Source organism: Carassius auratus, chromosome 21 (genome assembly GCF_003368295.1).
Source record: "Carassius auratus strain Wakin chromosome 21, ASM336829v1, whole genome shotgun sequence".
Classification (NCBI taxonomy): Eukaryota; Metazoa; Chordata; class Actinopteri; order Cypriniformes; family Cyprinidae; genus Carassius; species Carassius auratus.
The window spans coordinates 19238861-19382531 of NC_039263.1; the positions used below are offsets into that span (position 1 = coordinate 19238861).

At 36.7% G+C, this 143671-nt stretch overlaps 10 protein-coding genes and 1 long non-coding RNA gene across 40 annotated transcripts in view; 8 read left to right on the forward strand and 3 right to left on the reverse strand.

Annotated features, from left to right (window-relative positions):
• The first annotated feature begins 1252 nt into the window (after positions 1-1252).
• Positions 1253-25766, forward strand: LOC113038828 (glutamate receptor ionotropic, NMDA 1-like). 11 transcript variants are annotated; one of them, XM_026196520.1, is made up of 23 exons: positions 1253-1917; positions 4474-4608; positions 5623-5799; positions 8923-8985; positions 9743-9840; positions 10413-10534; positions 11588-11762; positions 11991-12135; positions 12386-12472; positions 12595-12742; positions 13446-13573; positions 13656-13820; positions 14018-14136; positions 14561-14673; positions 14773-14921; positions 14999-15156; positions 15594-15755; positions 16019-16128; positions 16459-16604; positions 16885-16941; positions 18995-19021; positions 19468-19578; positions 23834-25766. In XM_026196520.1, exons 1-23 carry the CDS (start codon positions 1669-1671, stop codon positions 23900-23902), a joined length of 2913 nt encoding a protein of 970 aa, XP_026052305.1. In that variant the 5' UTR covers positions 1253-1668; the 3' UTR covers positions 23903-25766. The 11 variants fall into 11 exon arrangements, with proteins under 11 accessions (XP_026052305.1, XP_026052306.1, XP_026052311.1 ...); XM_026196521.1 differs by having other exon boundaries at positions 12595-12730; XM_026196526.1 differs by lacking the exon at positions 19468-19578.
• Positions 9831-10483, reverse strand: LOC113038831 (uncharacterized). Its single transcript, XR_003274818.1, has 3 exons — positions 10395-10483; positions 10225-10300; positions 9831-9916 (listed from the first exon to the last, which is right to left on the reverse strand). It is a non-coding gene; the product is annotated as an uncharacterized LOC113038831 (long non-coding RNA).
• A 101-nt stretch (positions 25767-25867) lies between the features above and the next one.
• On the forward strand, positions 25868-33392 carry entpd2b (ectonucleoside triphosphate diphosphohydrolase 2b). Of its 3 annotated transcripts, none has more exons than XM_026196531.1 (10): positions 25868-26390; positions 27322-29049; positions 29625-29742; positions 29932-30082; positions 30734-30893; positions 31108-31335; positions 31455-31724; positions 31803-31922; positions 32616-32750; positions 32918-33392. In XM_026196531.1, exons 2-10 carry the CDS (start codon positions 28933-28935, stop codon positions 33122-33124), a joined length of 1506 nt encoding a protein of 501 aa, XP_026052316.1. In that variant the 5' UTR covers positions 25868-26390; positions 27322-28932; the 3' UTR covers positions 33125-33392. The 3 variants fall into 3 exon arrangements, with proteins under 3 accessions (XP_026052316.1, XP_026052319.1, XP_026052318.1); XM_026196534.1 differs by having other exon boundaries at positions 32971-33392; XM_026196533.1 differs by lacking the exon at positions 25868-26390 and adding an exon at positions 26407-26598.
• Positions 33393-34019: 627 nt separating this feature from the next.
• On the forward strand, positions 34020-40064 carry zmat1 (zinc finger matrin-type 1). The gene is made up of 7 exons (XM_026196535.1): positions 34020-34264; positions 35680-35786; positions 35887-35976; positions 36075-36207; positions 36308-36568; positions 36868-36958; positions 37535-40064. Exons 1-7 carry the CDS (start codon positions 34135-34137, stop codon positions 38472-38474), a joined length of 1752 nt encoding a protein of 583 aa, XP_026052320.1. The 5' UTR covers positions 34020-34134; the 3' UTR covers positions 38475-40064.
• Positions 39584-46217, forward strand: cd8b (cd8 beta). The gene is made up of 8 exons (XM_026196536.1): positions 39584-39708; positions 42270-42435; positions 43658-44008; positions 44504-44590; positions 44683-44769; positions 45245-45278; positions 45633-45685; positions 45773-46217. The coding sequence occupies exons 2-7, from the start codon at positions 42390-42392 to the stop codon at positions 45649-45651; spliced, it is 624 nt and encodes a 207-aa protein (XP_026052321.1). The 5' UTR covers positions 39584-39708; positions 42270-42389; the 3' UTR covers positions 45652-45685; positions 45773-46217.
• A 5858-nt stretch (positions 46218-52075) lies between these two features.
• On the forward strand, positions 52076-55682 carry LOC113038836 (uncharacterized). 2 transcript variants are annotated; one of them, XM_026196555.1, is made up of 7 exons: positions 52076-52194; positions 52741-53049; positions 53635-53730; positions 53892-53996; positions 54741-54780; positions 54885-54976; positions 55319-55682. In XM_026196555.1, the coding sequence occupies exons 1-6, from the start codon at positions 52146-52148 to the stop codon at positions 54928-54930; spliced, it is 645 nt and encodes a 214-aa protein (XP_026052340.1). In that variant the 5' UTR covers positions 52076-52145; the 3' UTR covers positions 54931-54976; positions 55319-55682. The 2 variants fall into 2 exon arrangements, with proteins under 2 accessions (XP_026052340.1, XP_026052339.1); XM_026196554.1 differs by having other exon boundaries at positions 54885-55682.
• A 1938-nt stretch (positions 55683-57620) lies between these two features.
• Positions 57621-88348, reverse strand: cast (calpastatin). 16 transcript variants are annotated; one of them, XM_026196543.1, is made up of 31 exons: positions 88210-88348; positions 85799-85852; positions 71650-71712; positions 70392-70538; positions 69794-69913; positions 69316-69420; positions 68133-68177; positions 67918-68013; positions 67704-67784; positions 67157-67207; positions 65923-66006; positions 65511-65585; positions 65321-65434; positions 65089-65190; positions 64838-64954; positions 64559-64657; positions 64391-64441; positions 64087-64161; positions 63919-63981; positions 63662-63748; positions 63424-63540; positions 63189-63302; positions 62488-62604; positions 62306-62410; positions 61832-61924; positions 61702-61743; positions 61478-61603; positions 61310-61393; positions 61095-61127; positions 58998-59103; positions 57621-58781 (listed from the first exon to the last, which is right to left on the reverse strand). In XM_026196543.1, the coding sequence occupies exons 1-30, from the start codon at positions 88210-88212 to the stop codon at positions 59005-59007; spliced, it is 2562 nt and encodes an 853-aa protein (XP_026052328.1). In that variant the 5' UTR covers positions 88213-88348; the 3' UTR covers positions 57621-58781; positions 58998-59004. The 16 variants fall into 16 exon arrangements, with proteins under 16 accessions (XP_026052328.1, XP_026052325.1, XP_026052322.1 ...); XM_026196540.1 differs by having other exon boundaries at positions 88190-88305; XM_026196537.1 differs by lacking the exon at positions 88210-88348 and adding an exon at positions 86430-86644.
• An 11354-nt stretch (positions 88349-99702) lies between these two features.
• Positions 99703-115710, forward strand: pcsk1 (proprotein convertase subtilisin/kexin type 1). 2 transcript variants are annotated; one of them, XM_026196556.1, is made up of 14 exons: positions 99703-100106; positions 100719-100823; positions 100955-101080; positions 105523-105669; positions 107239-107315; positions 108602-108690; positions 108967-109139; positions 109973-110185; positions 110409-110509; positions 110642-110875; positions 112102-112259; positions 112342-112475; positions 112565-112726; positions 113822-115710. In XM_026196556.1, exons 1-14 carry the CDS (start codon positions 99933-99935, stop codon positions 114233-114235), a joined length of 2307 nt encoding a protein of 768 aa, XP_026052341.1. In that variant the 5' UTR covers positions 99703-99932; the 3' UTR covers positions 114236-115710. The 2 variants fall into 2 exon arrangements, with proteins under 2 accessions (XP_026052341.1, XP_026052342.1); XM_026196557.1 differs by having other exon boundaries at positions 113825-115710.
• Positions 115711-123280: 7570 nt separating this feature from the next.
• On the forward strand, positions 123281-135730 carry ell2 (elongation factor for RNA polymerase II 2). The gene is made up of 12 exons (XM_026196559.1): positions 123281-123473; positions 126462-126509; positions 127446-127567; positions 127664-127827; positions 129594-129853; positions 131085-131209; positions 131358-131424; positions 131688-132327; positions 132590-132653; positions 132995-133166; positions 133274-133318; positions 133422-135730. Exons 1-12 carry the CDS (start codon positions 123342-123344, stop codon positions 133536-133538), a joined length of 1956 nt encoding a protein of 651 aa, XP_026052344.1. The 5' UTR covers positions 123281-123341; the 3' UTR covers positions 133539-135730.
• Positions 135731-136343: 613 nt separating this feature from the next.
• On the forward strand, positions 136344-138894 carry glrx (glutaredoxin (thioltransferase)). The gene is made up of 3 exons (XM_026196561.1): positions 136344-136709; positions 137046-137161; positions 138544-138894. The coding sequence occupies exons 1-2, from the start codon at positions 136506-136508 to the stop codon at positions 137157-137159; spliced, it is 318 nt and encodes a 105-aa protein (XP_026052346.1). The 5' UTR covers positions 136344-136505; the 3' UTR covers positions 137160-137161; positions 138544-138894.
• rhobtb3 (Rho related BTB domain containing 3) overlaps positions 137908-143671 on the reverse strand; it is a 15160-nt gene continuing 9396 nt past the window's right edge. Inside the window, exons 7-12 of the mRNA XM_026196558.1 lie at positions 141418-141527; positions 141136-141238; positions 140785-140958; positions 139401-139567; positions 139236-139332; positions 137908-138677 (exon numbers count right to left, since the gene is read on the reverse strand). Of these exons, the coding sequence (XP_026052343.1) occupies positions 138559-138677; positions 139236-139332; positions 139401-139567; positions 140785-140958; positions 141136-141238; positions 141418-141527 (770 nt within the window). The 3' untranslated portion in view covers positions 137908-138558. The remainder of the gene's footprint in view (positions 138678-139235; positions 139333-139400; positions 139568-140784; positions 140959-141135; positions 141239-141417; positions 141528-143671) is intronic.

Consider the following 143671-nt stretch of genomic DNA (forward strand, 5'->3'; position numbering starts at 1 on the left):
AGTTTTTTGCATTATTTAAGTATCACGTGTGTTACCATGATGGTGTTTTGTGTTTCCATAAATGTGCACCTTCTATATGTTAATATATACTTCTGCTTGTGGTGAAGCTACTTGTGATGAGCTTTGATACTTCATGTGGCTTTCTCTTATACAGTACCATCTTTATTATTATGGTGGTTGTCAGTATTTTCAAGGTACAAAACAGATTTAATTTTGTGTGTTGTTGAATTTACTGGTTTATATTCACATTTTCTTGTTTGTAAATTACAGCTTTATATTGTAAAATTAACAGTTTTTGACGTAAATGTGTTTACAGTTTTCTGTATTTTTACAAAATTATTCTGGCAACCACAGCTGCCAAAAAGTTTTTGTAAAAACAACAAGAAATTTTTTACAGTGTAGAGCCAAAAAGGTTTTTAGAGTCAAGGAAAACATCTATGCATTGGTGCTTTAAAGAAACCAATACAGTGATCTAAATACAATTAACAACTGTTCTTTGCAAGAGGTTTCTTTGCTGAAACCTTGAGGAACCTTTTATTTTTTTAAAATACGTCAGAGCCTGTCTTCTGGCAGTACACTCAATCTATATGTTATTTGGCTTTATTTTTGTCTTGTGCATGGTATTAGAGCATATCTTGATCCTTTATACATGTTTTGTAACCATTTAATCCCACAGTTTTTGAATATGCACATTAGCATAATATAGCATTATAGAGTAGCATAATATAAACCAATTTGACTCATTTAATGTAACACTTTGAGACCTAGCTTTATAATGTAAATAAATCAATTAGTCAACATGGGCCTTCCACAAATTTAGTGAACAGCATGTTTAGCTACATTGTCATCTGTGTAGCTACATAATTCTACCAGTTTTGTTTATGTAATTTTACTAGATTAATAACAGAACCTTTAAATATTATTAAATATGATCGCCATATTTGTATATTTCACCTTCATTTTATCTTTCAGAAAGGAAAGGAAAGCCGTTCACATGGAATTATTTCAATTACAATGAAAATGTGGTGGGAACAGGAGAGATGAATTGCGTTAGAAACATTGGAATGTGTCTATAAATGGTCGACCTTTCTAAACCATATGTTTCATTCTACCCGTTAATAAAAAAAATAAATAAAAAAATCGCTCCAAATGGAAAAACAATTGTAGCTCTTTTTTAATTTCACGCTTGGATTGTTTGTGACATCTGAGCGTTTTAATTCTAGCGGAACGCCAACGCGAAAAACTGGAGGAGGTGCGGGGGCGCGCGTAAAAGAGCGCGCACAACTGTCAGCACCAAGGACAGCGCTCCGCCGCAGAACAACAGCCGACGCGCAGAGACGCATCACTGATTTTCTGCTGCCAGCTTTCATGTAATATGCGACTTCCTTGCTCAGCCTGTCTTCAGCCTGACTTAACAGTGGGAATTAAGAGAAAGGCTGCAGTGAATGCCGCTACTCTCAAATGCCATCGCTTAATTGAACCGGGCACCATGAACAGATCGCCGCAGTGTGTGTGAATTTCGTGCCTGGGATTTTTTTAAAGTCTAAAACTGCCACACTGGACATTGCTTTCATTCTTAACAAGCGAATAGCTCAAACAAGAGCCTCCGGCAGCACTAAGAAGGGAGGTCACTGGCACTCTCCGTGTGCTCTCCTGGCCCTCCACACGATGCGTCTGCTTCTGCTGGCCGCGTTGTTCTCCTGCTCCTGCGTGCGGGGCGGCTGCGAGCCCAAGATTGTGAACATCGGGGCCGTCCTGAGCCAGAAGAGATACGAGCAGGTGTTCAAGGATGCGGTCGCTCAGGCGAACCTAGTGTACGGAAGGGATAAATTCAAGTTGACCGCCATCTCTGTCACTCACAAAGCTAATGCGATTCAGATGGCGCTGTCTGTGTGTGAGGATCTCATTTCCAGTCAGGTGGGATTTTTAGTATCAGCGTTGCACTGTGGTATTTTCATGCGGCGAGATTCAGTATTAAATGAAATGATTTAAAAGTTGCTTGAGGGGTAAACATGTTAATGCAATATGCACCACTCAGATTTTATTATTTTGTTTGGCTTTCATAAGGCAGTGTTTTTTGATGCATGATATTATCCATTGCAAGTACCATTATTTAGGTTATTGAAAAGAGTTCGATTAAATATGCAGCTATATTAATTAGAAAGATTTAGAAAGTTAGAAAGATTTACAGATATACTGATGCCAACTAATAATTTCCAAACATTTATAAATACCCTATTTATCCTTTCAAATTTTGTTTAGATACTTTATGTATTCAGTTGATTAAGTTATAAAAAATCATATTTCTGACTTGAGTACAATTATGAAATGCATATTATAGGTTAGACCATTTTTAAATATGATATGTATAGAGAGAGAGAGAGAGAGAGAGAAAGGTCAGAAGCAAAATTATTGTTGTAAAAGTTTCTTCAAAAATTAGCATTTTTTCTCAGGCTCATACCTTAATATTCAGTTATTTCACTTTAATAGCAATGAAAACAACTTATTTATTGCTGTTAAAATGAAATTACTGAACCTACACATAGGATAAAGAAGAAAAAAATTTGAAGAAAATTTCAAATGCTACTTAGAGGCTTTTGCATCTGAATTTTCCATCTCTCTCTCTCTCATATATATATATATATATATATATATATATATATATATATATATATATATATATATATATATATATATATATATATATATAGACACACACACACACACACATATTCTTAATATAAGTATAAATATTAAATAAATAATGAGGGTGTATCTCATTTTAAAAAAATGCTCAAAATAAAAGAAAGCATTTTTACATATTCTGGCCTTAAAATGTAACCTGATGTAGTACTTTTGATACACTCACATTCAGTGTAGATTTTGACTTGAATAAAAACCATTAAAGTGGATGTTACCACATAAAGCACATTTTTTAGGCAGGCCAACAAAAACAGGCACTGACCTGTGGTGACTAACTTGGAAAGTTAAACTTGGTTTGGATTGTGGCTGCCTAATTTGTTTAGATGTCTAAACAGAACAGCCTGTCAGATGACGATCCAAGCAGGCTGATGGACTCAGGGTGGGAGGAAAGGTTAATGTACTGTAGCTGACCCCACAGAGCTTTGATGTCAGGAATGAGTGAGATGACGATACTGGCTGAGGGCAGCAGCTGCAAAACAAACTAGGTGACGCATGAAAAATCAATGATTTTCAATGCAAGCCATTGCTATTTTCACAGAGTATTGTGCTTGATAAAAATAAAGATGGGGGTGGAAGGGTCAGCATGGCATCTGTATCTGCAAACCGCAAAATATCTTTGGGAGAAAAATACTGCAAAATGTTAGAGACATACAGCTAATGTTCATTATAAATACACCATATGAATACTAATATTTACTATAAATACAGCATAAAGAGTGGAAATGCACAACCACATTTTCATTTTCTACCCATAAAAATTACATTTGTTGGTATAAAATATTTAGAGATAAATAGATAGATAGACAGATAGGTAGATAGATAGATAGATAGATAGATAGATAGATAGATAGATAGATAGATAGATAGATAGATAGATAGATAGATAGATAGATCTGCTCTGTTTTATGCCATGTTATCCTGAGAAGTGTAAGGAGGATAAACCATGATGTATTGCAGTAGCAATGCCCTACATGAAGTGTAAATGAGAGACATTTTCACTACTGAATAACTGTCACACCCGTGGGAGTAATTCTGCCTGATGCTTTGTTTCATTAAAAGCCTGCTTTAAGTGCTCTCTGGGCCGGTGATGTCATTACAAAAGTGCTGAGATAGGAGTCAATCTCAGGCCTGGATATTGCACTGAACAAAAACTGGGTTGAACATGAATTTCTCTCTCTGCCGCCCTGTTCATAGTGCTCCTTTGTTCGTTCTCTCACTAATATTCACACCAACCTCCCTGGTTGACCCAGTGGGTGTCTAGAGCTTAATTATGTACATACCTTCAACAAATTTGGGCCGTAAGGTTGTGTAGCTAGTTAGGCAGGATGTCAGGATAATTGCTGAATTAATTTCTTGGTTGTGTGTGAGATCCTTTTAATGTGAAACTGCTGTATCTCTCAGTCTTAGCGCCTTTGGCACAGTGATGTCTCTGCCCACTCTGAAGACATTCTGTGACAGATGGAGCCGATGCCGGAGGGTCTCTCTGGAAACACATAAAGTTTTCTCCATTGTTGTTTATCCTTCCTAATACAGCATATTTTTTGAAAAACAAAAACATGTTTATATATGCCAGATTCCTCTTTGTCTCTTATGCTCCCTTAAATCCAACCAAACATCCTTCATCGTCAATCAATCAAATTGTCAATCTGTCTGACTGGTAGATTTATTCACACAACGAGGCCAGATCCATGAGTCATAGCGATCACCCCGCTGTGATCCAGTCTTGACTGCTAGTTTGTATTTATACCAGTTTTGTGAACATATTTGCAGGTGTATGCCATCCTGGTGAGCCATCCACCACAGTCCAATGACCATCTGACGCCCACTCCGGTCTCCTACACCGCAGGGTTTTACCGAATACCTGTAGTAGGGCTTACCACCAGGATGTCCATTTACTCAGACAAGGTGGGCTGCAATGAGAGAAATTTAATTATTCAGTTTTAGTATGAAACATTTTGGGAATTGATTGTATTAATGGTATTGAGTGTTTATTCAACTATGGGGTCTAAATCAATTCCCATACTATGACTAGTTTGTCTGTTAACATAAAAATGACAAAAGTGCAGCTTGATTGGAAAAGAAAAAAATATTCTGCAGACAAGTGATCATTTTTCTGCTGAAAGATCAATAATTGGAATATTTTGTTACTCTATCTGCAGTTTCAGTTGTTATGTAATGAATCTTTAAATGACTGATTCAGTGAACAACCGATTCAACAAACCAACTGATTTGTTTAAAACATTGATTAATTCAAGAACAAAATAAGTGGCTGTCTTTATGATTATGTCACTGAATCATTTATTCAAATGATTCATTCAAATATTTGATTCATTCAGGAACAAAATGAGTGTCTTCATGCTACCAATTTGTTCAGAAGTGCTGATTCATTTAGTAATGAAACAATTGACTTGTTTGTGAAATACCTACATTTAATTTTTTATTCATATTCACACAGTAATTATTGAAATGGAGTCTCTTCATTTTTAAAATGTTATATTTTTATGATATGATTTTATAAATACGAAACAATGAACGCTATAAAACAGAACTGAACAGTCTTTTTAAATAAATAATTGCAAAAAATGAAAGAAGACAGTTCTTTTTATTTCACAGTTTGGAGTTTTTTTCTTTTCAGAATTGCGTTAAACTTGTAATTCTGTACGGGTTTATTGCAAGACTCGCAATTAGATGAAAAAATTCTGAATTGTGAGATAAAGTGATGCAATAAAAAAAATTTAATTATGTGTCCCAACTTTATTCTTTTTCTTTCTACCTTTCTACCAGTTGCAAAAAGAAAAAAGAATGTCAATAAAAAAAATTGGGGAAAAAAAGCCTTTTCACTCAAATAATAATTATAATAATAAAACTGCAATTTTAAACTTTGTCTCCTACCTTCTTTTCTCTGTACCCTTCTTCCAGAGCATCCATCTCTCATTCCTCCGCACAGTACCACCCTATTCCCACCAGGCACATGTGTGGTTTGACATGATGCGGGAGTTCCGCTGGAATCACATCATCCTAATCGTCAGTGATGACCATGAAGGCAGAGCGGCACAGAAAAGACTAGAAACCCTTCTGGAGGAGAGAGAGACCAAGGTAAGCAATTCCCAGTTACAGGATTCCCAGTGCGTGCTTGTATGCCAGCGTGTGTGTATCAATCGCAAAAGTCTTCAATGTACGTAACTGTTTTACTTTTTTGTCATGTGATCACATCTCTCATGCCATGTTGTAAATGTTGGCTAACATTCTAAAACCAAAGGCATCAGCCATGTCTAATGTGGTCTGATTTGACTTAACGTGCGTTATTTGCTCATTTCATGTTGCTTTCTACCATAGTCAAAAACTCCTGTCTATCCACAACAGGAGCAAAATGAAAACCTTAACCTGGGGCGTTGCAAAGCATCAGTGACTTTTTGAACATATTTATGTTATGTTTATACTGGTAGTTTTTGTAGCCTTGAGAGATATAATCCTTGCAATTGCCGAGTCTATCGTCATTGTCTCTTGAGGTCCTTTAGAGCTGTGATTGCTTCATAAATACAGTGGTGGATTGTGGGAATTTTGCTCTTGCAGAGGTTCTGCTCAGTTTCCTTGGGGATGAAAGCTAAATCACCAGCCCACATCCCCCCTGCTCAGCACTGAGGTAATTATTGTTGCCCTCATTGCTGCGAGAGATTATTAACAGTGAAACTATTTAGGTATGGTGAGAATTGAGCTACATACCCACAGAGACGCTTTCAGTGCTGGAAGACTATTGAAATCCCAAATAGCTGCTTTATTTTCATTTTTCTTCTTCTTCTCAGTATATATTTTTCGAGGGAACACCAGTGGGTATCATTGCTTACTCTAGTCCTTTGAAAATAAGACATGGCCAAATTAAAAAATACATGTAGAAAAGGTGCACATATGTAAGAAACATATATGCATTATTTATCTAATATTTATGCATGTTGTGTATATGTAAAAAAAAAAAAATATCTGTGGAATGTGTGACGAACCATGTGAATAGGTGTTTTCTGCCACAGAATATTTTCAAATCCCTTATGAGCATTGTACTTTTTATTAAATAATTATATACATACGCACACACACACACACACACACACACACACACACACACACACACACACACACACACACATATATATATATATATATAATATACTTTCAAAACTAGTTTGAATGGGAATTTATTCTTTTTAAATGTCTTTTTTGTGTTCTTTAATGACCTTTAACTTTATTTACATTCATCTCTACCTCTCTAGTTCTTTATTAAGCCCATGTAAAGCACAGATGTGCTAAATTAATGAAAAATTTTCTTGTCTTCCCTAGATTTTTCTCACGTTTTATAGCTGAGTCATTGATAGAAATGAGGTCATCACTATTTATCATGCATGAAACACCTCTGCTTTCTGATTTATTGCAATGTGAAATTAATTTTTTTTTTTTTTTTTTATAAAATCACATTTGTGATTTGTACATTTTGTACATCATACTGACAAGCTTTAGTTAGTGACCACAAAAGGGGTCATACACACTGGAGTCCATTTATTTTCCTACTCTAGACTTTTTAAACCTTGCAAACATTTGAACAAAACTCTTTATTTACTTTTAAGCTTCTGAAAGTAAAGAAGGCTTTATTTGTCATTTTGTGCACTACTATTGAAGTTTTAAATTGCCTCCTGTATCATAGACTTGGCTGCCATTTTGTTGTGCTTGTGTAATATGCATTTCTATCAGGCTTTCTTTTTTGTTATTTGAAGTGCAACTTTGTTTTAGAATTCACAACATCAGGCTCTCTACACTTTCAGAACAAAAAAGACCAAAAATTGCGGTACAGCACTTAGGACCGTATCCTAAAAGAAACATCTTAATACCTGATACCTTTTAGGGGGAAAGGCATAAAGGTGCATCTTTGATCCCAGAAACAGACTAAAGGTAATTTTTCTTTTTTTTCAGATAGTGTACTTTTATCTTATGTCTGTCTATTTCTAATTTATGTTTGAAATTGGCAGCTCCTGCTTTCAGGGGTATTTTTAGGCAATTTTGTTCCCATTAGTTCTCTATTAAAAAAGCATCTCTTCTTATCTTTATTGAAAATGGTATAACTTGTTCTGAAATGACTGCTATTATGCTTTTGTCATTTACACAGCATGAGTTATTAGATAATGCTAATCAAATCATTTTAGCAACACCAGTTCACACTGACTGAGAAAATATATATTAATATTTAATAGCTACAGAGTAATGAAAGCAAGACCAACATGATGTATAAATAATTCATATTTCTAAATGTTTATAAATAAGACAAGAAAGATCATTGACTGCTGCATCTTAATAGATGTGCCAAAATTTCACATTATTTTATATTCGAATGCAGAATGAACTGAGTCTATTTTTATGCACTATGCACCAAGGATCCTTTTCATATTCCTTCTACTATCAGTTTACAAGAGTGTCAGATATAATGAGCTATTTCCAGCGAATGCGCAGCAGGGGTTCATGGCAGCTGCATGAGTTCGGTTTAAGAGGTGCTCAGGAAAGGCCAGTGTGTATTCACCTTTTTAATTTCCTTTGAGGTGTCATAATGTGCAAATGTCATATAGGTCACGCATAATTTCAGCAGCCTGATTCGAGAATCGCTTTGAGAGCGCGCGTCCAGTCTATCGCAGTTTTAGGGCAGTGTTGTGTGTCTATGCAGTGGAAGGTTTATTTATATCACTGCGAAATGGCACCGTTTGAGCCAGGGTTTCCCCTGAGGCCGCTGCCCTCAAAAATACAGCAGAACTCAAGATGGTGAAGGAGAAAAGGTATTCTAAGTGTGTTTCAGCACTCAACAATATCTGGATTATTATTGAGCATTTTGTTAACTTGGCAGCCCATCACAGTAGTCTGTCATCTTGATTGGATTTGAAGTAACGTTACATCAATCATTCAGAAAGCGTTCATGCGCTGCTGCAGATAGCCGATCTGGATTGATGGAAAAGCACCACTTGGTTCCCGAAGTTTGTAATGTTTTGTCATGCTTTGCTAGCTTTGTTTAAGGTCTGCAATTTTATGCCAGATGGTCTATGATGTTTTTTGCAAGTCCCAGTGTTAGGGCTTCAGATTTGGAGCAGAAAAGTAAAAATTTATTGGTTGCTTTACTGCCCGCCATTTTCAACTGTTTATAATATTCTTCTGTGTCTGCATATTTTCTCTGTGCACATTACTCATCAGAATAAAAAAAGGAACTATGAAAACCAAGACCAACTGTCCTTTGACAACAAGAGAGGACCTAAGGTATATTTGCATGGTCAGTGCACGCCGCCCTCCAAAATCTCTAAACGTAGCTACTAGAACCAGCCCAACCAATCACCGGCCAACCCAGAAATGCCCTTCTCTTGGTAGCACGTGTTTCTTGTTACGTTGAGACGTTACTTTTCCCTTTTTTTATGATTTAAATGAAGAATGGATTTCTTTTGAACGATTATAATTTCCGTTTCAGAAAAAAAAAAAAAAACGCTCCGCTTCTTTCATTACCATTTTTTTCCTTTTTAATAAAGGATGATGCATGATTCAGAATTTTAAAAAAGCAAGCCCATTCTTTGTGGAGATCCGAAAGTTTGGGACACAACACTCCGATTTTACTTCCTATCGCAGCATCCCCTCGTTGCTCTTTTTTTCTCGACTCTTTTTCTTTGGGGAAATGACGTCCTCTCACCTGTCACTCCCCTTTCCACCTGGTTTTAGTTTTCGGTTGCATCGGTCTCGCTCCCCGAAACCTCTAACATGCACGTCCTTCTCTGAAGCCTTGATAACCCTCAGTTTGCATGCAACAATGCCGAAGTTTTTTGTTTTTCAAGCTTTTTTATTCTTTTATTTTTCATTTTGAAGCAGTTTTCCTGGAACTCTATAATTTCCCCCCTTTTCAGCCCTAGATAATAAAATAAATACAAATACAGTAACAACCAAACCAACCAAAAGTGCTGAATGAGGCAGCATGGTTCAGTTACAGAAGTAAATAGCCTCTTTGACTGATTGTGTACCCCAATCTCAGGCCGAGAAAGTGCTTCAATTCAGCCAAGAGACTAACTTAACTGCCCTGCTTCTGGAGGCCAAAGAGCTGGAGGCCCGAGTGATCATTCTCTCTGCCAGGTAAGAGGTTTACTGCATGATGTTATCTTAGCAGTCCACCAAAATCTCTGCACTTCACTCTTCACTGTATTATAACCTGCAAAAGTAAAATTAATCAGAATGAGTTATCCAGAGTTATCTGAACAGATCACCATATGTTGTGTTTTGGTTACTTGTTTTTCTTAAAGGAATATTCTAGGTTCAATATAAGATTAAGGTTAAATCAACAGCATTTGTGGCTTAATGCTGATTACCACAAAAATAAGTTTCACTTATTCTTCCTTTTCTTAAAATAAAATAAAAAGCTCGACATGTCACAAATGCGTTTGATTGAGCTTAACTTGTTCTAAAACCTAGAAAATAATTAGCTTAACTTGCAAGACTTAGCAACAACCTTTGCAGTACCTGCTGCTTTGCTGGTCGACCAGCACAAGACTAGCACTAACCAGTTGGTCTTTTCAGCAGGACAGGCCTTAGAACACTTTGAAATAAATAACATTGAAAAGTCAAAGCAATGGGTTTACAAAACAATTTCATACTTCAGTAAGCTTGTATTTTTGTCAGCGGTTGTAAACCTGTCTGTCTGCCTTTAGTGAGGAAGATGCAGCCGCCGTGTACAAAACAGCACGCTTCCTCAACATGACAGGCTCAGGCTATGTATGGCTGGTCGGGGAGCGTGAGATGTCCGGTAAAGCTTTGAGCGAGGCTCCTGATGGTACGTAAACCCACCTTAGTACAACTGAGACAGACAGATGAAAAGAAGCCATTTGTCTCAGTTTCTCTGTTAAACTAGACAGATTTTATTGATGAAGCAAGTAGTGGATGTTGGTGTGTGTGTATAAATGAACCGTTTAAACATTTAAGCACTTTATGTGTTTAAAGGTTTTAAATGAGTCACTTTAGATTACACAATAATGGTTGAGTTCTCTGGTTCACTGGCCAGATTAATTACAGTACTGAACTTAACATTGACCTCTAGAGGTTTCATTAAGAACTTACCATAAAAATGTCATTGTCATGAAGTAGTTTATCTTTAAAAATGTGTGTTAACTTATAAAGTGTGGTTTTATCATGTTATTATATTAATAGTCTGGCTTCTGTGAATTTAAAAAGGGTGTTTTTTCAACCCTCCCTTTGACGTGTTTCTGGTATTGGTAAGCTATAAATGGCCTTTTTTTGTCCCAGGCACTTCACAAGACACAAGTTTTGTCATTGTCGCTCCCAATACACTTGCTCACCTTTTACCCTGCCAGTGTTTTTTCTTGTCTTTGTCCTAATTTATAACACTTGTGGAGTCTTCACAGTAATCTTTTGGAGATCCCTTGCAGAACTGGATCTTTCAAACCCTGCTCCAATAACAACAAAAACTCAGCTGAAGTTGGATTTATATATGAAGTATACCTTAAATCTGATATATTTCATCATTCACTGTTTGTTAGTGTCTTCACAACTGGACAGGACTTTCCGCAGTTTGGGCAGAGGTGGCGCTAGTCGGCTCAGTTCAGTAAATCCAACCTCAAGGGTCAACCCTCGCATTTTGGGCAAAATGCCTCAAGTAGCATGCCCGTGAAGAACAAAACATTCATTTTACATTCCAATTAACTACTACCAGTGAAAAAATCTGACAAAACATTACTTGACATCTGATTTGAGAGTCATTTACCTATGTTGGCTCAAAGATTGACCCTATGGGTTTTTTGGTGTTGGAAAGGGCTCCTAAATGTCAAAGTCAAACAGCTCACTGCTTGTTTTTATCATCAACACATAGGGCTGATTGGCCTCCAGCTCATCAATGGCAAGAATGAATCGGCGCACATCAGTGATGCCGTTGCTGTCGTAGCCCAGTCCATTCAAGAGCTCTTTGAGAAAGAGAACATCACAGAACCTCCAAGGGGCTGCGTGGGCAATACCAACATCTGGAAGACCGGGCCACTTTTTAAAAGGTCAGTACCACTAAAGATCATGCGTGCAGCTTACCCGTTTAATTTATTATTTTCCATGACATCTTGCTTGAGGGTGCGTCCGTGTCATTCTTTGATGGATTTTGACAACCACAGACTGTGATCTAACGCACTGTCACAACACTTGATATTTCATCTTTGCATATTTTTCATGCATCACATTCACATACAGAAAGTTACTCACAGGTCAGTACTGGCTGTGCTCCACAGGGTACTGATGTCTTCCAAGTACCCAGAGGGCCTAACAGGACGCGTTGAGTTCAATGATGACGGTGACAGAAAATATGCTCATTACAGCATTCTCAACTACCAGAAGAGCAGACTGCTTCAAGTCGGCATTTACAATGGAACACAAGTACTAGTCTTTTCTTTCACAGTATTTAATTTACAATTTCATTACATGGGTCCTGAATCTTGCATTAGCAAAAATACAGAGTTTTAAAGCCAACACGAAGTCATAGAATTCCCATAATTGTATTCAAATCCAACCCAGAGATGGCACTTTTGGAATCTATGCAAATTATTTTAGATTAGAAGACTGAGCAAAGATTATGATTATGGCTATACGCCTTTTAATTATCTGCTATAATTATCTGCTTCATCAGGTGGTGATGAATAAACAGAAGAAGATTATTTGGCCTGGAGGTGAAACAGAAAGACCGAGAGGATTCCAGATGTCTACTCGATTAAAGGTACAGGGTTCAATACATCAATCCAAAACTTGCTAATAATTTAGGGTCATGAATCAGAAATTACCTGAAAGTGTTTGATGCCACATAGAAAAGCTGAACAAAATCCAATCCATCTATTGCAGATAGTGACCATTCATCAGGAACCCTTTGTGTATGTGAAGCCAACTATGCTGGACGGGACCTGCAAGGAAGAGTACACACCTAATGGAGTCTTAATTAAAAAGGTGATCTGCACTGGACCAAATGAGACCATCCCAGGTAACACATCAGGGACGTTTATGTCATTGTGCTTTTCTACATCCTCCATCTGGAGATACATACATACATACATATATATGCAGCAGGTATTTATATATGTATGAATGTAGCAAGTCTGTCCATGATATGTGTGTTTTATGTTGTGTGTGACAATTTTTTGTGTGTGTGTCGCTTGGGCTTCCGTCGTGCCATTCTGCTATGCATATACAGTAGTTACAGCTGACAGCTGTATATGTGCCTTGTGTCCAGCCTATATAATCTAACAGGTAAAGTGTGAAAGTCAATATGACAGGATTGTACTCCTTTTAAATGCTGATGCTCCCATCTGGCTGTTGCATCTGTCTGAGATCAAAATGGATGGAAGATACATCCATTCCAACCACAGAAGTTGTGGCTACTTCAATTCAGCCACTACCATAGATGAATTGAATATTAATTCAAATAGCTTGTTAATATTTTATTCCATTATCATCTGCAAGAAAATCTATGACTGGCTGAGTTGCAGAGTGGATGCTGAATTTATAGAAAAATAATTGATCAGACATCAATGCTGTCTAGCAGTTGAGAGCATACACCATCTAAAAGAAAACACATTCTTTAAATAAGTGAGTGATTTTAGTATTGGAGTGAGTGAACTACTAAATGGTGGGCTTTCTAAATGTCATTTTAATGTGATCAGATTTAATGAAATTCCACTTTTCTGATTTGGTTACAGGACGCCCAACTGTTCCCCAATGTTGCTATGGATTTTGCGTTGACCTTCTGATCAAACTGGCAATGACCATGAACTTCACCTATGAAGTACACCTGGTGGCAGATGGGAAATTCGGAACACAAGAAAGGGTAAGCACAATTTCACGTTATGCCAAGTACAGGCAAGATGATTGTCATAAGACTGCTTTAAACTTATCTTTTGGTGATATAGGTAAATAACAGTAACAAGAAGGAATGGAATGGTATGATGGGGGAGCTCCTGGGTGGCCTTGCTGATATGATCGTTGCACCCTTGACGATCAACAATGAACGAGCCCAGTACATAGAATTCTCCAAGCCTTTCAAATACCAGGGACTGACTATCCTTGTTAAAAAGGTACAATTACACTTCTTAAACTAGCCCATTCCATTTGTACTTTAGCTACAGAGTAGTATAGCTACATAAGTATAGACTTCTGAAAAAAAATGTCACCACTTGCTACTGTAGCCACATGACAGCATCGCTAGTACCTACCAAAGCTGGTGCTGAAATGTGCTAAATTCGTGTTACTGACCATACAATGTGTTTCTCAGGAAATTCCTCGCAGTACACTGGACTCATTCATGCAGCCATTCCAGAGCACACTGTGGCTACTGGTGGGTCTATCGGTGCATGTGGTGGCGGTGATGCTTTACCTACTAGACCGGTTCAGGTACAACAAGACGTTGGTTTGAGAGTGTGGCTACACGTTCTATGTATGTCCATGGGGTGGTTGTATGCACATGTTGTTTGTTCTTTTAGGTAGTTTGTTTCACTCATTAGGATCATGTAGCACCTTTGTTTCAGGATGTCTCGACAGAACATGAGAGGGCTGAAACATTTTATTGTCATTGTCACCATGGAGGTGGGGGAGGTTGGGTGGCTGTACTCTGTGAGCCTGTTCTTTTTTCCCTCTCTACCTGTCTTTTCCTGTCTGCCCTCCATCTCCTTGCTTCACATATGTTATGGTCTCTGTAATATAGCCAATGCTAAGTAACGTGGGATACTGGAGCAATTATTTATTTGAAGACCACTTATATGGGTTCTTGGCCTGTTCTCTTTCTGAACATTTACACTGTTTGACCTGGTTTTCCCAGCCCTTTTGGAAGGTTTAAAGTAAACAGTGAAGAAGAAGAGGAGGATGCCCTCACCTTATCTTCAGCTATGTGGTTTTCCTGGGGTGTCTTGTTGAACTCTGGAATTGGAGAAGGTGATGTGAAGTCAAACTTGTTCTTAAGATCATATTAAATTAAATGAGTTTTACTTGACATATGTTTGACTACTACTGTACTTAACACATGTTGTCCAGGTGCCCCACGTAGTTTTTCAGCAAGAATCTTGGGAATGGTGTGGGCTGGCTTTGCTATGATAATAGTAGCATCCTATACTGCCAACCTGGCTGCCTTCCTGGTGTTGGACCGGCCTGAGGAGCGCATCACCGGCATCAATGACCCAAGGGTATGCTTCTCTAAGCACTTGAACTAACAAAGTAAAGATTTTCTAAATGCATAGAGAGTTTGCATTTTTTCTTCTAGCTAAGGAACCCATCAGACAAGTTCATCTATGCCACAGTGAAGCAAAGTTCGGTGGATATTTACTTCCGGCGACAAGTTGAGCTGAGCACCATGTACCGCCACATGGAGAAGCACAACTACGAAAGCGCCGCTGAAGCCATCCAGGCTGTTCGGGACAAGTAAGTCCCTGCTGGGTAGACACCAGCAGGTCTGGCCTCATGGTCAGTCAGTCTTGAGGGTCCTGGGCCTGCAGGTCTCAGGTACATAAATCAGTGGCAGCACTTACTGCACTAACCTGCGACCCTGGTCCATAACCTCACACAGGAGAGGCCCAGCTATGTGCCACACATAACATATATTAACTTTGAGCTAAAGAACACCTTTTTCAGGTTTTCAGCAAAAACGTCATTGAGGGAATCCAATGGGGGACAAAGCTCCACTCGTCCGGCATTGGATTTCATTTACCTATGAGGTGGCAGTCTAGATTTCTGGTAACACAAGTCGCACAAGAGGGGTGGGGTGGGTTTGGGTGCCATGAGTGTGTTGTTTCTCACTGTACTGTTGCACCGTAACCCCCAACCGTTCCCGTCCTCCTCCCTTCCCCCTGCCCCAACAGCAAGCTGCATGCTTTCATCTGGGACTCTGCGGTGCTGGAGTTTGAAGCCTCGCAGAAGTGCGACCTGGTGACCACGGGAGAGCTGTTTTTCCGTTCGGGCTTTGGCATAGGCATGCGCAAGGACAGCCCCTGGAAACAGAATGTGTCCCTGGCTATTCTCAGGTCTGTCCCAGCCGAAGCAGCATATCGTATGCTTCTGTATGGTTTTATGTTGTATAAAATCTCACCATTGGACACTTATTCATCTCTCTCTGTGTATTACCCCTCTTTCATCCCTGCTCTGTTGTCTGTGTGCTTGATCATATATGAATTTGTATGTATGTGCTGGTGGTTGTGGTGACTTTGTGGGATTTATCGGTACTTTCTACCAAAAACAACTTATTAACTTTTGAACTTCTCTTCCTACTCTCCACCACCCCTTGCAGTTCCCATGAGAATGGCTTCATGGAGGACCTAGATAAAACCTGGGTGAGATACCAGGAGTGTGACTCAAGGAGCAATGCCCCAGCCACACTCACCTTTGAGAATATGGCAGGTATGGTCTATTTCAGGTACAGAGAAACCTAAAAGAGATTGGACAAAAAAGGTACAGTAGGTAAGGTATTGGGGCCTTTTTTTTGTCCAATGCTTTTAGTTGTAGTTTTATGCTCACCTTTGTTGGTGTTCACATTTGTAACAATCATTAACCTTTAACATCCATCCATTTTGCATGGTTTCCAGCAGCAGGCCCTACATATATGGGCAATACATGTAGGATTCCATCACACAGAGGCTCCACCCCCTCCAGCTCCTCAGTGGGTTGATTCGACGAATACAGTGTCTGTGCTATTGGTCTGACAGTTTCATTCATCCTTCTCGTTCACAGGTGTCTTCATGCTAGTTGCTGGTGGCATTGCAGCTGGGATCTTCCTCATTTTCATCGAGATTGCATATAAGCGCCATAAAGACGCCCGCAGGAAGCAGATGCAGCTAGCCTTTGCGGCCGTCAATGTTTGGAGGAAGAATTTACAGGTAAGGTAGATCTCCTACAACACAAAAGGCAAAAATAATAGTGAACATGAGGGAATGGCCTCCCAACAAACTTTTACATAAGAAACACTTTTTGTACTAGGGCTTTAGTTCACAAATAATATTCATACCTTTGCTGAAAACAGATCTTTGGTTGCACTGTTTGGTGTGGTGACCAAAGGTGAACGAACTCCACTGCGTGTACTTAGGCGTCTTAAAGGGCCTGGAATTGTCTAGGCTGCTCTGGTTCAATCAGCCTCCTTCTTCTTGTCTGTCCCAACAGGACAATAAAGAGAGCTCAGGGAGTCAAGCTGTGGGTGCGGCTGGGACTCCATCTTTAGTATGTAAAACAAGCTGATCCATCTTGTTGCCACGCCATCCTTGCTACGTGAATCAGTATATTTAAAATAGCTTATATGCTTAGTTATTCATCAGAATATGAAGCTGCTTTCATGGCATGAACCACTAAAATGCTTCAAACCACTTAGTGTATCAGAGTTAGATGAAATAGAAATACATGAAGATTATGTAGGGTGCCAAAATAATGTTTGCGATATAAAAAGGTAATGTTGATCAGGTTCTGCTAGTATACATCAAGCTATGATCTGGAAGATAGTTTAAAAAAAATGTGACAGAGCGCTTATTGGTGTAATTAGACGTAGATGTTATTCCTAGCCTTATGTTTATATTATTCAAAAGCCCTATCCAGCACATCCATACTATAGTATAACACAGTCCAACTGAAATGTCTGCTACAAACTCTCACCTGTGTGTCCTTAAAGACCTATGTTTTCTAGTGAGAAGTCCTGGGAAGTCTTCCCAGTGGGACTGTGATATTTGGTGAGGGGTGGGCCAGTGGGGTGGGAGCTGGGTAGAAGTACAGTGAGGCTGTGAGAGCCTCAAGCTGCTTCTTTATTTAAAATCACTCAAGGTCAAAACTGCTGCAATAGAATAAACAGCAGTAGCAGTGAAAGGTAAGATCACAGTCACTTGTCTTTGTTAGCAGGTCAATTTACTGTCAATGTCTGTCATCTGACTCACATGTACAATTGTCTCTGTATGTATATGCATGTAAGCTCTTATGCAGAAAGGCCAAGCAAACACAAAAACACTTTAAATTTGGAGTCTAGAAGACTTATGCCAGATCAAATTGAGGGGTTGATTTAAATATAAAACATTAGTTTGTATGGATCATTCACTGTGGCATTTCATGTTTTTTGTCAGCTCTTCCTTTCTGTATAGGAATTTAACTGGGAATTTTTTGATGGTGATATCTTTGCGAGCTTGAGTATAAATATGTTTTGTGTGATTACTTCTATATGAATGTCCATATTCAAACACCCCATTTGCACTTGTGTGTACTGAACCTTCTTAAAGGGAACTGCGTGTAACACACAACACTGCACTTCTGAATAACCTGCCCAATTAGAAATTTTGTCCACTGGGCTGTCCCAATGTTATCACAAAAGCACAGAGATGTCAAAAACAAGCTGCCCACATTACAATGGTTAATGGGTGTTTCTTGGAGCAGAGCACATTCAGAAGTGCACTGCCTTCAGGAAAATGAGAAAACAAACACTGAAAAACGGGATGCAAAACTTAATGAAGCATGAATGTGCTTTCATGAGATACTATGTCAAAGCTTGCAGCCAGTTACATGTCTCACTGTGTGGGTCTATGTGGGTCCAGCATGCTAAATGCACAGACAGTGCTCTGACCACAGACAAATAGGGCTTTTTAATATTTTGTCTTTGTTAAAAGCATAAAATTGATGCAGGACAAACAAGAGTGTGTTTAGCCAAATTGTTCTTAGATTGATTGACACTGTGGTAAATACCAAAGTGGTAGACTTTTTAATTTGTAGCAGGGGATATTCAGAAACCTTTAAAGGACCACAATAAATATGAAGACGATCCTGAGAGTTTTCCATCAACAAACAAGTCAACTGTATGCTTGTTTACATTTTGCTTACTTTTTCCACATCCATGCTCCTACTGCCCTCTGCATGAGTTTAAATGAAATTCACCCCACATTTAACCCAACTCCCCGACACCCTAGATAGAGTACATTCCTTACTGTATGTGTGGTGTGGATTTCCGTTATACCCTACAAAAAGTATAACGCTCAAAGAGGGTTCTTATAAGTATTCATGTATTGATCAGTATTACTTCATATCCTTTGCTCTTTTTGGCATTTTATTGGTTGCTCTACTTCCCTATAAGAGTGTTGTTTTGTTTTGTGATATTACAGACTGCTTGGCTTTGATGTCATTATTTCCTCAGCAAACCCATTTTGCTGCCTTTTGCTTTTGCTTATGGATCTTAAAGTCATATGATCTTTAAAGCAAGTGGATAAATATTCATTTATTTTTCTTTTTTTCCTCCCCAATGCAGCCCTCTTCCTCTGTAGAGACTCAGGATGTAAGAATACCTTAATTCGACCTTTTCTTACACAAACACACCCAATCTTGTGCTATACCTTCGTACCATTGGTAGAGGCCAGAGAGTAGCCGTGTGGGGCACCTTTGTTGGACAGTGGGAGGAAAGGGGGCAAAAAGGTCCCAATCTCCTTCTGTGCCAAAAACCACAAAGTGTTAAGAAAAAGTATTTATGAAACAGCACAAAACAGATGCTAAGGAAGATAATTTGAGAATTTGAAAGTGCTGCCACTTCATGCAACCAAATCTGTTGCATCTGTTACTACCAATTCTTAGGCTCTTCGCATTAAATTAGTCTCACCTCTATTCATATTTATAGATTGTTGGGTTTAAAGATAGCTTAATCAGTGGGGAACGAGGGCATGTGGTTTTGGCAGTTGAAAACCAGCCAGAGAATATGAATAATTGTTCTACGTATATTTATTTTAGGATAGGAAAAGTGGTAGAGCAGACAGCGACCCAAAAAAGAAACCCTCTTTTAGGTCCATCAGTACCACCCTGGCCTCCAACATCAAGAGACGTAGGTCCTCCAAAGACACGGTAAGGAGGTTAAGGAATGGCATCTCTCTTTTTACTCGGCCGGTCTCTCTTCCTCTTTCTGCGTCTGTCTTTCTCTCATCCTATTCTTCTGCTCCTCTTTCTGTATCTACTTTCTTCTGTCTTAAACGACATGTCATGTCTGAAACCAAGAGAGCCGCATTTCTCTCTGGTTATTCCTCCATTCCTGGCATCTTGGCCACGGCCACGTGTCTGTCAGTCAGTCATCGAGTCACCATCCAGACCCCATCTGTCAGTTAGAACTTAAGAGCTCAGCCATCCATAAGAGTTAAGCTGAAAGGTTTTAGGACCCAGTGATCAGGAAAAAGGTTCTAACCTAAGATCTGTTCCAAGAGGAGGGGGTGCTGCACAATGCCTGATGTTTCTGGGCTGCTTCTCTCCCTATTGCAACCTCTGGATGTGAAGTGTGTGTTAGCGCGGGTGGACGTGTGTGCCTCTTTTTGGTGGGATGTGTTTTGCGTATTTGTGTGTTTCTCGTCCCCAAACCTGCCTGACATTATTGATATGAACAGTCAAATCTTGCTATGTTTGTTTCCGCAACAGCATGCTTTGGTGTTGTGGTGTTTGATCAGAGCAACCGATACCATGCAGACTAACTCATTGTTTTTTTAAACAGCAGAACTTCCCTTTTAGACACTGGAATCATCTATTAACAATGATTTTCTTTTGTACAGTTGTTTTGTTTTAAGGTCCTAACAAAGTTTATTTCAAGCAATGGGAATTTGAAAAGGAAAATTCTGTCATCATTTACTCACCCTCATGTTGTACCAAATCTGTATGATCTTCTTTCTGCCGTGGACCAAAAAAGGAAATAGTGGAATGTCCAAGCTGCTTTTCTCCTTTCAGTAATAGCAGACAGTGACCAATGGCTCTCAAGCTCTAAAAAACATCATAAAAGTAATTTGTGCTATATTCAAAGTCTTATTAAAAAAAAATTAAATCATAAAACATGCAAGAACAAATGACATTTGTTATCAATGGCATAAACCTGTGAATTAAATTTAAGAGATATTTAAATGTTAAAAGAACACTCCACTTTTTTTCCATTTCATTTTGCAACTCCCCTAGAGTTAAACAGTTGAGTTTTACCATTTCCCAATCCATTCAGCCGATCTCTGGGTCTGGCGGTAGCACTTTTAGCTTAGCATAGATAATTGAATCTGATTAGACTGTTAGCATCTATATAAGTTTCTATATTTTTCCTATTTAAAAGTTGACTCTTCTGTAGTTACATCGTGTACTAAGACCGACGGAAAATGAAAAGTTGTGATTTTCTAGGCTGATATTGCAAGGAACTATACTCTAATTTCAGCGCAATAATCAAGGAACTTTGCTGTCGTAACATGGGTGCAGCAGGCGCGGTGATATTACACAGCGCCTGAAAATAGTCCCGAGCTAGTTTGTGTAGTTGCAACAATAGCAGAGTTGCTGGGGACTATTTTCTTGTGCTGCATAATATCACTGCACCTGATGTGTTAAATAGGAAATATATTGAAACTCTGGTCATTTCTGAGTGAAATGCTAATGGTCTCATCAGATTCAATGATCTATGCTAAGCTCAAATTTCAATCTGATCCTGCTACAACAATCTGTGGCTCTGGAAGACTTGGAATATAGCAATAACAGCAAAATGATAATAATTACATTATTATTATTATTATTATTATATATTATAAAATGACTGTGCTGCCATAGTAAACCTGCCCAGATATGGAGAAAGTTCTATAACTACTGTATACACTACATTATAAACTTGTATTTAGTATAACATAAACAGATTAATTCTACATTTCATAACTGTTGATTCGGATGAAAATGTATTTGATTTGCTATGGCACCACAACTTATTAAATAGGGTTTAGAAAACGTACAAATGATTGTATTTTCCATTTTCAGCACTATTCGTGGCGTTAAATTTTCTCACATTTTATTTACGAATTATGTTACTTTTTTTCTTTTTAAAATGTTTAAGTAAATAGGTAAGTGGGTTAGGGTGGTGAATAGTGAAGAAAAGGCACAACAATCCAGGTGAAAATAGAAAAACAATAGTAGCCATCCACAGTGTTTAACCATCCTTTTATTTCTTGATATCAGTGTCGCCTCTCTTTCTATATAAGTGGATGTATATGGATTTATAACTGTCGACGTCCCCTACATGATGTACATGCTACACAGCCTCTCTCTTCCTCTGCAAGCATGCAATATATCTGTCGTAGAAGTAGAGACTGTGTTTTGGTTGCCTTAGTAGAAGTAGTTGCATTTTTCGTGGTAGTGATGATACACACATTTTTGTCTCTTTTGCTGATTCACTGTCTCTCACCAGGGGGCACTGTGGGCTTGATTTGGAAGTGCCAACAGCAAGCCTTCTAAGTGACCATAACAAGAACTCTCTCATGCCCTCTAAGTCGTGCGAAGGGCATTCTTGATGCAACACCAATGAAAAAAAAGAAAAGAAAAAAAAAAAACTTCCCGGTGTCATCAGAAGTATTGCTGAATACATCTATTCTGCAATATGATGTTGAAGATGATGATGATGAGCTTGACAATTAGAACTTTTGCCTTAAGCTTTGGCTTTTAGAGTTGTTGCATCATATATTGAGCTTATAAGCTTATTTATTGGCAATGGCATAGTAATAAAAAAACTGTAAGCTATAAAAGAGGACACATGCTATAATTAATATGGTAAATATTAATTTCAAAATAATACTTTTATTTTGAAATTATTTTGAAATCCAACATTGCATGTGTCCTTGGTTTTTGCTAAACTCTTAAAATTTTGAATGATCTGAAACTCGTTGCTGCTGCTTTTCCATCAGTATACGTATTTTGCTTTTTGAAAATGTATTCCTTGGGTATATATATATATATCGGGCTTGATAAGCAGATCACAAAAAAAAAATGTTTGTCAGCTTAACCAAAAAAGCTCTCTGTGCCTCAATTTCACAGTTTGCCACAGCAAGGAACAGAACTTGAAATGATAATAATGTAATAATCCTGTCAGATCAAAATACTCTGTTTTAATACAAATGTCCTTGTCGTCGCAACATGGCAAGCTTCACTGAGAGACATTTTATAGCTTACAAAAACTGAAAGTAAAAATAAAACAAAGTTTTGTTGTGTTAACTGCCTTCTGACTGGGCACCTGCATGTCATTGAGTGTTTTGCCAACCCGGCACTGCAGATGCCCATGTGAGAAAACAGCTTGTTGCCCTTCTAACACGTCTAAGCTTGAGATGAGGAAACAGGAACTGCAACTGAATGAGAATTTAATACAAATTACAAATATAAATATGCAGTGGCCCAGAAAGTATTTGAACATTTGAGCCAAGTTTAAAAATATAGTATCGTCATTGCAATAGACAAAACAAATATGAAGTCAACTGGTATTTGTGTCCATTATCAAACTTTAGGAGAAATACTTTGGTTGTTAGGTTTTAATACTGTTCTAAATGAAGATAAATAAGTATTTTTGGATACCTTTTGGACACTTTCTGGTTGAAACCTCTGGTTGAAAGTCAAAAGTGGAGCCAATGTCTATAGCTAATGTTATGAACTTCCACTATGTTTACTGCTTGGGTGCTAGTGTGAACGTGAAGCCATTTGATATCATATATCCACTAGAAACCACATTGGGCCAACTGGGTTAAAAGCAACTGCAAATATAGCGTGGAAACAAAGGTCATTGGTTAACATCACTTCTTTGCAGATGCCAATTTGTTTATATTTCATTATATAATGCAATGACAGTCATATATTTTTAAGTGTGTCGCAAGTGTCCAAATACATTTTGACTTTTGACCCAATAATGCTTCTATAAATAACACATAGGTTATCAGGTGACCTAACACCATCTCTCTGCAGAGAACCTGCTTCCTCTTCTTCTAATATAATTCTAAATACCACCTAAGACAGCAAGATAGCTGGAAGAACACTTCTCCCACACCATTTAAAATTTGTATAACCTCCTTGGATGTAACAGAATCGTTAAGTGTTGCATTCAATTGTTAAACAAAGCCTTTAAAATGTTTCTGAGTCCTGGCCTGAAGGCAAAATTTAGTGCAATCAGGACATCTGAAACATTCAATGGTAGAGTACTTGTTTTGGATTTGCATGCTACTTGCTGTCTTGGGGGTAAACAGGGAAATCCGTTCTGGGCTTTTGGGGAAGAGGAAAGATAACAGTCGCACTAATGCTCTCTATCCTGTGTGTTTTTTTTACCTTCTCTCTCTTTCTACAGCAATTCCCACCCACAGACATTACGGGCCAACTCAACTTGTCCGACCCGTCTGTCAGCACGGTGGTGTGAGGCAGAGAAAGAGGGAGAGTTTAATATAAAGACATGCTCATTCTTTAGAGACAAACAAGATGGAACTAGAGGGGAGCGCTGTAGTACCGCTCCTCTAGGTTTTGCACAATGAATCCATCATGGACGAGAACTACTGAGCCACTTCACCTTTATGAAGAGCCAATGGGACCTGTTGGGACTTCATGGTGGACTGCAAGGGAAGGCATGACACTGCAATGCACTGGAGCACTGCGAACACACAGAACATATAAACACATACACCATCACAGCTTGATGCTAAAATTAGTATGCTATAATTCCATCCACCAGTACTTCTGTATAAATTCTTTATCCTTATGTAGAAATATTCCTTAATAGTATTAGTGCTTATTTTTATGTTGATTAAGTGGTTTAAATAGTGTAAAGTATAATTTAGAACAAAGAACAAACCATTTCATGTCGCAAGGCTGGTTCTACGGCCATTATTTAGAGAATTAACTAGTTGTAGTACGTATGAATTATATTCATCACTTACATATGATATTTATCTTCTTTACATTTCTTATTGTTTTATTTGCTTTCTGTTCATTGTTTTTCATTCTTTGTCTATATAAAGCAAAATGTAAGCCAATCAAGCACATGATCTGTGCTGTTTCATATGTCATTGTCTTTTATATTCTAACATCCCTTTGCATGTAATATGCATGCAGATTTTCCCCTTAAGGATTATGGACAAGAAAAATATACAGTACCCCCCCCCCCCCCTCCACATAGTGCAGAAAATGTATTCAATTTTAGATTTAAGATGTTAATTGCAAACTCTCCTTCAAACTCAAGAGTTCTTCCTTTTTAAATGCAGTCGTTCTCAACTTCAGTCTGAAGGGTGCATCAAGGGGCCGAGTTTTTTCATCCAACTAGCACTTGGCATCTCACGCAAAATCATTTCTGTGTGTCATCCCCACAGGCGACCTCAGAGATCTTTTACTTGAGAAAACCCCAAGTGTCCATTTTTTTTCAACGCTGGTGCTGTAGTTCCGTATACACCTATTAGTTAGATGGCAAAACTGGCCCGTTCCCATATTCTGGGGTTGAGAAACATCAACAAATGCTGTACAAACAAGGACTGCTTACTGTAAATGTTCACTTATTGCTATTTATATGACCCATGGAAACTCCCATATAAGAGTGATCATCTACCTAGCACTTTAGTGTGAATCTGTTGGAAGCTATACGCATATGAAAATTATGCAATTTGCCAAATGTTGATTGTAATACTAATACTTGATATGAAAATGCACATTTAAGAATGCGCAATATATGTAACTGTTTGAATTGAACAAAACACTCCGTTTTTAGTTTTCATATATCAAGAGATTTGGACTTGTTTCTGATATATCGGATTTAAACTGTGTCAAATTAGTGCATATCACATATATCTTCTGTTTACTATTAGCTTAAACTACTTTAGTTTTTAGTCTTGTCAAACTGACAGGTGTGTACAGTGTGTTTTTCTCATTGCTTGGGTCAATGAATGTGGTTTGTACTTCAGAAGAATGATGTATTATATCTGACTTCAGGGCATGTGAACACTGAATTCAGTTTATGTTGCCTGGACTGCTAGATTGCAGATGATTTTATGAAAAAAAGGGAGTGTTTTATGAGAAACTGTCACACTGTAAATGACACACAAACACAATCAGATAAATTACATCACATACAGTAACACACATATCTAGAGCATAAGTCTTAGTCCAATGAGTGCTACATCTTGTTTCAGTTGATTTTAGATACTTCGTCAATGCATTTTGACATGCATTTTGACAAAATATATAGAAATAACATTTCTACGTGCCAATAAATTTGTGCCATGTCAGTTGCAGACCACAACTAAGTGTCTTTTCAATTTTGTGAGCATGATATTATATTCATTTATTTCCAAACCATTATTTTGAGCATGTATTTGTACCCAGAAGAGAGCAAAACTTGACAAAATTCTCCCAAAACCATGCGCATATAAATTGTATGTAATATATATATATTGTATAAATGCAGATTTTTTTTTTCTTTTAGGGTTAGGTTGTAAAGTGTATAACTATCTGTGTATAAAAACAACATCAATCTATGCATTTTCCTCTTGCATGTGTAAATATGTGATGAATGTACAAATAGCTAAATAGATAATTCCTAGAGTAAAATCTCAATGTACGAAGACGTGCACATAGACAAGTACTGCAGCAAATAAACAAGCCTTCCACTTTTGACTATCCATTTCCCAGAAAGTTCAATATTAGCTTCAGGCAGTTCTGGGGAGGAGGAGATGCATACATTAGTCAGACGTCTACGTTATGGGCCGGGGGTAACGTTAGTGGTCAAAATAGTGACTTGTTAATCTTTCATCATGAATTCGAAAGTATGAGGAAAACGCCTGACAGTGTATTTAAGAGGCGGTATCACCATCATCATTAGTAAGGACAGTCTGTTCCTCTGCAAACACTGACGTCTGCAACAGGTGAGTTTACTTAAGTCTTTGCTGCACAATAGGCTACTACATGATATCTTATTTACTGAAACGTATTACTGTTTAGTTTTTGAACTGCTAAACTGTGTCACCATCCTACGACACGACATTGTCGTTCCATTATCGTCAACAAGGCGTCATCATCTTAGCTGCTCTTATTACGGGATCTGTTTATTCCGACCACTGACTGAACGCAGGTGTAAGGGATTGCTATTCCCGTCTAAAACAAGCATTTATTTTATTTACGTTGTAATTCTCCTGCGTAAAACTTAAAAGTGAAAGACCGAACAGCATTAGTGGGAAAACAAATTGAAATTTAAGTTCTGTTTTTAGCGTTGTTTACATTTAACGTTCCCTACCATTTGCGCCAAAATATCCTTCCATATTTCCACTTCTACATTTCTAATTGAAAAAAGACATAGCCTACCTTTTCATACCTTGAGAATAAATACCCTATGATTAAGTGAGTGTGCAGTTGTTCTCTTTTAATTAGATTTTACTTTTTGTTCCTTCATCTTGCACCTCTCTGACGTTCGCGCGCTTTGATTCCAGAGCTACATTTCTGCCATAAAATGTGTTACTGTCGTAAAAGTTAAATACTGAAAGAAAAAAAAATTACCAAGTAACAAAAATTCGTAAAGCGTTTTGGACAAAATGACATGTTAATGATTGAAATTCCTTTTTTTTTTTTTTTTTTTTTTTTTAAGTAAAATGCAATTAGTGCTGGTTTGTGGAAAATTCACGTTGCTAGGGAGTTGCCATGGCATGTCATCGCTATGTTGTTGCCAAGGAGTTTTTGGACTTGACCTCATTTATATGTGTGTGTGTGTGTGTGTGTGTGTGTGTGTGTGTGTGTATGTGTGTTGTTGTTGTTGCTATTACTTGCTTAATCCATATGACCACTTTATGTTTCTTCTTTCAGACACTTGCTGGCAGGTGGTAGTGACAGTTGCTCTGTGGGCAAGAAGCTTCTTCTGCGACAATGGGAGAGAGAGAGGCATGCTTATTTTCACCTGTTGCTCCTGCTGGGAACTGGATTAAACACTGCCTGTCCACCCACTTCAGGCCTAAACACTCACTGGAGGAGGGTTCCCAAGGTGGCCACTGGTCATCTCAGCCATTTTGCACAAGAAAGAGACTTGTGGTGGCCCTTCTGGTCATTTTGGCTTTGGTTGTCATGATGCTGCTCCTGCTGCTGAATTATTATTGTATCATGGTCTGGCACTTGTGTCAGTGTGAAGAGTCTGTTCTCCCATTGTTTCAAAACACCACACCAGAACTGGACAAGCTGCACTGAGATGTTACACATTTTGTTGTTTCAATATTTGGTGCACCCATCTGGGATGCATTTATATGTAATGCTGCTGTGTTTTTTCTTCTTCTTCTTTTTTTGTTTGATAAACTAAATAACACGGAAATTTCCAGTGTGAGATTTTTCAATGTACTATATGTGTGTGTGAAGTAAGAAGGAAATTATTCACACTGTCAGGTTACTCGGTTTTTGAACTTTTAGTTTTGTATTTATTTAAATGATTTCCTAGGTTTGCCATTACACTGGAAATTATGCCTATTTCAATTCGCAAAGTCACTGTATTTATCCATTTATTTAAATCTGTTAATCTTTATCTAGCGAAGCTTGAAATGTAGTTAAATTCTCTTCATAAAACCGGTTTTGTTTTAGCTTTGTGTGCTTGTGAATCTTTAAACAGAAATGTTTTGTGAGAAAAGCTAGTTTTCCTCTCAAGCCTTTCAAACATACACAGAACATCACCAAAACATAACCTTTGCCATATTTTTGACGCCTCATTCAATCTAAGATCTAGATGTGTGGCCTTAATTTAGTCATTCTGTTTGTCATAAAATAAGCATTAATGCTCATGCATTCAAGTGGCCAGTAATCCTCCCCAAAATGTAGATGATGTCACAACTTCTCCTCCCTTTTCAACAGCAAACAGGAAATTCTTACCACATGGTGAGTGGTGCCTTGTGGATACAAAGTAGGCCTGTAAATGCAAAGTGTCTCCATTCTTGGCAAGAATTATCTTATTCAGAGCATGCTGTCTGTGTCAGCTTTTGAATAGAGGCTGCGGACATTCAAAGAAGAGAAACCTTAAATAAAACCGGTCTCCATCACATAAGTCCTGCTGCTCATGAATAACTCTAGATTTAGTCAGCTGCACCAGCAGACACACCTTTAGTCACATTTTAAACAGATGATGGAAGAAGATTTAGGAAAGTTTGGAACACTCCCTTATACAAAAAAAAAAAAGGTTGTAATTAATGCAGGACATTTATTATTACAGCAACAACTATTATACATCTATCTGTATTTCCAAACAATCTTTATAACAATAAAACATTTATACTTGCAAAATTGGTGTTTATTACTATTCTAAAGAAATGGTTCTGCTGTTAACTAACTGGGCTTCTTTGTACAAGAGAAGTCTTTTCTCTTGTTAAGGAACTGGGCGGGTGGAGGGGTTGCCCTTGTTCCTTCACCATCTATAGCAGTAGGCAAACCCCAACTTTACTGATGGATAAACTGTTTGTTAAGTTTGTTGTCTCAGCGGTGCTCTTTCTGTTTGGAATTGTGTCTATTCTACTCCTGACTGTATCCATACATGAAATGAAGGAGCCACCACAGTACATGGTAAGTATGATTACTTCTGTGTCCTCATCAAAATGTTGAATAGTTTCTTTTGTTTTACTCTCTCTGTGTCTCTCTATCTTTCTTTCTTTCTTTCTCCTGTGAGCTAAGTTGCATTTTACGCAGTGTTTCCTGATTAATATATTTGTCTTGGAGAGGTGAGCCTTCACAAGGTAAACATAGAGAATGGTCATTTTGCTCCTGTTGGGAACCGTGGAACAAATAAAGATGCCGACTCGGGATAGTTTGTTATGTCAGATACTTCTGGGAATTGCATCTCCATGAAGTGTGTCTTCGGGCAACGGGTACATGTTAACCCCTGGGAGCCGTGGGTAAACACTGTGTAACAGATCACGGAAACACGCAATATGTACAAAATCTTAGAAGTAATTAAAATGATCTCAAAATATGTGATTAGAGTGGCTTATGTGTATAAATCACTGTTATGTTCTCATCGTGTTGTGGAAATTTAGGTTCTGTGTGAGATAAATAATAATAATAATAATACATTCTAAATCACATAGATTTTGAATTTATCTCATAGATCTCTCTCTCTCTCTCTCTCGCTCTCATTGCAGTATGGGGTTGTGATGGACGCTGGGTCCTCACACACTGCTTTATTCATCTACAGATGGCCGGCAGACAAATTAAATGGCACAGGCGTGGTCACCCAGCACAGCGAGTGTCATGTCAAAGGTCAAATGACTTGCTGAAATATTTAACATTTTTCAGGCGGATTAATGGAAGAGATATAGATAAACATCTTAAGCGTAAATAATTTAATGAATATCAATATGGATAAGATATTTTTATCTAGTTATAATTCTTAATGTCATAAAAATATGAAAACTGATGTAATTATGTCTTCTTTTTCTTCGGATGCAGGAGGAGGAATCTCTAGTTATGCAGGGCAGCGGGGCGCAGCGGCCCGTAGCCTTGAGGGGTGCTTGAAGCAGGCCATGCACGACATTCCCCCAGACAGACATCATCGCACCCCTGTGTATCTGGGAGCTACTGCTGGCATGAGACTTCTGAAGTGAGTGTGTTTTATGTTGCTACATGTAGGATTGACTCATTTTAAAGGCCACATATAAAGAACACATCCTATTTTAAAAAAAATTCTGGTAGTCTTATTTTCTGTTTAATCTTGTTGAAGTAGTAATTTTTCAGTCAGATTAATGGTAAAGGTTTTTCTCATTCGGATAAATACAGAAACAACAAAATGCTAGTTTCAAAATGTTTCATATATATATATATATATATATATATATATATATATATATATATATATATATATATATATATATATATATATATATATATATTATATATATATATATATATATATATATATATATATATATATATATATGTAATTAAATAAACCTAAGAGGAACAGATCTTTACAAAAAAAAAAACGTATTAAAATTTAAAATATATATATTTACAAATTTGAAAAGAGAAAATGTTTTTACAGTGCTTTTTGGTCATCTTAATGCAAATTCATACATTTAGTGGCTTAATTGTTCAAAAGATTTCTAGGGCCAGTGTAGGCTATGTTTTGCCACAAAGAATTTTATGGCTATGTAGTAAAATTTTGTTTTCTGCTGGGATGGCATATGCTGATTGCTTTTTTCCCCATTAACCTCCAAATACCTTTCTTCTTTTTTTTCATCTTTTTTTTCAGAATTACCAATCCTGACAAAGCATCTCAGATTCTCCAAGAAGTCAAACAAAAAATCAAATCCTTTCCTTTCAACTTTCGAGGAGCAGTAATTCTGAGCGGTCAGGAAGAGGGGGTTTACGGTTGGGTCACTGTCAACTACCTTCTTGAAAACTTCATAAAAGTGCGTTCTTGTTAGAGTATGTCTGTCTTTTCTTGTCAGTGAAACTGTCCATAAGTTAATTATGCTTAAACTTTGTTGCTTAAATGTCATCATAGACATCTAAATATTAAGCCAGTGTTTTGTTTATGGTACAGTATTTTTACTGGTTTCTCAGATTCTTGGGCCATCTAGTGGCAATTTTCTGTCTCTGATTGCTCATTTCCACACTATACAGTATGGCTATGTGGGCCGATGGCTTAACTCTGGCAGAAAAACTGTCGGAGCGCTGGATTTAGGGGGGGCATCCACACAGATCACCTTTGAGACCCCAGAGACGGTTGAGAACGAGTTGAACAGCATGACTATGCATCTCTATGGGCAGGATTATTCCCTCTACACGCATAGTTACCTGTGTTATGGTAAAGAAGAGGCTCTGCGCCAGATCCTGGCCTACCTGATTGAAGTATGACATTATGCATCACAAATCAATAATACCTCATTGCATATGTGTTGGAGATTTCTTGGTGAATTGTTTTTGTCCTGCCACAGTATAGATATCTCTCTAGGATGTTTTCATTTCAGTCGCAGGGTAATACTAGCAAAGTGTATCATCCCTGCTACCCATCTGACTTCACTGATGTCTTCAAGCTGGAACAAGTGTTTGACTCTCCTTGTACAGTGTCTAAGAGACCCAAACCTTACAATCCTCATTCCTGGATCAGGGTGCAAGGCTCCGGGGACTACCAAAGCTGCCTTGGCAACACTTCTAATATATTTTCCTTCCAGTTCTGCCCCTTTTCTCAGTGTTCCTTTAATGGAGTTTTCCAGCCCAACATCAGCGGGAGCTTCATGGTGAGAGGCCCTGGAATGGACAAAGTGGAACGTACAAGTTTAATAGAATGCAATCTTATGTATTTGTCTGTCTTTTAGGCCTTCTCTGCATATTTCTTCACTCACAGTTATCTCCAGCTGAGTACAGGGATAAACATCAGAACCTCTGCTCAGTTAGAGGAGGCTACCCGAACTGTGTGCAATATGACCATAGAAGAGGTATAATTTATGAAGTTTTTTTTATTTCATAAAATACTATTTCTTGTTTTAGCTACCTCAGAATAAATTAAAACCACTACAACAAATGCTATCAGGATTTATAAAACATGGTGTAATTTACTATGAAAATATTTGAATGTTACCCCCATTGTAGTAATAAGATATATATATTAAATGTATTTATGATTTATTTATTACATTAAAAAAATATGTGTGTGTGTGTGTATATATATATATATATACATATACCGCTTTTTTTAATGTCATGAATATAATGACACTGATCTAAAATCTTAATTGACCTATAACTGGAAAGAAAATATATTATCTATTCATAGTCAGATATTAATATTTTAATTACTTTTATAAATTTTTAGGTCCAATTGATATTTCAACCTGAAATCAATTTGAATAAAAATTAAACACACACACACACACAATATATATATATATATACACCGGTATATATATATATATATATATATATATATATATAATTTTTTGTAATATTATTGATTTCAGATTTATTTATTCCAAATGTTAACTGGATATTTATGTATTTATGTATTATGTATATTTATGTATAAAGTATTTTTGTTTATCATAAAAATACACTCAATAAACATGCTGCATTGCATCTCTGAAGTCCTGTAAATCTTAAAAATTCATATCCATATCTTCTGTTCATTATAGATGACCAAGAAAGCTCCTGACTTGAAAAAATACCTGAAGGATTACTGTGCCATCGCAGTGTATATACAAGTGCTAATGCTAAGGGGTTATAACTTTGATGAGAGTTCTTTCCAAAATGTTGCTTTTCAGAAAAAGGTTAGTTCATCAAAATTATACTCATATGCCTGTAAATCATAGAACCACCTTGACCTTAACCACAAATAATTTGACAGTTTGCTTCTCAATAAAATTCAAATTGTGTGAAAATGAACTAAGTACACAAATAAATGCAAACCCCAGTTTCAGTCTCTACTATGTCACAGGCAGGTGAGGTGTCTGTGGGCTGGGCTCTAGGTTATATTCTTAGTGTGAGCAGTCTTCTTCCAGAGGAACCTGCGGGCATCAGGAAGGGCTTGTGTCCTGCAGCATGGATTGGCTTGTTGATTCTCCTAACCGTCCTCCTCACTGCCACCGTCTGTTACATGGCTCTCCTGATTCGAAGGAAAAGGAAGGATGAAGGTGTCTCATAGCTCACTGCTATGCCTACAGTTGTGTTTGGACAGACTAAACAAAACTTAAATGCATTCATACTGTACTGTCTGTGTTAATATTGCATCTAATGTAACATTTTTTTTTTTTTCATCAAAACTTGTTAGGAAATTAAATTGAGGCACAAAATGAATAACACTACATAATATTATATATGGTAGCCCATACTATGGTGTATCTGATACCATCACTGTTGTATCTCAGCAATGTTACTGTTTTAACAGATTACAGCAAAGTTGTCTTTGTTTATCTTGTGTGATACACTAATCGACTTTATTAGAAGAAATATATGTCTTTTTGAGGACTGGCGATGATATCTGATCAGTGATCCAGAACTCTCTTTGGCCAGTTCACATTTGTCTTCAGTTAATGTAGCCTACACTAAGACATTCACAGCATTTCAAATATTTCTCAGACTGAAGGAATAAAACTGTAATGTTAAAAATTTACCAAGCTGAATTCATTTATGATGCAGGTTACTGAAGTAAGTGTAAACAAAAGCAGATTACAATATGTTTAACAAATACCAATTAATCTATAGACCTATTTTATTAGTTTACCATCAAATCTAAAGTTAGCTTAGAGTTAACTAGGCAAAATGACAAAAAAAGGTTGAATGTTTGATGACCCTGTTTACATCAGATCTCGTTTTGCTTCATTATAGTGTTACATTAACTTTTTTATCAGGAACTGCTTACAATTTTATTTATAACTGTGGGCTTCATAATATGGTAAACTATGATATATTTGCTTCTTACAATATAACGCTAAGATTTATTTTAGGTATTTCAATTTACTAAGACCAAAACATAAAAACACCAGATGATGGCAGCATCTGCTTAATTCAGTGGCCTGCACGTAGAGAAACATTTGCTACTGCGCATGCGCATATCACCTCCCTTCATATTTTAGCCAATGCCATGTAGGGCTCTTGGACATTTTAGCGTAATCTACTACAGTTTTGATTTATTTCCAGTTTTTTTTTTAAGAAATGTCCGAGCTTGAAGCTAGTGTATCGTGTTCTCCGCAGTGTGCGGAAACAGACAAAATCAATAATTCAGACGAAATCAATCCAGAAACAGTACAAAACACTAACACCAATATTTCTCAGGTTGAAGAAGGTGAGTCTATCAGTTGAAACCCTTCAAAAACTTCAAAAATGCAGTCATGTGGAGTTTATTTGCATCGAATGTTTGTGTTTGAGTTGTTTGAGACGGATTCATGGGTGCTAATAAAGCGTAGCGAGTCAACAAGCTAGGCTAGGCTAAATATTAGTACCCATGATTTATCTTAAACAACCACCACAAAACCCCCTTTTTAAAACAAATCTGATGTGTTTAAAAGTCGAATGTCATTCTTCATCGGCTGAAAATACACGTTAAGACACAAAATGTGGAGTTAATGAATCATACCATCGTGTAAATAGATTAATTCGCCGATGAAGCAACAATCTAGCCTTTTTAGCCTCCTAATGATCCCAATAATCCTCCATTGTAGCTCGTTTGTGACATTTCCAAACGTTTTAGTTCATTTTAAGTTTTTATTTCTGACTAATTCGTGTCATTTTATATATGTATAAATTAGTATCACATTTTAAAAGGATTGGTGCAAATGATCTTTAAGACAGTAGTACATATTAATAAATGCTAATTTAGTTATGTTTTTTTTATGTTATTTCAGTACTTTATGCACAACTTTATTGGTAGCTAGATTTTTTAGCTGATAGTACTATGACAGATTGAGGAACAAGCAGCCTTATCGAATTAAAGTTCGTGTAAATAATAGAATTCAGGTAGGTCTGACTTAATTATCTAATTATCCAAATTATCTATTTAGTTATGCACAGCATCAAGACTATGTCATTTATTGGGCTAATATTAATAGTGTTTTTTTTTTTTTTTTTAATGAACTGGAATAATTTCAGTTTTACATTATGATGTACTGATGCCTAGATTCAGGTGTAACATGGATTTTTTTTTTTTTACTACAGATTTCTAATATGGGTCAGTTATTAGTTATCAGACATAACAATAAATAATTGTCAATGTATGCTTAATTCTGTTAAAATATATATATTTTTTGGACCACAGCAACCAGATGCATACTTACTTACATGCTTTGCTTGCACACATTGGGCCTCATTCATGAAATTTAAGCAGAACGAATTTCTCTGTAAAAGCATTTGTGCATAAATTGGCACATTTAGTTCAGTCCAACAATTTATGTCCGAATGAATTGAACAAAAAATTATTTTGCTTATGCTTTTTTTATTAACTCACAATTTGTCTACTGATATTTTTAAGAGATCCAGTACAGTACTCTCTGTTTCTTGAACACTAGTTTAACCAAAAGCCTCACAGTGTATCTAAAACATTTCTAATCATCATTTCATACTCTGAAAATCATATTTGTTAAAAAAAAAATGAGCCATGTGAGATCATGTCTATAATAACCACATCAGCTACACTACACAAGTATGTTAAGATTATTTCATACAGTAAATATTATTTTACATTGATGTCAAATTTTTTTGCAGGGTCTCAGAGCGACAGTGGTCTTCTCGAAGGCTTGTTGACAGATAACTTCTGTCACGTCTGTGAAGCAACCCTGCTTTATGAGTCCCAGAGAATTTCTCATTATGAGGTTTGTGAGGTGGTTTTCATGCAACTGTATCAAGATTTTTTTTTCTGGCAACTGCAAAAAGCTGCAGCCATATTTCTAACATTGTTTTCTATGTTGGCAGGGGAAAAAGCATGCACAAAGAGTCAGGATGTACTTGCAGAACAAGAACACTAAAATAAATAAGCCGAGCCAAGATTGTGGAGGCCTTCTGGTATGTAACAGATCATACAGAATATGCAAATATTGTGCATATGCATACTGTAAATTGCTCTTAAGTGTTAGTATAAAATAATTCAAATTTTTTTACAGAGAGGTCTGTCTGCAGAGAAGTTCTGCGAGCTGTGCAACATGGTATTCAGCTCTCCGACTGTAGCCAAGTCGCACTATGAGGGCAAAGTTCATTCAAAGAACATGAGAAAAACCAATCCTCTGCCACCTGGATGTGAGTGAAATCAAACTGGGGACTGTTAGGTTTGACTTTTTCAGCCTTGTGGGCTAAATCTGTCATCTGTCAACACTATAATGTTATATTCAACTTTCAGCGCCTGTTCTAGAGCCCATGATTCCTGATGTACACCCATCAGAGGCTGCTGTGCAGAATCAGATCAGTTTGGAGCAGAAGGACACTTCTGGCTTGGGCGATCAAGAGGTTGATCTCAGTGACCCCAACAAGTACTGTACACTGTGCAGCGCTTCCTTTAACAACCCTCTGGTCGCCCAGCAACACTACAGCGGCCGGAAGCATCAGAGGAACCAGGCCCGGCAAGAGATGCTGGATCAGATGGGGGAACAGGCAGAACATGGTATGCGCTAAAATATATCTACACTGACCAATTTAAACGATGTTAAAATGAATGACCAATTTTATTCAGAAATGCCATATTAATTAATATGAAATTTAAGAATTATAAAACGTTGTACAATGTTGTCACATGTAATCCATTAACGTAAACAGAAATATTGTTTCTATTCAGTGGTCATTCATGATTTTTACATATTCTTAGTTGAAAATTTACTGTGCATTTGATATTTTCTTGTTATTTGATCCTTTCTTTTACCAATTTTGTTGTTCTCTCTCACACACACACACACACACATTCAGCAAGCTCCCTGACTTGTCCGATTTGCTGTCTGACGCTCAGTTCAATAGAGATGTACCAGGCTCACATGCAGGGAAACAAACACTTTGTCAAGTGAGTGACGTTGCTCTCATTCGTTATTTTATCTGATGCCTTTTTTTTGTTACACACACTAGGATTTGGATCTTGATCTTGTCAGCAAATATTTGTCATTTTTTAAATGAAATGTTTCAAATGAAATCAGAAAGAATCTTATTTATATTCTAAAATGGGCAAAATCTCACCATAGATTCTTCTTTATATATATATATATATATATATATATATATATATATATATATATATATATATATATATATATATATATATTTATGCAAATGTATTAAATTAGATACAAAATTGTGGCAAATGGATTAATTTACTGTTGACTTTATGCAGTGATATATTGCAGTTATTTCTGGATTTTACATATTTGCATACACTGTAAAAAATCCATTTTTAAAGGCTGTATGTTTTCTGATTTTAGTGTGTTATTTGCCATTTCGTTGTACTTTTTTTTTTTCAGCAATTTCTGAGTGAAAATTGTTTTTCCAGCCCATTTTTTTTTTGTTTGCTATTGAAAAACTCATGTTTGTCAATCACTAGTTCAAATGCAAGACTAAATGTAATGTCATTCATCTTTGCCCTTAGAGAGAAGAAAGTTATGGAACTGTGCAAATCTCAGAAGAAAATGTACGACTCTTTCCAGGATGAGCTGGCTGACTACATCCAGGTGCAGAAGGCCCGGGGTCTGGATCCCAAAGCAGGGCTGGGCACCATAGGACAAGCAGGCAAGGGTCTAGATGAGAGTGTGAAAGAAAGTCCACAGAAAGCGGAAGAGATTCCTCAACCTGGGAAGCTGGTACCACGTTTTCCATCTCCTGGTTTCCCTCAACCTCACTGGCACCCGCAATTCCAGTCTCAGGTCAATCAGTTTGGCTTTGGTATGAGAGGCCCTGCCCCACACTATCAGCCGGGATTTATGCCCCATGCCCGTCCTCCTTTCCCACCTGGTCACCTGCATAAAAGAGGGAGGAGCCCTGAGTCATTTAGCTCCTCCTCTTTCTCAGACTCCTCCTCCTACACTAGCAGCAGTAGTGACCGCAGCAGCAGTTATGACAGCAGAGAGAGGAGGAGACGGAAGAGGAAGATGAAAAAGCGAGGAAAGAGAAGAAGAGACCTGGAGGACTGGTCTGATTCGGAACGAGGAGAAAGGAAAAAGAGGCGGAAGGGAGACAGGAGAGGAAGTGTAGAAGGAGAAGATGATAGAAAGAAATGGAAGGAGAGAAGAAAAAAAGAGAGGAGCTCTAGTGAAGATGAGGAAAGCAGGAGTAAAAGAAGAGCAAGCAAGAAAAGTAGGAGGCACGGGGAGAGACGAAAAGAAGAGGAACTCTTGGAGAAACAAGAGGTTGAAGTGCACGGGGAACCACAAGTAAAGATTGAGGAACCCGTAGAGGACAGGACAGAAACAAAAGATGGCAAACACAAACATAAAAAAGAGAAGAAAAAAGGAAAAGAGAAGATGAATCCAGAAGACAACAGGACAGAGGAGGAAAGACTCTGGGATGAGACGATTCTTGGCGTTTTTTAGACTTCTGACTTTTCTTTTTTTGATGATGATGGTCTGACAGTATTGTTCTAATAAAACTGCACAGGGCACCAGAAAAGCGTTTTGCCAAAATCTTCTGGGCCCTTCCACTATTTATGCTTTCCGAAGAACTCTAAAGTGCTTTCTTTTATACAGAAACTCATCTGATCACAGTTCCTTTTTAAGGAATCAACAGTGAACATTTTGTCACGATTCACTCACCATCATTTCATTTCCAACTCATATGTCTTCTATGGAACACGTTAAGAATGTTAAGAATGTTCATGCTGCAAAACCGATTGAAAATATTGGTTAAAAATGTTGCTGCCTGCATTTCCACCTTTTCCACCTTGCTGTGTTGTAAGCTAAAAAACTACAGCGTTTGTTAAAAACTGGCTGGCTAGCTGCACAATTTGTATGAATGAACTGCTACGTTTAGGGTACTTTTAGAGCTCGACAGCATTCACTTTCACAGTGTGGAAAAGAGCAACATCAACATTATGATATTTGTGTTCCACAGCTGAAAGGAAATCATACAGGTTTGGAATGAGATGAGGGCGAGCAAATGATGAAAATGTTCATTCCTTGAATTGCTCAGGACCACAGACTTGAGGATGTCTCTAGAGCTGCTCTTCTCTCTTGGAGAAATCACTAACTTTATACCTTGTGTTGTGATGCAAAAACACTACGTGAGCCATCCACCCATGTCCATGTGGATGTGTCCTTCGACTTGCTTCATGCTTTGATCAAATAAACCCCTTCCACTGTTTACATCAACATAGATTAAGTATTTATTGTTGACCTTTTTCTAAAAAAATCTATTATACATGAATTTGTTTCTGATTTTATTGAAGCATTTCCAGTTTAAGTCTCAAGGGGGCATTGATTGCAAGTGTACACACATATTACAGTACACTGTGGATCTGCTAGAAACCTTCTTCAGACTTTCAGACTCTCTGTGTTTCAAGAAAGACATGAAAACGGATGAACGGTGTGAATAAAATTAAGAGTTGTCAGAATATAGACTATTGCATATCAGAAGAGCTCGGTCTGCAATCCTTGTTGTTTTTGTTGGATTTCTGTGTATGTGTGAAACATTAATGTGATGCCAGGCTCATTTGATGCAGCATATGCTGGAATATTTATGTTTGCAGGTCTAACAGGTGCAGGAGTTAAATGAGGACATGACTGCTACTCTTTTGACCTCTTTCTTGCATAGAGCTGCATTTCCCTTTTTGTGAGTTATCACAATCATACAATCATCCGTTTATTTAATGAGTGTGCTGTTAAGCCAATTTCCAATGTCTCCCTTAAACGATCCTTAATTCACTTTTGGATCAATTTCTGAGTGTTCAGGGAACATACTTATCATGAGAAGGTGAATGTGAATGAATGGAAATTATACTTGAAAAAGCATTAATTTCAGGGGTTTTTAATCACATTCGAATGTATGGTTCAGTCAGGAATAACCATTTTGTAATATACTAATCCTAATGTCGCTCCAAACTCATGAAAACTGGGATGTGGGCTGGTTAATTTGGCACTGTATTCCAAGCATTATATGTATTTTTGTGTCATAAACAGTAAAAATTCTGCTCTCCACTTCTATTTAAATATGGTGCCTTTAGATGCACAGGTTTAGAACATGAGGTCTGAAATCATTTTTACCCATTTATCCACCTTCCGATTTCCAATTTCAAGCCAATTTGAAAACGTGGATGCACTATTGGAATTATAAATGACTAATAATTTTATGATGCATGTATTTATGATTATTTATGGTGACTTTGTCATTTTAAAGACAACCCTGTTGCCCCTCAATCCCTTTCACTATATAAAAGCCCAGTAAATTGTTCAATATTTCTACTTTTGTGTCCGACAGGAAAAAGTCAAGTCTTTAATCTTCAAATGCACTTGTATTAAATTGTGGATCTAACACCTGTAGCTTCTCGCACAGCTTTTGTACTTCAGAACTGTGTGAACTTTTTTCCAAGTCATTGCAACCGCAGAGTTGAAAGCCCTCCATAGACTCAAGCTCGTCGACAGTCACACTAAAGCGTTCTCTCGAGCCCCATGAGATCTCCTGTTTTCAAAGAATCGTGTGGTTCGGCTCCCTGTGTCTTTGTCGTACCCTCGACCTCCAAGGCGTGTGCGTCTCCCACATCCTCCCCCCTTCACGACCCCTCCACGGGCAAATGAGCCCCTCGAGCCCTTCTCAAGAGGCGAGGGCCAATGAATGAGATCTTTTAACACCTCAGCTAGAAAACTCCCACACAAGCCCCTCTGAGCGTCAGCCTCCAGAGTCCCACACACTCAAACACTTCATTAGTTTGTCTAGAATGTGGAGTGGAAAACAAGCACGTTGATTTGCGAGTTGAGAAATGTTGGGCTTCTGATTAAAAACCAACAATTTGACTCTGTGGTGCAAAAACAGGCCTGCAGTTTTGTTCTTTAGGGTTGTTCGGTGTTACTGTTGTGATGCTATAGGGGGGAATTTTCAGTGCGCAAACCTTTATTTATTAATTACTATTAAATGTGTGTGTAACTTAATATGATCTGCTCTATTGATATTTGATTGCAGTAAGCGGCATTTTATTTTATATATAGCTTATGATGTTAACGTTTAAGTGCTTTAGTTTTTCTTTAATTTGACCTTACATAATCGGAGTAGATACAACTGTGTACATATAACACCAAACAAGTTTATATATTTATATATATATTTGTCCAATATTCTAAAATAATATTTATGTATCTTTTAAAATCTTTATTGTCATTATTTATATATATATACACACACACACACATTTTATATATATTATATATTATATATATATAAAATTCGTCACTAATTAAATTCATAGTTGTTACTTGTTTTGGCTGTACTTTGATATAAATATTTTAAGCAGCATTATTGTTGTGTTTATACAGAATCTGGAAGAGCCACACATTTTTGGGGCATATCGAGATTAAACATATTTTGTTTTCCACAGCACAATATTGTTGATTATATGCCGCCGTCAGTGCTTTTTCAGTATTAATGTGGTTATTGTTTAAGTGATTTTTTTTTCAATAATCAGCATCAGCAGTGTGTTTGGTTGAGTATGTGATTATTTTCAGTCTTGCCTGATATTTATTGCAAGCGTTTTTATATTACATGTTTGAGTTTGATTTGATACAGTGCCAGCTGTTGTGTTCTGTGGACAGATGCAGGTGTTCCTCGGGTCACACACCTGCATTTGGGTTAAAGATCATTTTAGGAAAGACGTTTGGGGTTCAAGCAAACCTGTGCATTTTGTTTCAAGTTAAAGAGAAAAACAAAGTCCTTTAACATTCACTAGAACAACACAAATAATAGAATGACCAGTGGGTTTTTCTTAATATGAGAAATACTATCTATTGGAATTGATTTTCCGATTGTTTAGATCTCTTTCGTGAGTTCAGTTTAAACTGCGTCAGTTTAAACCTCAAACTTTTCCAACAGCGTGTTGGTTAAAATATACGTTGAAGTCATCAAAATGTCCATTAAATCAACTGTACTCTCTGAATATGACTAAAACATTATTTAAAAAGTTTAAATGCATTATAATTTATATATTTGCAACAGTGGATTGAGAAAATCAGTCTAAATGCTGTCGCTTTTGCACGCTGAAATATGACTTCGTACTCCATGTAATATAATAAATAACTGCTATTTTCTTGCTAACGAAACTTGAAATTTGTGTCTTTCCGAAAAACGAAGCCTCCTGATTTTTCCTTGATGTTTTCTTGTGTTTCCTCTGACTCATTCTCTGATAGGCTGTCAGTAATTGGTTCATCTGCCCCACACGCTGCAGGCCCTCCTTTCTGCGTGACACATGAAGAACAGAAAGGAAAACACAGACACACAGTTGACAGCTCACACACAGGCGCCCAAGGATGACCCTCTCTTGCATGTGCTTTTGTTTGTTCATATGGACGGCAGGTACGTTTTTTCCCTTGCGTTCTATTTGAAGAGCTGTCAGACTTTTAATGTGATCAGACCTGAAACTTAAGTGATACAGTAAGATGAGAACATCTGCAGAAGTCGAAGTAAATTGATGACCGTTATATCTTTAGTTCGAATACTTTCATAAATGTATGTGTCATCCTGCAAAGGTGGTATTTTTAAAGAATCTTTTAAAATAACAAGGTGTGTGAAGGTATTGATGCTTCGTTGTAGGCCCAAAAACGATTGCATCCTTAGGCAATTATGAGATTTGAAGTGTTTGTATATTTTGCGAACGCAGTGCTTTCAAATTTGATGATATATAAAGGTTTTGCGATAATTATCACAGGTGTGTAATAATGTGTTACAAGCCAGGTAATCCAATAACTGAGTCCCTCACACTCAAGTTTATGTAGAATAACAACTTGGTCAGTTGCATACAAATATATTTTAATGTAAAATAAATATTAATATGTCTTAATGCATACATTCTTTAAATGCTAACTATTCTTCTTTTTATTATTATAAAATTTTCACTCTGGTTTGTTTGTTGCTGGTTTTTTAGAATGATCTCTTCTGTCGAAGTCAGTGTTAAACCAAAATCGCTTTGTAACTGAAATCTTTTTATGCTTTCATACTCTCAACCTATTTTGGATTTCATATCAAACTGAATATTGTAATTTGTCTGAATGGATTTTTTTTTTTTCTCCATTCTCTGAAATATGTACTGTATGTTTTCTTCGCATATGAATCTGTGCCCACTTAAGCATATCTCAAAGTGTCAAGGCAAAAAAATATGTGCTTTTCCCCCCAGGCACTGATAAGAGAGGAAAACTATTTTGCAAGAGGATATAGACAACACAAATTGCCCATAAGTGTCTGTCTATTCAGGTTTCCATTCTTACATAACAAGGAAATTACTGCCTTATGTGTATCTAGTTCTGTATGGTTTATTGTGAAAGGGACTTTAAGCTTTTTCTGTTCTGTTCCACAGAGGTTTAAATCTACTTTAAACCTCTCATCTTTTGCTGTTGTACTTTCTGCATAGAAAAATGCTGAAAATATCTGATTTAATACTGAATGTTGGTGCCCTTTGAATAGGTACCATTCAGACCCCTAAAACAATTTAAGTAGCTAAATTGACGCTAACCCCAAAAATCGAATTGTGCATAACGAACAAAGCAGAACTTATTATTTCTTTTCTTTGTTTCTTCTTTAGCGGCGTCACTGGCCACCTTCCGAGCTACGCCGTTTGTTCTCTACGCCAAAATCAACGGCTCGGAAAGTATGTCCTGTGAATGTCCAGATCACTCCTGCCAGGAGGTTTTTTGGTACCGATACCTTGAGAGGACAAAGTCTCTTCAGTTCCTCTTGTATTGTAACAGCGCTGGCAGAGAGAAACATGGAGAAAACCTGACCACCACTCGCTTCAAGGGCTCGGTGTCCTCCGGACAGAGGGTGGTCTACAGCCTGCGTATAACGGGACTACAGGAGGATGAAATCGGCTTCTATTCCTGCATGTTTAAAACGAAAAGTATCATGCCTGTTGGATATTACATAATGCCTGGAGGTATAGCAGCGCTCTTCTTCTCTGTTTTGGTCCCCCACCCTGTTTTTTCTTTAATGGTGTTAGTGAACAAAGATTTCAGGATGAAAAAGTCAAGAAGATCAAATCTGAGACACCTAATGTTGGTTTACAGAGTCATATAAGTAAAATCACACTAGCATCGAACTTTCCATCCCTACAGTGAGAGGATCTTTACCTGGGGTTAAGTTGTAATGTTATACACATTATACAAGTATTCACATCTTTCCTGGTGCTCAAGAGCGTCTCAAGATCTTAAATGACAAATGGGAGAAGTGAAGTGTTCAAAGATGCTGAGATGTTTGGCCTCAGAATCCTAGAGTTCTGTTAGGTTAAGCAGCCTTGACCTGTCTTCGATCTTCTGGTCTGGAAAGTTCATGTTAATTGACTTGTTTGTCAAGTTGCTGGACACTGTTGGTGCACAATTTACTGGTTTTATATATGTTCTGTCTTGACGTTTCTCTGTTCTTTGTTCTCCAGTGAATCCTCCGACAGTTAAGCCGCCAACAGTTAAGACCAAGACACCCAAGAAGACCTGCAACTGCAAACCCCCCAGCTCTCCTAAAGGTACAGACTGAGATGTGCTGTTAGATGTTACTGATTTTGTGTTGTTCCATACTGTTTAGTTGAATTGGTTTGTTTTGTGTCACGTTTTGCAGGCTGTGAACAATCAGTGCTTTGGCCGGGCATTGGTGCTCTTTTGCTTTTGGCCATAACACTTGCTGGCACACTTTACTACTTCAGTCGTGAGTGCACACACACACACACACACACACACACACACACACAAGGTTGGCACATGTCTTTGTAACACACCGGTGCATCACAGTGGTCACTGAAAGAACGTAACAACTTCAATTTGGCCATGTTTAGGGTGACCATATTAGCCATTTTCACACGCCACGATTGGTTGATTATGTAACATACCTGCATGTTATTGGTCAAACTACTTTGGATGTTTTAGGCAATATAAAAATCCTGGCAAGGTCGCGTCCTGGGAAAATGGTTCATATGGTCACCCTAGCCATGTTTGTGTAGTTTCAGATGTTCAGAAGTCCATTGTGAGAGTTTGTGAAGGTCTACCTCACAGTGCTTATTATTTAGTAACAGTACAAATAGTTTACTGTATAATAAAAGTGAAATTATTTTGAATAGGAATTTTATATCAAATTTCATATGCACATCATAATATTTTCCTCTTTTTTTAATATGTTGGGACAGGTCTACCTAAGAAGTGTAGACATCGATTTACCAAGTAAGTCAAGAACTGTGTCAACGTGCTGCTACATAATGAGATTTTCAGTTTTTTTTTTTTTTTTTTTACATTTTAATTAAAGCTTTTTATTACTAAAATGTCTCTTAAATGATCTTGTGGCCTTTCAGTCATGAAAATTAGCAAATAAAATGAAAAGGTTATGGCTATGGGTAAATGTTTGTGACACTGGCGTCTCACATCAAAGTCCTTTACACGTGCGTCTGCATTGGTTCTGTTTCAATGGTTCGACTTATTAGACTCAGAAGAACTTTGATAAAAACTTTCTGCCTATTTCTGACAGCTTTAAGACATTTTTTAAACTTTATTAAAAATAAACTGTCATTTTCTCCATAGGACGAATCAGTTGCGATGAGGTGGAAGAACACACTCTTCATGTCGAAACAAATGTAAGCATTTGGATTAAAAGACGTTTTTGTAAATACAGTCTTTGTCTTATATATAATAATCTCTTTTTTTTTTTTTTTTTTTTGCAGGTGGTGGTCTTTTTTTCTATCCAAACTGTGGACCTGTCGAAGTCTCCGAAATTTTGCCATGGTCTCACAAAAATCAAATACATTGGGTTTTAGAATGTGTGTATATAAAAACAATGTCTTAAATTTATAGTTCATTTTTTAATCGGCCGTTATTCAATCAACAGTTCACTTACTGAATTCAATTCATTGTCTGACTTGACTGAATTAAACCAGAGCAGAACATACCACCAGGATCACCACAAAACTGAACTCACTCTAATCTTGGACTAACCTCAGCTGTCTTAATCGAGCTTTGAGTTTTGTTCTTGCCAGTACAGTATGCTTCATTTGTGACTGAATGTACAGTTTTCCCATTTTGATGTTCTTTTATCTCATATGCTGTTATTTTATGCTTTCACGTTATTAACGTATCACGTTATTTTTCCTCATTAAATAGTTTTCTTAATCAAGTTTAAATGAAATGAGTGGGTTATTTCTCTGATGACACTTGTTTTGTTTTGTAGGGTTTTTTGGTGTCCCCCGTCTTACATATCTGAGGGTGTGTTGGTTTATGTGTTTGGGTGTTATGAAGTTTGCCTCACTGAGCGTGTGTGTCCTCGTTATGAAACTATATCACTTGATATTGTGTGATCACAGCCAGAAAGTATAATTAGCTTGAAGTATTTCTTACATATTGAGTCAGATACCTGTTCATGGTTAATGTGGTGAACTACACCTGTGCTAGAAACCTGTGAGAATTTCAGGAGAAATGAATTGGAAACATCCAATAAAAGTCATAAAAACTTCTGCAAAAAGTTGGTAAATGAACACGTTTTTATGTTTTCTCATATAAAAGGCAAATATGGATAAATACAACACTTAAAATTAAAAGGATCTACAGTATACAGGAAAAACAATACAATCACAAAATAAATAAAAGGTCTGTCAAATAAACAAAACAAAAAAAATGTGAGTATGAGAGTAACTGTGCTGCCATTCATGTGCAGCTGTTCTTCATGATACTTTGAGGCAAATGAACAAACCTCTTCCTGTGCAAAAAGACAGAGCATTATCTCTCTCGCATCGCTCGTTCAACTTTGAGCTTGTCAGCGCTACAATAAAACAAAACCACCACAGAGAAACCACAGACCTTGCCGCATGGAGAGCGTCACAGGCACAGACTGTTAACACAAAACCCCCATTACACAGTTTAGTTCAGTCTCTGTAAAGCACGCTATCACTAGTTCATTAGTTTCAAAATAAATAAATATTAACTAGATGGATTACAATAAAGGTAAAAGAAAAAGAAACATTATTCTAAAACATCAGTTTTATTTATTTATTGTATATAATTACATTTTTGTTTTCCACAGAGCAAGCAGAGTACATTACATCCATATAAGCTATTATTTATTTAATTACATTTACATTACATATATTCATTTAGAAGACGCTTTTATCCAAAGCGATTTACAAATGAAGACAGTGGAAGCAATCAAAAACAACACAAAGAGCAATGCTATACAAGTGCTATAACAAGTCTCAGTTAGGTTAACACAGTAAACATAACAATGGCTTTTAAATAATATGATAAATAAAAAGAGGGGCACATAAGTCTTAAGTAACAAATTTAGGTAGGCTAAATGGGTGCAGAGCCAGTTTTGCATTATTTCAATACAAAACTAGAAAGGGCAAAAAAAAAAAATGATTTTGTAAGTGTAATAAATTGCTACAAAAAAGACAAAATGAGAATGCATAGCACATTTCTCACAGCAAATATCAGGTATGTCAATTTGAATCAGCTGTGAAAATAAATGTAATCCTATTAAAGTGGATAATCTCAGGTGCAAAAATTAAAATGCTTGAGGGCTAACTTTGGGTTTCCCTTGCAAATATTCAGAAACTTTCTTATTCTTATCATGGCTTTGTATTGCTTTCTTTGATCTTTGTCTATACTGGTGCGCATGCAAACAACTCAGCAGAATCTGACAAGAAATAAATTTGAAAGCATGATACATTTCAAAAACATTATTACTGTATTTACAGTATGTTACACTGTGCAAAACTTACCATATGTATTTTAGTGGAGTTCGTCTGTTCCTCATGTATATGGTTCCATGTTGGGTCACGAAACCAACACCTTCGGGTATGACAGATTAAAAAATACAGCAAATAAATGATAAAATGATGGTAACATACATAGGATTTAATATTCTTAACCCTCAGTGCCAAAAGTTAATACTTTCAATTAACAATTAAAAAATAAAAACCTTTCTTAACATTTAAAATATACTTTAAACCACTTTAAATGTGATATTTCATTACTTAATAAAGTCATTAGATATAAATATAATATTTTATTAATTGTATTATACACACACACACAAACTGTAAAACAAAATTACCTTTTGAAGTCGTATAAACAAGGATTACTGAAGTATGTTTTACAAGAAATTACTATTTCAGTCTTTATACTTCAAACATTCTCTAACATTTATTTTAGTATATCTGCTATAAAAATTCATGTAGAAGCTCGCATTATTTTAGACTTTTTTTGTAAACGTTTTAATTAAATAGAATCATTATCCATTGTAGTAATACAGTAGTAAAATGTGACCACACAACTGTAGAAGGTTCTAGAAAAATTTCAACACTGATAGACATAATTATAAGAGACATCGTGGATACATTTCTGTGAAGTGGACAGAGTGCAGGTGGCATTCAGAGACTTACATGCTTTCGTTTTTCTGTTTCCTATAATATCTGCACACCTTCATTACACCTCTCATTTATCTTTACATGACAAGCAATACTGAAGTAAACACTAAAGTATCAAGCTGATTCTGCAAACATCAACACCTTATGAGAACTGATTAAAAACAATTCAAAGACTCTTTCATTTCTAAAAAGTGTGACTCTACTTCATAATATAGGGCTTTTGGGAAACATGAAGAGAATTTGAATGAAAAATAATAAGCTAATACCAAAATTACTATTAACACACAACACACAGCTCTGAGACCAAAAGTCTCGACTGAACAAAAAAAAAAAGTTACCAAGAAATCAGTTCTACTTACATCAGGTTATGATCTGTTGTAACTACTGTGGTCCCTCCCTGTGCTTCAGATTGATGGTACAGTGTTTGAATCACCTGAACTGAAGAGAACCCTAATACTGCAGTGACTGAAAGTCTGATTTTACTGATCTCTCTCTAAACTGAGCTCTCTGGAGTGGGCAGCTGTTTTACTTCATGTAATATTCCTCTGTTGTGGTGCGTGTGAGGAAGAGTTGGCCCTCTTCCTCCGAGGAATCCCCAGGTAACCTCCACCCCCCCCCCCACCTGTAACTCTGTCTGGGCTGTGTTTTGGGTCTGAGACCCATATCTCTGAGATCAGGTTCTTTTGGTGAGTCAGACAGGGATCCCCAGGTAAGAAATCGATGAATGATGAGAAATTACCCAAACTGAGAAAGTGACTCAAAGCTAAATGGGGGGCTATGGAAACAGAGGGTGGACTGTGTTTCTGTTTGACTGGAGGTCTTCCTGGACACCCACCTGCCAGATATAAAAAAAAAAAACAGAATCTCCCTTTAAAGATGGGTCAACATTTTTTTTATGTTGTTTTCTGATTATGAAAACGAAAAACATTAAAAACAATGTGTTTTTCTTCATTTTCAAGTGTTTAGCAATGGATTGTCTATAATGAGTACTGTATTATTAGGTCAGTTGTTCACAAACATTGAAACTAAAATCGGAAAGGTTAATTAACTTTTTTGATTGTGTTTATTTATAATAATGCACATACAAAAATTGTTATTCATTTAATAATTTAAACTCAATGTAATGATCAGATAGTATGTCAGGTAAATGTCTTAAAGAATTTATGCATATGTATATAAAACCACAAAACCAGTTATAAGGGTACATTTTTTAAATTGAGATTTATACATCATCTGATGTATAAATCCATTGATGTATGGTTTGTTATTTATATGAAATACAACTATTTGAAAATCTGGAATCTGAGGGTGCAAAAAATCGAAATATTGAGAAAATCACCTTTAAAGTTTTCCAAATGAAGTTCTTAGCATTAGCAACGCATAATAGGTACTACTCAGTTTTATTATGCAATTATTATTATTATTACTATTATTATTATTATTAAGTCTATTTTGATTTATATAGAATATAAATATCAAGGAAACTTTTTCATTTTGCAAATTCGCATTGTACCTATGTAAACAACAACAACGTTGATGATGATAATAATAATAATAATAGAAAATATGATTAACATGCATGATTTATTATTTATTACAAAATGTATGATGTAATTGTATAATTATAGTAACTATTAATTATTCAATTATAATGCCATATATTTATAATTATGTGATTGATTCTTATTTAATAACAGCAATAATTGTTTTGTTAAATATATTGTTTAATAAATGTATAATTTTTGTTATGATTTGTATCATTGTTGTCTATTTTCTTTTATGATTGTTATTTTATTTTATCCTATGTATTTTATTTATTTATTTTATTTTCAACATAATGTGTATACCTGACAGATTTAGTCAACAGGTTTGTTTTTGCTGTTATATTTCCACTGTCAAACTACATGACCTATGTGAATGTCACGTTAATTTCCAGGCGACGTAAATATGGGCTACATGACGTCAGACCGTGTTGCGAAACATAGAAGAAAGGTGGCGCTGTTGTCAGTGATGTAACTATGATGTGGGCAGCATCATTCTCATCCATTCTCACATTATTTGGACGCCTCCAGAACAAAGGTGGTCTGAAGCTTTCTTACAAAGCCTTGAACATCTTTCCACTCTTCTCAAGAAACATTGTGATCCTGTCATGACGTCAGGTGATACTGCTGACCTTTCTGAGTTTTTCCCACCGAGATAAGCTACCACAAACACACTTTTCAAGCAATATATTTAACAAAATGAAGATTTTAGGTCACAAACAGTCTCAAATAAAGAGAAAAAAGTGTGTTACTTCGAGCTCCTCAAACTAGAGGTGTTTACAGTTAATGTGATGAACTAGCCAACACTATTGTGAACTTGAGGAGAACTAAATTCATACAAATCATTAACCGTTCTGTATATCCTCTTCCTGACTTAGATTTCCTAAGACGTGTGTGAGTGAATGAGATTGAAAGAAAAAAAAAGTCTTTGAATGTAAGCATAGTGAAAATATTCACACTTCACAGTTGTGTATAAATAGATCAGAGGTTAAAAACATGAATAGCATGGACGCCCCAAACAAAAACATTCCATGCATAGGCTATGTTATAGCCTTTGTACACCCTAACGTCACATTTTCAAAGCTGACTGAACGTTGTTGGGTCAAAGTCGCGCACCGAAGTGACACGTAGCCCCACTCTCTCAGAGCGCGTCACGCATGCGGTTTGACGCGCGATCAAAGAGCTGCGCGCGCCGCTGCTGGTGCATGCAGACCCCCTTTAGTTGCACGCATGCTGCACCACTGCACCGACAACACGACAAGCCACTTACAAAACAACAGCCACCTGTTTTATAGACCGAAATGATCCACACTGATTCAGATGTTTTTCATACTCTAATATTCTTATAGACGTCTTGCTTTTTTTTTTTTTTTTTTACTAGATAATAGTGAGATGATGTTGATAACCTAACTTTATTCTTATTTTACCAACTTGGTATAGACTACTTTTTTGCACACTTACATTTTCACTTTTACAGTTTCTTAAGTTGTTTTATGATTCTTCGCCTAATTATTTTACACTTTATATTGTGATTAAAGCCCAATAGTCTGTTAAATGAACCCATTTGTGACAACTTGCCCCTACAGTATCTAAATATCTTTTCAGACTTGACTATATCTATCTATCTATCTATCTATCTATCTATCTATCTATCTATCTATCTATCTATCTATCTATCTATCTATCTGTTTGTCTGTCTGTCTATACAGAATAGATCTATTTTAGCTAATAAAGGCAGAAAAGTAGAGAAATTATGAGAAATAAACCGTATCCTTAAACTAAATGGTATACTTTTAAGTTTTAAATTTCTATATTTTTATGCTGCATGTCAATTATTTTCTTTATTCATGTTAAATATTTTTCTGTGTTTCTGGTTCATTCGTTTTCTTTAAATGTTAGACTATATATTTTCTATATTCTTTATTTATAAAATAGTTTATGCATTTTAATAGCAATGAAACAAATCATACATTTTGTCATGTAATTTCTTCAGTACAATTTGTAAGTAGTTGAAAACCATGAAAATGAAAGTGAGGGCTTGGGAGGGGCAGACGGGGAGATTTTTTTCATCCTTTTAGTTGTTTTGTTCCTAGTATTGTAAAAGAACTGAATGTCTGTGCTGAGAATTGAAAAAAATGTATCAAATATGCATAGTATTTTTTGTGATTTTGTCCCTCTTCGATGGTAAGTAGAACATTTTCTTGTATATAATATTATATTGCAGAAATGTTTCAGCTATGAAAGTGTATGAGACTAATAGGTCGCTTGCGATCATTTGAGTAGCGCAAATCAAATACAAGTCAAATAATGACTCGAAATTTGCCTAGAAGTGAATATTTGCACATTATTTTGTATAAAGCCAATTTATATTAATTTAACTGTGGATTTTATTTCTGTAAAATAATACTTTTTTTTATTAAATTCAACTTTCAGTTTTGTTTTTAGTATTAAAACGGCATGGAAATAATGATACAGTTCATTAATATATATATATATATATATATATATATATATATATATATATATATATATATATAAATAAATGTGTGTTTGTGTGTGTAGTAAAACTATAAGCTAATTATATTTTTGCATCACTAAGTGCAGAAGAATTCAGTTATTCTAACTTTTAATAATTTTAGGTTTTTATTTAAATCTATTCCAGAAGGTATTGGTTAACATTTGGATTCAAGTCTTGTATTTCTTCATATTAAACTTTTTCTTTGTCTCTAGGGGGCTTTGCAGATAACGTCTACAAAGAAGGAGAGGAGGTAACGGTCAACTGTGACACCAAACAGCCCGGCGTCATTACATTCTGGTTTCAGATAAACAAAAGTGGTCTAAAGTATCTGTTCACCGTTAAAAGCACAGAAATAAAAGCAAATGCTGATCCGAAAAAATACAAAGTGAACCAAAATGCTAAGGTTAGTTTGGCTATTCAGTCTTTTGAGAAAAATACAGACAGTGGATTTTACACCTGCGCAGCCATGAACAACAATAAACTCTTCTTTGGAGGTCTGACAGAAATTAAAGGACAACCAGGTGAGAAGATGCTTTTTCTAAACATTATAATGGAATGAGATATTTTGCTTAGTGATCACATCTGCATTTGTCTGCTGACTCTTCAAAAGTGTCATGTAAAATACATACATACATATATATATATATATATATATATATATATATATATATATATATATATATATATATATGCATGAATGTATGTATAAATAAGCATACATAAAACAAGAAATTAAATTGAGAATCAAATTTCCATTAAAATACAACAATGATTTGTTTTCATCGATTGTTTAAAGAGAATGTTTCTTGAATGAAGTTCATTTTTGTTTCCTTATTGGCAACTAGATTGGTCTTGTTATAGATTTCTCTACAACTAAAAGGAAAGAAAACCAGTAAGGTTTATGTTTAGAATAATGCTAAAGGAGTTCAAAGGTTAAACTTTAAGATATATTATCTGAAAACCTTTCTTAAAATATTACAAATGTTCGATTCTCCAATGTATCTTTTTAAATGTTGTTTAGATATTTTCACTGGAAATGCAAAAAAAAAATAATTTAGGGGATCATAGTTGTGTTCATAATCATTTTGCTTACAACTTCGTTACAGATCCAGTATCGCAACCTCCAAAAGAAGAGACAGCACCACCGACAACTACATCACCCGTGATTACGACAAAATCACAGTGTAACTGTAAAAAACCAGGTTTGTTTGACTATATGTTTATACACATATCATATAGCATAGCATAAAAACCTATGTGTGTGTGTGTGTGTGTAAGAGAGAGAGAGAGAGAGAGAGAGAGAGAGAGAGTTAGTATATAATCAAACAGATCTGTAATGATTAGGAAGTGTATATGTCCACAGACCCGAAGCCTATCATCAACTGTGAGACTTGGATATTGTCATCTTTGGCCACTGGTTGTGGTGTTCTCCTTATTCTGCTGATCTTCACCATTTTGCACTGCAACCGTAAGTCACATCCACCTATTAAATTATGCATACTGCAAAAGACAATGGCCATTTTTAACTGCACGTTTTTTAAATAACCGGTTGTGGACCATATACATTTTGTAACAAATAAGCAACAGCACATAGTTACTCTTAGTTCAGTTTATGGCTTGAACGCAGTCAATTAAAACAAATCCACAATTATATAGTGTCACAGGAATCTAAAAAGTGCAAATTCTGTTTGCAATGGTGAGAAACAATATAGCTGTAAGATGTAAAATTTCAATACATGATTATTTAAAACAATTAAACTATTCCTAAAGGCAAACCTACAGGCAAATATGTAAATATGTGACTGATTTATATATTACCTATATTTTATACATTATATTTTTAATAAGAACATACCTGGAGTAGATGCATTTTAAAAATGGGATCCCGCTAATACTAAACAAAAGGGGTCTGGTGATTATGCAAGCCCAGTGGGAGGACACTAATTTAGTTTTACATTTACATATTTCCATACTTAAACTATGCATACATTTTAATCACACATATGCATATTTTAACAACATCCTCTCATGTTCATAGAAACTGCATTCACTGCATGTGGATTGATTTGGTTTTGACAGTTGTTTTTTTCTAAATTTTGCTGAAACTTTTAATTGCACTTTAATTTATTTGAAAGAATGAATGAACGTCGCTGATATTTGTTAGTTTTAAATTTTAGTAAAAATCTTTGTAAAATGTTTCATTCCTCTCCAGGTTTAAGAACAAGACGATGTCCTCACCATCACAAAAGACAGTAAGTCTTGTGTTTTTTTTTTCTTTCTTTCTTTTGCACAGTGACAGAAAGTGTCATCAGTGCAGAACAATTTCTGTTCATCAATCTCAATTTCTCATTTTCAGACCCAGACCTGCTGGCCATGCAAAACTGACCAACAACCCATTGTGATTTCAGTAAAGACACAGGAAATCCAGTACTGTTTAAAGATATCTCAGTAAGCACATGTAAAAGCTGTTGCATGATTATTCAAACTGTACAGCCTAATCTTTTCATCTTTCACAGTGAAAATGTTCAAAACACCACTATTTCTTTTCCAGTGAGTTTAGATTTTTGTCAAGTCATTATATTATTGTATCGATCAGGTTTACATTTAATAGTAATCAGACTGTTTTTCTTTATACGAATTTTGTTACAAGTGAAATATTTAATGTTTTGATTCGATTGGCTTTATTAAATGGGGCTTAAGAAGTAATGTAAAGAAAATCATTACAAAAGTATTTTAAGCTTTAAATTACATCATGTTAATTGTCGTGTTGCATTGTAATCTGTTTACCAGAGAAATCTGCCATCTGCTGGCTGTCAGTGTTATGAAGAACCTCAGAAAGTCTCATATATTCTGCTGAGATACCAGCTTCACACAACGAATCTCATTCCTGCTGATCTTCATTTCTACATTCAGTTAAATTCATTTGCAAATAAACAAAAATATAAAGTAATCATACTATACACCCATATCAAGTGATGTGAAGAATTTCCAATTAAGCTCTCGAACACCATTTACCATTAACATTTTTTGTATTAAAGATAACCCAAAGTTTCTTTGTGGCAGAGCAGAGCACCACCACGTGGACAAAATACAGAATTGTGAATGTTGTATACAATGTGTCAGATGAATAAATATGACCAAAGGTAGCCATGTACGTATGTTTCTGCCGATTGAATGTTCACTGAATGGGATTTTTATAGTAGTTTGAATTTGTTTTCTCTCGGCTGCCGTTCAGGAGCTAAAGTTAATATCTGAAAAATGTATTTTAGTGATGGCCCACTTCTGTGTCCTGAAACAAAAATGTTCATCGTCCACATACGCTCATCAATGTGTGTAGTGATTCTCACATTAAGTTTTTAAGGTTTGCTTTTAGGAATCAGTTTGTCCGTCAGTTTTGACTAAAACTGGACCTGATGCCTGTAAAACACCCTTTCAGTAGTGTAGTTCCTCTTTTTGTAGAAAATGTCTTGCTATTTTGTCTGTGGTGAGTAACATTTTCTTATTTATAGTATTGCATATATACTCAAATCAGTTTTACATGGTATTGTTTCACATGGATTGAAAAGTCTTGTTTTTGTTCATCTATTCTAAACTATTTTCTTTGTTTCCAGTGGACTCTGCACTTAACTACATGTATCAAGAAGGACGGAGTAACAGTCGACTGTGACCCCAAACAGGCCGGCGTCATTAAGAAGTGGTCCAAAGTATTTGTTCACCGTGTAAGGTTAATGCAGAAAAATACAAAGTGATCAAAAATTGTAAGGTTAGTTTGGCCGTCCAGTCTTTTGAGAAAAAGATGGTTTATACACATGCACAACCATGAACAACAATAAACTCATCTTTAGAGAGCTGACAGAAATTTAAAATTATTTAAACATCTTTAAGACAAGATCAGAGAAGCGAAACTGCTTAAATTAATTGTTCAAATTCATTCAATGTTTTCTGAGAATTTGAATTGAGTTATTTACTCTTCTTACATTAGCAAACCGATTTGCCTTGTTAAAAGCATAAATTTAAAACAATACAGTGTTTAATGCTTAAAACAAGAAAAAAAGTTTGCAAATGGGAAAAATAAATAGATCCATTTAGATTAACTGGAAATAATTTATAATATCTTACACAAGTTTAATTATCAATTTTACCTGTTTGAGGTCGTTTAGGTTTTTTTTTCTTGAAAAGCAAAAAAATAAAAAATAATAATAATAACTAATTGCTTCATAATGCTTTTGCTAATATTTTCTGTTACAGATTGTCCTCAACAGATCTAACAGGTCTAAAAAAAGTGTACATGCATAAATCAATTTAAGATGAAAATAAGTATATAAAACAGTGTTGTAGTGATTAGATGTTGGTTCACAGACCCTAAAGCCCATATTTAACTGCTGTGACACATGGATATTGTGATCTCTGAACAGTGGTTTTGTTCTTCTCACTCTGCTGATCATCACAATTTTCTACAGCAGCTGTAAGAAACATCTACCTTTAAAGAACGCAAAGTGCAATGGTGCAATTTTTTTTTGGTTATAGGCCATGTAATTTTAGAATAGGAATAAGCTGTGCAAGTGTGCAAGGAGAGTCTCAACTATAGTTTTCAATATTGATAAATACAAATATTAGAAGATAAATCTTTTTTAATAAAGTTATAATTAAGACTCCTACTTTGAGAAAAGAGCACAAGAGGCATTTTAAATTTGATAATGCTATAATACTAATACAATCTAAGTCTTTGACTGATTTTCAAACATTGCCTTTTTTTAACTTATAGAACAAATATTTTTTTTTTCAGACATGAGAAAAATTATAGATCCAGTAAGACACAGGAAAGTCCAGTAAAGGTTAAAGATTTCATCCAATTCTCAATTTGTATATTTAAAATCAGTTTCCCTTTCATGTGGATTACTTTTTTTTTTCTTTGTAACCAAAACAGTTTAATTTCAGTTTTTGATATTTAAATACAGTTTTTGATACAGATATTTAAATTATGGTAGCTTGATCTCACTGTACAGAAAGATGGACTAATCAGTTGGAATGAATTTACATTAAGTATTTTATAAACTATCATTCTCTGTAAACACGCACACAAAAAATGATATACCTGAGCTGGGCCCCTATTTATTGGTATAAAGATTTTAAGAACAGAACAATCCAAACTAACAAAACAAGTTGTTTTATTTTTTGAGTAAAAATCCCTTCTTGAAAATACCATCCAGTCACACCTTAGTACACAACGTCTTAGAACGCTCTTGGAAAACCCATCTGGATCTGTTCAACATTTCATGAGCAAAAAATACGAAAGACACGGTTGGGTTTAAAGGTCATATTTCAGTTTCTATCATCAGCTATCAAAATTTGAACATTTTAAGGCATCAAAGAGTGAGTCCTGATGTTAAGCAAAACAGCAACACAAGTGAGTTAAAGTGAAAGTGAAAGAGTCTGACTTTGCCCACCACATCTAATGCAAAACCTGTCAACTTACTAGTGGTTCTGAAAATACATTTTCAACTGAGCTTAACCAAAAAAAAAAAAAAAAAATAAGTGTTATCCAAATTATTTTCCAAGGCTTTTGTAATAGGCACATGGGGCATTTAGTGTTTGCAATATTATTTTACAGTTATTTTCGAGAGCATCCTTGTAAGCGCACTTCAGGAAACAAACTAGAATGAAAAACACCTCCCATACAAACCTTTTTTGACTTGTATCATTATACAGACATTCAACAGCATTCAAAATCATGGTCATTTACTGCAATTCCTGTACTGTAAACGATGAACTCATTACCTACAGCATATCTCTGTACACTAGTGTCTCAATAGATCCTCAAACAGCAACAAACGGTCATCTCTGTGAACAGGAAGACTGTAGAGAGACCCCCAGTAAATATATATATAAAAAAAAAAAAAAATAGTATATGACAAATATATCTTTTTTTTACTGTGGGAAATATCATATCAAAATGCCACACCAAAAAACAGATGACTGGAAATAGAACAATACATGCGCTTGATTTAAACATCCTATCCGTATACACATGTTCTATCAATCACAAGGAGATAAAACATTATTTCTATTTTTGCTTTGCTTTAGGAGAAAAGATGAGATTGCGATTGGGGGGGGGGGGGCTCTGAAAATACATATTTAAGTCTCTGTGCAGTAATAATATTTTTAGTTTCACTCCACGTCCATGTATATATTTTGTTGTCTGAGCATTTCCCTTTAATGGTTTCTTGTGTTAGGGATGAGATGCACTATAAATCTGAAAAATAAAAAAAAAATGCATTAAAAACTTAATCCTACAGCACCTCTAATAACATTATAAATGACTTTCTGATCAATTTACTGCATCATTGCATAATAAAAGTATTGATTTTTTTTACCAAATAAATCATACGGACCCCAAACCTTTGAATAGTAGTACAAATATATCATGAAAATGTAATTTAACTTCAAAGAGGTTTGTAAATATACTGACGTGTGATCTATCTGTTTCCGCTCTTTGTGGAAGATGAAGGCACCACATCTGAGCTCGGTTTACCGGGCAGCTTCTCCGTGGATGATGAATCTTCTACTGACTGTTTCTGGGACACAAAAACAGGATTTTAAGTATGGAAACCAAGTATAAAATCCTTTCATGCAAGCATGTGGTTGGAAAATAGGAAAGTTGCTTTGTGACAGTGGCACAAAAAAGGCTTGTGGACAATACAGGTGCATCTAAAAAAATTGAATGTAGTGGAAAAGTTCATTTCAGTAATTAAACTCAAATTGTGAAACTGGTGTATTAAATAAAGTCTTCGGTTCTTTTAATTGTGATGATTTTGGCTCACATTTAACAAAAGCCCTCAACAAATTAGAATACTTTCTAAGACCAATAAAAACTTTTTTTAGTGAATTGTTGGCCTTCTGGAAAGTATGTTCATTTACTGTAAATGTACTGGTAGTACTCTTAAATAAATTTAAATTAAATTAATTTATGCATTTAGCAGACGCTTTTATCCAAAGCGACTTCCAGTGCATTCAGGCTATCAATTTTTACATATCATGTGTTCCCGGGGAATCAAACCCCCAAACTTGCACTTGCTTGCTTGCTAGCGCAGTGCTCTACCAGTTGAGCTACAGGAACACTATATGAGAATTTAAATATTTTGTAGGGCTCCTTTTGCTTTAATTATTGCCTCACTTAGATGTCCCGTTTCTCATTTTCCTCTTGACAATACCGCATAGGTTCTCTAAGTGGTCCAGGTCTGGTGAGTTTGCTGGCCAGTCAAGCACACCAACAACATTGTCATTTAACTGACTTTTGGTGCTTTTGGCAGTGTGGGCAGGTGCCAAACTCTGCTGGAAAATTAAATCAGCATCTTCAAAAAGCTGGTCAGCAGGAGGAAGCATGAAGTGCTCCAACATTTCTTCTTAAACGGGTGCAGTGACTTTGGTTTTCAAAAAACTCAGTGGACCAACACCAGCAGATGACATTGCGACCCAAATCATCACAAACTGTGGAAACTTAACACTGGAGCGACTTGGGCATTGAGCTTCTTCAACCCTTCCTCCAGACTTTAGGACCTTGGTTTCCAAATGAAATACAAAACTTGCTCTCATCTGAAAAGTGGACTTTGGACCACTGGGCAACAGTCCAGTTCTTCTTCTCCTTAGCCCAGGTAAGACGCCTCTGAAGTTGTCTGTGGTTCAGGAGTGGCTTAACAAGAGGAATACCACAACTGTAGCCAAATTCCTTGACACATCTGTGTGTCATGGCTCTTGATGCCTTGACCCCAGCCTCAGTCCATTCCTTGTGATGTTCACTCAAATGGTTGAATCGATTTTGCTTGACAGTCCTCATAAGGCTGCGGTTCTCTTGGTTGGTTGTGTATCTTTTACTTCTACACTTTTTCCTTCCACTCAACTTTCTGTTAACATGCTTGGATACAGCACTCTGTGAACAGCCAGCTTCTTTGGCAATGCATGTTTGTGGCTTACCCTCTTTGTGAAGGGTGTCATGATTGTCTTCTGGACAATTGTCAGATCAGCAGTCTTCCCCATGATCGTGTAGCCTAGTGAACCAAACTGAGAGACCATTTTGAAGGCTCAGGAAACCTTTGCAGGTGTTTTGAGTTGATTAGTTGATTGGCATGTAACTATATTCTAATTTGCTGAGATAGTGAATTCCAAAATCATATCAATTAAAAGAACCAAAGACTTAAACTACTTCAGTCTGTGTGCATTGAATTTATTTAATACAAGAGTTTCACAATTTTAGTTGAATTACTGAAATAAATGAACATTTCCACGACATTCTAATTTATTGAGGTGCACCTATAATGTAGCAGTAATAGAGAATTCTGTATGCTGTAAATGCAAAGCGTTTGAGACCAGCCACAGTGTTTAATGCAAACTGTCTACCAGGTTTTTTTATGAATATGAATATAAACGGCCATGTGCTTGTGATTCAGCCAATGGAAAGTTCACTGAGTGGGATTTGTCGTTTGAGTTTGTTTCTCCATGCTGCTGTTCATGAGTCAAAGCTACAGTATAAGAACCATATTCATGCACTTCATTTCCAAATACAACCTACCTTTGGTTTAGACTTTGGTTTTGCACCCTTTCCCTGTAATCAGATAGAGACCCCTGATATAAACCGGTTTGAACCAAAATAAAGGGTCTGGGGGAAAACCTGGTGCTCTTTCAGAATCAGCATCCACAGATTTATCCTACATTTCTTCCCTTGCCTTTTTACCCAAATATTAGACTTCAAAACCATAATATATGAAAGCCAAATGTGGTTTTTACCTTTGGTTTGCTGTCTTTAGCTTTTGGGTCAGTCAGGTTGGGAATAACTTTTTCCGCCAGCTCGTCAAAAACTGGACCTGATGCCTGTAAACAGAAAAAAAAAAAATGAAACCGAATGTGTGTCAAGAAATTAGAGGGATGTTGCTTTTGCAGGTTTGTTTGTGGTACCTTAAATGTTGGCGGTTGTGGTTCAGGGGTGAAGTGTTGGGCGTCAGGTGCTGAGGGCTTCACGGGTTGTACTGAAGAAAAATCACTAGACAGCATGTCAAGGGCCGTTGTGTCATCGATTGATGGCTGAGTGATGAACAGACAGACAGTCAAACATCTACAGTGATTCTTAAATGATTGAGAAATCATAAAATGGTCCCTTTAAATCTGCATTAAGAAAGTACCTTTTTCGGTTTGACATCTTTCTGCTTGTCTGCTAGAAATGCCTGTGATGAAGAATAAGAGTAAAATTTGTCTAAGCATTTCTAAATGAACTCCACTGGTAAGGAAACATGAAGGAGAAGGAAAAGTCACCTTGCGGTCTTCCTCTGTGAACCGATACTCAGGTGGAAGGGTGTCGTCTCTCTCACCTGGTTTACTCACTCTTTCCTCCACTATATTCTTTTCCTGTGGTGGGAAGAAAGATGGTGAGAACATCATGATCCAGTATTGTCATAATTTAGTTTACTTGACTATTTTCACCTTCGCTTTAGGTAGAGTTAAACTGATTTGGCTGCTGTGCCTCTAAGTAGAGTATGTAAACATATGTAAATATTCGCATGTGAAATTAAAATCTTTGTCAAGCAAACCATGAGGACACTTTTTAAAAATGCACTTCAGACAGTTTTTCCTAATATTGCTTTGGAAGTATATGCAGGGTTGCAGACACCGCACAATGTTTGGTGGTTCTCCTCACATTGCACTCATAAATAAGTTGTTTTTAATTTCAGCTTAATTTCAATAAACGGTTAAAACATGGTTACTAATGGTCATTAAAAGGGGTGGTACCTTAACGACGTCTTTAGGTGGGACAGGGGCAGGCTCAGGGGCTCCTTTAATGTCTGCTAAAGTGTCTGAGAGGGCATCCAAAGCTGATGAGGAACCTTCTGACAACTTAAACAGTAGAAGAGTAAGTCAGTATAATGTGAAAATGTATAATATGTATAAACATGGATAAATTCGACATATACCTGTCTGTCAGCATGTGGGGGGCCAGAGACGGCAGACTGAACTTTAGATGCAGAAGAAGGAGCGACAAAATCATCTGCAAGAGCATCTAAAGCGAAATCGGAAGCAGGATCTAAAGGCTACAGAGCAGAGTGAGAAAAGAGATGAGAGAGGTTTAAATAAACATGGAGATGGTATTGAGATTAAACAAACTACCATTAAAAAGTTTGGGGTCAGTAAGAATGTTTTTTAAAAGACAATTATACTTTAATTCAGCAAGGACGCATTTAAATGACCAAAAGTGACAGTAAAAGCATTTATAAAATGTCACAAAATATTTATATTTTGAATAAATACTGTTTTTTTAATGAAAAACTAAAAAAGAAGCACAACCATTTTCAACACTGATGATAATAATAAAAAGGTTGAACACAGTTTTAAAATATATTAAACATTTAAAATTGTAATTAAATTTCACAATATAATTGTATTTGCTGTATTATCAACAAATAAATGCAACCTTGGTGAGTATATATATATATATATATATATATATATATATATATATATATATATATATATATATATATATATATATATATATATATATAAAAACAGTAGTGGACAGACATTCAATCTCATTGCTGTGTTGGATAAACACCTGACATATTAAACAGATTTAATTTGTGACGATTATTTCCAACGTGGACATCATGAATCTCACCTTAGCAGGAGGCTTAGAGGCAGGACAGACGGGGGTCTTGGCAGCCGATGCTTCAGAGGGGGTTGCAAAACCACCAGACAGAATATCCAGAGCTTCAGTAGTGTCTAAGGATGGCTGTGACATAAGAAACATCCACCAATCAAATCACATAATCCGGCAACAGCGACCAATCATCACACACATCCATGAGACTTTCTGAAAGACAATCAGCGTCACACTTATGACACATGATTACCTCTTTCTCAGGAGGAGGATATTTCTTGAGCTCTTCCTCTGAGAATCTGTAACCTGGTGGGAGCGTGTCGTCTCGCTCTCCAACACGAACTCCCTTTTTAAATGTCACATCCTTCTCCTGGTCAAAAAACAGTCAGTATAAAAACAGTCAAAGACAAAAATCCCCTAGAAATGTGCCAATGACATGTCTATGCCACATTTACATCTGTAAGTTAAAAACATAAGTATAGGATTATTACATGAACGATGTCCTTGGGTTTGAGTTCAGGTTCTTTTTTGGGTGGCTCTGGTTTACCCAATGTGTCACCCAGAGCGCTGAAAGCGTCCTACACATACAGAAAAAGACAGCGCAATTAAAAAATCTGTAAGGTCTAAAAAGTTGAACATTGGTTCTAATAGTAAAACACAATAAATACTATTGATATGCTTAATGTGTCTAATTTCATGTATTTTGAATGATTTCTGTGTATATATTTTTGTCCAGTATTTGCAATACCTCATCTGTCTGTGGTGGTTGCATAGGGCCTGGCGGGACAGTTTTAGGAGCACCAGAAGAAACCTACAGGAATGGAATAGAACGAAATAAAATTCTGAGTAAAAACAAATATGGGAGATACTGGACTAAATACAATAATAGCACATAAGAATCGAGCAATAAACCGACCTTAGGCACAGACTGTGCAGGAGCCACAAAATCACAAGCCAGAGCATCCAGAGCTGACAATTCATCCACTTTAGGCTAAAAGAAGATTAGAAAGAGAAAACATCTTAATCTGCACAAGAGAAACATTAACACAAAAGTATTATTGATTGCATTTGCAAAATGCATTATTACAGTAGTTATGGTATAGTTATAGTTGAGTTATTCTAAAATAACTACTATGAAGGAGGAGGAATAAATGGTGTGGTGAAGTAATGGTGGTTTGAACAACATTTGACTAAAAACAGCACAGAAACCGCTTTCCTACCTTAGGAACATCTTTAGTCTTTTCAGGAACTGCTTCAGGTTTCTTCTTTTCCTGATTAAACAAATGAACAGCGTTTAACTGAAGTACCGTACATTATAAGCATTAAATCATGATGTTATACCGTTCATAAATTATCTCATTTTAATGAAAAGTATTAGAAACGATTACCTGTGAAGGAGGAACAGGGGCCTTTACCACCGGTGCTGCTACAGACTCTGAGAAACCTCCAGAAAGAAAGTCCAGTGCATCATCTGTGTTTATTGAGGGCTGAAAAAGACATCCACCAATCAGAACACAGCATCTAGTTACAGCAGCCAATCACAACTCGACATTATTACAACTTATTTTTACTCTCATAAGCCAAAATTCTCAATAGTATTTAATAAGAATGAACATTGTTGGAAGACGTTAGTTTGATATTTTTGCATGCAGTGTTCAAAGTCTGACCTCTTTCTTAGGAGGAGGATATTTCATGAGCTCTTCCTCTGAGAATCTGTAACCTGGTGGGAGCGTGTCATCTCGCTCTCCAACACGAACGCCCTTCTCTGATGTCTGTTTCTTCTCCTGTACAAAAACATATAGCAAACTAGTACGGATACTTCAGCAGATGCAGCTACTTGCACCTAATTGTTACATGTAACTTGAAAAAAGATCTAAAATGAAATAATGGATTCTAAAAGAATAAACAGGAGTATTACATCAACTATCTGCCCAGGTTTGAGTTCAGGTAATTTTTTGGGTGGTTCTGGAGCGCCCAGTGTGTCGCCCAAAGCACTGAGAGCGTCCAGTGACACGTCCGTCTGAAAGAAAGAATGAACACTATTAGAATTAGTTTATATTATGTTGACTGATCTAAAACAGTTATTGCTTAAAATATATAATGAATATTATTTTATTGAAGCCTCAAGTTGAAAAGAGATTTTAACGGACGTCATCTGTCTTTGGTTTAGCGGGTTGTGCAGGGGTCTCGATCCTGGATTTCTTGTCAGCTGGTGGAGCAGGGGATTTGGTTACAGCAGCAGGCTGAGATGGTGCCGGCTGTTTCTGCTCAAAAAAAGAGAGAGACATTTAGTTTTTGGAAAGGGTTTAATAATGTCTCAGCGTCTTAAATGGGTGTTACCTGAGAGGGTGGAGGGGGAGCAAAGTTGGAGATTCCTGCAGAACGAACATCGACTGCTCCTACTGTTTCAGTTTTCTGAAAAATGGGGAAATATATCTTATTATCTATATTTATTGAGTCAAGACTATGCACGAACAACTGTACGGTCTGATATGTCTTTAACCAAGGATTTTTAAAGTAGGCCGCAAAAGGATGCTAAGGATAATAAGTATTTATTATTTTGCATTTTTCAACTTAATTCATAAATAGTAATTTAACCATTAAAATTTGTATAATTATTCATAAGAATAAGTGGCTCTTTAAACAAACATTCTATTGCCAAGGGATCATTATAATTGTGGGCCGTGCATGAAAAAGTTTGAAAACCCCTAAATTAAGCAAATACATAGCAAACTGTTGTCGAGATACTCACCACATCAGTCTTCTTAGGAGCAGGTGGAGCTGAAGACACAAATCCAGCTGAGAGGGAGTCCAGCGCCTCGTCTGAGCTTATTGGCTTTTAGAAAACATTAAACAATTATATGTGAATGATAATATTCAAACAAAATTGTGCACAAAAAACTAGCCATGTAATTCTAGGAAAGACCATAAGAGGGAGCCCCAAGCCCAATTCTGGGGGAATAACAGACAGCATGTGCCCTGGCAGGAACAGTACAGAGTCAGACACACCCTCTGCATACCAACAGCTCAGACATTAATAACATGCTAACTTATAAAACAACCACCAGCTGAACAAACTGAGCTCTCATTGAACAATCAGGCCAATACGATCGGAAAACCTGTACCAAATACTGAGACATGATCATAATATTTGAGAACTGCATGTTGGGCGAAGGGTATGTATTGCATAATAAGTAGAATACAGCACAGGTTAGATGAGTGTGCTAGTATGTGCTGATTAGGCAACAATGTGCACAAAGTCAATGAGTGATGGATTCGTGTTTGCTAGCCAACACCCTTAGAACAAGCTAAATATTTCTCACTAAAACACAGAAAGAAAGAGACATGAAAAGTAATGGGAAGACGTTAGTGAATATCAGTGAGATGTCAAATATCTCACAAACAAGTCATTCGTGACAGTATGAATGAGCGTATATGTTATCAAACAGAAAGAATGATTGCAAGTACATACTGATTATTTAATCCATACAGTTCATATTTCATTCTAAATTTAGGGAAAACCGAAATATATAAAATTTATTTAAAAAATAAAAAGGAACATAACTACTACTACTACTAACAAAGAAAAGAAAAAAACTATTATAATGTATTTCGTTTTTTGTTAAATATACATGCATATTATTTGACAACAAATAATCATGTAGCCATATAATAACGGTTTATAAATATGATATACATTATAGATTGATGTGGAATAAATCATGCATAAAATAGAGGCATATTCCCTAAAATTGCTCATATAGAAAAAAATCAATTTTTAGTGCATGAGGCCAAGGAAGACCAGGAGAATGCAGTGAGAGAGACCATAATAAAAAGGTGCAGAATGCTAACGTGGTGTTGGGAAGTATGCAAGCAAACACTGGAGACTTTAGAAATGTGTGTGAACTACAAGAATGCCAGTCACCTGATTAGAAATGGGCTAAAAACATAACACTGACAGTAAAAGGCCTCCACTGTTCTCCTACCTTGGGAACTTCTTTAGGCTTCTCAGGAACTCCGGCAGGCGTTTTCTTTTCCTGAATGGACAAATGAACAATATTTAGACTTAAAGCTGACTAAAATAGTGACTGAAAAACGTGTAAAACAATAAAAACAGACACTAAAGATCTTTCAAACATCAGTTAGCTGTAAAAGGCAGGTTTCACGGAGGCATTATGAAGAGGGAAACAGAACAGAAATGTGAGGAGAGAGAAGGAATGAATGTCCGAAGGAACAGTTAACCCCCTCCCCCACCCCCCCAAAAATATAGCACACAAGCCATTCTTTAGACTACTTTTATCATGCATTTCTGGCCATTTTCAAGCTTAAAAGCCTCAATCTCCTTAAATTGTAATTGCATGGAAAAGAACAATTAGCGTATTCATTAAAATCCATATTTTGTGTTGCATGGAAGAAAGCAAATCATCCAGGTTTGAAGCAACATATAATTTTTGGTTGAACTTTAACAACTAAATAAGATGAAAGAGACAGATAAAATGAAAAGGTTAAGAATTAGTATGATGTCCAACTGACCAGGTCTGCTCGTCTGTATCCGGGTGGCAACGTGTCATCTCTCTCACCACAGATAACACCCTTCTCTGCCTTTACATTTGGCTGAGACATGCAATACACTCCATTAGAATACACACACGTGTAGATAGACACAGGCTGTTAAATAATCAACATCCACAAACACATGCTTACTAAAGTTTTACACATCACTCAAACATCTCGACTCATGCAGTACCTCTTTGACCTCTGGTCCAGTGAATGCTGGGACTTTTGGAGCCACAGGTTCTGATGATGGTAGAGTACCAGAAAGGGCATCAAACGGATCTACATCCTAAGCACACACATTAAAATAAACTCAGTGGGATGTTTTTAACACACACACACACACGTTTGATAATCTGATAATCACACAACAGAAACCACAAAAATAAAATCAGCATGTAAACTCACCTCTGTGCTGACTTTAGTTCCAGAAGAACCCACTTCTACTTGCACCTGCAACAAAGCAAAATAACGTATTCTTATATTCCATACTGACATATCTGGACTGGACTACTCTCCTTAATCATTCCCAGGTATCACATATCTTTCATTTAGGGGATTTTTTAGGACAATTCCATTCAAAGGTTTAGGTTGTTATTTTAATGTTTTTGAAAGAAGCCGCTTATGCTTACATTTATCAAGTTAAATATTCAAAACCGTAAAATGTTTTAAAAAGTCATTAGTACTGTTTTCTATTAGATTTTAAAATAACATTTATTTCCGTGATGTAAAGCTGACTTTTTCATTGTGATCCTTTAGAAATCATTCTAATATCTTATTTTGCTCCTCGAGAAACATTTCTGATTATTATCACAGTTGGAAAATGTGGAAATGATTCAACTTTTTTTCAGGATTCTTTAAATGAATGGAAAGTTCAAAAGAACTTACATAATTTTTATACTTTATAATATAAATCAATAATCTTCATAGTATAATCAGGCTTTTGAATGTTAGTGATATTGCCAAAACATACCTATAATATGTCATTCACTAGTTGCTACTTTTTAATGATTATTAAATTATCTTCATCTTTCAGAAGTTTGTGGGTAATTAATATGTAAGTAAAGTGTTTTTACTTACTATATACATTGTGTTTACTATTTAAAAGTATAATTCTTTCATAATATGATGTTTTATGAGCTTATAGTGACAAATGAGTGTCAAAAACAAATACAAAAAGTATTTGTTACACCTCAAAATTATTAAAGTGTTCATGTCATGAAATCAGTGTTCATGAAGTCAAAATAAGAGATTAAAAATTGTGAAAATCCTAAAAGAAAAGGACTCTTATTCTTATCAGTACAAACTAAACTTTTTTACAAACAAACTAAAAACCAAAGTTTTGTTATGGGTCAACTGCTTGTTGTGTTTTGAAACGTGTTAAGTTCAGTTCCGACTCGGTGGTAGCAGTTAGTATAAAACAAATTAAAGGATTTAAACCCCAAAAGCCCTTTTAAAATACACCAATATCGCTTTCTTTTCAAGCACAAATGTCTCACATTTGCACTTCAGCATGAGAATGTGAGGGTAAAATAACGCCGATGTAATTTTTGTGCATTCCTGATGATCCTTTGTCATTCCATTAAAGTACCTTTTGAGCGCTTGTCTGTTTTTGGGTACCGGCCGGGGCTGAGGGCTTCCCAACAGCCGGATCCACCTTAGCAGGTCCCGGTTTGGATGAGGGAATGGTTGTACTCTATCAGGAGCATACACACCACATATTCGCACGTTAACACCAAGATTATAAACGAAACTGAGCAATTGTGCAGCCAAAGCAAACCAAGCGAGTGAAGGAATAGAAAGATAAGACCTCAGTCTTATCTTTTCAGTAGGGCAATGATGCAACTCCTCACAAATGTGTGGAAGATGAAGCCACAAGAGCGGTGATCAGAGAAGGAAACATTGCTGAGATGGGACTACCCATCAAAAGAGAATTCTTGAAGTAAAAGCAGCAATAACTGGCATGCAGATGATGAGATCTCAAAAGCGGCATGTTGATGAAATCTTGTTTGCAGAAGATGATGGACAAGAGAAGCCAAAATGCCATGCAATGCTGTGCATTGGTGTACCTGGGCCTTATCTTTCAGAGGGTCTGTGGCCTTCACTCCTGTCGTTCCAGCAGGTCCAGTCCCAGAGCTCACAACTGGGACTTTAGCAGAAGGTGCAGGTGTGGGTTTAGAGACTGTGGCCTGCAATCAGCATGCAGGAGTAAGACCGGAATATAGGCAATATTCAAGATGCACTTTAAGTATGAAGGCAAGATGAGATTGATGGACAAAACCAAATGAAGATGCTTTGCAGATGGGGTTCAATTTGAAAATGGGTTAGAGGAGAGAGTTGATGACTTGATGTTGATGTTTAACCCAAAAAGTCATGCATGTTTAATGTAGAGACCCAAAGAACAAGTTCCAAAAACAGAAGATAGAAATTTATGCAACAAACAGTCCTACAGATGTTTTCCAGATGATGTGGAAATGGAAACAGCCCAAAAGTGACGTGTAAGCGTTAGCCAAAAATGTTAACCAATAATAAAAGCAAGTTGGGAAAGGAAGTCAAAAAAAAGTTTAAGAAAAAGCAGTGGGGCATCGGCCCTAATGAAACCCAGCGTGAGGAAGGTATAAATAAGCCCCCTAGTTCAATTAAATCCAGCAGACCAATGGTGTCTACCTGTGGCGTGACTTGGGAAGGTCCTTTCTGAGTGGTGGTGAAGCCTCCACCGCCTGCAGCTCCAGCAGAAGATGCTCCTGAAGGAGCTGCAGGTGCGGTGCCGGGTTTGACAGTCACAGCTGCTGTAGACGACTGCGTAGCTCCTTTCTACAATGCAGATGTGAAAATGGCAAACATTGATCGTGTTTAGAGCATTTCTCTAGAGAGAAAGGCAATATGATCATGACATTATTAACTGTGGCAGAATGGCATCAACTATAGTCTCTGGACAGATCTTTGTTAACGTGACCACGACATTTATTTTTATCAGGCCCTTGTTAACCAGGGAGTTTTGGTACCATTAACAAAAATCACACAAACAGTAGTTAAAAGCAAGCAAATCAAAAGCAAACTCCAGCTGTAACTAGATTCAGGAAAGTGAGTCACAGGGTAGACACTCCTCATGGGAGACACCATGTCCTGCCACAACCAAATATCCCAACATGCCCTGTTCAAAGGCAACGGATAACCACGAGAAGAATGAAAAGAACATTTCTGTTTACAATCAAAAAGTCTCAATAAGCAACCAACAAAGTGCTCTTAGAGTCCATACAAATGCAAGAGGAGTATATAAAGACGTCTTTGTCTATTTTTATCTCGTTGCAGAGATTTTTTTTCATTCCTCTCTTAGATTTTAATGGTGCTGGTTGTTAAATCAAGCATCTTGACAACAACCTTGTATTGTAGCAGAGACTTTTAAACTAGCAAGAGGCCTAGAGTTTTCTTCAGGTTTTTTTTTTTTTTTTTTTTTTTTCACAAAAAGCTTGTTTCACATATTATTGCTAAAATGTCAAGTTTCTTCTTCTCCCTTTTTATCTTCAGGGTCCGAAATATTTACACAAGCAAATTCATACTACAAAATACACATACTGCAAACTGTTTAATCTTATTATACACATTATCATAGCTAAGAATATAGTTTTGAGGACACTTTATCTGAATCGATGGGAGACTTTTCCCAGTTCTCTGTTAAGCTATGACACCACACTTCTCAAAAACACAGTAGTTTCCCCTCACAGAACAGACACCTGAATACTTCCAAGAAAGAAAAAGCAGACGACTATCTACATCCAGAAGAGATGCGATGGGTCGATTAAGTTGTAGAGTGCAATATAAACCTTTTTGTGGAATATGAGTCTTTCCATCAGACAAATAAATGAGAGCAATGTGAATAAATGGAGTAAATGAGAGAACGACTGAAAACAATGAAGGATTTTACCTCATATTGTGCAGGTTTCCCTGAGGAGACCTGAGATGTTGGGGTGGGTGTGACTTGCTGAGACTGCAAAAACAGAGACAGAAAGAGAAGAGTTGAGTTGAGTGTTTGAGAGGACGTAATGCATTGACATTATTATGAAAAGCATTATTGCTGCCATCAATAAGTAAATATGGAACCCATTACTATCCCTGACCTTCTCGCTACATTGAAAACAGCCAGAATCACATGCAAATCATGAGTTTAGTTTGAAAAATGAGGTCATGCTGAATCAGAGAGAGGAGAAACACATGGATGCACATGAATCATACATGTGTGTGCATAATCTCAAATGCTAGCAAAAATGTACAAAATGGATCATTATTAATAGATACAAATCAATATTTAACGGAACAGTGACGCAATAACAATCCAAGATGACTTACTGTAAGGACTAAGTAGAACAGTAACTCTACCGTGTTACAAACTGCATCTTAAACCAGGGCTTCTGAATTAACAGGCAAAACCTTTAACCACCAAACCACCATAATCAAGGCAACCACTAGCCATTCATGGTATGTGGTCTTCATTTGCGGTTAACATCATACTTTTAAACACATATACAATTGCTTATGGATGAAATGTTGATAGCTCATGGCTTGTTTTTCTATTGGCCTTTTCGTTTTCTCTGTTTTTCTTCCACCCAGTCAGTTTGTGAACATAGCATCAAGGAGCACCCAACATTTAGATTTACTGCTTCGGTGTTTCCTGATGTGTTCGGACAAGCTCAGCAGGTTTAGGTTATGTACTGAATGAGGGTGGATTGTTGATGTGGAAATACATTGAACCGGGCATAATGACACGGGTAAATACTAAATGCTATTCATATGATAGAAGCTCTTTTGCCAGTCCAGCAAGTGATTAGTGATGGGATGTTTTGTCGATCACATAATTTCGATTTATTACAAAAGTTCTAATCTCACAGTCTTAATGTTTTTAAGATTTATTGGACAATTATTGAACAATAAATGAAAAATTATACATGAATAATAATAATAATAATGTTTACATATTACTATTATTAGCACAAAAATATTCTTGTAATATTCACATTGTTATAATCCTTTCTAGAATTTATTACCATTGTAAATTTTAGAATAATAATTGCTGTCGTTGTTCATATTTTTTTTAACACTGACAGATATTAAGAAATTAGGAGAAATGAAACAAGCCGGACATAAAATCTCTAGATCACACGTCAAGAGTAAATGTGCTAACCACAAGGCCACAATTTCTACCACATCTTTACATGAAAAGAAAGGGCGTACAGAATTGTCATTCAGGAAGCCTTGAAGCTCAAGTCCTTGCAATTGTCTTGACATTCGACCGTCATAGATGCTGTGCAAGGAACTTTAGTGTACATCAACACACTGTTCTTTCTCTTCGCTACTAAATAAAGATACATGAGCAACAACGATAATAAAAGCACTGGCTCTGAGCATATAGACAGCATAACAAAAAAAGAATGCATGAATTGAATGAGCATGGGTGTAGAGCTAAATGTTGCGTGCAACAAACCGATGAGATACATGCTTTTTAGTCAGGTAACCACTATGCATGCTCAGCAATATAACATTAAAAAAAACAAAGCATCATGGGGAAATTTGTAGGTAAGCACAGGGCAGTTTCCATTAAAAAGGACAATGTGTGCAGAAGCACTGAAATGAATCTGATGCTGACTCAGTACGCTTAAAATAGAAGTAAACCTTCCACAGATCTCAATGTAACCACAACAAATAATCCTCCGAATAATGACATAGTCAGCAATTTAAATAATTTTCTATGAAATGTTATGATTTAAATAGACTAGGATGGTTTTTGCTGATGTAACTGACACAGCCTGTGTGACTCAACACCCCAAAATAGGCCCAAACACACACATGACAAGCTCACACTGCGATCTCAACATCATGACGGTCAAAATACCTCACTATCACAGACAGATCCGTCACACAACAATATCTGTGGACATTTAGCAGCACAGTCCAAGTTTGGCAACTCCCAGAAACCACGACTTGTTAGCAGGCGTTAGCGAGAGTTACAAAGGAAATGGCAACACGGGTTCGGTAACAAACCACACAGGTCTTCTCCAACGTGTTCTAGTATCACAGCCACTGCCCTTTTCTAATTCAGCCATACTGAAGAAGCATGTTTGGTGGAGTCACACCCGCACGTTGAATCTGTAGACACACCCTTTTTAGCATAACAATTGGTGTTTTGTACATAGAAGTAAGCGACATTAGCATTGATTCTTACATCCCAGTAACTCAAACTCGCTCAACTGTACAACTGAACTGGAAAAATCTGTGGTTTATAGGTCTTTTGTCACTAGTTACCTCATTGTTCACCTCAGCAAAAATCATGACTAATGCACATCTCCACCCAAATTACCACAAAGGCATATCATGAACCCTCAGTAGTCAGAGAAAGTGAATCCATTGTGTGACGTCCTAAGTTTCTCATTTGAAATGTTTGTTTAAGAGCAGCTGTTAGGAAACTGCTATGACGACAACATTTCTGTATTATGACAACTAAGATGTAATGACGATATGACGTTAGCATCGAGGTTTAAGGATGGGTAGGTTTAACTGGCATAATGAGAGGTTCAGTAGCACACAAATTAGCATGACACAGGGCAGATTGTATTTCAAGAACAACTAGTTAAGTGACTACAACCAGTTCTGGTCCTGAAGAAGTGATTCACGCAAATATGATGAATTAGTAAGATTCTGACTGATGATGACTTAAATACTGGCTTTTTACATTACAAATGCCATAAGTTTATTATGCGGTAGCTTTCTGGATGTGGAAAATGAGTTCAGGTTGCTACTTGCAAGCAGTGAAGTAAGCACTTCAAGTATGTACTAAATGGCCAGCAGCAAAGTATAGGCTAAATGAAATCATGAACTTTATACTACAGTAGAAGAACTGAGGACTATTTAATGTAATACGTTTGTTTAACCTGTTCTGTAAATGCCTTAAGTGCATACTTGTGAGTCCACAGCAAAGAGTTTAAAGTTGAGGTATGTAAAACCCTAACTAAGGTTTACGGAAAGATACGGATTTCAAACTAAAGCAAACCTATGCTAGCTTTCATTTGGTTGTCAGCTTCAACCAAAATCTGTAACCAATCAGACAGGGTGTAGCGTGCTTGTTGCATTACAAAATGAATAGTTAATTATCCAGCTATGCTTCCAGACATGAAATATTACCTCTTGTCATGAGCGTGAGTCAAAATAAAAGGTCACAAACATATAATAAATGTGAGCACAGTGACAGACAGCTCTTATTCTGACATGTTAAATTGCTTAAAACCTTCTAAACCTAAAGCCAATGCAGTAAACAAAAACAATAAAATTGGTAAGCAGCTGTTTAAACAATTTCCTGATAGTTTAGTAAGAAATATTCTTCGATACGATAAAACAAGCAGTTTCTTGTGTGCCAGAAGCAATGTAACCATTTCCAGCTGGCACAATCTTCAGCTAAAGGCTGGTACAGTGACAGGAAACCACAGGCAGAAATACAAGAGCTGTAGATACGTACCATCTTTAACAAAACCGAGACTGTCCTGTTTCACTTTCGCCTGTAATCCAATCTAAAAGAGAGTCACTTTTAAAATCCCCTCAGCCTGATATATATAAAATATATCCCTTATCCACACAAACAAGCATATACTAACAGAAACACGCCCAACAGAGAAGACAGAAACCTTAAACTCCTCCCACTTCAACAGCTGAGTGTGGTGTAGACCTATTCTGATTGGCCAAGAGTGAAGGGGTTCCGCCTATCTGCACAGAGCCAGGAAAAATAAACACAAGACTGTTTCCATACAACTAAGGAAGTTGGGGTGGTGGTTATGGGTTTCAAAGATAGGCTGCCTGCAGTGGTTTGAAGGGGTCTGGGCCAGTCTGGACTGATAAGAAGTTATCCACGTTTCTATAGAGGTCGGTGAAAGAAAAAAAAGAGACCAAACCTTCCAGTTAATGCCTGTGAGGCTGGGTCTGGTACACTCACTGCTCAGGAATCTGAACTGCACAACCAACTATCAGCCCAGAGAAAGAGAGAAACAGCATCACATCCGCCACACCCAGAGCATGGAAAGAGGAGAGAGAGAGAGAGAGAGAGAGAGAGAGAGAGAGAGAATACATTTAATGCAAATAAGAATAAAAGCCAGATGACGGAAAACAACTGGTTGAGTCATAAGCCCTGCTTTGCGCCCGGAAGCTCGGACTTGCTGCAGAATTTGAGCCAGCTCTTATGTAAAAGGATCATGTTGTAGTTATGTAGCCGCTGCAGGCTGTGACTCACTGCCTTCATATACACTCTTCCTGGTAAAACAAAAGGCTTAACTGGTTTGTTTGTTCAGACTGGATTCCATTTTGACTACAAACCCCAACAGGGCAAAACCAAGCACTTTTATGGTAGAAGAGCGACCTCTGGTGTACACTTTGGGTGAAAATCAAACAAGTTAATGACAATACTATGAAAATAATAACTTTAACCCTCCAGATGAACAAAATAGGTGGATGTGGAATGATTTAATAATTAATTATTAAAATAAAATGCATTTTAAAGCATGCAATGTTTTTTAGCCATATTTGACATAAAATTAACACTACATAACATACAATATGTGTATATATACTAAGCTGTTTTGGCCCTAATATATTTTATATAATGGATTTGATGTGAAGCCTATTAGATAGTATATATTATATTTATGTAATATAACTCAGTAAAAACATAAGATGCAGGGCAAAGTAGACCTAGAAAGGAAATTGGAGGGAGAGGCGGACAACAAAGGACAATCTTGAAATTGTGTCCCTGCGAGCAAAACAGCTGTGTCATAGGTATCTATATATATATAACTACCATCATGCCCCAAAGTTTAATTACTATGGTCTTTCGGTGTTACTGTATACTTCTGTGGTAATAAATGCATGTACAATCTCACATACTGTAAAGCTTTTGTCCAGGTGACCAAGCTCACACATCGGTGAAAGCAAGATCAGTCACAGTGGGTGCAGCTGGGTGGAGATTTTGAGGTTCATACTGCGCTTATCACAAAACACATCACATTCCAACATACACCCAAAACTGTACTTGAAGTCATGCGAGTGCTGGGTTGCATTCCACAAAGCCACTTCTGAGGCAGGGGTCATTTGGATGAAACCAAATAAGGAAAACAGGAAAGAACCCCTGACAAAATGCAACAGTGCAGTGCTAGAGTTTAGTATCCTGTCCTGACAGAGCAACCAAAACAACCAGATAAGATTTCTTTACGGTCCATATGTTTAAAGTCAATGCAAACTGTCAATTCTACCTATTTTACTTCTATAATATAATCCATCGCTAAAAGAAATAGGAATTATCTGGGTTTTTAGATATCATTTCAGCGTGGAGAGGTGTGTGAATTGTGCACATGAAGCAGGCTTCAACAGTGACTGACTAAGCAGGAGAGTTGCATACCAACTCTTATCGGTTAATAATGGAGTCTGTCATCAGAGTCCCACCCAGACACAGAGGTCAAGATGTTGTGGCAATGAAATCTAGAAATGAATCTCAGAAAGCCAGTCTATGTACAGTGTGTTAGGATGATAATCGCAATTCATAGTGTGCGTTTTTATATTAGAGCCCTGAAGAAGTCCCTCACACTACCCAAAACTGTATTGCATACAATTTTCGTGCATCAGGAGGCCACTATCAATATATGGAGAACATAATCTCTTTTGAATGAGCGCTCGCTGTTCACTTCCGATTTCACGATCAAGTGCGCTCTCTGTAAAGTAAGATCACACATTTGTCGATGAGCTCAGGATCTGTTGAGCAGCAAATCCCCTAGTATGATCTGTCAGCCATCTCTCCTCTCAACCCGTGATCAGTCAAATCTGACTTCTGGAGCTTTTTAATACATTTTTTTATGGAAATGGGCTGCTTTTAAATTTTTGCCACGGCTTGATTTTCTTCTGTGTGTTAAAGGTTTGAAATGTTGCATAAATTACATATAGCTGAAATTCTTGTATTAAACCTTTTTGCATTCTATCTATGATAAACTTGTTTTAAGATGTTACATTTTGTAAAGGATGGCAACTGATAGGAAGCTTTTTAGCTGTGTTTATGATAAATATGCTTAACAGTACTGTAAAATATGTATTTTGGGTATGGAAATGACATATTGAGTTTTTGATATTTGAGATTGCGCTATTTTGGCCACTTTCGTCATTACTTAAATCACCAACCGGCCACACCCCAGCTCCCCACCCCGCCCGCACCCACAGTCCCAAAAAATAAACACTGTCAATTTTAAGTAATATACATTTTAAAAGTTAATTCTGCCATATTTCAGAAGAACACTAACATATAGAAAGTAAATCTAATGGTCCGTTTCTGATGGACTAAATGTCACACAAGTCCCATTTTGATTACATGTGGTCTTTTAGATTAAGTGAATGCAGTTTCTTTCAACTCATTTCCGCTTTCATTTTGTGGTCTGGAAGGTCATACAATTTGAAACACTTTTACTCGCCGAAGATACACAGCCCCAAAAGTACACAAAATAGTTTAAATGTCGTAATAGCAATACCTTTGGACAGATTGCAAGAAGGCAAGTAGAAAATCTCACACACGCATGCATATACATGCATGTTGACGTATAAACACGTTTGACTCACAATTCTTAAAAAAATCTTGTGATTTTAAACAGTGGTTAAAAGGTGTGTCACTGATGAAGAAATAACCTCTAGGTGTGATCTAGTTGAGTCAGCACATAATGATGAATAATTCTTTATAATTTCTTTTTTTTTTTTTTTTTTACAAATCAGCTTTTCACGCTTCCAGATAATCTAAATATTTCAAGTATTAATGACTTTGAAAGTGACTGAAGATACTCCTGATGTCCTGTGCAACAATTTGTCTATATTTAGTAGTTTGTTTTCAATGTGGTTTGTTGACTTAAGTTTGTCCAAGAGTCAGACATCTGAATTCTGTTTGCTGTCTGTCGCTTATTCAAGCATAAACGCCTCAAAAAGTTCCAAAAACAAGTTCTGTTCCAAAATCTAGTAAGCTGCCTTTTTGTCTACTGCTTGCTACACAAATAGTATCCTGATGTGACGCACACAGAGACTGAGTTTACAATCAGCATGCTGCATGTACAAAGAAATACAAAATTAGATTAGTTATGGAAATATTTTTATTTTATGTCTTTCAGTCATCATAAATGAACTTAGTTAGGGTTTGCTTTCTCCACAAATGGCAGTACATGTGCCGATGCTTTAGAATTTGGCGAAAAGTAGGTAGCTACATCTTTTTGGGGAGCACAGTGATGTCTAACACAATTCTGATGCAATAAAATGTTGCCTAGGGAGGTAACTCACTAGGAACTGGAACAGAGTTTTAGTGAATGGTAAAAAAATAGAGCTCATGTTGCTCAAGTGTGCCCAGCTCATGATTTATGACATCATGTTTGCACAATGATTAAGCAATTAACACACTAATGTTTTTCATTCAATCTGTGATCATGCTCAGAACATGCGCGAATCTCCTTTATGGACTCAAGGGCACAGCCTACCAGGCCAAATGTTTAACTTCTAAAATAGAAAAAACAGCACAAACACTTGTTTGCATTAAAGATGAAGCTTTTGTGTTCTGTATTAAGTCGAAAGCTGAGAAATCTTATAGTCCATCTCTGAGACAACCTGCTGTACAAAAATACCCTGCCATGCTTTAAATACCCAATATTAACTGCTGAATCTGCACAGCTAACATACAGAAATAGAAATAGTTGTGTGTGCTGTTGGAACTGCAGGCTGATGGAACATGTTCAGATCAATAGTGGGTCACTAACTGAGTGTACAAACCGCTGTAGATCAATACTCAATTAATGCTTTAAAAATACCCAAACACAGTAGAAATACAGTTTCAACACTCTCTAAGATGTTCTCCATGTGGTTTGCGGAATGATTTTTGTCCAAGAGTTTAGTTTGATGTCACTTATTCAAGCTTAATGCATCAAAAAACAAGATAATTTGAAATTGAATTCATACCAACCATTAAATTGCAGATTTAAATAAATTAATAAAACTACAAATCAATCATTTTAAATGCTACAAGTGAATTTAGGCATCACAACAATGTACAAAAATTTACTTTAAAGGGTTAGTTCATCCAAAAATTATGTCATTAATAACTCACCCTCATGTTGTTCCAAACCCGTAAGACCTCCGTTCATCTTCAGAACACAGTTTAAGATATTTTAGATTTAGTCCGAGAGCTTTCTGTCCCTCCATTGAAAACCTATGTACGGTATACTGTCCGTGTCCAGAAAGGTAAGAAAAGATCATCAAAGTAGTCCATGTGACATCAGAGGTTCAGTTAGAATTTGCTGAAGCATCGAAAATACATTGATTCAAGCCTTCGGTTTACCCGCGCTCATAACACTAGCACAGAATCAATTCCGAATCAATCACCAAAAGAATCAGTTCGGTTCAGACGCTCTGTGTGTCAGTCTGCTTCACGCTGAATCACACATGCGCAGTGTCATCAGCTCCTCGGTTCACGAATCGGACGCGTCTGACAGAAACGGTTCTTGACTCGAGAGTCAATCTTTCTTTTGTTATCTGGCTCGGCTCGGTGTTCATATTCAGTTCTCTCTTCATAGCAGTTCAAGTCAGTGAACTGTTTGAGTAAATGAATTATTCCGGGATATTGGTTTGTTTGAACTCAGAGGGAGCGTCAGCCACGTTAAAAAAATTTAACAGCTTAAGTCATTTGTAGATTAATGCATTTTGGAGAAACGAACTGTTTCAAACGATTCAGTTCGATTTAGTGAACACTGCAGTGTTGTGAACGCGCTCACAACAGACACAGAAGAGAAGACAATGCTGGATAAAGTCCTAGTTTTTGTTATTTTTGGACCAAAATGTATTTTCGATCCTTCAACGAATTCTAACTGACCCTCTGATGTCACATGGACTACTTTGATGATGTTTTTCTTACCTTTCTGGACATGGACAGTATACCGTACACACAGCTTCAATGGAGGGACTGAAAGCTCTCGGACTAAATCTAAAATATCTTAAACTGTGTTTTCAAGATGAACGGAGTTCTTACAGGTTTGGAACAACATGAGGGTGAGACAATTTACATTTTTGTGTGAACTAACCCTTTAAGATGGTGGCAAAGGTAATATAAATGTAAAAAACCACATAGACAATCAAATATATGATTTCAACAAATGCACAACTAGTACTTAAAATGATTATTATCATCATCATTACTGCAAGCTATGAGACATTCAAAATAATTATCTACTTTTACTATAGTTTTACTATAGTTTAAATCAGTTAATACAACAAAAGTTATAGTATGCACTATATATACCTTTATAACTTTATGTCTCAATGGGATTTTGTGTTACATTTAAAAAAAATCTGTATGTAAATTAACAATGCACATTCTCCAAAGTGAAAGTGATCAAGTCTCTTCCTTCGGGCAATTAACGTCAGTAGCTGGCATGTTACACAGTTGGATAACAGCCCATTGAACAACATTGGCTAGCATTAGCCACATATCAGAGAGCTCTGCTCATGCTCAAAATGACACAGTGCCCCATGACATCTGCATAACACCAGTTTTAGGTTCCAGGAAGCAAACGGCTGATATTAGCATCAAGAATGACAGTAGGAAAATTAATCAAGCAACTACTTAATCAAATCATATGGTATTTTGAATTACTTTTAAGATGGAATCATCGCAAATTCTGCAATCTTCAAAACATACACCATGAAAATGTGTTATTTTTTTTTTTCACAGCACTGCCTTATAAGAACCATTTTGGGTTCCCCAAAGAACCTTTCAGTCATAATTTCTTAAATGTCTAGATTTTTAAGTCCAAGAACATTTTCAAGTCTTAAGAATCCTTATCCAATCCAATAGAATCCAATAGAACCATAGATGCAAATAGAGAACCTTTATTTTATTAGTCTACTGAATCACAGTGCTCTTCTACACACCCAGAAATGCTATCGACAAACAACTACGGTGTATTGCAACATCTAGATTTGTCATAGTATTGCCAGTAAAACAGAGACTGAAGTCCTTTAGTAGCTGCAGCTTTATTCAAGTGCTAAAATTCCCTATAGTTCCACTTTTTGCAAAACATTTCCCAGCATTCCTCACACATTCCAGCACTCCTCCTCCCTCGGACGGTTGCTGTGGGACCAAAGCCAAGACCTCCTGACCAGCACAAACTCAGGCTCACATTTAAAAGCTCACGATCATATCCTCACACTGCCAAGTCAGTCACTGCACCTCAAACACAACACTTAAACCCATGCGCACACACAATACTCTCTCAGACCTCGATTCGATTATATGCAGTAAGTGACACCTGTTGCTCGACAGTGACGTCCTGCAGGGCAGGTTGGTCCTGTGTGCCGCGGATCCAGCTCAAGATCTGGCCCATGTCTACCGGTGATGAGTGTGTGATGCCGTCTCTGTGGCTCTGCTGTGTCCGCTGTCTGAGCTACAGCATGTTCCAGGGAGCAGGAGGAGGGGCAGGGGGAGTGGTTAGGGCAAATGGGCAGGGCTATGTCACTTACTGGAGGCGGAATCAAAAAAGGGAGGGAGGGAAGGAGGAATGGCTAAATAGGGAAGCACATGGAATTTATACCGCCTGACCGAGACGTCTGACACTTTTAAAGCAGGGATAGCCAGGGCCAATGTGAATGTTCACATGGTATGATCCAAAGGTAAACTTTTTATGGTTATTTTTATGGTGCATTTCAAAGATGTTCATACAGACACAAATTCTTTGAACCAACAGAACAAACTAATTGAAACAGAGGTGTGGTAACTTATAACTCATAGAAGCAAGGAGATATGTGACAAAAGTGACTGTAGTGAAAAAAAAAGTTAAAATGTTAAAGACATTGTTGACTCGACCCACAGAGAGAATTTCACATCATCTCATCATACACAACCTGTATGACTTACTTTCTTCTGTGAACAACAAAAGATATTATAAAAGATAAGATATTTGAACACTGTTGGGAACCAAACTATTTTGGTTCCCATTAACTTCCATATATTTTTCGATACTATGGAAGCCATTGGGAATCGGAAGTGCTTAGCTACCAACATTCTTTAAAATATCTTCTTTTTTGTTGCACCGATAAAAATCAGACAGGGTTGGAAGGACATGAGGGAAAGTAAATTATTTTTATTTCAGGGTGAACTATGCCTATAAAGCAGGAGTCCCCAACCTTGGTCCTGGGGATCGACTGGGCACCCCGGCTTTACAGTTTAGTTTTAAAACAGAAGAAATCTCTTAAAAACACTCATAAATCAACATGTGTAACAAGCAGAAAGAGAAGGAAGCATTATATTTTTACCCTGAGCATCTAGCAAGAGTTTCTCATTCATCAGTGCACCAAACAATGTTTTTAAACACAGCTGAAATCAGGGACTAACAAACATTTGTCTCAAATGCCTAATCATGATGCTCTGTATCCACCCCAAATGATGAGAACAAAGCATGCCAGTTCAGTGAGATTTGTTGGGTGTGAACATGCAGTTTTGCGTGTTAGACAACTAAAGACGAGCACTGCAGTCTTTTTTTAGGCCATGAGAAATCTGCTTACCTACTAACTCTACCTGAAGTAAATTCATTGCCTGAAAATAATTCAATAATCTTTCAGTAACTTGTGCAATCAAGTGTAAAGTCTTTTTAAATGCTACAAGTCTTAAAGTACATCATTGATTTTAAAATGTCTTAATGTAAAATGTGTTAATTTCAGATGATAAATTAAATTGCATTGACTGAAAACAACTTTTTTTTTCAGTTTCCATCTGGATGGTTAACAGAGATCAGGCTGGTATAAAGCAAGGCTAGCTTTGCATGTTGCCTCAAGCAAAGAAACAATTTCCAGTCTTCTGTTTTCTGTGATTTATTATATTATATTATATGATCTGGGAATAACATCAGAAATATGAAATCTCCTCTTCTGCAAATTAGCGTATTCACAATATAGCACAACCCATCCTACCTTCTGACTTAATTTTAGGAGATATCACACCTCTCAACTCTCAAAGTCACCACCTGACTGGAAATTCTGCCACATTCCTGGGGGCTTGATTTCGTCATATGAAGCCTTAATCAACAGCCGCACACTGAAACGCTTAACATCAATCCTCATGATGTTGATTGAGAAAGAAGCCCAGAGGAACCTGATATGACACAACATGGCTAATTATTTCCAGTGTGCTTAGAAATACACAAACACTGCAATTAGATAACACCAGACGGAGTCAAACAGAGGGCAAAATATACTAAAAGGTCCAATCTAAATTATGAGGTCAATTTATTCATCCATTTTCAAAATTCCTGAATGCATTTCAAAAATGTTATACAACTGTTTTCAACTGTATTAATAATAATGATAATAAATGTTTTTTGAGCACCAAATCAGCATATTATAATGATTTCTGAATGATCATTTGACACTGGAGTAATGGCTACTGCAAATTTTGCTTGAACATCACACAAAAAAATGACATTTAAAATGTATTCAAACAGAAAGCAACAACTAAAAGCAATGATTTCCACAATTGAGCAATTCAACACATAAAGAACAAGTGATGCTTGACCTCTCGCAAAAGAACATCCTGTGTTTGTGCACACACATGTGCAGTGCACACACACACACATACAAGCATAATATACTGAAACAAAAGGTTCGACACACCCATATAACTTCCTGTAACTATCAGAAGCACTTGGACTCTTGTAATGTGAACATTAACTGACATGAACACCTGAAGGCAGAAGACTACTAATTATTAATGGTTTAAGCTGTTAAAAAATAAATTCTCTGATCCACAGACGTGTAAATGCATGAGATAATCTGCCATGCATGATCACAGACACACCTGAGTGTTTCATCTGCGAGCTCACGGAGCAAGTCAAACCAGCTGTGTTATCTTTAGAAAAACATTTTAGTTATGTTCAAGCTTTTTTCTATCCTCCTAAAACTTTTCTATGTTTATAATATACTAGCTAACATTATACTATTGAGTTTAGCAGCCCCTGGTATTGCCAGACTGGTTCCCGGTGTTTGTCAATGTAACTAGAGCACATGATGAAGTGGAGTTTCAGGATATATATATAGCAACAAAATGTCCCTGAGAACATTTCATGACACAGTCACAGGACACTGAAACGTTGCAGCCACACCAGGGGCCTTCTAGCAAACAAGTGCATTCTTAGCTATACAAAATCAATATATTTCATGCACTGCACATTCATAAAAGCATTTCACCATGTTCTCCGTGGGAATGGCTCTCTAAAGTAGGCCTAGATGGAGAATTGTGTCATAAAGGAATGCTGCTTTACATTTTCTGGGCTGGGTGTGCAAACATGGCAGAGTTGGGTGATAAAACACTTTGAAGAATTACAGTTCATATCTGTGACAGTAGACAGATTGGGGGCAATAATTCAGTTTAACTCGAGGTCAGTGACTGGCAAGGGCTTTCATTGTCCACAAGAGGGTGTCAATTCTCCATGAGAAGCTAAAAGCATGACAAGTATATTCTTGAAGAATGGATTATGGAAGTTTTATGCAGGCATTACACATACTGTTTTAGCAACTTGAATGTATTTCTATTAATTTTTCAGTCATTCATGGTTAACCGTATTCCACACTGTGTTATTGCTATTAAAAAAATAATGATTTCCACAGATATGACATTCACAAAGCTCAATTACAAGCTAATTATTTTGCAGATAATGATACCCATCAACAACAACAAAACATTCCTATAGAAATGAACCTGATTTTGTTAATGTGCATGACTTTTCATGCCTGGAAAGCACACTTTTAAAAAATATAATATTTCCAGGTTTTCTATGTCTGTGGGAACCCTCAGAAATAAAAATGTACAAAGAAAAAAGGTAAAGATAATATTATGAACCCTTTTTTTGTACTAATATGTAGCATTTAAAGGGTGCAGAGATGTACCTTTTGACAGCTTTGTACCCGGTTTGCTCTTATAGTGTACCATATTTGAATTCTGTTCTTTTTTATATTTTCATAAGAAACTATAAAATATATCTTACCTGGAACCTTGAAGTCTGAGGAACATTGGCTTTTTGTAATGAAGTGTCACCTCTCTACAAACAAATTTAGACAAAGAAAAGCGACTTAGCACCCTGTCAAACTTTACAATAACCTGAGGGTTCGACATGCTACGCCCAAAATGATGATTTAACAGTCTATCCGAGGAATATGGCATTACAAATCTGAGTAAAAAGCATTAACACAATCCTAGAAAAAAAACACACACAATTTGTGTCATTTATTCCTATCTTACTAAACTCCATTTCAGTAATTTCTCGTTGACTTTTAGGTTGACACTTGATGTTACACAGCACATAAGACATATGACATTCTTTGAATTCTCTGAACTTCTTTCACAATTGCAAAGCGACTCCAGTATCTGGAATAACACTTGAGGTAACTTTCGATCCATGCAAACGCATTAAAACCAAATTTAACTATACTAAAAAAAATGTGTTGTTGTTATAACTGAACCTGTGTGTAGGCTACAAGTAGCCTACATTGATCAACATAATCCTGAAGTGTTTACATTTGTCAACCCTTTAAAGAACACTCATTTGAGCTCTTGTTTTACATTGGAAGTTAGTATAGCTTTCGGTGCAGTTCAAATCATGTCACGGCTCTACTTACGGTGCTCGACCAATACGCTGCGTACGCCATGGCGGAGGACGAATCGTTTGAAGGGTAGAAAGTTTGGACGACTAACTTCCTCGAGTCACGTTCGCCAGCTTCTTTCATTCAAGTGAGGTGCGCTGCTGTCTCGTTCACAGATAAAGCCACTCCCGTGAGCGTGGGTACCAGAACACTATGATAATTGCAGCAAATAAATGTTTGGGGCGGTTTATCCGGGTTTCACGACTTCTGCATGTCGATGCAATGTGAAAGTTGCTGCTAGATTTGCATTGCGCATTATTAAAATATGCTGAAAGGCTGAGTCCTTGTTTTATTACACACGCATTCCTTAGTAGTGATTGCCCAACACTGTGGTTAAAAGATATTTCTGTTTCACAGGTACTTCAATTGCAACGAAAACATACTCCGAGACTTTTAACGCTTATTTGTAGTGGCGTGTCTTAAAGCTTCGTGTGAATCTAAGTTTACACGTAGCCTATTCATGCGACTCTATTTGACCATGCAATGTTTCAATGTTAACAGCAGACCTTTATTTTACCCTTAAATTAAAATTTCCAATGAAACAAGACCATACTGTGTTTTGAGTCAGATATGTTGAATAAATGAGACATGTTGAATAAATTGAGAATAGATAGCAACGGAGCATAGGCGGAAATCTCGGGGGAAATCCCAACTGTGGGTTGTCCTCCCTAAAAATATGATTAAAAAATAACAATGATTTATAGTTAAAATAATTGTGTAAGCAGTAGGCTAAAGCAAAACAAACTATACAAAAATGCGTTTTAAGTTTAGAAACATTGAGTCTTCCTCCCTTGCCTTTGTATTTTACATCACCAACACACACAAACAAGACAAATCCTGTGAGAGAGTCAATAGGTGTGGAACTCCAGAAAGTAAGGAAGTCGAGGCTATTTCAGTCACTTGTCAATGTATTTTCCCGGGGAATAAAATACACGTTATTTGGTTCGCTTCAACTCGCCTGGGTAGTAGTAAGGCTTTCCTTGCATACTGCATATACCTATCCTTAAAAGTACAATTACAACAAGTAGCATACAAGTACAAAATCGTAGCAACGAATTAATAATTCGTTTCCGCGATTTAACTGCGTACTAAGTACATCGTGAAAAGAAATTTGTGGCCACGATATCTTTTATTCTTTACCCACAGCCCCATGTCATGTCAAATCGTGCTTAATTTTGCAATTAAGTAACGTTAACTGTTACAAACAATTCACGTGTTTAGATTCAATTAAAAAAGAACCTGTTCATAAGAGTCGTTCATTCTGTAATAGGACCATACACTGGTCTCGTGCGCGGGCTTGATTCACTGAAAAAAAAAAAAAAAAAACGACTCATATGAATCATTCGTTTGGGAATCAAATTTCACTGGTTGCGCTGTATGATCTGATTTGCCAAAGAGAACCGGCTCCTAAGAGTCCTTCGAGAATCATTCTTTACTCGTAGCGCTAATTGCTTTGATTCACTCAAAATAACTGAATCACAAGAGTCGTTCAGGAATCGAACATTGCTGATTGCTGTAGATTTAGTAAGACTGTTCAAATAAAATTTCAGGAAACAATGTCAAAATTCTCATGTAAGTTACTCAAAGTTCAATTGTTGGTGAATGTGCCCTCTGTAAAAAGGAATCAATTCAGAATAATAACAGTTCCCAACCTTAAACGCTATGTTAACCCTTTACAGTGTTGTACAGAATATAGCTACTAAAGGGTAGTGCAAATTGCATGTGGTAAAACATACCTTCTTCTTGTTTTTCTTACCATGACATCTCTTTTTGTGCGGCATGTCTGAGGAACCAGAGGTGGGCTTGTGGCACAGTGTTTGTTCCAACTGCGAAATGTGAAATATCAATCAGTGCCAGCCAGAGGCTTTGAGGAGGAGGTTTGAGTTAAATCAAACCGTGTGTGTAACTTGCATAGTGTCGGTGTGATTTGCGTTTGTTTCGAGGCTGTTTGTGTGGCTACTGTGTGTGCATACACGTTCTTTGTTCAAACAGTGTCTAACTTTCTTGAACGTACACATCTAGATGTTTCTATTATTTGTATTTATCTTTGCAATGTGTTGCATATGCACTTTCTGATTAAGCAAACACCCCCTCACCCCTTGAACTATTCCTTTTTTTTCTCCTCCCTATCTTAAAGGAATAGTTCATCATTCACGCTGTAATATTACTAGGCTTGAGTCGTGGCCTGCAGTCCGTGGGCCACGCCTTTGTACCGTTCACGATTAACCCCGCCATAAAACGTAAACATAAATAAATTTTACCCCCGGAAAGCGATTTTATATCTTACAACTACGACCTTCGATGCCACAGTCTAACAGCATAAAGTGCTACCTATGATTATTTCACATAGAAGAAGGAAACACGTATTGAATCGCATCTGCACCGAGTGGTTTGTTATCACATGGCTAGTCTTTTTTTTTAGCCCAAAGAGCGTATATTTAGAAAGATGTTAATACATTCTCAAATGTTAACAACTCTTTTTTTTTTTTCTTTTTTTTTTTATGTTACTGGAAGTAGTTTCATATTTTTTTTTTGTAAAAAAAAAAAGTAGCTTGTTTTTCTTGCAATCATTAAATATATATACATTCAAAATGTTATATATAAACTTAACATTTATGCACAGGCCATTTATGAATTTTGTTGATAGTGATTTAATTTGATTGTTAATAACCAGCATGTCTTTACAGTAACTTTTATAATACTAATAAACCAACATCTCTGGTTATTTCAGGGTTTTGATCTATCAACTGAAAGAACAGAATCTTGTTTATTATATTATAATGGATGATTAATATTACATTTAAACTTTGATTATAGCCTAGTATATTAATGAACCACTGCATTTTGTGTTACTCCATAATGATGTTTTATTTGAGGGCATTTGTAGTGTAGGTATAGGGCCCTCATAACCTCAAGCCAAGGGGCCCAACCCTGAATATTACTCATTGTCTTACGTGGGAAAAAAATGAGAAATTCTGAAGAAATACGGTTAACTCCGTGTGTTTAAAATTAATGGGAACTTAGGCTTTAAATTTTGAAAAAGGATGCAAACATTATCTCTATTTTCTGAAACTATGTAACAGTAGCTCAAATGAGTTTGGAATGACATGAGTGTGAAATTGGACTGTTTTCTCTGTGTCTCTCTCTTTTTGGTTATTGTTTTCCTCAGACACACATGCACAAGAAAAAAGAGAAACCCAGCCATTATCCCCTCCTGTGTGAAACAGGCTCTGAGTTCTTCAACCGAAGCAACAGATTTTGCAGGAAATACTCTTCAAAGATTTCCTGCCAGCATTCTTCAGCTCAAGCTGGAGATATTATTATATGCCCGGATCTCACTCAGAGAAAGCTGCTGGTGAGTCACACAGGTGGGACACAAGTTTTCTCTTGTTCTTCACTTAAAATGATTTCCCCTGCAGTTCACTTCCTGCGACAGGATGATTGATTCATGCTGCTTTTTAATCTTCTTTGCCTGTAGGTTTAAACCTAATATATACTTCAGATTTGATGGTGTAGAAAAGGATTGTTGCTCAAATCTGTATGCCAGTTAACTGCGTAGTGAATATAATTAAATAAACGGAAGATAACAGAAATAAATATCTCTTCTTAATTATGAGTTAAATGTAGTATCAGTGGTTTGTTTGTTAGGGTAAATCATTGACAATCATTGAAATTCTCATTAATTAATAGGATTTTTCCAAATGCAGGCAACTGTTGCATTTTTGTTCCATACTACCCTCTATTGGCAGATTTTTTTTAAACTGACCCTATTAAAAATAACTGCTATTAGTATGCTGGTTTATTTTATTGATTTATTTTTATTTGTTTGCAATACCCCACTATGGCGAACATAATGTCCATAACAATACAGGCTAGTTGCTGCAATTATCGTTACCACATTTATTTATTTATGTATAATTTATGTATTTTTCAGGGATGACAAAAAGTCACCACAGTTTTATCATAACTGTAATAAAAAAAGGTGTTTAATTGTCTGAGAATATGGGTAGAGAAACATGTCCGCCATAATTAAATGCATTCTGTGCTGGTGATTTAAGCCACATAACAAACAACACATAGCCATCAAATTCCAGCAGGGGGCGAGATTAACCTATTTCTCAATTCGTTTTCCACATCAGAAATTGATGTAATAAATTAGATACCATGGTCATTTACTGTTTATATTTTTTCATTTTATTTGTCAAAAACCAAAATAATAAAATAAGAATAAAATCAAATCTGATCCAAAATAAATCTGAATATAAATTGTATCCTATATATATATATATATATATATATATATATATATATATATATATATATATATATATATATATATATATATATATATATATATATATATATATATATATATATATATTATGCCTGATTAAGAATATTTGAATAACAAAATAGTCCCAATAATTGTGCACACAAAGTCTATAATGAGAGCATTAAACCATGTGTCTAATGATTTAATATTGTGTGCATGTGTCCAAGTAATGGCCAATTGTGCCACCTTTTTATTTACATCATCGCTATTGGTTTTCATTTCCCAGCAATCTATAATGTAATCAGTAATGGCAGCAGCCAGGAAGGCAGTGTGACTCATTCTTCACAGTACACCCAGAGGAGAAGTGAAGCCACATCCACACTCAAACCTGCCATACCTGTAACATCCTGAGTGGAGCCCTCATGTTTGCAGGAACCTCTAAACGCTTGATAAATTACAGACACCCTGTGACAGTGATAACATTCACAAAGGCACTAGCGACCGAGGCTTTTCTGTCCGTTTATCTGTGTGGGGATGAAGCTCGTCTGCCTCAGATAAGACAAAAGGGACACAATCATTTAATGGAGGCCACTTGCTTGACTCTTTTTAATTCATTCAGTTCTCAAGGCTCCACTGTAGTATCTATTGACCTGTAGTTCATGAAATCAACTGTTTGTTTTGTGTCCACGCCAGTGGCTGGGAGTATTGATTTACTAAAACCAATTAAATGAACAAGTCTTTCATTCTACAGAGGCTTACCAGAAACTATTATGTGACTTACATGTACTTGTCTTCACAACCAATGAAATCCTATTTAATTTATCGAAATGACAATCAATGTTGAGCTAATTTATCTGACATGCGTTGTTTTATGTCAAATTGAGTGACACATTTGGATTTTTATTGTTAAACCTTAAAAATTATATATTCATTTTAAAACACAGCTATTACTTAAACTGAATTTTTTTTTTTTTAAAGAACTTGTGTTGTATGTTAAGATTATATAGGTTTTAATTAAGGCCTACTGTTTATGTAATATATGATTTACTGAAAAAAAAACTAAGCTAAAGAATCTAAGCAAAAAAAAAAAAAATGAAATGTATACAAATAAAACGGAACAAGGCAAATATGTAAACTAGAACTAAGACAATAATAGAAAATTTACAATTTGAATAAATATTAAAATAGTACATAAATTATACTATAATAACTCTGCAAATTCATTGCGGTATGGAAATCTGAAATTGGTGACATTTAAATGAACAATTTAGAATTTACAATCGCAGGATAATTTTTTTTTCTTTTTTGTTTTACAGTGTAGGGAATTTTCCTGGTATTTTAAGGCAATTGCCCTGAAGTGTAATGGACATTAAATAATTAATGCCGTGTTTTAGGGGGTTGTATTTAGGGCTCATTGGATGCGGCAAAAGAAACAGTGGTTGTCAGGAAGAGCTCAAATGATCTTACTATTAAGATTCATCATTGTGGTGCAAGTGAGTCTATGGGGCTAGCAGGAAAAACAGGAATAACTCCTGAAACTTTACCATCATTTGAATCTGCTTCCTGACTTTGTTTTTCTGTGCACTCTTAAAAATAAAGCTTCTTAAAAGGTTTTTCACAGAGATGCCATAGAACAACCAATTTTGGTTCCACAAAGAACCATTTGGTCAAAAGGTTCTTTAAAGAACCATCTCTTTCTTTAGCAACAAAAAAAACATTTGTGAAACAGAAAGGTTCTTCACATGTTAAAGGTTCTTAATGGAACCATTTAGAAAAAAAAGGTTATTTTATGGCATTGTGAAGCACTTTAATTAGGAATGTAGAATATTGACGGGGTCTCTGTCATTACAGCATACTGCAAATATAATGTTCAAATATGCCAAAATACATTTCCAAAATAAAAGGAAGACATAATATTTTCAAAAATAAAAGGAAGACATAAAATGTTTTTTTCCTACCTAAAAGAATTCCAGATGACAAAAGTTTAATGTCAAACTAAAGAAAGTTTTTTTTTTGTGTTTAAGGTTTGATTGACTTTACGGTAAAACCCAACAAAGCTACAAAGAATTTATATAACTGAAAATATGTTTGCACTATCATTTACAAAATAGGTTACTGCAGAGTTTATTTTATGTTTTTTTTTTCATCTTTTATTCTGTCATGCTCACGGGAAGGGTGTCACTTTCCCCTCTCCTTGTTTTGAAAGGTCATGCATGACGTTGAGAGATGTGACGGGCTCACGGATGTCACTGTTCTCGGCTCCAGGAGCAATTAGCCTTTAGGTTAACGCATCCGTGTGATGGTTTGAGCTACAGAGATATCTCAGATGTTCAGCTGACCTTCTGTCAGCACAGCAGATAAGAAGAACCCTCACAAAATCTAGTCTTTCATTCTCAGAGAAACTGATGTATATATTTTTTCAGTGCATTCTTAAAAATAAAGTTTGTGCAAAAAGGAGGTTTTGTGCAGTTACCATAGAAGAACCAAATTCGGTTCCTCAAAAAACCTTTCAGTGAACTGTTTTTTTCTTACAGTATTTTTCCACTAAGAACCTTTTTTGGAATGGAAAGGTTCCATGGATGAATGTTAGAGCTTTGTCATTGAACCGTAGTTGGCAATAATTAAACCTTTTTATTTTTAAGAGTGTAACAGTGCTTGTTTTGACCGGTGCAACATGTTTTGCTGTTATTCCAGCATAATGAGGACCACATTTTAAAGGTGACATTTCAGTTTAACAATTTAGTTTCAAAATAGCAATTCAGTTCTTAAAAGTTCATCAGTTTCAAAAAGTTTTGGTCCATTTCTTTATTTTGGCTTGATCTGGTTTCTATTAATGTGGCCCTGAAGGGGGATATTCATTGCACTTTAGGGGCCACAATTTTCATCAAAATGGCCATGACCTGGAGGATTGTGTGCAAGAGTTTGTGGACTATTGCCATTGTGCCACATGTGATGACCTCACCTTAATGGAGGGATTCTGGTGTGGGCTGGTGGACGATATCCGCTGATCTGTGCTGGTTGCTGAGGAAATACATCCTCGTGTTGTGGATCGCTGGATTGCCTTTCACCATAGTAGAAGCAAATTCCAGTCTGGCGTTGTCACATGGGGTTGCTGCTATCCCTCCGGCCACTTAACTATTTCAAACCTCTACCCAAAGAAAGAGACTGAAGAAGAGGGGACAGTCTTCCAAAGCTCCAGCTCTAGAGTCTGCTCCAGCAGAGCCTCTCTGTGCTCACGGACATAGTGCTACACCTATAGTTCCCGGCTCCTATCCTCACCCCAGAATCTGCTTCAGAAAGCTCTCCTTTATCTCCGCTGGTCCCGTCCAGCTTTCCTTTGCCTCCTGAGTCTCCTTCGCCTCCGCTGGTCCCATCCAGCTCTTCTTCATCTCCTGAACCCACTGTGTTGGCCAGCTCCGCTCCTCCAGAGTGCCCATTCCTCCAGAGCGGCCCCCAGTTGTGCTAGAGATCTGTTGCCATAGTGGCTGGGTCGAGGAACGGGGACAAGGCTACGAAGGCTCCTCCATGGCCTCCGGAACAGCTGGCAAGACCGCCTGAACACCCTGATCTGCCGTGGAGGCTCTCCTTGACTCAGTTCCAGTCCAGGCTGCCCGCCCCCTTCCCAGATTGGTTCTGTTATGGCACGGGATGCTCCTTCTGGAGGGTGGGAGTAATGTTAGGGTTATGTTTAGTTTTTGTCCTAGTTTTCATTGTGTTTTCTGTAAGCACCTTCCCCTGTGACCTATCTTTCCTCAGTCTCCTAATTGTAATACTGTTCACCTGTGTTTGATTAACTCCATTCCTTTGTTTGCTCCCCTACTTAAACCCAAGTTTTCCCTTAGTCTAGGTCTGTTCTTGTTTATGTTGGTGCCTGTACTAGTTGGATATACCTTATTAAAGGACTTTTAATTGATCTTCATTTTGTATCATTCATATCACCAACCGTAACACTTAACAACTGCACAGCAGTTTTCTAGTACTGTGGCCGCAAATTATTTATTTTTATGTAAAAATTAAGTTTCAAATATTACAATATAAAACTTGTACAATTACAAAAATGTAAGATAAAGAATATAGATTTAATTTAATAAAAAAAAACTGCTGAATTATAAAAAAATATTGAATATTAAATATTGAATAAAATGTGTATAATATTACATTTATCTAAATGAGTGTGTGTGTGTATAATATGCTAATATATGTAGATTTTACTGATTATTCAACGCTATTTTCAGTTTGCAATTTTTGGTGCTTTTTTTCTCTGTCGGTTTCTCATATTCTTTACATGCATGCACATGAATATTGCATGTTCCTTTTAATTGGCTCCTCTGGTCATTATTTGCCATAGAAACAAGCAGTTCTACTGTGTGCCTTTGAGAGCTGTCGGCTATGTCTCGCTCTGCCTGTATAGAAACTTCTAGGCTACTAAACAAAAACCTAATTACTGGCACAGGCTTTTACAGATATCTCAACAATGGTGGGTACCATGAAGCACTGTTTTTCAGGATGTTGACTCACTATACTTTATGGGAAAAACATTAGTACTCTTATGTACAGATGATAGAGACTGAAGTCCAAATTGGCAAGCGACATATTGATCATTTGTCCTGCGGCTTTTGAATGGACTACAGGCCTAAAATTTGCAGTTTGCCTCCTTCATGTTTTATGCAAAGCTTATATCCAGTGTTGTCATCTTGTGCGATAAATCTGGCCACTGGTCATTCCATGGTTATATGATCAGATTAATTTCCTCCGATATTATATGTGTAACTGATATGACACTGAACACTAACAGCAAGATAGAAGAAGATAGATAGCGAAGGAGAGAAAGGTTTCCATGACAACCACACATCCCTGACAAATGACACAGTTTGAGGACAAGAGTAGGCGATAAGAAAAGAATCTGTGCGTGCATGTGAGGAAGAAAGAGAGAGAGTGAAGATAAGTATACCTGGTCTGAGTCAGAACAACATTGACTCAGACGACTGCTGGCAAGAACTGCTATTTAAAAGCAGATTAGTACATAGCCTGCCCTACATCAATGTATCAACCATTTAAAATAATAGAAATAATACTCAAAACTAATAATAATAAACAGTTAAATTTTTTTGAAGAAATGTGAGTGAGTCTGCTGTGTAAAAGTCAATGCCATCCTGATGCTTGGGTGTGTGGAATTTTAATATGAGTTCTTTGAAAGAGCCCACCCTCAAGGATATTAGCATATTTTCGTCCTTGGATAACGCTAGAGGCGCTCTTTCCGTGCGAATCTATTCCACCTTTTTGCCCATGCAATTGTTACAGATATGGAAAAGAGACGTTGATTCATCGTTGATTCAGTTCGTTCTCTGGGGCAGCTAGGTGAATCATAAAGCCAATTTCTTTTGAAAATTAATAGCGTAGGCCTACCTATCAATTATTAATTCCCATACTACAGGGGAAGTCGTGGCCTAGTGGTTAGAGAGTTTGACTCCTAACCCAAGGGTTGTGGGTTTGAGTCCTGGGCCAGCAATACCACAACTTGGGTGCCCCTTGAGCAAGGCACTGAACCCCAAACTTCTCCACAGGAGCCGCAGCATATATGGCTGCCCACTGCTCCGGGTGTGTGTTCATGCTTTGTGTGTGTTCGCTGCTGTGTGTGTGCACTTTCGATGGGTTAAATGCAGAGCATGAATTCTGAGTAAGGGTTACCATACTTGGCTGTATGTCATGTCACTCACTCACTTTTTTTTTTTTTTTTTACTGTCTGAAACGACGATTCAGACCAGAAAGAAAAGAACCGATTCAAAAGAGTCATTCCCAGTGCATTCAGTATTCAACTAGGGAATGGATGGCTTTTTTGAGTTGGTTCTTTCTAGTTATAATAATAATTTTGTACAGTCTGTGCCATGACATTGGAAAGTACATTGCTTGTTCTGGTTCTAACCAGGTAATGTGAGACTCTTTAGAGTCGGATCTTGTCTTTCCGGTTCAGTTGAATGATTGAAAGTGAGTGATACTCTTTTAGTGTCATAGATATACTTAGTATTTCATAATATTTTAAGTAGATTTTACTTTTCCGTTTTCATTTCTGTTTTCTTTTATTTTAAAGTTTTAGTATAATTATATAATTTAGTACAAGTTATGTCTATATAGTTTTATTCATTTAGTTGCTCCAAAGAGCCATTTATTCCAGCACACTGTCCAATGAGAAACAAACTGCAAAATCCATCGCTTTTTCAATCTAGATGTCAATAGATTTGACACTTAATTCATCCGCAGCAGTTAAAACACAATGTTTACACAGTAAGCATGGCCTCCATGACGTCTACTGGCCTGATTCAGAGTGTCCATTGCTCCATCAGATCTTTATTTCCTGTTGTCTCAGCCCATCCGCCTTCGCAGGTCATGGTTTTACCCCACTTATTGTTCATACACCATTACGTGTTACCATATCTCTTAATGACAACCCCAGCTCTTACGGTGACAGCTTAGATGGGATGGCAGTAATCAGATGTGAGAGATTATCTCAATTGGCTGATCTGGTTTTTCCACATTTGACGTGCTTGTGTGCATGAGAGTGTTTGTGCATGTTTGATCAGTGAAGCCTTTTAAGGCTTTTATATTCCACAGTACATTACCAGAAAAAGGAGCGTTTTGCATGACTGAGTACTTCCGATGCTAAGTAAGTCCTTCAAGCCTTTGGTTTGTACATGGGCAACCCGCCAAAGTTGATCCAGTGAAGACAGCTGGTATATTAGCCAAAAGGTTTTTTTTGTAAAATCTCAATTTTCTGGCCAACTCTCCATCCCCTTTTTAAAGAATACAAACATGCATCTCATTTATGAACTTTGCTACTTTTCCTCATATGTTTCCAGGTGCAAAGTCTAACGTGTTCTGCTTAATGCAAACAGGTGTTGCTAGGTAGATGTGGATGACTGCAGCTGCTAGAGCAAATGGACTGTTTGCTCAAAAGCCCAACTGATAGGTCTACTCTGAGAAAAGACCTGCTGATTTCTTTTCATGCAATGTCTAGCTATCTGTTAGCATTCCCATTCATCTCAATGGCAGTTGTTTGGCTGACACATGGCACCGTAATAACATGCACAGACCCTGATAGTTCAAAATAAAATAAAATATTTATAAATATTCAAATGTGATTTTTTTTAACCCTGCAATATGAGTTCCAAATGTACCTAAATGTCTGTTCTGTACGATTGGTGTGCTAATTAATTGGAAAGAAATTTCACAAAATTCACGGCTGCTTTACGGCAGCAGATTTGCACTGTTATATTTACGAAAAAAAGGTGTGGCTCTTGATTGACATGCACAGATTCATAAACCCATTAAAACAATTGGACCTGTGCCTAATGCAGAATCTCACACAAAACAAAAGACACTGACATCAAAAGAGGCTGGTTTCTGTCTGAATGTCCTCAAAGCACACGATTCCAAACCTCTCTCTTTGATAAAAGCACTTGTTTTGGCACGACACTGTGCCTCAGGTTCATCTAGAGTGGACGTGCTTCGATAGACCGCTCTGTCTGGACCATTGTGACACTGACTGAATAAACTGGTGTGAATATTCATAAGGGCTTTTGACCACCTCATCACGATCTTCTTTATATTCATACAAAGGGCATTAGGTGGTGGGAATGAGTCTGGACCACAGTATCTAAATCTTTATACTGAATTAATTCACTACAATGTATGAATGTCTGATGTAATGATTACATCATGCTTTACATCGTAGTATTCCTGTTTATATTATAAGCTACTAATTGTCCATTCTACGTTTCTTATTTTTTTTAGATTGTTTTAATTTTAGTTTTTCATTTTCCTGTTTACTTAAACTGCTTAATTTGTGAATATTATATATTTAAAAACTACATTAAAATGTAATGTAAATGTATATTTCTTAAGCCGCTCTTTATTAATGGTGTTTTTCAGACATATGACGTATTTTGATGGTGCAATTAGATGTATTCCACATTATATAATATAAATATATTTCAGAATTGGATTAATAGTTGGAAATCATTAGTCTGCCAAACCAAGATTGGTGGCCAACCAACATACAGGAAGCCATTTTGTTGTCATGTGACAAGAAAACCTTAAACAGATTGGACCCAAGTCTTAAGGTCAGTATAAAGAAATATTACTTTTTCTCTTTTTTTATTGTTTTCTTCTGCTTTTTATTAATGATTAACTTGTCAACTCGTCAACATTTAAAGTGTTCTGCTGTTTATTTATTTATTGGCATAAATCATATTGAAAATCTATTAAACGTGAATTACATTTACTTAGATTCATTTAAACCATATTTTATTTCCCTTTTTAATGTATGTAGACCTATATGTATTTGTGTGTCATTCCACATTCAGTATATATCTGTGTATAGAGATAGATACATACATACATACATAAAATATACTTACAAACGTGTGTTTAACATGTTAAATTTCGGTATTGGAATGCATGTGATTGCTGTTTAATATGGATATCGTATTTGCTCATGCAGCTCGTGTTGTAGAGCTGTCCACTGATGCGGTGCTGAAACCTTCTCCTCATGACGCACACAGTTACGCCAACAATTTAACTATTTCTTAACAGCTGTTCCCTTATTTATTTAGTCTAACTTCGGATATATCTGCTATTCTAAGAGTTATGAGGCCAAAGAGAATATTATTTTTACGTATATACGTAAAATAAAGAATATTTTATTTTATGTATATACAACGAGATTATTAAATCTAGTTCTAGAAGGGTTTTGCGTCCATTTGTGCTACATGAACCTTGTATTCAACCTCAGATTTCATGTTTTCAACAAAATCTTCCATTCATGCTAAAAATTCTAAGAGTAAAAATGCTCGTCGGCTATTTATAGTGAAACATTCCCCTCCTCTTCCATGCGCAATTCACCCCGCCCGACTCCCTCGGGACCCGAGCATCCTACCCCAGGTACAAATTGACGTCAGAGCAATTCGTAATTTGACGTGTAAACATCCCTTCCCCTTCCACGACTCTCTCATTGGTGGCTCTCCATGCGCGTTCAATTACTCGCTCACACTGCATCAGAATTAACTGGAGAATATAGCGTTTACCAAGGAAGCCGAACTGACAGTTCCCGTGTTTACATATTTATTTATTAACTTATTTCTATTTAACTGTTTTGTATCCATCGTGATCATCCAGATCATTTTTTTTTAAGTGGTTGTAATTGATTTGAAATGGAAGAAAGATGTCGTCCAATGTTGCTGTGCAGTGTTCTTGCTCTGTTCTGTGCGCTGGTGTCCTCAGCTGTGGACAGACAGTATCTGAACGAATGGGCGGTGGAGATTCCAGGAGGACACGACAATGCCCGATCCATCGCCGACGAGCTCGGATACAAATTAGTCCGACAGGTAAGTCACGCCAAACACTCTGTTTTTCCTTCCTAGTAGGATCAAACACTTGTCTCACACAGATGTAGCTATGCTTTGCATCCGTGTTGAATGAAATTGTATGTTGATGTGGTTGTGTAATGCATTTATTCATAGCAACATTATGCGTTTAATCAGCTGCCTTGAACATTTGCTTAGCCATGATACAGTGAAATGTTTGTTGAGTGATGGTCGAATGTGTTTTGCCTCCAGGATGCTTATTATTTTTTATATATCTATGTTAGATCTGACATCTGAATCCATCTTTTCTCCATATAGCAGTTCAGTAAATGTGATTGTTAATAAAAATACAAAATTTAATGCAATTTTTACCTGCTAATCAGATGTGTCAACTTTTATAAGAATAGAAATTCACCTGTTGTATCATTTAGTTCTCTTATAAGAATGTTTTATTTCATTGAATAGAACACAAAGGAACACAAATGTAAGTTAGCTGACAGACCCTTATTTTGTGTGAAATAGCTCCAGCTTGACTAGACCAGACAGATGGGAATTGCGTCATTATGACCAGGCTTAATTTAGCACCAAATATGAACCGATCTCTTCATTCAGTTCACTCTCATTTGTCTGCAGATTGGGGCACTGGAAAACCATTATTTATTCAAGCGGCACAGTCACCCTAGCAGGACCAAAAGAAGTGCGGATCATATCACCAAACGACTGTCGGAAGATGACAGGGTATGAGGTTTTTCATAACCAATTAATTCTATGTACAGTACATAATAATAAAATGTGCATTTAATCCAAATCCCCACTGAGATACAAAAAAATAAATGGATCTGTATGGGAAACTGTGGCTTGTTCTGTAGGTCTCTTGGGCTGAACAGCAGTATGAGAAACGGAGGGCCAAACGTGCCCCGCTGGGGACCGAATGTAAGGACTGCTCTGTGGACAAACTCTTCGACGACCCTATGTGGAACCAACAGTGGTATCTGGTGAGTCTCAACATCTTTATTTTGTCAAAAGCGCAATTTGAATATCTTTGTCTCTGCAACATTGACTCCGGAGGTATTTTTTCCCATTAATTTCTTAAGAAGTTCTAAACCTTGAACGAACTAAGTATATGAAAGTCAAAAGGCAAATGCAAATGCAATACTCTAAATTTCACTTAAAAAATTTTTAAGAAATTGCTAGTAAATTTTGCAAATAATTACAAAGAAATGGCAAGTAACACTGAATTCAACATGATATTTGCATGTAGAATGGCTGCATGACTGAAATAGTATATTCTAGTAAAATATACTCATTTTGTCAATATCATAATCGAATCAGAAACAATAAAAAAAAAAAAAACGATGTTAAATCATTGAATAAAAAACTTTTTGTTATTTTTTTAATGATCTAACATTTAACAATGTTAATTTATGCTGGAATACACTACACAACAGTTGGCGGCTATAAATTGTTACAGAGAAAAACTAAGCAATCATACACTAAAGGACTGAATATCACACACAACCAGACTTGAAATCTTTCTGAACACAGCAGAAAGGCATAAACACGTGCCTCATTGCTGAAGGACACATGACAAATGAAAACAATATATGTCCTAAAATCATCTCAAAATATCATGATATCCTTCATTTGAATGGAATGAGAACCTGAAGTTAAAATAGAGTCTACAACTATAATGAAATTTTATATGATATTTGTCAACTCAAATCTGCAGACTGGCTCTGACTTGTGGCAACAAGTGACAACTTGTTTAGAATGTGGGCAAAAGTCATGTAGTACATTCCAGTCTTTAGTCATTTGGCAGAAGTTGAAATCATATTAATTTGTTTACTTATATATAATATCACTGCATAAAATCCTTAGTGATCTCAGTATGTTGGACTTAAAAATCTCATGTGGTCAAAATCCATCTACAGCGGCTTTGTTAGATTTTTCTGTAAGTGCTGTAAAAGCCATTTTAACAATCCTCTCTGGGATGATGTATTACATTTGCTGTCTGTAGGCCTTCATTACTGGGTCAGTTGTCCCTCTGGACTCTGGCACTATGTGCAGCCGAAACCCATTGTTTCTAAGCTTGCAGAGCTCATAGTATGGCTAAACAAAAAATGAGATTGTAAAGGAGAACCCTCCTAAATCCCAAACAACAGAAGAGCCAATCACACATTAGTACCAATTTACTGAAACACAGTGGATTGATGGGTTTATTTTATGGAAGCCAAGCGCCAAGCTCTTAATGCCTGGGAATGGCTTCCGTACACTCACAGATGGGAAGGATTCAGCTGCCTCTAATATGGATCACAGCTCATGGTTTATATAGTAAGTCACTCTAATCAAATTGAAAACTTCCATTTGTATTTCCGACTGAGGGATTAATTTTTTTTGGACAAACGTTTTATTCTAAAATGCAATTTAGCAGTGGCATGAACCGGCAATGACCTTTTGTTCTTTTTGCTTCAACAAGTGCGCCGTTTTCTAAACCTCTTTATTTCGTGTTTGCGTGAGCGCCGCCACCTCTTAACCTAATTGCTCATGAAGTTCCTGCCTGGTTTTATTTTAAACTCTGTCTGTGTTGCTGAATTTAGCTTATTAGATGATGTCAGCGTCTCCGTTTATTCATATTCAACTAGACTAACATAAAAGTGAATATTGTCAGAAATGAAATGAACTGCATTTTAGGGAAAAAGAAAGGATTTTTAAGAAACACCTACCATGAGTTCAGAGCTTTGTGTGTAGTGGAATATGTAGAAGCTACCACTGATTTTTAACTTCGTTTTTTAATATAAATGAAGTCTTTGCATTGCTTCAATGGATGCTCAGGGATGGACCTGAACTTTAAAGTTTGCTTCAAATCAAAGTTTGCAGTATCTTGATTCATCTTGGAGTTGGGTTGTTTTGTCTTCAAATTTTTTCTTGAGAATTTTTCTTTTAAATGAACAGAAAAACAACTTCATTCAAGGCTACTGAAAAGTAGGCAGAAGCTTTTGCGCTGTACTGGTCAATATGAGTGATGAGGCAGTGAAGGCAGGTGGTTAAAAAAGGAAAGAAAGAATGACGTTCAATCTTGTGAGATGAAAGGCTAGATAGAAAAGAAGGATATGGATTTATGGAGGAGAAAGATGGCTCGGTGAATGGATTACATTTCACCAGAGAGGACTGCTGATAATTCAATTAAAGAGATGACTCACATGCTTCAATTCTTTCTGTATGGAGAGCTCTGTGTGGTTTTATTTATATATTATCTAAGTGGCACTGAGTGCATTTTTAAATGTATCACTGTGTTTGATTGTATCTCTTTAGAAGCAATGATCATTTTCCAGAGTTTATGCACCTGCCTGTATCTGAGATGCCCAGTAAAACTTCTTGACTCACTTTTAGAGGTGCTATGAAGGTGGTAGATCAGTGATGTGTACGTCAGCTTTGGCTATGCTGGTCGTGATTGTGCTATGTGGCAGAGCCGTCATGTGCGGTGGGTCATCTCTTTTACTCCCCCTCCCCCTCCAGCCTTTCTGGAGTCAGACCTCAGCTATGAGTCATGCTTCATGGTAATGTTACTGCAGAGTCTATTCTTAATTTGTGAGCAGATCACAGATCTCTTTCTTCTTTTTTGTCCGTTTTCTTATCACTTTTATGCCCCAGGCAGCTTTGTTACATTGCTAAATACGCTATAAATAATTATATACACACTAGTGGTATTTTGCACTTAATTAACTTCTTAAATAATATGACTAGATCTTTTTAGTGAACAAACTGGTTTCATTATTTTACGTTCACTAATTTGCAAATCCTTTTTGAAGCACTTTTAATAGCTTTTTCCAGCCTTCAAAGACTTATTGTAGCATGGCAAAAATAGTCTAGGCTTTATAGGATGAGTGAATACACTCCTTCTTTGATTGAGAAGGTGTTTTAAGTCTGTACAAACTGAACTAGATATCTGTGTTGCTCAGTGTTGTGAACAAACAGAAATAATGGGACGTGTAGCATGATTGAAGCTTAAAGTTAGAGTGACTTATTTAGGCTATTATTGTTTTGTCTTTTATTTCTTTAATTTAAAAAGGTATAAGTTATGAAAGCCCATTTACCTCATTTAGTAAAATTTTTTTTTATAAATAAATCATAATGTGGAGGGTATGAGCTTCGAAGTTACACCAAAAAAAAAAAAGAATTAAAACATTATTTCTTTTTCATAATTGAAACTTTTTCCTCACTATTTGGACTTAAATGTCATAATTTTGTGTCAAATCATGTGTGATAATTCAGATTTTTTTAAATCCGTATTTTGGATTTAGAATCTCATAATTATGACTCATAATTTCATCATAATTATTTTTAAATTTCAACTTTTTATATCATAATTTCATTTTATCACATACTTCTGAAATTCGGAAAATTTCTTAATAACAAATAATCGTAATCTCTTAAGTATGACTGTTAGGTTTATTTTTATGTAATAAATAATGCATTGGTAAATATTTTTCTTATGTTTTATATTAGAATAAAAAAAAATCTCATAATCGTGATTTCTGATAATTATTATTTTATTTCATAAGTATGACTTTTGTGTCATAATTTATATTTATATATATATATATATATATATATATATATATATATATATATATATATATATATATATATATATATATATATATATATATATATATATATATATATATATGTCATAAATCATGCACTGGTGATTTTTTTTTCTAATGTGGCAAAATTGGACTGCCATAAAAAGTTGAACACAACTTTGCAGACAAAATAATAGGTCTGCTTTTCAGTGGTGCTTAAATACTTTTAGATTTATAGACAAAATTTCTTAGAGCAGTACGAATTTAACAAATCTACATGGATGATTCACTGGCTCACTCATAATAATACCCCAAAAGACACTTGCTTGTGACCACTTCACACACAGCAATTCAATAAATCAATGAACTAATCTGAATGAATCATTTGATTGAACACAGTCAAAATATTCACTTCACCAAAATAAATCTAATTCCTAGTTATCCAATTGAAATACTTACACTAATTAGTAAACCCTCAGCTTATACATTTCACACAACTCAGGTAAGCTGCATTTTATACACTGGTCACTCAACAGTGTATTTCCCATCACATCCCGTCACAGCAGCACTCTGATATTTAATTATCAGTCAATAAGAAGAAATCCCCTCACGCTCTAGTCTGGACTGAAAATAGTCTCCACAAACCAAAAGGTCAGCATGCATGATAACATCGTCGGCTTTCATTTTCAAACAAACAGCTTTTGTTGGAAGGGTCAGCGGTTGAGTCATACAAAAAGGGCTTTTGTCTTCATGAAGAGGTTGAGAGTACCTGAGAGTGTTGAGGGGTACTCATGAATATGACCCTGTTCACATATTCACTTAAACTGTCTTTCCTCATCCTCCTCTTCCAGCAAGACACCCGGATGTCATCATCCCTGCCCAAACTGGACCTGCACGTGATCCCAGTCTGGAAGAAGGGCATTACGGGCAAAGGAGTGGTCATTACCGTGCTGGATGATGGCCTCGAGTGGAACCACACCGACATTTACCCTAACTATGTAAGTGTGTCATCATCGGAAATGTCTACTCGACCACCTTCCACTCTGTTGTTTCCATGCCAACACCGACCCCTCAGCCATGCAGAGGATCATCCATAGTGACACCTACCACGAATAGAGCAAAGCCATTTGATGAGGACCTCCAGTACAGAAGGTCACAAACAAATAATCCCACTCGCTCATTCAAAGCTATTTAAAAATTCACTCTGAATGTGTGGCATTTACATAAGTCTGCAGTGAGCCCAGCATCTCTTTTTTTGCCATGAGATGACTCATATATCACAGGATAACATCAAACATCTGTCTTGTATTAGCATTTAAGTACATTGTAGCATCAGCCGTCGCTCTGCTCTTGGCTTGTTTGCAAACAGCAGTCTTACCAAAAAGAAAGCCCTAAATCGAGGGGAGACCTGCATGTGTCTGATGCTGGTGAAGCAGTGTATTTGACTCACATGTGTGCACACAGAAAACTTGATAATAATAATACATTTTTATTAGCATGAACTATTTTTTATGTATGTTTATTAAAGTAAAAAAACATTGTAAAAAGTGTAAAAACACATTATTTTATATAAATATTAAATAAAATAGCATAAAGTATCAACACATTAATCATGATAAACATGTGTTTGGAGTCTAATACATACAGCTTTCTGCATCATGCTTTTTTTATTTATTTTTTATTGTTTTTAAAAGAGAATGCATTATGAAACCATAAACCAGTGTTATTTTAGTATCAGTAAGATAGTATAGACACTACAGTTGAAATATAGTTTTAATATTTTGCCTTAGTTTTTATTTCTTTATGTTCTGGTTTCTTTTAATGTTTACACAGTTGATGTTTTTTTTTATTACAAGTAACCAAACTTTTTTTATGGTTTTAGTTTTAGTTAACTATCATAATTGTGCTGCAAACTTTGCCACATGATCTCATTACATTGCTACATTCACACCATTTTGGAATTTTCATAATTACAAAGTTACCCAACACCGTATGCTGTTTGGCAGCATTTATCCTAACTTTCCCAAAAAACATTAAATTTTTTGGGCCAGTTCACACACAAACATTTTTGCATTTAAAACCGGTGGGTGCGGAATAATGCAATAAAGTCGTTGCAAGACACTACATAAGACACAATATGTGACTGCATGTGAAAAAGTAAGACAGTGACGTGCAAAAAAACTGAGTTTTTTTTGTTAACAAGACATATTATGAGCACTAGTTGGATTTCTACACTTTGAGCATTTCTAAAAAATGTGTTTTTTTTTTAGTCCAGGGTGTGAACAGTATTAAAAAAATTACAATTACTGTAATTCCGAGTCAATGTAAACACAGCACAACTCACTGTCCAGTTATGATGCCAGGAAATAACATATTTTGTTTTTATCCAGCTTTTTTAGAAACAGTAAGAGTAGTACACTTCTATTCTATTCTGAACAATTCTATTCTTCTCCCTTCCTATAAAAACACATCTAATTGCCACATACTGATACTGCTATTATTTATTCTGTGTATGCTAGAAATCGTTTTTCTACAATCCATATTTATTCTTTCTCCTCACTGTATAGGATCCTGCCGCTAGCTATGATTTTAATGACAACGATCCAGATCCCTTTCCCAGATATGACTCCACCAATGAAAACAAGTGAGTAAATGAATCTCTATACTCTTTCATTTCTCTAGATCAATGGACAGAAAATCTCAAGAGCACTGATCCACACTTGAAAAACACAAGGACAGATTTTTCAAATCCTTTAGCCTTTCAGTTATGTTAAGCACCTCATACAGCGATAAGGAAACTGATGACTGACTGGAGAATGTTACAAGCCTCGGAATGGCATAGTCCTTTTCTGCCCTCTTTAAAGAGATTAGCAGACTTATTTAACATCATGCTGAATCTGTTCAGAGAGAATTAGACCAGATTGCCATTGCTTTCCAGCTGCTATGAAAGGAGAGCTGACAGTGTCAGTAGGTCTGATCTGAGAAGGTCTGTTCTCCATCAGGGAACGAGTGTAATCCATTCCAATGGTACACACACCACTCGTGCTGTCTTACATAAGAGGATCAGAACCCATCCACATCAATGTGGCTCAAAATATAACACCCTAGAAACATCTATCAATCAACAGGAACCCAGAAACCACCCAGAGAGCATTTGCAACCATCTAGAACGACATAGCAAAATCTAGTAACCACCAAGAACACCCTTACAACAATTCAGAGCATACTAGCAACTATCTGGCAATCCAGAACCCCTGTCCATCTAACAACACCCTGGCAACCATCCAAAACATACTATCAACCACCCAAAAAACACCAGCAACCACTCAGAACACACTAGCAACAATCCAGCAACCACACCTAGCAAGTAGCAACTACCATAAACACCCTAACAACAGCCCAGAAAACACCTTCAACCATCTACCAACCTCCCAGAACACCCTAGAAACCACCTACAACACTGAACCTAACAGAACACACAAGTAACAATCTAGAAACCACTCAGGTCATCCTAACAACAACTAAGAACACCCTAACAACAACACCCAGAACACACTAGCTGCCATCTAGCAATGACCCCGTTCATCCAGAACCCCTGTCAATCTAACATCACCCTAGCAACCATCAATAACACCCTAGCAACCACCCAGAAAACACTAGCAAACATCCAGAACTCCCTAACAACCACCTACTGTAGAACATCCTACATCCTAGCAACTAACACCCATACAACCACCAGAATTGTAAGCATGTAGTAATGCCATAAAAACCATTAGAAGATGTTAGCAACCACATACTAATGTCCTGGCAACCAATGTTTCATGTCAGGGTTTGTCTACAAATGTAGATATAATTAATTTTGAAAATGCTGGCTTTATTAAATTTGAATGGAGCTGAATTGTAACCCTGTTCTCTGTTGTATATCTTCAGGCATGGTACCAGATGTGCTGGAGAGATTGCCATGCAAGCAGACAACAACAAATGTGGTGTCGGAGTGGCCTACAACTCCAAAGTGGGAGGTGTGTGTTGTCAAGCTCTGTTTGTTCACTTTTTGTATTTTAAAAGCTCTGGTTTGACTGGTGTTTGTAGTGTGATTATATATCAACACTGACCTGTACAACCGGGCATTCATGTACACAATTTGTCCATGTCCACTTGGACATATAATTTTTAGTGTGTCATAACATCATACAATGCATGCATGCATTTGGATGCATTTAATCATCAGCATGCAAACACTTCAAAATTGTTTGGACGTTTCAGCAAACGTAAATTTTTGTGCCTCTCATCTGCAGGGATACGAATGCTGGATGGAATTGTGACAGATGCCATTGAAGCCAGTTCCATTGGCTTTAACCCTGATCATGTGGACATCTACAGTGCTAGCTGGGGCCCTAATGATGATGGGAAGACCGTGGAGGGGCCTGGGCGCCTGGCCCAGAAAGCTTTTGAGTATGGTATCCAGAAGGTGAGATGTGTGGGAATCAGTTCCACTAGATGAAAACCACCTAGCAGTCATTCAGAATACACTAGCAACCAACTAGATTCTAGAACAAACTTGCAACCACTTAACAACCATAAAGAACGTTCTAGCAAGAGGAGCCCAGATCACACTATTAACTATCAACCATCCAAAACACCCTAGCAATGATCACCACCCAAAAGACACTCTGACACCCACCCAGTACAACCTAGCAATCATTTAACAACCATCCAGAACACCCTAGCAATGACCATAACTCAAAACAACCTGGCAATCACTGAACAACCATCAGCAGTGACCCAGAGCAGTGACCCAGAAAACCCTAGAAACCTTCAACACACCCTAGCAACCCTGTATGATCCCCCAGAACACGCTAGCAACAACCAAGAACACAATAGCAGCAACCATCTAGAAACCACCCAGTACAACCTAGCAACCCTTTAACAATCATCTAGAATGCCCTGGCAACGACCACCCCAAAACACTGTGGGAACCACTTAGCGACCACCTAGAACACCCTAGCAATGACCAAGAAAACACTAAAAACAACTTAACAACCAGGTAGAACGCCCTAACAGGTATCTAACAATCATCCAGAGCACTCTAGCAACAACCACCACCCAAAACACCTTGGCAACTATTTAAAAACCACCAAGAACACACTAGCAACAAACTAGAAACCACCCGGTACAAACAAACAGCCATTTAACAACCATCCAGAGCACCCTAGCCACCCAGCTGATACATTGTTCTAATACTGTAGCATGTAACTCTTAACACAATCCCATAATTAACTCCAAATAATTGTTATACTCTAGGGCCGTGGTGGGAAGGGATCCATTTTCGTCTGGGCGTCTGGCAACGGTGGTCGTCAGGGCGACAACTGTGATTGTGATGGATACACAGACAGTCTGTACACCATCTCCATCAGCAGTGCATCCCAGCAGGGTTTGTCTCCCTGGTACGCTGAGAAATGCTCCTCTACGCTGGCCACGGCCTACAGCAGCGGAGACTACACCGACCAGAGAATTGTGAGTCTTGTTTGCTTCAGTTATACATGTTCTTGCTGTTATGATCTAAATTATTATATTGCTTTTAGGTTTCCTTTGTGTCGTATGACTGAATGTCTCCTTGGAGAGCAATAAAATAGATTTTATTATTTACAGCTTTGAATCCTTTTGGTTGGTGTGTTTGCTTGTTCTCTATTGGGTTTTGTTGTGTTGACATTTTATCTTTTGACTTATTGTCTTGCAGACTAGTGCTGATTTGCACAATGAATGCACAGAGACACACACTGGCACGTCTGCATCTGCTCCATTGGCTGCTGGGATATTTGCACTGGCTTTAGAGCAAAAGTATGTCCAACATCTTGCAATTTGTATGTTATATTTTTTTGGTAGGATTACATTGGTTTTACATCAGTTCTTACAAGAAGTGATTACCATTTGAATAAAAACATGGATATACTCTCTTGCTCTCCACACTAGTCCTGATCTGACCTGGCGAGACCTTCAGCACTTAGTGGTTTGGACGTCTGAGTTTGACCCCCTGGCCAATAACCCAGGCTGGAAAAGGAATGGAGCTGGTTTGATGGTCAACAGTCGTTTTGGGTTTGGTCTCCTGAATGCCAAAGCTCTAGTAGATCTGGCCGATCCCAAAGTCTGGAAGCACGTTCCCGAGAAGAAACAGTGCATCGTCAGAGATGAGACGTTCCAACCAAGGTAGAGTTTGCTTCCTGATATTAGGATAAAATAATTTGACTTTTTGCAGTAGATGCAGGCTGTGGTCTCGCACCTCACACATGGAAGACAAAGCCACCCTGATCTCCTGCCATCTGTTACTGTGCTCATCTATGGCCATTTATTAATAGCCACATTAATTCAACAGATCCAGTGTGTGTGTGTGTGTGTGTGTGTGCGCGCGTGCATTTACACCCATCTGTTTGTTCTTTACGACTGCTTTTGTAATTCAAATGAAGGTATGTTTTGGGAATTTTAGAAATGGAATCCATTTTCACTCAAGAGCCAGAGCTCTTGAATTGTTTTTCATCCTGCATTTACGTCACAAACTTTTAGAGATTGCGTGGCTCTAGTGTTTAGACAAAGCTCAGCTGGAAGAAGGGCACCTGAACAGATGTTTAATTTCCCTGGATCTAAAATTCCTAGTAATGCAAATGTCACGACACACATTGTAATGTTGTTTATAGCATACCACGTAATCATGCACAGCAAAAGCACATGGCGTTTTTTGGGTATTTGCTGTGCCTTGTCTGAAGCATTGTAGAATGAGTGAATGGCACACTCAATACACTGTCAGCTTTGTCTGCCCATCCATCCATGTGCACTTGTTCTAGCATTTAGTGTGCATTATCATCAAGGCACTTGCTTGATTCAAAGTCTGTGACTTTCAATGTAATCTGCAGGGATTAGAGTTCATATCGCTCATGAATTTCTGTCTAGGGAACAGAGGGCAGATAAAATCCCTTCATTAATGTTCAAATGTCAAATTAATGCTTGTGTTTTTAAATTCATTATTTGATAATACTACCTAAATTGAGACATTTTAAACAAAAACTCACAAATGCTGAATTTATTTGATCAAACATACAGTAAAATGATAATTTGAAATATTATTACAATTTAAAATACTTTTTCTCTACTTGAATAAGTCTGGAAATTTAATTTATTCCTGTGACAGCAAAGCTGACTTTTCAGCATCTCCAGTCTTTAGAGACACATGATCCATATATATACATATATATATATATAAACATTATTTCAAACTTTACGTTAGTGAATCTCATTCCAAACATAGCATGTGTATTTCCTGTGAATCTTGTCATTGCTAACGCTTGTTGAGCTACATGAACCACTATTTGCAATATAAAATGTTTTTAACTGTGTATACAAACTAAAAAAAAAACTAAAAACTTTTTTTTTACTTACAGACCATTGAAGGCTGCAGGTGAGATATCCATTGAGATCCCCACTAAGGCCTGTGCAGGACAAGCAAATTCTGTTGTATCTTTGGAGCATGTGCAGGTGGAGGTCAGCATTGAGTACACACGCAGAGGAGACCTGCACATCACGCTGACGTCTCCATCAGGTCTGACAAAAACACTTAAACACGCTACACATGCACCCATGTTTGGGAATGAGGATACTGATTTTTGAGTTTGTCCCATTAGGTACCACCACAGTCCTGCTGGCGGAGAGAGAGAGGGACACATCATCCAATGGTTTCCGAAACTGGGCGTTTATGTCTGTGCACACCTGGGGAGAAAACCCCACCGGCACTTGGACCCTGAAGATTACAGATACGGTATATAAAAGCATCACCGCAAACAAATCTTAAATGCATATGAAGCGCCTGCTTATCACAATCTATTTCCTTCTCTCTTTTGCACACAGTCTGGACGGATGGAGAATGAGGGTCAGATTATCAGTTGGAAGTTGATTTTGCATGGGACGTCTGAGAAGCCAGAGCACATGAAGGAGGCAAGGGTTTACATGCCCTACAATGCTGTGCAGAACGATCGCAGAGGAGTGGAACCGATGGAAGACATGATCAAGGTCAGAACAGGAGTCAAGACTTTAGAAAACGGCAATGTGGAAATTACACAGTAACTAACTGTAGAGCAAATTTCGGACCCACTTTATATTAAGTGGCCTTAACTACTATGTACTTACATTTTAATTAATAATTTAGTACAATGTACTTATTGTGTACATACATGTTTTTACATTGTACTTATATTTAAAAAAAAACTACATGTAATAACATCTGTATTTAATTTCTGTAATTACATTTATAATTACACTGTTGACCCATACTTTACACCTTAACCCACCCTTAAACTTACCCATAACTCCAACCCTCTCCCTAACCTTAGCCCTATCCCACCTCAATAGCAGCAAAAGTGTTTTACAATACAATATGAACACAATAAGTACATTGTACTTGTTTTTTGATGTAAGTACATAGTAGTTAAGGCCACTTAATATAAAGTGGGACCCAAATTTCTTATCATAATTTTAGTCCATGGTCTGTTGTGCAAACATTCATTTATTTAAAGCAATATTTTACATTTATTATGCATATGCATATGTGTAATATAAAATATATGTATGCATAATAAATGAAATAAATGTATATACTAAATATACTAGCAGAATTAAATATACATTATAAATAAATAAATTCATAACTTATAATAAAATAAATTTCTATTAAACATTTATAAAAATTCTACATATTTAATAATTGTTATAATTATATATAAAATGTATTATACATACATATTTATTTATGCCTTTTTTAGGTGTGTTCTGGAGTTAACTATATAGAGGAACTGCTTTTTTGAGCAGAAAACATATTTAAAATCAGGAATAAATTCTGACAGTTATTGTGTCAAAAAAAGTACATTGTATATCTATATGATATAAAAAATATGCAAAATGCAGTTTCAGGTTGATCCAAGTAATATGCATATGTTCTAGAGAAACAAAAAATAATTTGGGGCTTTTAATTATAAGGAAAGCTTACAGATGCTAAATTGAGGGTTAAAGTAAATACAGTCTCTGGCCAGACATTGACTTCTACCTGCTTTAAACAAGCGTTTTGCAATTCTTCCACTCTTTATCTCAATTTCTTGTCTCTCTGACCAGCAGGAAGCTCCGACTCCAGCTCACGAACCTGAAATATCAAGCGCAGTGGTCCCAGACTCACTCCCGTCTGCTGCTTCCATCAGCGTCCCTGAAAAAAATCCAGGAGCTCCAGGCTCCTCCACTGCCAATCTGGCCCTGCTGCGTCTCCTCCAGTCGGCCTTCAACAGGCAAACCCCGGCGTTTCCTCAGCACGCTCTGGCGATTCCTCCTGCTCCTCCCAAGACCTTTCAGCCCGAGAGGATCCCCCCGCAGAAGCTGTACCAGGCCCTCGACCAGCTAAACCGCAACAGGGGCTCCGACGATGGCCTGTTCAGTGACTACAGCGACAACTTCTACAGAGCCCAACCGTACAGACACAGAGACGACCGGCTGCTGCAGGCACTGTTTGAAATGCTCGGAGACGACCAGCAGTGAGTCGGGAACAGGGAAAGGCAGGAAGAGTAGGTAAAAGAAGCTGGATGCCCTGCTGAAAAGACCAGCTTAGGTCCACCAGCAAAACGTAGTTTTTTGAAGCTTTTGGTAGTGAAACAGCATGTTAAACTGGTCTTGGTGAGTAAGTTACGCATCACAACATCTAAAACTAGCTGCTACGCTAGTCTTTTCAGCAGGGCAAAGGGAGATGAATGGAAGCTGGTACACTTGAGGGTACTAGAGTTGACTGATGAAATAAAATGCGTTTTGTTCTCTTCCAGACAAGCTTGTTTTTATCTGCACATGTAGTTATCAACTATAAGCGTTCTACGGCCTGTGTCTGTCAGTGTGAATGTTTGTATATCTGTGGTGAACAGCCAGCTGTATTTAACCCTCAGTTTTGAACCAGGTTGCTAAGATTTAAAACCAGTGACGGGACCAACTATGGCATCTCGTGCCCTTTGTCCTCTTGATGATTTTTCTCATGTTGCCTTCACTGCCACTAACTTCTGCATGCTATAAAATGTTGAGAATATTCTACAATGACTGTAAATTGTAACGATTTGTGAAAGTGTCAGTCTGCGCAGAATCAGTTAAAAGGGAAACTTCAACAGAAAACGAAAAAACGAAACATTAACTCACCTGTTTACTTTTTTTTTCCTGCTGAACACAGAAGACGTTATTTGGAAGAATGTTGCTAACCAAAAAGTTTTGGGTCCCATTGACTTCCTTTGGCATTTTTTTTTTACCATACTTTGGACGTCAGTGGAGCCGAAACCATTATTCTTTAAAATATCTTCTTTCGTGGTCCAAAAAAGAGGAAAGAAAATCATGCAGGTTTGGAATGAAATGAAAGTGAGTAAATTAATGTAATTTTATTTATTTATTTTTTTTCACATTGATTTTATTCAAATCAATATTTGATATAATTGACCTTCTCTGTGCACTTCTTTTGTGCATGATTCGTGAGTGCACGCTATTCCAAATTTTAAAAAAAGTTTGTCTTGATATTTTAACAAAATATAACTTTCTCTCCGCCTCTAAAACGACTTGCCTTTTCGACTGATGTCTCATATTTCTCTTAATTTTCAGTGGTTTGTAACACCCACTTTTCACAATGCAAATCATTATAAATTATAAATAAATCAAAGTGTTATTCTAGAGCAGGGTTTCCTAACCAGGGTTTGTGGACCCCTAAGGGGTAATGATGGAACTACAGGATGTACCAATGACAAATGAAAGGTACTTTATCTTCTTTAAAATATTTACCCTGTAGAGAAAGTTGTATGTACTTTTAATGTACACTCACTGTTTTATTCTAAATTAGCCAAGTTAATATTGATTATTTTTGTAGGTGAACAGTGTTCTGTAAGCAGAAACTGCTGCTTCATCTCTTTTATGAGACATTTTCATTATTTGAATCAAAGATATTTTCATTACTTGAAATAAAAATAAATACAGTATTATAATTTTTTCTTTTATCTCAACTGGCAAAATTTCTCATTTTCATTTACTTTAAATTGAAGTACTAAAATAAGTAATATAAAACTAATAAATAAAAATTAATAGAAACAATATAGATGTTTAAAAAAAATGACTAGATTAATAAAAATGACAAACAACAAAATTACTAAAACGTTCAAATTAAAGTAACTTTAATGATGGATCAATGATACTAACATTACAATGTTTTGATTACAATACATTTTTAAATAAAATAATTATTGTATTTTTTGTTTATTCCAAAAATAGTCAAAAAAAAATATATATATATATTTAATTTTAATATATATAATTAATTTTAATTTTAATATATATATTTTTTTTGCATTATTTAAAGTATAAGGTAATTCCAGTTAACACCTTAAGTGGTTTAGCTGACCAAAACAAAATAATAATAATAATAAAGGAATACCTAGGAAACCCTGTTCATAGACTTAAGAAACACAGTAAAACCTGGTTCTACTGAGTGCTTATAGATCACTGTATAACATTCAGGATGACAGTGTTTAGAGAAATGTCATTCAGTAAACTGTAGAGTACCTAGGACATATACCTGTGGGACACCTTAAAGCCTAATCTCTCTGCCCTTTTTTTGCACAACTTTTACCATGTACCTCTCCCCTGCTCTCTCTAGAAACACATGCATTTAAATCTCTTAATAGTTATACAGATATAATTATGATGTTAGAACTCATTAAAAAAGAAAACTGTACATCCCAGGAAACTGAGTATATGTATCAACTGATTTTATATTCAAAATTCATAAAACAAAGATAAAGTTTTATTTTTCTAAGAGTTCATAGTAGTTTATGAGACTACAGAGAATTAATATCTATATAGAACCCTAATATATTATATCGCCATTTACCTCATAAGCCTAAATCGCAATTCTGTCTCTCATGTGATGTTGTACCTTTAACCTGAAGGTCTCTGGACTTATTTCCAATAAACTCTGTTGTGATGATGCTCTGAAAGGGATCGTCTGTGATTTGCATTTGTAAAACAGGCTGGAATGTTCCTACTCTATTCTATTTATAAGTTATCCTTTTAAGTTAACCATGTTAAGTTTGAGTGCAAACGTTAAAATAGAAGCCACAGTTCTGTTTGTATTTTTTAAACATATAATCCGAAATTGTTGGAAATACTCGTTTGTAAAAAGAAATGACTTAATAAATGTTTGTCATGGTTCAGCACATACTTGATTATTTATTTATATATTTTATTTTCATGGTGCACCATGCACTGTACAGTATATTTAAATTCTGTTTTACATGCACATTTACACCCACAAGCAACCTGTCATTTTTCAGTGTGCTCACTGTTTATACCAACTTACACCTGTCTGATGTTGCTTACAAAAACATAGTTTAATGTATTCATATTAAATGACTTTTATCATACTAAACTAAACAGTAACATTGCAAGCAAACATGTTTTCATATATATATATATATTTGTGTACAAGAGTGCAGAAGAGCTTTCTTTCTTTCAATAACACACATTTGTGTGGAGAAAGAAAGTGAAGACTTCATTAATCATGCAAATACCTTTGTGTAGCAGCTATTCTTCATATCTTCAATATTAGCTCAATATACTGTAAACTGGCCAATATATTATTGATGAAGGACATGCAATAGCCAAATCCATTAAAAAAAATCAGTTCATTATGACAGTAATGAGGAAAGATGTCACAGCCTGGTGGTAATTACAAAAATGTAAACGTCAAATCAACCCACTGAACACTTTTATAGACGAAAAAGCTTTTTATTAGCTTTCTTAGATAGCTGATGCTGTGATAATTTTGCTAGGTTTTCGTTTAATATTCTCACTGTCTGTTTTACTGAAGACTGACTTGTTTGGAATGTCATAAAGAGACATAGCGCCATCTTGTGATGCAAAATTCACACAAATACGGCAAAGTTCAAGGCTGTAAACACACTGAACCCATCTAGTGAAGGTATTGCTAGTTGCATGAATATGTGCATATGTATATAAAGAGAGACTTATATACAACTATATATATATATATATATATATATATATATATATATATATATATATGTGTGTGTGTGTGTGTGTGTGTGTGTGTGTGTGTGTGTACATTTATTAAAAAATTGCATATTTTCATATTGATAGCTATTTATTGCTGCCATGTATTCTGACAGATTTGTTTTATTATTATTATTAATTAATTAATTAATTTTTATTTGTTTTTTGCAGAGATTTAATTATATTATAGTTGATGATGGTATGTGTATATATTTTTAAACATGAACAAATAAATAATAATAAAATTTATATATATATATATATATATATATATATATATATATATATATATATATATATATATATATATAAAAGCAAAAAATATTTCATATGTATATATACAGGTAATTTATTTCTTTTAAAAATATATAGCATATTTCCCTATTAACAGCCTTTTAAACCATATATTTTTACAAGAAACATGTACCACAATGATCTAAAAATGCAAAGAGAAATTAAATTCCACACTGCATAACATTACATTAACATACTCTACTTCTTAAGATTCTGCTGGAAAACAGGTTACAATTACACGTCTCTCTTCAGTTCTCTCATTTTCTTTTGCTCTTTGCTGGAATCAACTGTCCTTCTGGAGTTTATTACCTCCAAATCTGACAGCTTTGGATGAGAGTCAGAGAAACAGATTCCACCAGCCAGATGATGAGAAAGAAGCAGAGATACTGTGTGAGAGAAAATAAAGAACGGGGAAAGTAAAGTTAAGAGTGAGAAAATGAAAAGAAAACATTATATTAAACAGGTGCGAATAAAGAGACTAGCTGGGGATGAGAGATAAGAGGGCTGAAATGAACGAGGGAGGCCAATAAAATATCTCTCTCTCTCTCTTTCATCTTCTTCTTTGCATTCACAGGAAACATTTAGCCTTTTTCTGGAATCATCAGAATGTTGTGGTATTCTGTTTGGTAACTTCGTCCAGCCTGAGGTGAAGTGAAAGGTGTTTAGAAGTTATGAAAATGTGCTGAGACTGGATTTGCAAGATTAGGCAGCTCCACAACAACATGACAGGGAGTTTATGGCTATTTTCTCAAACATACATCTCAATAACCTTTGTTTTTATTTATTTATTTATTTTTATTTTTTTTGCTAAATCTCAAGATTTTTCTCATAGAAAAATGAATGAGAGAGCTCTCTTTTAATTGGCTTGCTAAAAGGATCACTATTTTTGCTACAGACATGAATGATCAAATCATGTGGAAAGGGGACTGGACAGTTCACTGAGTAAAAAAGGGAGGGATTATATTATTATATTGGTGTATTTTATTTTATTTTATTTTGTTTGTATATACATTAAAAATACTTTTTGGGATATTATATTCTCTTAATTTCTGCTATTTGTTGCCTCCTTAATTCCTTAAATGCCAACTTCATTTGATAAAATGAGTATGCATTTAAAAGTCATTCATAAATATCTTCTGCTCCTTCTTGAGTAAAAAAGAGAGACCTGCCTCTGTTTGGAAACATGAGAGTGGCCACCCCATCAGTGTCTGTAGAGAGATAGGGCTCATATATTACTGTTTCCATGTGATAAGGACCAATACAGCGGGTGCCACTTGTATTTCCGGATGATGGTCAAACATTAACAGGCCTTGCAGTTTCTAGGCCTTTAAAATTCCGGAAATGACAGAGAGGAACAGACAGCGGGACAACACCATCACCTGTATACTTAAACACCTCTTCATGTACTTCCTGAGAGACAGAGTCTGTGTTGGCAGAGCAATGAATTAGTGTAAGGAGCACATTTGTACGGTTGCTGGATGGTTTTAAGCATCACTGACAGGCCTTCAACCATCAAAGCAATGGTTCTCAACTGGTGACTCGAAACGGGTTCACAGCGCTAGATTAAAATAATAAATATGCAACACTATAATAGCAAAAAAAAAGTGTACATTAACTTTTTATCCTCTGCAGTAAATGGGTGCCATCAGAATGATTCTAAATGATTCTAGAGTCCAAACAGACGATAAAAACATCAGAGTAATCCACAGGCAATCCACATGATTCCAGTCCATCAATGTATTGTCTTGTGAAAAGATGTGTGATTTGAAAAAACAAATCCATAATCAAGAAGATCCAATCATTAACTTCTAATCATTGCTTCCAGCTAAAGGTCCTCTAACATTGCTTGTCTGAATAAAGAGAGAAATATGCACAGATTACGCCTTGAAAAATCGTTTCAAAACAGTTGTAAATAACTATGGCAAGACAACAGGGGGATGAACTTTTTCACTGGAGAAAGCATTATTATGGCTCATATATTGGGCGGAAGCAATGGTTTGAAGTTCAAAATGCCTTAATCATGTCAGACTGTTTGGACTCTCAATCTGACGGCACCCATTCATTGCAGAAGATCCTTTAATGAGTAAGTGGGTGGAGTCTGCTCTTTGTAAACACTAGCCTATAGTTTCGCACTACTCTTGTTATAGTGAAACTCATGAAATGAGTTAACTAGTGTCATGTCAACATGTTAGTGTCAAGAAAAAATTGAGCTTTGGTTTGTTTCTGTTTAACCTGTAACATTAATTTATTTAATCATTGTGAATTGAACTCTCTAGAGTCTTTTTTTTTTAAACCAGGTGCATTTGTCTCACATTTTTTGGTCACTGATTGGGGACGCAGACGTGTCTTGGTCCCACATGGATACTAAGGACAAAAGATCCACAATTTAGGTCCGTAATCTAATGCCAGGCAGCTAAAGTAAGTGGAAAGAGTTTAGGTGACCGCACACACACACACACACACACACCCATCTGAACAATGTTAAATATCTGTTGATAAACACAAGCAGAGAAAAAAAACTCCAAGAGGAAGGTTGTGTTTGCAAAGCTTTATGTGAATCCACTTTGTTTCAGATGTTTCTTGTGTTTATATATATATATATATATATATATATATATATATATATATATATATATATATATATATATAAAATTCTTTTTAAAGGCAAAACCTGTTATTTGGTTAACAGTAAGTAAATTACTGTATATTGTGAAAAAGTGTAGCGAGAGAGGGAGAGAGAATTTAAATTAAAGTTTAAACATTTAATAATATTATATATGCCTTTTACTGTAAATTTAAGTTAAATTGAAAAAGCCTAAAATATTGTTACCATAATTTGTATGGTAAATTTCTGGGAACCACATCTGCCAGTTTATTTATTTTTTTTACAGTAAATTCCTAATAACTTTTTACAGTATGTTGATATAACATATGATATGCAATGGAACACTGTTGACATATGAAATATATTTTCAGATTATTAGATTTCATTTTTTGCTCTCTATGTTTGACTTGTTAGAGTGGAAGCTCTACTAAGTCATGGTTTCTCTTATTAATCAGAGGTGACCAAAATAATTGTTTTAATCCTGTCTGTCCTTTATTGTGTTCCAGACGGGCATGATGAAAAACGGCTTTATAGAAGTCGTGCAGGATTCATCCATGACAACACCCTGCGCTGAGCATGTCAACAATGCCATGGAAATCAGAGGAAATGTAATCATGCAATGAATTTAATGTGCCTGAATGTTTTCACTCATCAGCCATTGTGCAAATGAGAGATGCATCAGCATGATGAGAAACTAATTAACACCCACTTAATTAATACTCATGCTATTCAGCTAAAAATCACTAAGAGTGTTCCTTTACAAACACATGTTATATAATCCCATTACTCTGTCTGTGAAGCTTTCTAGACCAGCACTGCAATTTTAAATGCTAAATAAACTCGTTTTTAATCAAGGGTGTGGCAGGTTTTTTATGCAGGCTTAATCTCAAGGATTCACAGCGGCTTCCCGGCACCCAGCCTAAAACTACCGCACCACACCAAAACACTCTGCATAATCACTCCGTCCCAGAGTGTGACTCTGTGAAACACAGCAGGTGTGCATGCTGGGGGAAAATAGCCAGAAGTCACCAAACAAGTTTTACAATGAGGCAGGCTTAAGAATAAACGGTTGACCTTCTCAGCTGACACTTTGGCCCAGTCCAGTCTAGATGATCAATATGTTCAGATCAGATGGAACTCATTAAAAGGACGGTTTTCACTAAGGCTTGGTTTGTTTGCTGGATTACAAAAAGTGCAATGGTTTGTCACACCTACATTTGAAAATACCCAGTCTATCATCTTATCTGGAAACTTGTTCCTTGTTCAACTTGTTCCTGCGGATTACCGTATGAGCCACGGATCGACTGTGACTCAGGATGACCCTAATGAACCTGGCTGATGTCAGCAGTCTGTCACTGCTTACAAACAGTGAAACATGTACAATAATGCACCTGCAGGCTGGACCCAAACGGCCAAACACTTGTTTGACACTGCATATTGCAGTGTTTTTTTAGGTACACTGTGGTAAAGACAGTGAACGGTTAGTGTGACAGCCGGAAAACCAAATCTGACTCTGATCTTAGCAACGGTGCAGAAAACACTCCTAAAACTGTATACTATTAATAAGTGTAATGTGTTTGTTTTTGTGTTTAATAATGCTTTAAATTACAGGAAGGGTGCAGAAGGAAAAGCAAACAAATCCATTAGGCCTCTACACTCAGTTTAATAATGAAAAATAGTTTGTTTAAACGCTAATGTTATTCCAATATCCAGAAGGCACAATGCAATGATAGTATAAACTACATGATATATAAAAAAGCTGAAGTTAAATGGATATTTACTGCAGAATATTTACTTTAAGAATACTTAATCCCAAATATCAGCAGATTAATTGGTCTATAAATAATTAGGACAATTCAATATATTTTTTATATATTAATCAAATAACAGGCATTGAAAAAAATTATAAAATTTAATATTTAACAAATCCACAGGATCCATACATATATATATATATATATATATATATATATATATATATATATGTGTGTGTGTGTGTGTGTGTGTGTGTGTGTGTGTGTGTGTGTACACACACACACACACACACACACACACACACACACATTTGACATATCTTATGCACACAAAATATATAATTATACAATTTAATGCTACAAATGAATGTAAATTAAATGCTGAATTTGAAAGGCAGTTATTACAGATCTTATATATACGATTTAGTAAATGTAATATTGTTATGCTTAATAAACATATAATTGATTATAAGTTGATTAATATATATTAGCCTATTTAGCAAGGCTGATTTAGAAATTGTTATTGACCCATAACTCAAAATAGCCAAATATCAACTGATTTGTCCATCCATGACTTAAAAAATGCTATAATGTTTTTTTTTTTTTTATAGTTTATCATATTTTATTCGATAAAAAGCGTACAGGACATTACACATGAACGAGCATAGGCCAATTATCATACAAACACTATGTCATGCATGGTAAGCAGGAGAACATGTATACATTAAACAGTAAGGAAAACCTTCTAGCCTAAAGTGTTAGAGTGAAAAGATCCAATTAGTCTGTTAACTTTCTAAGAGTATGGAGCAGAAAGGGACTTACTTCAGCTCAGGTCCCTCCCTCTGTCCGCATTAGAGAGAGTCTGCACGTATGTCACAGGCACTATGGTGGAGGGCTGGTGAAGATGATGGCAGCTCTCTGCGAGAATGGCACATATGGACTCAACTGTGGCCGCAAGAGCGACAGAATATCAGTTTTACATGTCAAACTGACAGAATCAGCCTTTAAAGCGCTGGAAAACTACCAAAACTGTAAGGTGAGTGCTGGAAAACTTACAGTTTTATGAAGAGAAAGGGAGAGCGACAGCTGGCTCGCCTAAAAAAAGGCATTAGATTTATAAAAAATGTTGTTTTATTCCTTTCTAAACAACGCAACATCTCTTAAAAGTTAAATAAACGTGTTCAATTGGCTATTACCCTTGTAGAATTGATTGTAAAATGTTTTTTAATAAAGAAAAAAGACTCTAGGGAGTGAACATAATGCCAACACACCATTACCTGCTATAAACTCTTTGCATGAAATTTCAACTCCACAAACCACATTCAGTAAATGTTAATACATTTATGAAATCTCACTGATCGAAAGAGATGTATATTAACGGGTTAAACGTGAAATAGGTTTGTTAGTTTTATGTTATATTGTGTTTTATACTCGAAAGATGAGCTACAATGCTAACGGTTAGAGAAAACTTTCTCTACAAGCCAAAAGCTTCGATTCAATTGTCTGTCATTTCGACCGTTTGATCGTTTTATTACGTTTACAGTCTCTTTAAAGTAAATGTTTAGCGTTACATGCGAGAAAATCTTGACAATTTACGAAAATTAAAGTTTGGTGAGCTAGCTGATAGCATGGCTAATGTTACTAGCTGGCAGTCCTCCAACAATGATTAAGTTCATAAATGTGTCGATATTGTTTGTTATTTGTTTAACTTTCACGACTCTTACTCTAAATAAACATGGTCCAGAATCACAATAAGACCAAAAAATATCTAAATTTGTTTAATTAACGTCTAAATATGGTTGCTTCGCTAGCTAGTTAGCTATGAAGACACACACTCACACACACACACACCTGAAGAGTTTTATTAAAACAAATTGTGTCGTTTTTAATGCTATAATCTTTATTATGTGCTAGGCATCCATATGTAGCTTAAACTACATTAGAAATGACTTAATTCTGCTACAACGTATTTTTAATGTGTGACACAGTGACTAATTGGGGAAACCCTTTACTTGTGCATATACCGTTTTAATAGTGCACAAATCATCATTCTACCATGTAATTTTGATAAATATTCCAACATGGGTCTGACCACAGGATTTGCGTATCATTTCCATTTAGATCATACGAGTGAGTTGTAGTATAATTGTGAGTTAGATTTGTAAAAGTGTTATGAATATATGACAAAGATAAGGAAATTGATGAAACAAAAAAAATCTTCTGGCCATTTCTATCATTTTGAAAGGCTGAAAGAGTTTCTATTGGCTTACTAGGAGAAATTAGGGAGCTTCAATGAAGAGCTGCACTGTCTGGATTTTTTTAAAGCTCTACACTGCTCAAAGTGCTTATGAGGCAGTGTTTGACTTAAAGCTACAGCTGGCTCAGTGTAAAAAAAAAAAAAAAGGAGAGAGAGAGAAAAAACTATGCACTGGGTTCATACAAATGGTTCATGCGATCCTGAAAGGCCAAATCCTGGTAGGCCCAAGATTTGCTTTGGGTTGTGGATGATTGGGCATTCACCCCATCCATCTAATTGACACTCAAAATGTTGCAACACACCATCAGGGATACCAGATGAACGAGTCTTAAGCTGGGAGCTGTTTTTTATATTGCATGTTAAATTTAAGTTTTAAGTAATTTTTTGTGCTTTTGATTAGTTTGTTATATTTGTATTTAGTGCTTTTTTTTTTATAAACCTCAAATTAAACATAACTTTAATATTATACATATTCAGTGTTTTTTTTTCAGATTTAATTTAAATAAAAATAGCTATTTTAAATAGTTTTTGTTTTTCATTCTAAGCACATGCACTTCAGTTTGACATTATCTAGCATGGAAGCATACCAAAAATGTTGCGACAAAATATTAAAGGACTGCATAAGGTTCCATAACAATCGTGTTGTGTATTGAGTATCACGTTGGAGTAAAGAATGTAGTGATCATATCCTCCAGGGGTTAGCGTCCTGGTTAATCATTAACTTCAAGCGAGCCGTGCTTTATCTTTCATTTGGCTCTAAATGTTGATAATAGATCTTTAATTGCTAAAGTGTGTCTATAGATTCATTTTTAATGTTTGATTCACTACGGAAGCTGTTTGTCGCATGTGGTTTAGGCTGTTTGGCTGCTGAACACCGTGGAGACTGGACCACAAAGTTGTTGAAATGTATAAAAATTACAACAAACCGCATTGCTCAACAACATGCAAATTGGTTAACTTATGTAACAGCTAGTGGTTACTATCTTAACTTTGCAAGATTATTTGTAAAGTTATATTTTGTTATTTGCGTTAAGCATTGTAGCCCGGTCAACGCAGATGTGCAACCCATTTTTTAGAGTTGAGAATTTGAAATACACGTTTTGGCTTCCAAATCATCAGGGAGCTTAATCGTAGTTCTTCATACTCCTGTGTAATGTGATCTGATCTAGTCTGTGTGCAAGTGTGCTTGGGGGTGGGGTCTTGTGAAACTTATCTCGTTAAACAAGCCTTTGCAGATGGAGGCTTTAGGCAGTATTTGAATTTAACCGAAGGTGGATGGTTGCACGGTTTGAAAGGTTTGGGCTGTGTGAGATGGATTCATGAAAATTGGGACATTTGTGCCATTGAGATGTCCCAACCTGAATTCATTCCTACTTTATATGTACTGCGTAAAATCACGGCTGATAATGATCCAGTTTCAGTAGAAATGGAAGGTGAAGTTGAGTGTATTGTATTGTGTTAGACCGTGTTCCTTAGAATCTGGTCTGGTTGTAAACTGCACATTTTAGGCCCTTCTGGTATTCTGTGCATGCAGGAAATGCACATACTGTAACTTTTCACAGTATTCATACCACGTGCTGCAGAAAAAGTATGCATAGTATGCCATTCTTGGATTGTAGTTTATAGATTATATAACTAATCTCACTGTTTTTGTTATGTTTTTCTTAATTACATTAGATGATTGATTGGTTGCTTATATTTGATGTTTTGGTGGATGAAATTACTTTTTGCTTGTTTTTGACATTTGAATATTTTCATCTTTTCCAGAAGGCACCGTCCTCACAGGCGACGATACGTTTTCAGGGTCTTCAAGGGGTAAGTTGACTTTGCAGTGCCTGGTAATGAGTTTTACAGCATCTAAATGAGCATCTTCGCTGGCAGAGGTGTGGGCTTTACTCGTCAAAGCACTCAATAATTGTGAACCTTGTGCCTTAATAGAGACCCGCAACCATCTGCAGTTTTATTGGGTGGCTTCTCACTTTTCCACTGTGAAAGCACCCGTTTACTTCAGACACTGTGTAACTATAAATACTGGGTCAGAGAGAAGGGTTCTGGTTTTACGCTCATGAATACTCTTTCTAAAGACATAGTGTGCTTTTCTAGTGTCTGTGCTGCCGTCGACATGTTATTACAAAGCTCTGACTGAGCTGACACAATGAGTCTGATTCAAAACCTAGTGTGCTGCGATATAGGAAGCCATCTTCATTCTTCAACAGTGATGGATGATCATCGGTGAATCATTTGAAATGCTCTACATGGGCGGCAGCTCCCTTAACTGTCAGTCAAGCGCATCGCAAATATTAATCTTCATGAGAACCGCACAAAAGACTTGACCAGTATTAACGGTTGATTCCAGTGGAGTTGGCATCTGCATCTTGTTAAGGCTAATAATCTTGCTAGGATTTTTGTGATGTGCTTTTGTCATTTTATTTTTATTTTGTGGAATATTATATATTTAGCTCTTAAGTTTTAGTCAGTTTAGCTAGCATCTGAAGTCTTAGTACCTCGAATTCAACTCTTTATTCTCAGTTAGTTATTTTAAATTGAATATTCAGATTTGATTTCAGCTTTACTTCAATTAAAAGATTTGTAAAAGCATATAATTTTTAAAATGTAAAGTTTTAAACCACCAAGAGAAACCTGACTACTGCCTAGGTAGCTAACTTGTGTTTTGCTACACTGATATGTTTTTTTTTTTGAGTCCCTCTATTAGTAGTTAAATTACATTTTGTTTCATCTCTGCCCTATCAGCGCATTAAAATCCCAACAACAGATGCTCCCAATGGCTGTCATAACTTTGACTTTTATTTGTCAAACTATGGCAAAGACAATCCTCAAGGAAGCTTTGAGTGTATCCACCAGTACATATCTGGGTAAGAGCTGCTGAGCAAGTTTCCTGTGTGTCAGAACTATTTTTCTGCTCATTTTGCTGTCGTTTCTCATTCCTAACCACTCTTCTTGTCTGATAGCTCTGGAGTCCCCCATCTGTCCTCCTTGGGAACGATTCAAGACAAAATCACAGTATGTGCCACCAATGACTCCTACCAGGTGACCAAAGAGAGAGTGGCCAAAGCTGAGGACGATAAAAGCAAAAGCAGCACCAAATTCATCAGACCCGGAGGACCGTTCAGAGGTTTGATATTAATGCACTCTATTTTATCTCCTAACACATTCTCACTGATATTTGGAGAGTACCCAGTAATTCAAGCTTAAAATTAACCTAAGTTAACAGTTTCAAGTGTGAAAACTCTGATCAGTTTAATTGAACATTTTCAGCATTTCCATTTAAGTTCCTGTTGGCGTTTTAATCGAAACGTTTCTGTTTCAAAGAATCTTTCGAAACATCTGATGATTATCTACACAGGATGGGGTTTTCTTTTCGGTTTCTGTTTTCATTCCCCAATTTAGATCTGCGTGTGGTACATCGTTACATGAATTTGCTCATTTTCTAGATTGAAATAGACTAATTATGGGACCATTGTGTGATCATGCAGGTCTCCTCAGATTTTTCACATTGACCTGCAACTCTCGGCCAGTTCAGTTGTAACAGTCTCATAACATCTGCGTTTAACCAACCGGGAGCTTTACACAGTGATGTATGGATTAGGGTCAAGAGAAAAAGCAAGTAAAGGTTCATCCTATTTATCTGATGTGGCTAAGTCGTGGCACAACCCTTGTCTCCGAGATTACTGACGTGCCCCACATAGAGAAGTGGAAAGTGACTGAATTTGTCAGGTTATTGTCACCAGCTTAGATTGTTAAATGAAATCAGCATTTTACAAACTGCAGGGGGGGGGGGATGATGCTGCAACTCATGAGACCTGTTTTATCTCATGTTTTAAAAACGGTATCACCATTAAGGAAAAAAAAAAAGTTTCACCTCTGCCAGACAAAACCTGTCTCTCAGCACCTGTTCAGCTGTCACTCCCCCCTGGGAGCCCCCATTCTCCGGACCACAGCTGGCGTCCACCACAAAACTGGAAAAGTCAGTTTCACCCCCATCCCTCGGTGCTAAGCCGCAGGGGAGGAGTGATCGCGGTGCGTTTGCATTTTTACACAGCAGAAGGAAGTGCAAGAGTGAGGTTTGTGGTGTAAGGCTTTGCAGCAGCTGGTTTTCAGGAAACTGTGTAACACCTTTATTTGGGTTAAATCTGAGAGACATGATATAGAGTGGAAATGGTGCAGATTTGTTATAATCCAGAGTTTAAATGATCTTCCCTTCCTTGTTTCCTCCCAGTCTGCCATACATGAATGATGGCCAAAGCCTATTATCCACTGACGTAAGAGTTTCACCTGATCTGTTGGTGGTGAGACCGCGCAAGTTTGCGTCTGGATGTCTTCCAGTCTTTGGTGCATGTTTGGGCAAACCAAGGGAGAGTTCATAAGCGAAAGATGTAGGAAGTAGGATGGTTAAAGAGTCACTATTCGTCACTACTTGTGAGAAATTTCACAATAGAGGAAACTTATGTGACACTTAAAACGCTGAAGTACGTACTTCAGCATTGTTTTGAGAATGTATACTTTTGTTTGTATGAATCCTAATTTTAGAGTTAGGGAGGAAAAAAAAATAACATGTATTCCCCCATTTTCACAGACAATGCTTAAGCCTAGACTTAAATGTAATTCTAATTTCAACGGAAATAAACTTGCAATGACTGATCTTAAAATATATCAGTGCCATTGTCTCAAGATGCACAACAGTAATGTTTTTTCTAAGACATATTAATAAAAATTACTTAAATGTCCTAATTGAGCTATGGCCTAATCCTGGTTTAGTCTAAGCCCATTCTGTGAAACCGGGCCATTATATACAAATGTAAATTATTAAGAGACCTCTTAAGGATAAATATTTCACTGTTGTAATCACTTGTTCACTCTGTGAATGTTGTTTTGGCATAGACAAAAAAGTCCAGCACCGAAAACCGGCCCCGTCAGCCCCCGATCCGGTTCCAGAGAGGAAGCAGACCACCCCCCTCAACCCAGCCAACACCATCCGCAAGTGCCTTACCAACAACCCCGTATCGCAACGGCCATACCGGGACCGCGTCATTCACCTTCTGGCCCTGCGCTCTTACAAGAAACTAGAGCTGCTCGGCAGACTGCAAAGAGATGGCATCAGCCAGAAAGACCGCAACTCTTTGGGCTCTACACTAAATCAGGTAAGAGTGAAGTTGTGGATTGAAATCAGTTCACTTTTTAGAATTAAAGCAACCATTAAGCTAAATTGACAGCAGGTGGAATGTTTTAATAAAAACACAAGCTTTAATGGAAGACTTCTAAAATTGGTCTCATTAACTTTCATTTTAAGTGCTCCACTGTAACTCTAATTTTTGTTGGTTGTTCTTGATTGAATTTAACTTGCTTTTAACCTGAAATATTATAATTTTTTAAAAGCAAGATGAAAGACTAGAAAGGCATTAATCTTAATGCAACTTGAGGACTATCATCGTACATATTAGTTTGCGATGGGTCACAGTTATAATTGCATGGCGTCAAATCACACCTGGAATCTGCCCGCAGGCTACAGACTCACAGCACTATTGCAGAAGCACAGTGTCACGTAATGCAAGTCACCATTTAACAGACTCAACACAAAGACTTTCATTCATCTCAGCTGAATGTATAGCACATGGCAAATTAGGCAACCATAAATTAAACCTATTAAAGTCGTTATGCACATGCATTCATCCTCAAACTGCTCATGCTGAAGAGACCAGCTTACTTCATTAAGGACATACTGTTGACAGTCTTCATATATGAATGGCTTTTGTCATCAAAAGGGGTAGAAGTTGCAATTTCGGTTCTCCCCGCTAGTTTAAATACCACGGAAAATAGAAATACCATGGTTGTCATTTTCTATGAAATCTAGAAGGAATTAATTCAGGCTTTGAAAAGGGAAGTATAAAATGATCTTCTCTGCTTCTTTGGAAATGCAGGAAGGACTGAGAATTTGAAACGGTGCCCTCACTGGGTTGTAATGTAAGAAGTAACACTATATCCTTTTGCCTAACTGTCCATTTCCATTACTATTTATAGTGTTTGTGTATCTGCCACTCTGAAGTATGCCGACTTAAGTATTCAAAGTGTGTTTTCGACCTCCTATCATATGTGAATATTTAGTTCAGTTGCTAAAAATAAAATGACTATATACATATTTAAAAAATTAAAAAAATGGTTACAACAGTACTAATCATTAAGTTTAACAAATTAGATTCACATTATGTTAGTTTAATACTTTGTTCAGTGTTTGTTCAAATTCAGGCTTGGTTTAGCAAGCACCACTTATTAGGTTAATTAAATGTTAAAACCCATTTTAACAGCCACACTTCATGTCCCATATTTAATCAGAGAAAGGAAACCAATCAATGTAATATTTTCCATTCCATTTAGGTGGCCAGTCTAAACCCGAAGGATAACTCGTATTCCCTGAAGGACTTTATCTTCCGTGAGGTCCAGAGGAACTGGCCGGGCTACACGGAGGATGAACGGGTTCAGTGTGACAGGATCCTGGCACGGTAAGACTCACCGGTCACATGCAATTAAAAGAAGAATGACTCTTTAATTGAACATGAATCATTTTTGAGAGCCAGAACAAGAGATCCCAAGAGTATTTGGCAAAGCTTAAATTAGTTCTCTTTTTTTTTTTTTTTTTTTCTTCAACAGTAAATTGGGTTTGAATTCAGAGTCTGTATCTTCCAGCAGCCCAACCAAAGAGCCAACATCTCCACTGGTAAGAGGAATACTAGTATAAACTAGTTATATTGATTATATTATATTGATATATATTTTTTTATCATTATATAATATGTATACACAGTACATATGTATTAAAGAAACAAATATCAATACATTATTATAAATTATATTATAAATGCTTTGAAATGTATATATTATATTATTAATATATATTATGAACCACATACAAAAATTGCCAATCTTTTGCATGTCAATTAATTTGCAGACCCAATAATTATTATGTTTCTTGCTCTTCAGAAACGTCAACCTGAGACTGACTTCATTGACCCTCTGATGTCTAAGAAGCCCCGAATCTCCCACCTCAGTAACCGAGGGCCCCCCTCCTCTTCAGGTCGTCATTCTTCAGAGACTGAGGACAAAAAACCTGCATCAACGGCCGCTTGCCCAGGACCCTATTTTCACCCTCCCCTTGTCACGGGCTCCAGGTCAAACTCCCCCAGTACACCAGAGGGCCGGGGGTCTCAGGACCTGCCCCTGGACCAGAGCTCTATATGCGGAAACTCCTCCGAGAGCTACGCCCCCCACAGCCACACGTCCAGCCAGCCGGTTTCCACCACGTCCCCCTTGTCCTTCTCCACCTGTACCGTCTCCACAACCACCATTACCTCCACTACTACCACCAGCAACGGCCACCGCGTTTCTTCTGCCGTGTCTCCTACGGCCAGCCGTGAAGGCAATGGCAGCAAAAAGCCCAAGAAGTCCAAGAAGCACAAAGATAAAGAGAGGAAGCGAGAAGGAGAGAAAGAGAAGGATAAGGACCGAAAGAGGGATAGAGAGCATAACTGCGATAAGGAAGCAAAGCCCAGGAAGAAACATCGGAATGAGGCAGAACAAAGACACATTCCTGCCAACATCAATCAAGAATCGGACCGAGAAGGTTTGTTTTGCCATGTCCTATGCATTTTGTGGTGTGAATAATTGATTATTATAAAAATATTTTGAATGAAGGATTTGTTATGCTTGTTCTCAGGCCTGATGATAGGCTTGATTTATGTTCCATTTGCCTTTGGCCCTTGAACTTTAGTTTACAACAACAAATTTAAGTTCGTCCGTTCCCAAGAGACAAAGATCATGTGTTACGTGTGTTTGTGAGAGGGCAGATTTCCATGTTTCTACATGACTTTTGTGTCTCTTTACAGCTGGCAAAGACAAGCCTGTGAACAGCACTGAACTTCCAGTCCCAACAAAGCCTGATTACGTAGTGTGAGTGAACTTTGACTCGTTTATAGTGTGTCATTCTGCATAAACCCTCTGCATCACATACAGTAATATAATAAAAAATAATATTATTTAAGTGTATAAATGCATTCTTGTTTTTATATTTTAATATATATTTTATATTCTATCATAGAATTTCATGATATAGAATTTGTGATTCTATTTTTTTTTATATATATAAAAATGTATTATGTAATGTATGTATTTTTTTATTTTTTTTATTAGACTAGATATACGGTTTGGGTGTGTCTGTATATATGTGAGAAACGAGCAAATGATCTGAGACGTATTTCGAGTCTTATTGTCCTTGTATTGTTTTATTGCAGGAAGTACACAGCAGTGATATCTATGGATCAGAGGCAGCACTATAAGGATGACTTCAATGCAGAATATGATGAGTATCGCGTCCTTCATGCCCGCGTAGAGAGAGTTACTCGTCGTTTTACAAAACTGGACGCCCAGTGTAGACGACTGGCACCAGGAACTAAAGAGTACCAGGTAGGATGATTCTTGTTCTTTTTATACTGGGAATTGCTCAGAACTGTCTATATTTATGTCTATGTATATTTTTGTATCCCAAGTGTTTTTCTTGTCTTTCCTAACAGGACGTACATGAACAGGTGCTGCAAGAATATAAAAAAATTAAACAAGTAAGTGTAACCGTGCATGTCTTACCCATCTGGGTCCTTTAGACCACAAGTAAACAAAAAAAAAAAAAAGTATTTTAATTGACACATTATGTTTGCTTTACAGCACAGCCCAAAATATTATGAAGAAAAACTGCGCTGTGAGTACCTGCACAACAAACTGGCCCACATCAAACGGCTCATCGCTGACTTCGACCAGCGGAAGGCGCAGTCCTGGCTGTAGGGCACGGGACCAAGCAACCCCCTCAGCCAATCAGAGCGCTCTTCAGCCGAAGGAGTGTGGGAATCAATCAGCTCCTTATTTATTCTATTTACTGATTCCCCACTCGCCTGTTTTTCCATATCTGGTCGCCTTCATCACTCTATATCATGTTTTTTTCCTTTTCATCCTATCCCATACCTTTTCATTGATTCCTTTTTCTTTCTTTTTGAAGGATTTTTTTAAAAGAAAAAAGGACAAAAAATAAAACTAACTTTTTGAATGCAAAAAGAAAGTTCGCAATGCAAACCGGGGGCCTTACAGCTCGTATTTCTTCAAGCCTTTTGCACAGGGGTGATCGAGCCAGTACATGTGAAAAAGTGGCCATAAAACAGGGGGTTTCCAAGAGCCTTGAGACTTCCTTTCTCCCGATGGCCCTGTTTTTCTTTTTTCTTTAGAAGAGCATCAGTATTCACGCCCACAGTGCAAATGATGCCTTAAGGTATTAATACAGACCTATATCGATGTGGCGTCAGTGAGACATACAAGCACCCGGGGCAGTGGGGAGAAATTATTATGACCTGATCACAGGTCCAGCGCACATTCATGGAAGGTGTGATCGATGTTTGCTTGTGTGTGTGTGTGTGTGAGAGAAAGTGGCGAGTGAAAATTGTCAGTGTTTGTTCATTTTTGGGAAGGACTGTGGGTCAGAAACTACAGGTAGAGATGGGCTCTGGGAGTAGATTTAGATATAAATTACATAAAAGAGAAAAAAAAAAAAGGAAAACAAAAATCCCCCAAAAAAAGCTGCTACATTTTTTTTTTTCTTTGAACAGCCGGAGCCTTCGGGATCAAGCCGGCTCGTTTTACGTGTTCTTATTTTGGGCCTGCTCTGTTTAAGAAAATGATTGTACCATCTTGAAGGCAAAGGTGCTACTGATTCATGAGAAAATGCGTCGAGCAGAGGCAGACCTGTATATCCATTTCAAATGTATTCATTAATTATTACAAGTCTCAGAACAGAGTTATTTATGACTTATATAATATTATATATTTTTTGTTTTCATTTTGAATTGCTGGAATTTTGAGTATTGAAAACAGAAACTGATCAAATATGCATAAAAGTCTTTATTTCACGGTATCATTAGTGATTAAACTTCTTAAAGATTAAGGGAAACGTTTTGTTTACAAAACCTGTGTGATGGGAAGTTGCCAAAAAAAAAGTTATAAAAATGAAACACAAATGCTTTCAATCCTATGTGTATATAGTCTGGAATAAAACGCGTTTCTCTGAGTGACATAACACTTTATCTAAAAGAAGATGGTGATCGAACACTTACAGTGTCTTGATGTATTTATTTTCTTTGATGCTTGTTTAGGAAAAAGATCCAGAATGCAGCTTTGTGAATCAGCTTTCAAAAGAAAAAGAAAAAAACATTGCTTGCAGTTATGCAAATTCTCACTGGATCATGGTGGATTCTGATTGGCTAGCTCATTCTTGAGGCTTGCTGCATTGTATTTGCACATTTTAAGATGTCTTTTTGAGATCTGAAAACAAATCATCTCTCTCTTATGATCACAATTATTCCATTGTTAAAGACTGGGAGGTGTTTCCTTTGTTTTCCATTGTTGTATATTGAAAAACCTGAGTGTGCCATTCTCAAAATAACCATTGATGAATGTTCGTTTTCAGTATTTGGGGCGGCAGATGGCATCTTACTTGCTTTTTAGGGGCTTAAATGTGATCAAACTCCCTAAGATGTTCTGTCGTGTGAGCTTCTGTTCATTTTAGTCGCAGTTTAAAGACTGGATGAAATGTCTGATGACAACCATAAACAAGTCATGGTTGTTTAACAGAATTATAGCAGATGCTTATTTCCTCAGCATCCACACTGAGCCCTAAAGATTTGGGATGACACTAAGAAGTGTTGCTTTAAAAGGAGAATGTGCATCTACACATCAAACTTGGTATTGTAATTTGGGTGGGGAAGTATTTGGTGTGTGACCAACACTTGTTTTCTTTCCCTTTTGAAGAAGAGACTGTGCCTCTGACACCACTAAAGAGAGATGTTAATGTTGGAAAATAAGCCAAGAATCTCATAACACTGTCATCTCTTGTTTTAAAGGTGGGATGGGGGTTGTTTCAGACTGTAAGAAAGTCCCTGACCTGTCCACCTAAAAATGTATTAAATCAGTTCAATAAAATGTGAACTCGGCATTATTCTACCTTGCTTTTTTTTCCCTGAGTCCATTTTACTTTATTTTTTACTGCTTATATTTTACTCTACATTTTCTAATCGAGAAATTAGAGCAAATGCGGTTAATGTTTGAGTGTCCTGAATGAGTCATCAAATTGTAAATCCAAAAGAATCGTTCACGACCTAAACAAGTAGGCTATGTAAGAGCAATAAATCTCCAGCAAGCAACTCAAGAAAAATACCTGCCACATTTGTCAAGGTATAAAATAGAAGAAAACAATTGCCTATATATATTCCGAGTGCCTACACTGAAAATTTGTGTATAACGATGAGTAATATTTTACATAAATCTCTTTCAGTGCCGCTCCAACTGCGAACACCTGTTCACACTGAATGAAGGAGGAGTAACGTGATCGATTTATAGACCAAACCAATGAAATACGTTTTCACGGACCACACTCGAATCCTATTGGTTTGTACCATCGTCAGTTTTTGAAGTCAAACTATCACAGAAGAGACCGATTCGTTCCGTTTAAAGATTTCGTTCGAAATCCTAAATTCATTCATAAACAGTCATGCCTCCCCCAATCCATTAAAAAAAAAAAAAAAAAACCGAGGTGTGGTTAGTTTTATTCCCTCCTTGCTTTGAAGGGTGTGAACCGACGGGAACTAAGCTTACGTGACTTAACGTTACACAGCCCGGAAAATCAAATAGTTTCGTTTTTGACTTCCCTGCGGTCGTAAACATCTGTGCTTGTCTGGAATCAAGGAGGCTAACGTAACATCAAGAGCAATGGCAGAATTCGTTAAGGCGCAAATTAAGGGTGACAAAGTAGTCGTGTTTCTGAAGCCGAGCTGTCCTTACTGCGTTCTCGCTAAGGATGTTTTGTCAAAGTATAAATTCAAAAGTGGACACTTCGAGTTGATTGATATCAGCGGACGCAGTGACATGAGCGGCATCCAAGACTATCTTCACCAGATCACAGGCGCGCGAACCGTGAGTAACATTTTGATAACACTTTTTGTTATTTTAGACCAGACCGTCAGTCATTACGTCACACTGCCACAGCTACACTAATTCTAAAGTAAATGTATTAACTTCAAACAAAACTTTCTTTTTATCTTAAAGTTCATTCTCAGTATTATATATTATTATGGTAGTAAATATCTCCATATTTTTTTAACTCGCTTATTCGCACAAATGCTGAGTCACCAATAGCTTGACGAGCAGCTTTGGCCCTGCCCATTGCATGTTAGTCATATGCTTTATTCGTTTGCCATGCAATGTATTACATTTATTTCCATCCTTGAATTCTCCATGTATTCTTTGCAGGTTCCTCGGGTCTTCATAGGCGAACAGTGCATTGGAGGAGGAAGTGATGTCGACGGTCTGGACCGTTCTGGAAAACTGGAGGGCATGTTGCAGGCAATTGGATCTCTGCAGTGAAGGTATATACACGGTCCTTCTTTATAAATTATAAAAAACAATATATACACCAATTACATCAGTGGTTTAGCCTCAGGGCACAGATTTTCCTTTAGACATCAAGTGGCCACTATCTCAAAATTGTGTATTGTACAAAGAAATGTTGACGAAGTGATAAGAAAATGCGTTTTCTTTCAGCAGCCATTCACTCCACAAAACATATTTTTGTCAGTGCAAACCATATTTGACCCACAATTTAAATACAATATTATTTTAGTATGACTGAAACTGTGTAGTGTGTAAAATATATATATATATAATGTATATATGTGTGTGTGTGTGTGTGTGTGTATATGTGTATATATATATGTATATGTGTATATATATGTATATATGTGTGTGTGTTATTATTTTAATTTTGTCAATTTTATTAACATTTGTATGTCTATGTAGACTTATTTTCAGTGTTTTAGTTATTTTAGTTCATCAAGGTGAACTACATTGGAAAAAAAAATGTTTTTTAATATTTATTTTATCATATTTTATTTTAACTTTTATTTTTAATTCAAGTACCAAAATTGTAGTTAACTATAATAACCCTGTCTGGCTCATGTTGTCTGTTACCCTACATAGTTTTCATCTTCAGTATCATTGCTTTTCCCAACATCAGTGACTGTGTTGGAACCTGTGACTCATTTTTGGATCACGACTCACCCCTTGTGAACCACAGGTTTAGATTAAAGCCCCAGCCTCTCAAAACAAACACGCATCCTTCTAAAATGTCTTTATTCAGCATGAGATGAGGGTCAAACATAACTGGACTTAGACTAAAGAAAGCCAGAATCGGCTCTACGTCCACCATACTAACTGCACATCCACATGCTGGATGCTTACTTTGTATGTTATCAGTTGAAATAAAAATCTCAGATGTACATGTTACAAAAATAGTTGCATCAAATTCAAATCAATCTCATGGGGGAAAAAAAATAATATTAGAAATGTATTCAAGTCATATTGCTGGAGTAACCACTGAATTCAGAAACAGAAATCTCACCATGACATAACATGGCTGACCATGAGAGTAACATATCAGTCTCTGGAAAGAGTATGAGATGATCCCTACCCTGTTTAATACTTTGGGATTAATCCATCGCAGAGGAAGTTTATTGCACCAATCAGGCATAATCGCTCCTATAGAATTATCCACATAGAAGAGCATCGGCGCATAGTGAGAATTCACAGCTGTCTGCTTAATAACACAGGTTCAGAGGTCAAAGTTTGTGTGAATAGAGTACATCAGCATCCACCGTCAACCCAGGAGTCAAACACAGGTCTCTTTCATCCTGTATATAAATGAATCTCTAATTTGCATCTTCTGTTTTACACCCTGCCTTCCGGTCCGCAGGGCGTCAAGAAGGGGTCACATGATGGTGCAGCGAGACTTGCGGATCTGCCGTCTGCGTTGCTGGTACTCGCTGAGCTCCTGTAGGTAACCTCTGGAGGGCCAGCGCAGTCGCTCCACCTGCTCGCGCTCCTCATCTGTCACAAAAAAAGCATTACAGGAAAATATTTCTACGACATTCCCTCCTGATGAACGCCAGTGCATTTCAACACAGCATAATATCCGTCCACCAGATTCTTTTTACCTTGTTCTTCAATTGAAATAATGTAATTGTCTCCATTTGTTTCACATTGAGTCTATAAGAAAAATCTGAAGTCTTACAAAAACCTGAAAATAAAATATTTTCCTGTCAAAGTTTGCTCGTTCTATTCATTGAGTCACAGATATACCATTCATGAGGGGACACTTTTATTTATTCGCCAAGTGCGTGTGGAAATGCAGGACATATTAGGTCATATTAATTAGGTCTGACGATGATTCATTTGTTTCAAAAGTGACCTTACAGTTGCTCTCAGTGTTTCCTAATGAGGCTTTGACAGAAGCGGGTAGTGATTTGCATGGGCTTGTGTGCAGCAGCAGCTGTTAGAAGTGCTCTCAGGGTGTTGGGATCTGGCCTTAGAGATGATTGTGTGTGTGTGTGTATGTGTTCTAATGCGCTTGAACATCCCTTCCAGGTGGTCAAGCAGACGGCTCACCTGATAGCTCCAGGAAGTCAGGCTTGTGACTGAAGATCAGGTAGTTATTGGCAATGAAATGGAGGAGCCAGACATAGAGCTGGTCAGCGTTGTGACACTAATGAGAGAGAGAAGATGAGATCAGGTATATCACAGATGTATTGATATAGAGATGTATAGACTCACCTTCGCTTTCTTCAGTAAGCGAATCACACTGATCCCAGTAGATGCTAGTTCTCGACTGGGCATATTTTGAAGATACGCGCAGACACACACTTCACACAGGTGCTGCAGCCGTTTCACCTGGTACATCTCGGCGCAGACGAGCACAGCCATGGCCTGCAGCACACTGGCTGAACACACAGACACACAGCACTGTCAATCACCTCTTGTTTCCCCCTCCATCAACCTCAGTTCATATCCACCCCCTGTCAATCAAACTCAGTCTCTATTTGCATCTATTCTCTCAACAGTGTTGTTTAATGTCCTTGATATGAATGGGGAAGCATCCGTCACACTGATTGACAGAACGAGTCAAACAATCTGACATACTAAACCTTCCTTCATTGTTTAATGATACATACAACCTGAATCATTACATGTCACTCATTTGAAACATATGGATTATGATGCACAATACAGTGAATGTAAAAAGCCATTGTTAGGCACAACATACAGAAGAACCCAATTTATTCTCACTTAATATTGTAAATGCTTATATTATTACCTAATCAGATAACAAAAAAAAAAAGATCTTACACTACCATTTAAAAGTTTGGAGTCAATAAGATCTCATATTTTATTTATTTAATGGAAAAATATATATACTGATACTGAAAGTAAATAATTTATGTTACAAGATATTTCTTTTTCAAATAAATGCTGTTCTTTTAAACTGTCTTTCTATTGTTTTCTATTTTTGTGTTCCACAAAACATTAAAGCAGCACAACTGTTGATACTAACAAGAAATGTGTCTTGAGCAGTAAATATGAATTTTCGAATGATTTCCGAATGATTACTTTTTCTTGCAAAAAAAATATTTAATGAAACAAAATAATTTGTTCATCCTTAAATGTTGTTAGTACTGTGAACATTTAGTATTAAGAAATTACATTTGCTCATTCTATTGCATAATTTGATACTCGGACTGAGTAATTCTCTCAAATTTTAGTTAAGTCCTCTGAATCATATTGTGTATTTAAGCACACCTGAAAAACTTTATTGACCAATCAGCATCCTGGACCAGAATCTGGGCCAAACGAATGAAAGATTGACTCGTCCTCGAGTCAAGAACCGGTTGCATCAGTTTTCGGATCACCTGTAGTGATGAGAAGTTCGGTTCTTTCCTGCGAACTGGTTCTTTCGGACCGTTCGATTCAATGAACCGGTTGAAGAAAATGGATCACCGGTTCTTGCGCTCGACGTAATGATGTCATTGGTAAAAGCGCATTTTTGTGGCTAAATATCATATTATTGGGGTCACTTAAACTGGCAGACATGAAAACAACCCATCGCAACAGGGTTAAAGTAGCCAAATTCTGCAAAAATCCTTGATAACCACACTCTCACCTGGACAGCAGGTGTCAGTGTAGAGGTACTCCAGGAAAGCCAGAAAGGTATCAGACGAGACTCCATGTATTGGCACCACACGACTTCGTGCTTCTGCATATTTCCCACTGAACATGGCAGCCATAACATCACAGCGGGCCACAAGCACGGCTCTGTGTGCTGGCAGCACACTTCCTGCAAGCAGATGCACAGCTGACCTCTTAAAACACACTTACACCCATGGAGTCAAGCATTACAGAGGAGCTCTGACTCAAACATAAGCCCCTCCCTTGTACTTTCCACCTTTGAGCACTCTGAATCAATGCACCATTGTCTGTATACATGCACATGAGGGTTAGCATTGACTCTTGCCTTGCACCATGAAGATGACATCAGAGTATAGAGGGGAATTGAAGAGGCTTCCCAGTGTCAAAGGACCTTGTTGAGAGCGGGGGTTGGGTGTGTCCCTGGGGGCCTGCAACCACAATGAATCGACACTGCAGTACACAATTTGAGGCGTTGAATACTGTTTGCACTGTGAGCATTTAGAATTGAGAAATCGGGTCAGCCATGCAAATCATTCGAAAAATAAAACCTTTGCACAGTCCAGTTCTGTAGTATTATTAGAGCGTCTCCTGTCTGTCAGACAGATACCTTTTCTCTTCCAACGAATGAGCGTATCCTGTCAATCAGCTGGGCTACGGCCAAAGGGTTCTTCAGTTTTTCAGCAATAGCTTCCTCCAGGTATTCCCATTCCCAGGCCCCTGTGAAAAAACACACATCACCAGCATGCACTGATCCATGAAAACATCCTGCTCACACATGCAATAACTGGCTGTCCGGCTGACCGTGGAGTAGATCTCGACCTTTTACACTGGCTGCTCAGATCTTGCAGTTTAACCAACAGTTCAACCTCCCAGTGGAGGTACACTCTTTTTTCAACCTTTCAGTGTATAGTTCTTAAAGTGATAGTTCGCCCAAAAATTCTAATTGTGTCATTAATTACGCTCTACCCTCATGTCCTTCAAAACCTTTGTTAATCTTCGGAACACAAATTAAGATATTTTTGTTGAAATCCGTGAGCTTTCTGACCCTGCATAGAGCAATGCAACAGGTAAAATAGTCCATGAGACATCAGTAATTCAACCGTAATGAAAAACCCAAAAGTAAACAAATGTATTCAACAATTTCTTCTCTTGTGTGTCAGTCTTCGTTGTGATTTTTACGAGAGTACCACAACACAAGGAGCTGGCGTTCTGACGTAGAACCTGGATTGGCTGCGCCTTGTTTACAAGCAGAGGAATGCACAATGCACATGGAGACTGACACTGAAGAGAAGAAATAGTTGAATTAAATTAATTATTTTTGTTTTCATTGTGCACTAAAAAAGTATCCCTGTAGCTTCAGAAAATTAAGGTTGAACCACTGATGTCACATGAACTATTTTAATGATGTCCTAACTACCTTTCTGGGCCTTGAATGTGTCAGTTTTATTGCTGTCTATGCAGGGTCATAAAGCTCTCAGATTTCATCAAAAATATCTTAATTTGGGTTCTGAAAATGAAGGACATGAGGGTGAGTAATTAATTGGGTGAACTATTCCTTTAAAAGAACCATGTGAAGAACATCTTGAAAAATCTGAGGAAAAGATTCCATGAATAAAGGTTCTTCATGGAACCATCAAAGCCAATAAAGAACCCAGTGTACAGGGCTGGTGGATTCAGTTACTCCACCAGCTTATTTTAAGAAAATAACTTTAAAAACAAGGTTATGTGAGCCTTTTCTCAGCTTTCTCTTCTCCATTAACTATACCAGGATACAAAAAGCCACAAAGAAGGTGGTGGAACAGCCGTTTTCCACAAGAATCAAGCTTTCTTGGTGACAGCTAAGAAAATAAAACCAATATTTAACTGGTGTTATTTCATAGTAAAGACATAGTTTCCACTGTTCTGTCACATAAAAATGCTCATCCGTCACAGCTGAGCTGATTTAATATTAACTCAGCCTCATTCGTAAATCTGTCTAGACACTAGCCGAGCGGGATCTGATCTGAAAGAAACCACGCACAATGAGTTTCCACGCATCATTTCCGTTAATGTAACGACCGCCCTTGGTTCACGGGAGGAAATTGGCCTCTGGAAAAATCAAACCATGTATCAGCAGCAGGGTGAGATGATCTCATCAGTATGAGGCTCACCTTCTCACCTTGTGAGCATGGCCTCACTCTGATAAATGAGTCTATAATATCCTTTCCTGTTTCCTGGACTGTTAAAGCCTCTTCTGAACACCTGATTGAGATGCATGTCCATCCTTCCAGCCTCCATTTTGCATCAGAGCTCCCAAAGAATGGGAAACGGGAGGTAATATTCCCAGCTTATGAGGAATGTTGTCGTGACGGGCTAATACAAGCACAGAATCAAAACGGTGTACCTGAATGTCATGAAAAGCATGTCCAGGACACACTTCACCCCAAAATCAAAATAAATGCATTGTTTGCATAAAGGAAATGCGCTGACTTTATTGTCATGACATTTCACAGTGACTTCCCCTTTTTAAAAAGAGTTAAATTTGCAATTAAAAGTACTTGTTAGGCATTTTACATGGGCTATCAAGTTGAGATCACATGACCAGCGGAATGCTACTTGCTTTACGTGGTAACCCCATTATAATAAGGTACATCAGCTCAGAATAAATTAAACATGGCTGATCTCAATAGCGCATTTCAACAACGACATCAATAACAGAAAAAGTTGCACGATGCTGCTTTCAAACCACAAGATGTCAGTATAATTGTATGCAATAATTGTATTGTGTGTTTGTGCGTCTATATATATATATATATATATATATATATATATATATATATATATATATATATATATATATTCTTTCCAAGAAGAGATGTTTG

Excerpts from the sequence above, each read along its gene's own strand:
- LOC113038828 (XM_026196520.1), top strand. The coding sequence starts at position 1,669 with ATGCGTCTGCTTCTGCTGGCCGCGTTGTTCTCCTGCTCCTGCGTGCGG. Across the intron at positions 16,942-18,994 it reads CGGCTGGGACTCCATCTTTA|CCCTCTTCCTCTGTAGAGAC; the intron begins GTATGTAAAACA and ends TCCCCAATGCAG. Across the intron at positions 19,579-23,833 it reads GTAGGTCCTCCAAAGACACG|CAATTCCCACCCACAGACAT; the intron begins GTAAGGAGGTTA and ends CTCTTTCTACAG.
- entpd2b (XM_026196531.1), top strand. The coding sequence starts at position 28,933 with ATGGATAAACTGTTTGTTAAGTTTGTTGTCTCAGCGGTGCTCTTTCTG. Across the intron at positions 29,743-29,931 it reads CAGCGAGTGTCATGTCAAAG|GAGGAGGAATCTCTAGTTAT; the intron begins GTCAAATGACTT and ends CTTCGGATGCAG. Across the intron at positions 31,336-31,454 it reads TCCTGGCCTACCTGATTGAA|TCGCAGGGTAATACTAGCAA; the intron begins GTATGACATTAT and ends TTTTCATTTCAG.
- zmat1 (XM_026196535.1), top strand. The coding sequence starts at position 34,135 with ATGTCCGAGCTTGAAGCTAGTGTATCGTGTTCTCCGCAGTGTGCGGAA. Across the intron at positions 35,977-36,074 it reads AAGATTGTGGAGGCCTTCTG|AGAGGTCTGTCTGCAGAGAA; the intron begins GTATGTAACAGA and ends ATTTTTTTACAG. Across the intron at positions 36,569-36,867 it reads GGGGGAACAGGCAGAACATG|CAAGCTCCCTGACTTGTCCG; the intron begins GTATGCGCTAAA and ends ACACACATTCAG.
- cd8b (XM_026196536.1), top strand. The coding sequence starts at position 42,390 with ATGACCCTCTCTTGCATGTGCTTTTGTTTGTTCATATGGACGGCAG. Across the intron at positions 42,436-43,657 it reads TTTGTTCATATGGACGGCAG|CGGCGTCACTGGCCACCTTC; the intron begins GTACGTTTTTTC and ends TTTCTTCTTTAG. Across the intron at positions 44,770-45,244 it reads CACACTTTACTACTTCAGTC|GTCTACCTAAGAAGTGTAGA; the intron begins GTGAGTGCACAC and ends ATGTTGGGACAG.
- LOC113038836 (XM_026196554.1), top strand. The coding sequence starts at position 52,146 with ATGTATCAAATATGCATAGTATTTTTTGTGATTTTGTCCCTCTTCGAT. Across the intron at positions 53,731-53,891 it reads GTGTAACTGTAAAAAACCAG|ACCCGAAGCCTATCATCAAC; the intron begins GTTTGTTTGACT and ends ATATGTCCACAG. Across the intron at positions 54,781-54,884 it reads CCTCACCATCACAAAAGACA|ACCCAGACCTGCTGGCCATG; the intron begins GTAAGTCTTGTG and ends TCTCATTTTCAG.
- cast (XM_026196537.1), bottom strand. The coding sequence starts at position 86,537 with ATGAAAGAAGCTGGCGAACGTGACTCGAGGAAGTTAGTCGTCCAAACT. Across the intron at positions 71,713-85,798 it reads CTCAGACTTCAAGGTTCCAG|TCTCAGCAAGTCACACCCAC; the intron begins GTAAGATATATT and ends CTGTTTTTGCAG. Across the intron at positions 67,208-67,703 it reads GATACAGACGAGCAGACCTG|GAAAAGAAAACGCCTGCCGG; the intron begins GTCAGTTGGACA and ends TTGTCCATTCAG.
- pcsk1 (XM_026196556.1), top strand. The coding sequence starts at position 99,933 with ATGGAAGAAAGATGTCGTCCAATGTTGCTGTGCAGTGTTCTTGCTCTG. Across the intron at positions 101,081-105,522 it reads GGAACCAACAGTGGTATCTG|CAAGACACCCGGATGTCATC; the intron begins GTGAGTCTCAAC and ends CTCCTCTTCCAG. Across the intron at positions 112,476-112,564 it reads CCCTGAAGATTACAGATACG|TCTGGACGGATGGAGAATGA; the intron begins GTATATAAAAGC and ends TTTTGCACACAG.
- ell2 (XM_026196559.1), top strand. The coding sequence starts at position 123,342 with ATGATGGCAGCTCTCTGCGAGAATGGCACATATGGACTCAACTGTGGC. Across the intron at positions 131,210-131,357 it reads TGTGACAGGATCCTGGCACG|TAAATTGGGTTTGAATTCAG; the intron begins GTAAGACTCACC and ends TTTCTTCAACAG. Across the intron at positions 133,167-133,273 it reads CAGGAACTAAAGAGTACCAG|GACGTACATGAACAGGTGCT; the intron begins GTAGGATGATTC and ends CTTTCCTAACAG.
- glrx (XM_026196561.1), top strand. The coding sequence starts at position 136,506 with ATGGCAGAATTCGTTAAGGCGCAAATTAAGGGTGACAAAGTAGTCGTG. Across the intron at positions 136,710-137,045 it reads AGATCACAGGCGCGCGAACC|GTTCCTCGGGTCTTCATAGG; the intron begins GTGAGTAACATT and ends TATTCTTTGCAG.